Consider the following 121896-nt stretch of genomic DNA (forward strand, 5'->3'; position numbering starts at 1 on the left):
CATTTCATAGCGTCGGCAGGAAGGACCCTCACAACAGCGATGCCACCGTATCGTTTTTTTCAACCGTAACAGAAGATAAGACGTGTGCTCCAGGATGCGTCAGGTGGTCCACTATTCTCGAAAATTCCAAATGCAACTGCTTGCACGATCTTCAAGGAGGTTATCTACAACAAAAGCACGTATTGTCCTTTCATACAACAGCGTGGGTAAAGTTTCATGTTCAAGGCCACACCTACAGATGCGAGAATACCAGTTCATTCCAGCGTGACGTCATGTGATCACTGTTTAGAGGGGCGCCCTTACTGGACGGGAGCGTGGTGACGTTTTGATGGTATTTAGGGTAACATGGAATTTATTTAGAGATCGGAGCCTTTTCGCATCACTCGTCACACAGACATAATGTCAGGGAAGGGAACGCGGTTTTGAGCCCATTGAAGACTCCTCTTCGTCTGAAACCACCACCTTCAGGGCGAAGTGCCAAGCTTGCGGCAAAGTAATTTCGGGATCAAAAACTTCCACCTCAAACTTCAAGCTCCATATCAGTTGGCGTCTCAAACAAATTAAGAAAAAAATGTATTGCAGTATCAGTATTTGTATTTCTGCCCTCCCTGAAATCTATTCCTGTATTTGTAATTTCCAATGACTTTTTGCCTCTTTTTAAAATGTAATTCTGATACGAATCGCGATATATTTTTAGATATATTTTAGTATCAGTATTTTAGCTGCTATTTTCATGTATCCCAGTATTTGTATTTCCAAATACATTTTGAGTATTTCTGCTCAACCATGGCAAAGGCATAGCGAACGTTCTTATGGCTGCTGTTCCACGGCGGCCATCTTGAATAAGCAATTAGTTGAACCACTAGATGGCGGCACCGACCCGTGAGGCCTAAAGCCCCTCGTTGTGTATTTTATCAAGGGTCGTTCGTGTGGCCAAAAAAACGTGGTCGTGTGGCCAAAAAAACGTGTGGCACCCGGTGCCACGAAGCATACCACAGTGCTCCGTTCTTAATTTTCTCTTTTCTGCTGCCCTTCACTGCTTGTTGCAAGTTAACCAAGCGCTTTCACCTGCGTAACGCGGTGCCAGCCCTGCCCAGTTTTCTCGGCTGCCAAACAAGCCCAGCTTGCCAAGCCAGCTCATTTATCGGAGGGTGCCAAGATATGTAGCTTTTATTCTCTCATCTGGGCTTGTGGTCTCCGGTACAGTAATTGCCACGCACCTTCGTAAAAGCTATCAACCAGTGAAAAAAGAGTTTGTGGCTTGGGCTTCCCAACTGCAGGTAAAGCCATCGGAAGTTCGATGCTTTTCCCGAAAGTCGGGCGTCCGCTGGGCTTCCCAGCGCATTCAGTCGATGTTTTGGTTCATGCTTTCTTGTGTCTTTGAGTGGATTTTAATAGTCCCGTTTTGAATGGCATCTAAAATGGGAGATATGCACACTTAATCAACTATAAATCTCAAAATTGTTATATCCAATGGCTTCCCAGGAGACTTCTCGTGTCTGCATGCGCTGCTACTGCGCAACAAAAAAACTCGCTTAAAAAGACAAAAAGAAAATCCAGCGCCTTGTACGTTGTTCAAACCAGCACTCGGAGGAGTTGAAAAGCCTGTCAAGCGCTCACTTCCGGGACAAGCCGTTTAATTCCGGTAAAGTGAACTAGAGAAGGGGTGGTGAGCTCAGCGAGCGCTCACGGCTGCCGCATTTTGTGTTGACGGCACGAGATGGCGCCACTGAAGCATGGGCTGTAGAAGCCCATGCATCGCATTGCATTTGCTGCGCTACTTGAGTTCTCGTCGTCGTTGTCGTCATAGTCGATTCGGCATTGAACTTTATTCGACATAAGCGACAGAAAACAGGGGGGGGGGGGGGGGGGGGGGACTTGAACGGGAGGCAGCTCGCGCTGCCTAACCGCCACGCCAATCCTGCTCGCCGAAGGCACTCGGAACGCCGTGCTACCGCAGCGCCGCCGCGTACATCCGGGACCTTTCCACGATCGCCGCTTCAAAGGAATGCATGGCGCGCGTCGGCGCTTGATCCCACTACCCCTCCTCTAGTTCACTGTACTAGTGTCAACGTTACTAAAACCACTCAGTTGGGTAACTGCCATAGAGACTGCCCTGAAAAAGTGGCACCGACCCGTACACGAGAACCGAGCTAATGGCGATCACAACACCGCCATTTCTCCCGCGGCGGCCACGCGAGGAACTGCACGTGACTCCTATTTTGGCTTTAATCGGCCATTTTGGCGCCCAAACAGATACGGTGGAAGGGGTTTCAGGGTAAGAAAAATTTATTTGACACCATTGCGAGTTTTTACAATGTTACAAGGTCACATGTGATGCATGCTGTACACAAAACAATGTTTACTCGACGCAATGATCACTCCGGCCGTCGCAGCCGGCGAGGCGGAACCAGAGTGCCCGTATTACAACATGTCCAAGGACAAGCAAGCCAAATGTACCTGGCCGTTGAGCACCGTCAGGTACCGGTACGACCAGCGCCGCAGGAACTCACACTCCCCAAGGAGGAACAGCTCACACTCCAAAAAAGTGACCAGCTCCCGTCGCAGACTCCATAAAAGCGGCCACATCGCCCGTTAGCAACACAGCCGCACTTTCGAGGAGCAACGGTTGCGCTACAGGACCCACTCGGCCAGCGCGATTACAAGGAAAGCGAAATTCCCTCGGGGCCGACGACCCTAACTGACATAAGGGCGCACACCAACGTCAGGAAAGGCATGCGCCACAAGGCGCCAGAAAATCTGCGCCACCACGCACTGCGCCGTTATGTGGACGTTTGTCTCCACTGCGCTGCAGTTGGGATACTTAACATTACTGACCAAACCCCAACGGAAAAGGCGGTCCTTGGTTGGTCAGAGTCCCCAACCTTTCTTCCATTGGAAGTCACATACTTCTCCACGCAGGCTATTGTGGAAAAGGGGTGGTCCTATGTACGACGGCCCAAGCCCTGGCGCTGGCGCCGGAAACTGCGACGAGTAGAGGATCTCAACAAGACGATACGCTGGAGCCTCAACAATGTCTTCTTTTGTTACATGGGCGCGGAGCTGCCGGAAAGTCTCAATAGCAGCTCTGTAGAAAGGCGGAACCGTTTCCACGCGGGCACCAATGAGGGGCGGTTGCGAGGGTTCCAGTTCACTAAACAATGTCCCGAGAAAATACACCGCCAGCGGACGGGCCGGGTTGTCCGTGTCATCGAGGATAGTCAAGAGAGTCTTGAGAGCTAAAGTGGACGCTGCCAGTTTTATACAAGGAAAGCTCCAGCCACCGCGCTCTCGAGGGAGGCTGAGGGCGGGGCGAGCCACCAGTGCAGTCTTGCCTGCCCAAAAAAAGGACACGAGAGAAGAGCGCGCCCGGCGTACAAACGGAGAGGGCGGTGAAGCTACGCACGCGACATACCAGAGTCGACCGCAAATCACTGACTGTGCCAAGTAACGCCGTACGGCCATTGGGAAGGCATATCCCCCAGCCTCTTCTAAGCACGAGTTTATGTCACGCGCAAGCGCCGACCACGTCTCGCGTGCCACGCCGTCTCTATCAAAGGTCACCCCCAACATTTTGACAGTTGTGTCACCGGGGAGCGGCAAGGGATCGGGCGGGGGATCGCCAATGCATACAATCTTGGACTTGGTGGAGTTTAGCTCTGCACCGGACAAAGCCGCATAGGTCGTGAAAACCTGAAGCGCCCCCAGAACACTGTCGCCATCGCGGGCGAAGAGCGTCACATCGTCGGCGTACGCTGTCGCCTCGACCTGACCCGTTCCTGGGAGCTGTAGGCCACGAACGTTTGAGGCTCTCTCAAGTCCAAGAAGGGAAGGTTCCAAACTGAGCACAAACAGGAGTGGAGAGAGAGGGCACCCCTGACGAACGCCCCGCGTGACCGGGAAGCGTGCGACCGGGATTCCATCGACAAACAAGCCGCTTTGAATACCGTTGTAGAGACACTCGAACAGAAAAATGCTCTTCGGATTTAATCCAAAGGCGGCCAGCAGCCTGAACAGATATTTGTGTTCTACGCGATCAAAGGCCTTGGCCTGATCAAGGGATACTAGCAGACCGCCTGCCTGTCGGGATCCCGTGCACTCCACGAGGTCCGCGCGTAAGGGCGACCAGGGAATGAATGGTGCGACCTGGAATCGAGCATTTCTGACGCAGATTAATCAGTTCTGGGAGTACGGTCTGCATTCGCAACGACAAAACAGTGGTCAGAAGTTTGTAGTCCGCGTTCAACAACGTAATTGGGCGCCAAGAACCCGGGTCACAAGGGCTTCCCCCCTCCTTGGGGAGAAGGACTATACGACCAAGCCGGAAGGAGGCCGGAAGGCACTGTTCCTCAAAGCAAACCCGTAAAACGCCGCAAGAAAAGTCGCAAAGAACAGGCCAAAAGGTTTTATAAAATTCTCTTGGGAGTCCGTCCGGCCCGGACACCGAGCCTGATTTCATCCGAGAAAGGGCGTGTTGATGCTCCGCCGGGCTAGGGGCCTCTTCTAAGGTCGAACCAAAATCGTCGGGAACTATTGGAAGCCCACAAATAAATGGGTGGTCGAGCAGTTCTGGGCGACTAGCCTCATCTTCTGCCTGCGCGAGAGCCCTAAAGTGGGAGGCGAAGGTTGGAAGGTGGACTGCGTCTGGGGAGGTGCTTGCCGAGGGAACAAGGGCAGGGCTCCACAAGGGCGCGTTAGAGCCCGGCCGCTGAGCCCGCCGGGTGTATCGCAGGACTTCGGGATGGGCCACTGGACAATGGTTCACCCAAGAAACCGTGGAAGCCGTTGTATCAGTGCGGAGCAGGCACTAGCAGCGTTGCTGCAGTTGTGCCAAGTACATTTGCATAAGAGAGGTGGCAGCACCACCCCTGCAGACAATGCGTATGCGGAGAATCGTATCCTGAAGGAGCGCTCGCCGGTCTGCTCGAAGATGCCGCCCCTGCATGGAGCATAAATCCCGCCACCTGCCCTTGAGATGGTCCCACGTGGCGGGGGTCGGGCGCATACCAACAAGAGACTGTTTTATTAGGTTGGACAGCGTCGTCTTGGCGGATTCATTACGCAAAACTCGAACGTCCGGACGCTAAGGACGCATGCCGCTCGCTTTGGGTAGAGAAAGAGCGACGATAACGGGGCTATGATCCGGCGCGCGAACCGGAGTCGGTGGAAAAACAACCGCGGTGCATGACGTCAGCGCCGTAGTCAACCGACGAGGCACGTAAACGCGATCCAAGCGGCAGCTGGTCGTGCCGTCGCTCCATGTGGATTGAAAACTGGCTCCATAAAGGAAAGACCACGCATCCTCAAGTTCAAAATGACCCAGCAGTCTCTGCAGTTCGCGTGCATACCAAACTAATTGCCCCATTCCCGGGCCCCGGATGTATGTCATCGAGTCAAAAAGTGAAAGCCGTTTACAACTTCCTGTAACCCCGAATTGGAGCGCAGCTCTTGAGGAGGAGGAGTGGAGGGTATATTCCTCCTCCTCCCTCGTGATCATGCCTGCTAGTCCTCCTCCCCTCCTGCTCCCCCTCCCTCTCCTTTACCCCTCCCCCCGAGGTCACGTGACCCCCCGGACCATACTAGACAATGAGGGGAGGAGGAGGAGGGGGAGGAGGAGGAGGGCAGAGGTCCGGGGGGTCACGTGACCTCGAGGGGACGGGATCACATGACCTTGGGCGGGCCGTCACGTGACTTCGGCGGGGGGAGGGGAGTCACCCCCCGGGGTCACGTGACCTTGGCGGGGGAGGAGGGGGAGGAGGAGGAGCGGAGGGGGAGGAGGAGGAGGAGGGGGAGGGGCGACGCCGACGCCAACGCCGACGCCGACGCCGCACAGGCTGGAAACGGGTCATGTGACCCCCTCCCCCCGAGGTCCCGTGACCCGCCCGGACCATACTACACAATGAGGGGAGGAGGAGGAGAAGAAGGGGGAGGAGGAGGGGGGAGGAGGAGGAGGAGGAGGGGGAGGAGGAGAAGGGGAGGAGGAAAAGGGGAGGGGCGCGGTTACGCCGACGGCGACGCCGACGCCGCTCAGGCTGGAAACGGGCCCCTAAGAGCTGCGCTCTAAAACGCAATTCGAATCTCCCACAATGAAGCAAGGACAAGCATCGAGTAGATGGACGTCGAGGTTGTTAAAAAAGAAATGCGAAAAAACGTGGTTCGCGGGGGCATAAACGTTAATAAGCCTGTACTTCATGCGCTGAAAAACAAAATCAAAACGGATCATCCGACCCTCCGTGTCAAACATATAGGAGCCATAATGCAGCAGTTCATGGTTCAAAACCACAATACCTACGCCGCACGAACGCTGCGATACGTAAGACAAAAAAGACGTCTCAGAAAAAACAGCCTCAAATTCTTTCACCCTCACGCCGGCTTAAAAAAATTGTTCCTTGAAGGGAGAGGATATCGCCAGCTGTCTGGCAAAGTTGCGCCTAGGTCGGGACGCGCTACCTGAAATCACCACTGAAGCATGGTTGTATAAAAACAATATTAATTGTGCTGCAAACCTTGCAAACTAAAGACTTCGGAAAACATCACGAGCCCTTCATTTTGTACTAAACTCCAATGAAAGTTACTACAAAAACAGTTTTTTTCCGTTGGTTTTTACGCAAAAACATGCTTTCTAAAAGCTTAAGGTGACCACAGTATAGACAAATGACAAAGAGTGGCACTGTTGTCGTATTTAGCTCGGTATCGGTGGACGCCAGTGGCCCAGGTTTCAACGGTGAGTTTCCCAACTGAGGGTTCTAGTAACGTTGACTAGTGTCTATAAATAAGCTAATCAATGCTGCCCGCCATGTTGCGACACCACGAACACTCCAAACGCCACGTCAAGGAGCTCGCCGTCTTCGTGCGTATGTCGACAGCGGCGAAACTAATCAAGCGCAGAGCACGCACAATGAACTCGCGCTTTTAGTGTGCAAGTTTTTTTTTTTTTTTTTTTGTGTTGTCCAGAGAAAAGGGGGAGAGCCGGGAGGGGGTATGGAAGGCCTCCTTCACGGGGCAAGTATATCTACCCGGCTAGGGATTGGGGAAACCGCGCATGGATAGGGTGGAAAGTTAGCTTGGGGTTCGAATTATTGGTATGGTGAAAAGTGCAAAAGCGCATTCGCTGAGTTGGCTGAGTTTGTGGTTGGGAAAATGCGGGTTACACGGCTACATGGCATGAAGCCGACGAAGCGACGAGACTTTTGAGTGTCTGGCGTGCTATCTGCTCGTACACGCCGCTCCCGCAATCTGCTCGTGACTGGGATCGTGATCAAAGCAGGTTGACACCCATGTATTCTTTTTAGTAAACTCGTTCATAATCTCTGCTGTCCCTTTTCAGGGACTATGAGCGCTAACATCAATAAATACGAACACTAACACATTCCATTTATTAATAAATAAATAATAAATATTAATAAATAATTCATTTATCAATTAACCGTGCAAACATTTCGGCTTGTCGAGCTAATATATAACATTGACAATGATGATGATAGGGCATCAGCGCCACCCTCGACGATTTCTGAAACTTTAGGAAGGCCTCCCAACAGGTCTCGCAGCAAAGCATAAAAATGTTTTTCTTATTTATTTTTTTTTCAGATAATCTAAGCTCTATCTAAGTTGGACAACCAAGTGCCAAATATGAGGGAAATCTAATATATAGTAATATATGTCAAATCATTACAACCCGCTTTATTCGATACCATTAATTAAATAATAGGTTCCTAAAAGAGATGCTTAAAATAATGACGCTTGAGAGGCTGCTAAAGTATTAATAATTTGAAAATAAAAAAAAAGCCGTCGTCCACTTCTTCGGATACCTCCTACGTTTCAGAGTTAATCAAATACTTTTAAGTTCAATTATCCGTTCAGCAAAATGGGAACTGCCATCACCTGAAACATAAAATATTGCTATGTTTGCAATCAAACAAGTCATCAACAACATTACTCCTGCGTTTAAAAATTTACGTGAATATAAAAATGATAACTATATGTGTAGCAATTTTTTTAAATCGAGTATAGTATATAACCCAGCAGATATAATATGTGATTTTGGGGCAATATTTGGGGAGCTGTGCAAAACGACCTAACATAAAATTTAAAAAAAAGCTCTCGTCTACATGTGCTTTTATTTCTTCTCAGCAAAACAGCATCATCAAAATGGTGTTACCTTTAATGGTCCCTTCACAAAATGGGAACTAGCAGAGCAAATGAGAGTTCGCGCCTCCCTATTGGCGACGCTCCCATTATTCACGAACAACCTCAAATATAGCACAAGCTATACCAGAGGGAAGATCATTTATTACCTTCAAATAAAACCACTGATTTAAAAAAGTACCGAGAATGAGACGAGCAGCGAGCGGCCGAGGAGTACCTAAATTTCCAGAATCAGTGGGACCGCGGCATCAAAAGAGTATGGAAACCTAATGTTGCAACTCATTTCTTTGTTGCAACATGACGTAAATAGCGGTAGAACCTCAGAAACATCAATATTTTGTTGGAAATGCAAGAAAACATATTTTTAGCCGAATAAAACGATAACCAAAAACAACCTGGTTGTTGGTTAAAAAGCTTCAATGGAATGTCGTGACGACATGCGCCTCCGACGGCCGCGCCACTATATGGGAAGTAAGCTCACTAGTACAGATTGCCTAGGCCAGGACGTAATACCGAAGGTTTGGTGAAGAAAGCCAAAGCACAGTTGGCCACCTAGGATTCACTACGCCACTCCGCCATTCTCATTCTTTGATATCACTGACGTCAGGGGCTGATGAACTATATTTTTATACATGGCACGCGCTGCTTTCAACGTCGGTCTCGCCGAGGGACGCCGCGGTCTCTCGAAGTGACCCGGGTTTGCGTCGCAGTGATGTGCCGGTCACCGTTTTTGTGCCCGGTAGTTTCTGCGCTATGATGTGAGTATTCAGCGATCGTCTCGCCGTCAAACTTAGCCGTCGACGTGCTGCTAAGGGATTCGACGTTCATGGGGATGAGGCGGCAGCCGCTGCAAGGGTCCGCGGAGGAACAGCAAAGGGTTGGCGGTGGAGAGGTTGGTGATCTGTTTTTTGTCAGTCGCATGCTCTTGGTTTGCCTTCGCTGTCATTGCACGTGCGTCGGGCGCTCTGCCTTCTCCTTGTTTTCGCAGTTATGCACCTCCTTTTCATCTACTTCCCCTCTTTTCCTCCTTTCCCAACCGATCGGCGGAGTCCTGCTGGCTTGGAATAAATGTTGTTGTGCACTGAAAGTATGTACATATCTGTCTGTCCTCTGTGTTTTGCTTTCTCCGTATTGGTGAGATGGATCTTCCCTTCTAGTAAACGTTGGGTTATCAACGCGACACACGATGAGAAATTATAGTTAAGGGTAGCGCTCTATCGAGGAACGATGAACTTCCACCACGCTGACCACGTCGACAATCACCACCGACGCCATGTTTTTCAGCAGATAGAATTAACTGCGACCGGCATGCAACGCGCGCGGCAGTGTTCTCCTCGACCTGTGTTTGGTCTTTCAGTGCGGTTGCTCCGTTTGTTCCCAAGCATAGCGAAAAATTTCAGCCCGGCTCAACTCCTTGCGTTGCGAACGAGCACGAACGAGACGGTGTTTGGAGCTTCGTTGCCATGGCAACTCGTCGTTCCAACAGGTTGCATTCGTTCGTAAGCCAAGTGGTCGCTCTGAACGCAAGTGTGTGAAAGGTCCGCTTCCATTTGTTACGTTCAGGAAAGAAAGAGGGATATCCAGCTCGCCTTTGTTGTGGATCCACAATTTGAAGTGAGACGCGTGCCGCAATGACGTGCGACAGCTCAGAACATCGCCGCCGGGCGTCACGTCTGAAAGGATCGACTGTCGAGCCAGTCGAGCACACAGACGCGCTGAATAAGACATTTCCAGTGCCAAGTAGGACCCAAACTTCTTGGCCGTTTGGGCATGTGATACAGAGACACATGAACACCCACAACACCTTCAGAACATAAGCAGCACAAAACGGCGAAGCGTCTACCACTAGCTACTACTGCGACCCAGAAACGTTGACTGCCCCTTTTTGGAGGCGCAGTGGGGAACGGCGGGTGTTTCACTGGGGCGCGTGAGAGATACTGAACCGAAATTTGAATTTCACAAAATAAGGCCGCAGAAGCGTTGAACGGGACGCTACGAACTCAACACTCATACATCGATATCTCAAACGGATGGCCGTACTTTTGGAAAAGAGGGGAACGATCAAGGGCAAGGTCTTTGACGTCATTGTCCTCCTGGAAAATTTGAGAATGAGGGGAAGTGGCCCCGCTTCTCTCCTCCTCTCTTCGGTTCACCAGATCAACGGGACGAAGCGAGGAGGAGAGGGAGTAAAAATCATGACGTGACTTGTCCGTCGGCCTCGTCGGCCGTGTTCAGTCGCGCACTTCTTTTCCAAAACTACGGCGATCCGTTGAGATATCGCTGCATGAGTGACGTTTTGGGGTTCTGCAGCGTGCTGTCTATCCGCCGAGCATTGTTTTGTGAGCTCGAAATTTCGATTCGGTATAATTTTAATCCCCCCCCCCCCCCCCCCCCCTTTTCCCGTTTACGCCGGTTCGCGGCGACAGTCTTCGGATGGCTCATTAAAACATATTAACCCACCTGGCCCGCCCGTACACGCCGCTTCACGGCGCCCCGCCGGCGTCCCAACCAAGTAAAGTCTCTTGGGCACCGCCGCGGGTGCCGCTGACCCTAGTAACGCCAGTGCCGCCAACCATTGTCCTGGAAACGTGCCAGACACGTGCCACGAGCGGGTTCTCCGCCGCCATTCACTTCCAAGGGTCGCTCATTTCAGTGCTGCGCCGCCATTTGCTTCCAAAGGTCGCTCGAGACACGGGACTTGTGCACTGGCGCATTTGACGCTACTACTTGCAAGAATAGTACTTCATTAGCCGACTTCTTATAAATACTTGGGTGTCATTATATCGAATGACCTAAGCTGGAACGCCCGTATCATGTCTACTGCGCGCAAAGCACTATCCAAGTTATGGTACTTAAGACGAAACTTAAAACATGCCTCTTCGGACGTTAAATTGACAGCCTATAAAACTTTCATATTACCCATCCTAGAATACGCGTCGGTGGTTTGGGATCCGTTTACAAGTACCAACATAAACGTCCTCGAAAATGTCCAAAGATAAAGTTTACGCTTCATTCATAATAAATTCCAGCGAAAATATCCCGTCTCTGAACTGTACGCCCTTTCTGGGGTGAACTTACGAAAGCATAGACGCATGTTTACGAGAATAAAGTTTCTATTTGATTTATTAAACAACCGGTTCAAAATCGATATCTCGAAATATATTTCACCCGCACCTCAAGATTATCCCATTAAGTTATCATTGCAAAACCCTTAAAGAATTCAACTGTCGGATTGATGCATTTAAGTACTCTTTTTTCCCAAGGACTGTTCACGACTGGAACTCCCTGCCAAGCGATATAATAACAGCATCACCAGAGTCGTCCTTCTTTAATAAACTCAGAGATTCTTGTGATTCTTGTATCTGATGCTGATTTATTAATCTTTTTTGCGATGAACATAGTCTTTGTATAACGCTTTTTTTTTATATTTGTGTTTTTGTGTTTTTGGATCAGCTAGAACGAATATCATTGTGCTTGTTACCTGCTGTTTTTTTTATTATTGTTTTTGTGTACCATAGGTTGTAAACCACTCCTACCACGTCTCCTGAAAGAGGAGACGGTAGTATTAATAAATAAAAATAAAATAAAAATAAATAAAAGACAAACGCAAACAGATGGAGTTGTTTTAGCCCCAAGCCCCGCTCCTCCGGAAAGGGAGTCTCGTTGATTGCGGGCTGCATTGACGAGGGACGTCAAAATAATGAAGCTCCTATTTCGACGTTCTACAAAAGTGACCATCAACACCATCATCATCATCATTTAATATTCCTTGAAGGCCCAGGGGGCATTATACAAGGGAGTGAACACTTGAAACAACAAACAAATAACACAACTATTTATCTACAAAAACACGCTGTAATCTAGTTATGGGTTAGAAAAAATAAGCTAATGGCTGCAGAAAATGTCTTAGTGTCAGATAAGGAAACAATTACGTCAGGCAGTGAGTTCCAGTCATCAATGGCTAATGGTAAAGTAGACATTTGGTGAGTGACGGTTGGCTATGAAATCGGACGGAGTTTACAAGAATGGTCGAGACGAGGGAAAATGCGGTAAGGAGGTGATAACAAACTTTGTCTGAGATGACTGTTGTAATAAAAGATCCGACGAAGAAGAGAAATACGAGACTCCCTGCGGCGGTGAGAAAGTGTGTCAAGGTTAGCTGACTGGTGAAATCCTGATATGTTTGCGTAAGGGGAATAGTCGGAATAAATAAAACGGAGGGCTCTACTTTGAACGGATTCCAGGTTGTTAGTTAGGTATGCCTGCCACGGTGACCATATGGAAGAAGCGAATTCTAGTTTAGTTCTGACCAAGGTAGTATAAGCTAGTTGTTTTACGGGAGATGTAGCTTGTCTGAGGTTACGGCGAAGAAATCCGAGAGTGCGGTTAGCATCGGCGATGACAGATGTTATGTGAGTGGTCCATGACAGGTCAGATGTCAGATGAATTCCTAGATATTTATACGATGAACAAGCAGTTACTGGGATGTCAGAAAGGTGGTAAGAGGAGGATAGAACATGTGAACTGCGGGAAAAAGATAGCGATTTACATTTATTGTAGTTTAAAGCCATTTCCCATTTATAACACCACTGAATTATTAGTTGGAGATCGATCTGGAAGATTAGTTGATCGTGGCGTAAATGAATCGATATATAGATGACACAGTCATCGGCGAACAAACGTACTTCAGAAGTGATGCCATGGTGGAGATCATTAATGTAGATTAAAAAAGAAGGGGGCCAAGAACGGTTCCCTGAGGGACGCCAGACGTTACTGTGCTTGTGGTAGATTTTGTATTGTTAATAGAAGTGTACTGAGTACGATTAGTGAGGAATTCAAATATCCAACTGACTATAGTGAAGGGGTGAAGATTAATATCTCTTAGTTTCATTAAAAGACGTTGATGTCAAATGCTTTGGAGAAGTCAATGAAGATGGCGTCAGTTTGAACCTTGGAATCGACATTTGAGTAACCGTCAGTTAGAAATGCTGTTAGCTGAGTTTCGCATGAGTAGGACTTGCGAAATCCCTGCTGGTTCTTGAAAAGGAGGTTATGAGAGTCTAGAAAGTTTATTATGTTAGAATAGAAAATATGCTCCAAGAGTTTGCATGAAACGCTGGTGAGCGAGATGGGACGATAGTTGCTGATTAGTTGGCGATCACCTGTATTATGAACGGGTATGACGTTAGCAACTTTCCAATCGGATGGAACTTCAGAAAGTTTCAGAGATTGAGGGAATATGTTGCAGAGGAAAGTGGAAGAAATGTGTTTAGTGTTTATTAATACATTAGAGTTCATTTGGTCATCCCCGGAGCTGGAGGACACCTTCAGTTGATCTATAGCCTTAAGTACTCCAGTACGGTCAATTACGATAGGATCCATGAGAGGGTGAGTGGATTGGCACGAGCCGGGAATATTTAGTAAGTCCTCGTTAGTAAAGATGGAGCAGAAGAAATTGTTAATAGCAAGAGCGCCGTGTTTATCAGAAAGGGGAAGTCCGTCGTCATCTACAAATTGCAAAGGAAGTGATAGTGCCCGATTGATTATTTTCCAAAACTTCTTTGGTTTGGTGGTTAGTATGTTGGGGAAGTCGATACTATAGAATTTGGTTTTGGCATGATTAATGGTAGATTTATAAGCCCTAGCGCATTCGTAGTAGGCGTTCCAAGAAGCCGCAGTGTTGACAGCCTTAGTCCGCTTATAGAATTTTTTCCCCTATTGGATTGACTATGAATTGTTTTATTGTACCAAGGGTTAGTGTTATCAGATATAATGCGGGTCATTGGAATAAAACGTTCGATTAGGTAGATCATTTTATCTTTGAATAGAGTCCAGTTTTCATTAACCGTTATTTCCCAGAAGTTAGCTAAGAAAGTCGGATAAAAATTTTTGAGGTTCGAGTTGATAGATGCGTAATCAGCTCTCGCGTAATTGCGAATGAATTTGCAGTAATGTGATCTAAGAGGAGCAGAGAGATAGAGGGAGTTAAATCGATGACGAGATGGTCACTAACGCCGGGTAAGTACGTAATGTTCCTGAAGAGTGAGGGGTCTTGGCTTAAGCATAAGTCGAGTATATTGCTACAGTGATTAGTAATCCTAGTAGGCTGAGTGATACCATTTGAAAAGTTGAAATCTAAACAAAAGTCTATAAATTCTTGAGACAATGCGCAACTAGAAGAGAGGGCAGACCAGTCAATGTTCAGGTAATTGAAATCACCAAAGAGAGTAACAAAGGCGTTAGGGTATTTAGTTGTGATTTCAGAAAGACACTTATAGCTTGGTAACAAATTCTTTATCACTATCTGGCGGTTTATAACACACAGCCACTATTACGGGGGGCGTCGTAGCGACGTACACCTAAAAATCTTCCAAGTCGGTAAGAATCAGTATAACCCGAGACGGAATTTGATTTTTTATAGCGAAAAGCACACCTACCCCCCCCCCCCCCCCCCTTGTAGCAGATCTATCACACCTATACACACGAAAGTTTGGATACAAAGAAAAAAGTTCAGTATCAGATATATCCGGGCTTAGCCACGTCTCGGTAAGAACAAAGAAATCTGCGTTGCATGCTTCAACCAAGGAAATCACATCATCTCTTTTTGGTATCAAGCTTCTAATGTTAGTAAATAAAATAGAATGATAAAAAGGTTTGTTACATATATCACGGCGTTTTGCAGGTTGATTGGGTGACGAAAAACGAAATGAACGCTGGCATTGCTATGCACTTTTTTCCCTCACGGCACCAAGAGCGGTGTCAAATACATAACACTTATTAACTATAAACAGCTTATCGTGACGCAGCTTGTAAGTCGTGCCTTTAGGCTTGGCAAACTCAAGAAGGTGACGGCGCGCAAGTCGGACAGAAATAGGAAAATCTTCACTGATAGCTACACGTGTAGCTTTGAGCTTAAATGCCGACAAAAGAATGCCCTCTTTATCCTTAAATGATGAAAACTTCACAATTATAGGGCGAGGGAGAGAGTTTCGAGCTTCAACTGTCGTCGCGTCGACAGCTATAGTTCGGATCGAGATCGCCTTTCACGGCATCCCGCCTTCGCACCGCCGCTCTCTTGATACGTTTTCGGGTGGCTCCCTGACCGTCGTTGTGCGCCAAATCAACTGCTCGCAAACACAAGCCTAGGAGGTAGACGTCCCTCGCCGACACCACAAGACGACCAACGGAACAGCGACTGCTCCCACGTTCAGCCCCTGGGAGGACGGAGGGTATCCTCCGGCCTCCCATACTCATGCTCTCACCGGCGTCGCAATTTCGGGCTGCCGTCGCCATGGCTACGCCCCCAATTGTGATTGCGGAAAACGACACCAGTGCGAACACAACGGCAGCCGGTCATCTCGACAACGGTCAACAACCTGCGGAAGCAGGGACAAGTGGCAAGCTCGTGGACGGCAGCAAAGGAAACCAGGACAACTCAACTTCCAACGACACTTCTGACTAACATGACTACATCAGGCCCAGAGGACCACGATGACGAGGACTTCATTTCTGTGAAGACAAGACTCAAACGGAAGCGCAAGATCGAGAGCGCCAGTGATGAGGAAAGCAGAAAGAAAGCCATCGTTTCACTCGGTCTGACGGTCATCTTCGCACCGCAAGACCCGACGATACTTCTGAACAAACTCAACGGCCTGAAGCTCACAGAGGCTCTAAATAGTCACGCCCCTACCGAAGTTGGTGAAATTCGCTGCAACAAGAGATTGAACATACTCGCGGTGGACACACGAAACCAAGAATCCACAGCGTCCTTGCTGCGAATCAGGAAGCTCGTCGGCATTGCAGTGCGGGCATACGAGCCTCGGAATCCGAACACTGCTGTGGGCATTATTCGGGACGTTGACGTAAGCCTCTCGGAGAAAGTGTTGCTTCGGAACCTAAGCGCGAACACGACGAATATCACGCAGGTGCGTCGTTTTGCTGACACAGAAACGGTTCGCGTCACTTTTGCTTCTGCGACCCTACCGGAACACGTATTTCTGGGCAGAGTACGACATAAGGTCGAACTATACGTTGATCGACCAACCAGCGCAGTGCAGGAAGCGTGGCAAGTTTGGACACGTCAAGACAGTTTGCACTCGCCCCGAGGTGTGCACCAGATGCTCTGGCTCCCACGCGAGCGACAGATGCGAAGCCGAAAGGGCCAAGTGCGTGAACTGCAAGGGCGCACATGAGGCAACCTCGAAAGACTGTGTGATCTGGCAACAAGAACGAGGGCCGTAAACAAGTACAAAACAATTAACAAAGTAGACTTCAAAACTGCCCGAGCTGCCGTCCGAAGCCGCGGCCAGCGCAACATCGAACACGACAACGTGATCGTTCTTCAGAACCGTTTCAGTGACCTTTATGATGAGACGCAGGACCTCCCCCCCGAACAGAGCAACGCATCACAGAATGAAACACGGAGCTCGCACCCTGCACGGCGTGCATCATCAAACCCTGAATCAGCCTCTCGGGAACAAGGTGCATCAAGAGAACAGCGCGTGGAGCCTCCAAATAGCATTAGAGAGCAAGGTACATCCCAACATTCATCGCAACGCACAGCACAGCAGAATCCATACAGACATGCGCTCCGCACTGCCTCTGCTCAAGCGCAATCACAGCCAAACAGCAACCGTAAAACCTCCCGAAGCGCGACCGGCAACGAACAGCCCAGCCTGATCTCCTCACTGGAAACCCTTGCACGTACTGTAATGCCAGTGGTCACGGAACTTCTGAAGCCGTTTGACTCCCCTGTGGAGCGAGCGATTCTCCAAATAATCACACTGGTTCAGCAATGGCTCTGCGATGGAGCTTGCTAGGTATCAAACTTCCACAAATGAGTTACCTACAGCACACGCAACGAGCACCACAGGTATCGTACTTCAAGAGCACACTAGTGAACGACGCCTAGACTCTGTAGAAGAACTCTTTATGCATCAAATATACCGCGAATGCACTGTGCTGCAGTGGAACGTGCGCGGCCTACGAAACAAACTGCCTGATATACGGGACTTTGTACGAAAGTATGAAACGCCCATTGCAATCTTTATCGAATCAAATGCATCTTCAACGCTCCGCATCTCCGGGTATGAGTGCCATCATTCCGTTCCTGATCGGGAAAAAAGTCGTATCACCGTGTGTGTGCGCACAGACATTTCAGTTGCCAGGAAAGAAGTCTCCCTTCACACTACAGCCGATTACGTGTGTCTAAAGCTTCAGAACAAAAACATATCTTTCAAAGTCATCGCGATCTACATTCCGCCAAGAGTGCATTTCTCTGGCGAGGAAATTCAGGCCGTGCTGCAGGAAATTGATGGACCTTTTCTTCTCTGTGGCGATGTCAACGCACACAACCCGCTGTGGGGCGGAGATAAACTTGATACGAGAGGAAGACTCCTAGAAGACATTTTCAGCTATTGGAACATGGGGGTCCTTAATGATGGAACATACACTTTTCTTCGGGGAGAGCTCAAGAGCGCCATTGATATCACTGCGGTTTCTGAGGACTTCCGACTTCCCGTCCGATGGATGAGAGATCTTGACACCAGGGCAGTGACCACCTGCCTCTACTCCTCTCCCTCGACAGCTTTGGAGGAAAAAGGCACAACCGGACAATCCCATATACAGACTGGAGTCGTTTCAGAAATGAAACAGAGCCAGCATATAAAATTGGTGCAGGAGATACAGACATCACTGCCTGCATAACATCATCATTGACATCCAGCACGAAAATGGTGAAACTCCCCGCCAAATACCTTGCGATCGACGCAGATTATGAGAAGTTGCGAGCGGTTCGGCGTCGTGCTGAACGACGTGCCAGGCGAACTGGTAAAGCCGCGGACTGGGCGGAAGCACGACGAACCCTGGCGGTCGTACGACGACACTTAATTCGACTCTCTATGCGACGTTGGAGAGGTACCTGCGGTTCAATGGACCCTCACAAGCCGTCAACGAGACTATGGAACAAAACCCGAGGGCTCAAGAAAACACCCAGGCAGAAGTTTCCCTTCTGAGCCTAGGCACTTTAAAAAAGGAATCACTGAGCGTGCTGCAGCCAATGCGTTCTGCCAGCTCCAGCAGCGGCGCCCCGCGAGCGAATTGTCACACAAGAAAACCACTGAAGCCGCCGTGCTACCGGAGCTTTCAGAGCATGTAAAGATGTCGATGTATGCCGACGATCTGTGTATCTGGTCTTCGGGCCCGAACCGCGCAGTAATCTGTGAAGACTCCAGAGAGCACTCAGCAGAATCGAAAGATACCTGAACTGCAGAGGCCTACACCTGTCGCCCAGCAAATGCGTCGCTATGGCTTTTACCAGGCGAAGTTGCAAACGCTTTCCCATGCACATAGGAGAGCAAATTATCCCCTACGTCAACAAGCATACCTTTCTTGGAATAGTTATCGACAGGCGGCTCACGTGGGCACCTGAAATGAACAGACTTCGATGCAAGGTCAACTCGTACGTGAACATCATGCGGTGCCTTTCTGGCTCGACATGGGGAAATTCAGCCGCCCTTATGCAGCTACATAGATCAATGGTACTGGGAAGTCTGCGCGACAGTCTGCCTTTCCTGCACCGGGTCAGTTCAACAACCCAACGGGGACTCTTGGCACTGCAGGCAAGGAGCCTCCGCGTTGTGCTGGGAGTGCCCCGAGCGTCGCCTTCTGCAGGAGTTGTCGCAGAAGCGCACGAACAACGTATAGCGGCGCTCCGTGTTCAAGAGACCCTCCGGCACTACAGTCGTTTTTCAACCCAGCACGAAGCGCATCATCTGGCGGGCCTGCACACCTCACGTCCAGCGTCGAGTTTTGCAGAAGTGGTAAGAAACCACGTCGAAGCCTTTCCGGCGAACGCTGCACCGTATCGTCACCCCCAGCGAGCATCTTGGACATGGCTGACCCCAACGGTCCACCTCTCAATACCGGACGTAGGTAAAGGCACAGCCTTCGGTTTTGTGAAGCGGCTCCTCACTCAATATTACATTGAAGAGAACTACAAGAACGCCATCCAGATATACACAGATGGATCAAGCACTGCGATGAGCTCGTCCTCTGCAATCTGCGTGCCGGATGCGAGCATTTCGGAAGGGTACAAACTCTGCCACCGTACATCGTCCACGGCATCCGAGCTCCACGGCATCTTGCAAGCGTTACACTACATAGAGGCAACTTCTCCGAAGAGCTATGTGGTGTGCACGGACTCAAAATCGGCGTTGGCATCCCTATCAACCACAGCCAAAAAGTGCGCATACCCGGGCCTGCAACAGGCTATACTCGATAAGAACGACACCCTGCACAAAAAGGGGTATGCCATTACATATCAATGGGTCGCAGGACATGTTGGCGTCACTGGCAACGGGATAGCTGATATGACAGCAGCTCGGGCGAACAAAAACGAAAGAACAAAGGCCATTCCCGTTGCGAAAGCTGATGTGAAGAGCGTTCTCTTTGGTGTCGCAAACCAGATAACGGTAAAAATCTAGGAGCAACCTGGGGGCCACCCTTATCACCTGTACAACTTGGACCCCAAGCTTCAAAGAAGAATCCCTTGGAGCACTCCTCGAAACCAACTTTCAGTTTATTTCAAACTTCGCCTTGGGGTCACCCGGACTGGCCGCCAACGCTTCAAGTACAAGCAGCGAGATTCCCCAAACTGCGTGACTTGCCATACCGAGGAAACAATCGAACATGTACTCGTTAGCTGCAAACGATACGAGAAAGAGCGTGTGATCCTCACTAAGGAACTGAATCTCCTGGATGACCAACCAATGACCATGCGAAAGGTGCTAGGACCCTGCACCAACACTCGAAACCAAGCACGGGCGTTTAAACTACTGATGGATTACTTAGAGTCAACTGGTTTGCTGCAAACACTGTAGACGCAGAAGGACGCTCAAGAAGGTCGCCACCTAAAACAGAAACAGAGTAGTAAGCGGGGGCAAATAAGCCCTAGCTAACATCTCTGTCGCCCGATAAACCAAAATAGCAAATAAAAAAAAAATTATAGGGCGACATTTTTGTGGTTGAACGCTCCCAAGCGGTGCACTCTTTCAATTTTACTTGATTCGACATCCACGAATAGGTTTCTGGAACACAGGCCAGTTACCAAGCCCTCGGACTGGGCCCACGTTTCCCTATCGGTGTCAGTGACGCCAAAAAATAGAAGGTTGTTACGACGGGATCTGCCCTCCGCGTCGTCACAACGAGTTTTCAGCTGCGGAAGTTCGTTTAGAGTTGTAGTAAGCTGAGGTTCGATAGGTGTGACGCTACCGATTTCTTTCTGCTTTAGTAAGTCGAGTTCAGCTGTTAGGTTGTTAACGCGTTCTTCTAGAGCGGAAGCAGATTTTTCGCTTTCTATATTTTTCTGTGCTAGTAGGTTTACCTCTTGTTGCAGCAGAGGAAGGCTACTCTGAAGCTTCGCGATTGTCTGCACAAGCGCAAGGAATTCATCCTTTTGTTGCTTGCTCATAGGGCCTGGGTTCTTCTCTACATTACCAGACATCAAAAGCAACAAAGCTCTAAAAGATTCAATACATGCTCTAAAAAATTCAATACAAGCTCCGGGCATGAAAGCACAACTAGGCAAACAAAATTCGACCTAAAACAGTGGCAAGGTTTACGACTACTAACCTGCGGCAAGACGAAAAACATGAGCCACCTCATCGCCGCAAATCTTCCATGCCCACTGGCGCGCTGTAGCCGGGGGGGTCCCTTTGTAGGCGCTTCCGTTGATATCACTGTGGAGGGTCTAGAACTTTTCTGTGTAGGGCGTTTCGGTGTAGGACGTTTCGGTGCGGTCTTTTCGGTGCACGGGCGTTTCGGTGTACCGACTTTTCGGTGTACGGACTTTTCGGTGCACGGACCTTTCGGTGCACGGACTTTTCGGTCTGGGACTTTTCGGTGCACGGACTTTTCGGTGCACGGAAAATCCAAATCACGAGTTTTTTGTGTGTTCTTTTTTTGTTTTCTCTAAACGTAATAAGCACGACGACAATAATCCCTGGAGGAGGGGGACAAGGGGGACAAAGTAATAAGCACTATTTTAGCTTAAAATTAATTTTTTTCGCACTTCATAAATTTTTAGACTTGGTTATCCATTTACGGCCACTTACTGATATACCACCTAAGTGACTTTCTTAGGCGCAGACCATCTTGCGTGTGGATTGAAGACGTTGGACGTTATGGTTCGTTTGTCGGTGTCTCTTTTCCAACGTACGCACTAGTGGCATCACATGTATCGGGTAATTTTCAACAGTCTTAAAGGGGCGATGCAACGATTTTTGCACTTTGCGCAGATACGGCTTAGAACGGACCCCTGACGTTAATGACCTATGAAACATGCGTTCGTTTTTCACCCCACGCAATAGAAGTCCCAGAAAAAAATTAAAGAAAAACGAGCAGCGTTCACCCCCTCAACTGGCAGCCAGAACAAGAGGCCACGTGATCTGGAGCCGATTATATGCCACCAATGTTGATCATAGCCACGCGCTGGGGTTGGCAAAGCACAGGACACGCGCTGAGTTTCAGATATTGTTATGGCTCGGCTATTGTCGTCGTTGCAGCGATTGGACAGGGGCCGCTACCCGAATGCTTCTCGAGCTAGTAATTATCACGAGCCCAAATCGAGTGCCCACGCAATGCTCGGGTCCAATCTATGAACCGCATTCAAATATCATCATTCGGGTGTACTGCGATACCCACGTTACGTTATCAGATTTTGCGAAGGAGAGATTGAAAGAAAATGATCGCTTTTGTCCTTGAAATTACGCAGCAACAAAGGAGTTTTTTGGCTAGCGGCGTTGCCTGCGAGTATCCTTGGGTCCCACTAGCGGGGAACGCGACAAAACAGCACACGACAAAACAGCACACGACAAAACAGCACGGTCAAAACAGCACGCGTCAAAACAGCACAGCGTCAAAACAGCACGGCGACAGAACAGCACGCGTCAAAATAGCACGCGACAAAACAGCACAGCGTCAAAACGGCAAAGCGACAGAAGAGCACGTGCCAGAACAGCACGGCGTAAAAACAGCACAGCGACAAAACAGCACGTATGTAGCAACTTCGAGCGCACTCTTCACCTCTCTCGGCGTGAATATTTTCGAACCTCCTTAACCCTTTCATTTATTGTCGCTAGGTTATAAAGGAGTTTATTGCCTATTTCATTGCTAAGTCAGTGTCCCGACTGGTGCTGCTGTGTTATTGCTAAAAACAAACGAAATTAGCAGTAGTTACTACTACTTAACTGCGCTGATCTCTGAAGAGATTGGGTAGTTAGAGCTGATATCTTCGCGTCAATGTTGGCCGCGTTGTCAGGTCTTTTTTTTTTTTTTTTTCAGATCCAGCGAAAGAGGAAAAGTTATTGGGACAAAGAAATCCATAAGTTAAAATTATGAACCGTCTGGTTTTCGGCGACCGGTGAGGGTACTCGTCGTTTCGTAATTACCACCTATGCGTAAAACGTCCCCCCCCCCCCCCCCCCAAGAAAAGCGGGAGATGCGCAGATTACAGATGCATTGATAGAACCGGGAAGATAAGGCAACTTAATGTCGAGCGAATTCAAGATGTACCATGGGCACGGATTCTGTAGGGTTCATTTGTCGTGATCAAAATTTCCCGGAAACACGCAGCTGCAGCTTGCAGGCGAGAAGTTGTTTTGAGTTAAATTCACAGATTATTGCCGATGAAGGGGGCCTCGATCGAGTGGAAACCGGTGAAGCAGAAACATGCCATAGCCTCAATGCTGGTGCCGTACAGCATGGGCCAGCGCTAAGCACACCGTTGGCGCACACACTTCTTTTTTTCTTTTCTTTTAACAACTAACAACAACACGTTGCCGTGCGATTGATTCATTTATTGTAGACGACATCACCAGCAAACTTGCGCGTCAATGTTAGCAGAACTGCTCGAGAAAGAGCCATAATACGTACCAGCGGGGGCTTCGGTACTGCCCACGGAGCCTTCATGTGCGCATCGAGTATACTCCCCGCTCCCAACTTGCTCCCATGAGAACGGATTCGACATATTGGCCGTCGACGAGTTGACTTTGGAATAATTGGCCTAGAGCCTCCACTCCTTTACAGTGCCTACTTTGAGACATGCATTTTTTTTAACTTCATACGCTCTATTTATGGTTGAGCATTTTCGGCTTAAACTGATAAAACCGGTAAAAGTACGACGAAATATTTTTTACAAATTCGGTTTTAACTGAAAAAGGTCAGTATTTTCAAGGGCGCTTGGAGGGGTGGGTGGGGAAATGTGCCTCGTTACTGACCGTATGACCACTCCCTTTCGCAGTTTTCAGCTTGTCTCCGACATCGGTTCAACTTTCAACAAAAGTTGAACAGACGTAATGGTCTTCAGGACGAAATCTGGGTTTTTCACCTGATAGGGATTTGTGTGCCGAATTCTTTGTTCAAAGTAGAGAGTTTAATCGTGGACTGTACAATGAAAATAAAGGGCATCCGTAAATGCCGCACATTTTTTAACACCCCTAGCTTCCGTCTACTAGAGGAGGGCATAAATACGCTTGCATTATGTTCGTTTCTTGGTCTGCGCGAATTAACCACCTCTCGCAGACGCGAAAATGGGGGAAAGACGCACTGAGTACAATGCTTGCAAATTTTTGGATTTTTATATTTGCCTCTCCGACCGAAGTGGTAGTAAAGCTCATGTTCGTCCTGAGTACAAATACGAGCCCACGAAGATGCTATCAGATCACGATAGGGCCCCATTGTGTCTTACAGAACAGGTCGCGTCGGCTGCCACAGACTGCGACAAATAAGAAATCAAGTACCTGGTTTACTTACTATTCATTTTAAACAAACGCCTTTAAATATTGCAGTTTCGTCAGCATACTGGTTTTCGTCGATAAACCGAAAGAAACTGAAAAGTTTATGCGTCTACAAATATTCTCAGCAATCAACCGAAAACTTCTGCTTGTAATAAAACCGACAAATGTACGCCGAGTTTCAAAATAATAAAAACCGAAAACGCCAAACCCTAGCTGTATTGCCAATGTCCTATTTTGACGCTGTGCTGTTCTGACGCTGTGCTCTTTTGACGCCGTGCTGTTTTGGCACGTGCTCTTCTGTCGCTTTGCCGTTTTGACGCTGTGCTGTTTTGTTGCGTGCTATTTTGACGCGTGCTGTTTTGTCGTCGTGCTGTTTTGACGCTGTGCTGTTTTGACAAGTGCTGTTTTGACCGTGCTGTTTTATCGCGTGCTGTTTTGTCGTGTGCTGTTCTGTCATGGTGCCCCACTAGCGCCAGTAAGCTCGTGTAAAGTAAAAAAAAAAAATTCCGATTGAATATCGTTGCACCGCTCCTTTAAGCTTCTTGCTGTTGGTGCCTTTCCTACGCAGATTACCAATAATAAAGCCCACACCTTTACAGAAGGCGCCGAGAACGGCTGTACAGACCCAACGCGTAAACATATGTGATGCGTCTAGTGCGTACGTTGGAAAAGAGACACCGGCAAATTAAACACAATGTCCAACGTACCCAGTCCTCCCGCAAGACTGTGCTGCGCCTAACAAAGTCACTGAGGTCGTATATGAGTAAGTGACCATAAATGGATGACCAAGTCTACAAATTCATAAAGTGCGAAAAAAATTAATTTCTAGCTAAAATCGGGCTTATTACGTTTAGAGAAAACAAACCGAAAACTAACCAAACAACCGTGATTTTGATTTCTCGTGCACCGAAAAGTCCGTGCACCGAAAATACCGCACCGAAACGCACTACACCGAAACGTCCTACACCGAAATGTCCGGATCCCCACTGTGGATGGCATAGCACAAGCGAGGTACTCTGTGATCTTGATTCCAGCAGGAAACACTGTAGTCGACGAGCGCTTGGCGGATGGTAGCTCGTGGCCCGTAAACCGGAGCAAAGCTGCGCCGTCATCGTGCCGCCAGCTGGATGGGGACGCACGCGCTGGCACGTTCAGGAGCTGCGGCAAGACGAAAAACATAAGCCACCTCATCACTGCAAATCTTCCATGCCCGCACACTTTTGACGTCATAGATGTCAAAATATTTTTTTTTTTTAAATCGGGGTGTGCTTTAAATCGAATAGCGCAGCGTCATCCTTAGCTTCTGAACTGTTGAAAGAACCGGCCCGGCCGTCCTGGCTTCCCTTGCATTGTCAAGGCTATGAATGACACACCAGGACTTCACGTTCTTAAAGAGGCAAATCAAAAGCAAAGAATCGCCTCGTCTACACGACGACCGAATGGCGCATGCGCATAGAATCCACCGGCTCCGTGGCACTCTGGGGCGAGGGTAGAAAGAGAAGATTATAAATAGCATTATTGGGCGCGGCTCTTTTTTCGAAGATCGGTCACGATTCAACCACCCCGACGTTCGCGCTTGTCTGGAACTTTCTAGACGCAGTTTACGAACGAAGTCACGGGATTTAGTCAGGTTTCGAGTTGTTTCACTTTAACAGTTCGGACGCATCTTGTCCTTATAGTCTCTTTTCGCTCTGCAGTTTTTTTTTTTTTTTTTTTTTTTTTTGAAAGAGCTGCAGGCAACGCAACCAAGAGCGGAAGAGGATGGCCGCCGCTTCCGGAGGCGCGTCTGCAAGACCTGGCCGGACACATCAAATCCCGGCCTTACCGGTAACTCCGGGACGGCAGCACCGGAAAAGGGACTGCCACGCCAGTTCTCCACCCTCGTCGGTCATGTCGGATGCATCTTTCTCCGACGTCGAGTCATGCATGGAAGAAGCGGCGATACCCTTGACCAGCGACAGGGACGACACCGACGACGGTTTCATCCCCGTAAGGTCCAAGAAAAGTCGGCGAGCCTCGACAAACAGCGGTGACACCGTGGTCTCCTGGGGATCTCGCACGTCATCTAAAAACGCGGCCAATGGACACACGGTGCTGTTCCGACCGACAGACAAGACCAGCGTCCGGGCGCTCAGCAGACCTCATTTGAATGCCCTCTTTGGCTCCGTTGCTTCCCAACAGGTCAGGGAGATAAGGGTCAACGGCAGGAAAAATTTGATAGCAGTCGACGTCCTGACGGAAGAAGCGGTGCCAGCGCTCCTTCAAATTCAAAAGATCTGCGAGACGCCTGTCGACGCACGCGTACCCTGGAAGGTCCGCCACATCGCGGGAGTCGTCCGTGATGTAGACCAGGCACTGACGGATAAAGAAATTCTCGAAGCCCTGCGGGCCCCAGATCACCAAGTCCTCGACGTGCGGCGTCTGGGGAAGAGCTCCACAATCCGAGTCACCTTCGCAGGCAAAGACCTGCCGCACTACGTCCACATGGGGTACGTGCGTCACCCAGTCACGCTCTACGTGGCAAGACCACTGCAGTGCTTTCGATGCAACAGAATCGGACACGTGGCAGCGGCCTGTCAAAAGGAGCAGACGTGCGCCAAGTGCTCGGGCGGGCATGAATCCACGGCGTGTGACAGTGAAACTTCTCGCTGCATCAACTGCGGAAAGGGCCATGCAGCAACTTCCGGCCAGTGTTCAGTCCTGAGGAAAGAACGCCGTGTGTGCAAGATGCGCGCCAAAGCGGCGTACACCCACTCGGAAGCAAAAGCGGCTATACGCAAGCAGAACACCGGCAAGGGTCACCGAAATGCTGCGCAAGCAGCGGACACAGAACTTCGCAAGGCGAGGTCCCAACAGAGGCTATCCTTAACAGATTTCCCGCCGCTGCCAGGGAGTCAGACCGAAGGGAGGGAGAAAAGGAGGGACCATGATACCACTCACCCTCCAAAGAAGAATCACAGCCGCGGTCTCCGACCAGACGACGCTACGATGGAGGACAAGGGCTGCCGCTATGCCAAGGCCGCACGAAGGGCTCAGGGCAAAGTTCCTGCGACGATGGAGACAGCTGACGTCGCCTTGCTCCGAATGGTATCACGCTTGTTTCGCGCAGTAAGGCAACTGGCCCAAGCACGGGGCCACACACCAGAAGCAAAGTTCGCACTGGAAGTTCTTGACGCCGTCAGCGAAAGTCTCGAGGCTATCGCCCCACAGTCCGCCTGAGCACGCACCATGCGCCCACAACACCAATCTCCCACAACAGTAACCCGTTGTCCTAAGGAAGAGTCCCACCCTAGGCGGACTGACGTACCAACTGTGCTGCAATGGAACTGCCGAGGCCTCTCCGTCAAACACAGTGAGCTCAGCCTGCACCTGCAACGCTATCCCAGCCCTGTGCTGGCACTCGCAGAAGCAGGGTTACCAGGGAAGCAAACTTTACCTGGATACGTGAAACTTACAACCCAATCCATACCAAGTTTCCCTCATGGGAGCGCGGCTCTTTTTATTCGACGAGGGGTGCCTCACGTCCCAGTTGACACCAGCCGACTGTGTACATTATCGGCGGAATTCGTGGCCGCAAAAGTTAGCCCCGGAAATCGCTCGCTGCATGTACTCGTCGGATACGTACGTCCCGATGGTACGCCGCTGCCGACGAAGGACGTTGTAGAGTGGTGTAAAGGCATTGAGGGAGACCTTTTACTGTGCGGCGACTTCAATGCGCACTGCGAGGTATGGGGAAGCAGTCATGGGTAAGTTACTTTTAAAAAGTAATTCGTTACAGTTACAGTTACTTTCACAAAAAAGTAACGAAGTTACCGTTACAGTTACCGCAACAAAAAAGTAACTCGTTACAGTTACAGTTACTTTCAAAAAGTAACGACGTTACTTTTCAGTTACTTTTCTATAACACAAAAATGAAGGAAAAAGTAATGTTTGAAAGAAAAAAAATATAGACACGAATCAGTCGGGCCTTCACCATAGCGGTAAATTCAAACTTAATAATTTAGCTGGAAAATTAGTCAATATTATGAAAAGAATAAAGACAAAAATTGAACTGGATGTGTTTTCTCAGATTTGAACACGAAGACTTGTTGTCGGAGTACTCCTTGTTGCAAAGTTTGCATACTGCGGTCAAATAGTTAGCAACCAACTTCACCACAAAAAAAAAAAATACTCTGTACGCCGGCCATGCTTGTTCTTTGTTCTGTTCTCATCAACATCCCTATCCTTGTAGCACTAGCACATTGCTGGCTCGTTGACGGCTGCACTGTGTTCGTGGACTCCTTTGATATATTTCAGTTCGTACCCGGAAAAACCAGAAACAAGCCCTGCGCAAACAACAGTAAATTTTGCCTCCACCGTTGAAACCACGCCGGAGTAGTGGCGCAAATCAAAATACGAAACATGCGCAGTGCGGAGTAGTGGCGCTAATCAAAATACGAAACATACGAAGTTCCCTTCGCGTGTATTGTTGTTTCACGGTTGATTCACCCGATTAAAATGCGTGCGCAGAAAAGAAAAAACCGCAACAGAGGTAGTGCTTCAATATACTAAGATGTAAGTGTTCAGTCACAAAGTACAAGCAACTGCGTAAAGATAACTACATTCTTCTTTTTTTTTTTTTCTTCATCAAATCTACACGTGACTATATTCGGATAGTGACTCGCGAGAAAGAACGTATTCTCAAGTTCGTGCAAGGTCAACTGACACTCAAAATGACGGAACAGACTTTTTGGAAAGTGCAAGGAATAGCTAGATTATACTCGTTTAATGATATATTATTCATAAAGAACTGAAAAGTAACGACCAAAGTGACTTCGTTACTTTCATCGTTACCTCAGAAAAAAGTAATAGAACTACAGTTACAAGTTACATTTTTAAAAAGTAACTCGTTACAGTTACAAGTTACCGAAAAAGTAACGAAGTTACAGTAACGCGTTACTAGTAACGCGTTACTACCCAAGACTGTGGGGAAGTCAGAAAACCAACAAGCGGGGAGACGCCCTCAATCAAATGATAGAAGAGCTCGGACTGGTTGTCGCGAACAACGGTGCGCCTACCTTCTTCAGGCCCCCTCGAACGTATAGTGTCCTCGACGTCACAGCACACACATCATCGCTGGAGCTGACTTGGGAAACAGCACCAGATACCAGAGGAAGCGACCACTTCCCCATTCATATCACGATAAAGGGGTGCCAGACGGCCCGAAAGGTGACGCGATCGTGCACGAACTGGGACGTTTTCCGTGCATCCTTGGACCTCACCCAAACAGACATCCCAGAAGCCATCGTTCACGCGCTGCAGGCTCCAACGCGCACGTCCCGTGTCTCGGAATGGCTCCCCAAACCGGACCTTACTTTCCTCAATCTCCAAGCGGCACGTACCAGGGCGCAGGGGAAGTACCGCAGGACAAACAATCCAGCGGATAAGTCCAAGTTCAACAGAATATCAGCCAAGCTGCGAAGACACGCTAAAGCGCTGGTTAGAAATAGATGGAAGCTCATGTGCAAAGACGTCAACGCACCCGCCTCCCTCGCGAAGTTGTGGGCGGTACTGGGGGCAATGACCGGGAAACGTCGGACGAGACACGCTTTGCAAGTCCTAGCGCTTGCGGCTAACGTAACACTCGTGGATGCAGCAGAGAGACTAGGCGCACTGTACGCCCCCGCAGAAGCGACGGAACGACCGCTGGCACCCGACGCTGCGCCTGGGCCCCTAGATGCCCCCTTTACTGCACCGGAACTCCAAAGCGCCCTCCGGAAGTGTCGTAAGAAGACTGCAGCTGGGCCCGACGGGATCCCTTACCAGGCGCTCACGAACTTAACGAACGATGCACTCGAGGCCCTCCTCACCTGGTTCAACTCCATATGGGACTCTGGCGACGTCCCAGAAGAATGGAAAGTAGCAACGGTTGTTCCACTACTGAAGCCAGGGAAGCCCCCAGACAAAGCTGAGTCTTACCGCCCAATCTCGCTGACCTCGTGCATAAGTAAGCTGTTCGAAAGACTTGTGCAGGGGCGCCTTCGGTGGTACCTGGAAGAACGCACGTGTCTCCCGGAGTGCATGACTGGCTTTAGGAGAGGGTTGGCAGCACAAGACAGCATCCTGGACCTCACGAGCGACCTTGAGGAAAACAAGAACAGGCGGAGAAACACGGTGGCAGTCTTCCTCGACGTGGAACGAGCCTACGACGGCGTGCCGCCATCCACTATACTCCGGAGATTGACTGAGATTGGACTGACCGGAAAAATTCAAGTCTTCCTGGCCAATTTTCTTACCGGACGCAAGATCCAGATTCAAGCTGAAGGCGCGGCATCCTCGCCAAGACTGCTTCACAGAGGACTGCCTCAGGGAAGCGTGCTAAGCCCGATTCTCTTCAACATGGTTATGGCACCACTACCGCACTCTCTTCCTTCGACCCCTCTCCCGGTTCAGGTGTCGATCTACGCAGACGACATCTGCCTCTGGGTTACGGGCATCTACACCACGCATATCCACCGCAGCATACAAAGCGCCGTTCAAGCGGTAGACACCTTCCTGACCAAATCCGGGCTATCCCTCTCCCAGGATAAGACTGTCTGGATGCCGGTACGCGGAAATGGTCGACGTTTTCGCCCCCCTGACATCAAACTGGCAGGAAAACCCCTCACGTGTGTGAACAAACAACGCTTCTTAGGAATAGTCATCACAAGTCGGTTGCGCTGGGCACAAGCAGTGAAAGCGACAACCGCCGTATGCAGGCCGGCCATGAACGCTGTCCGCCACATGACGGGTACCACATGGGGTTGCACAGAACGGACCATCGCTAGCGCCCAGTCCGCGCTGGTGACGTCTAGAATCCTGTACCGGCTTCCTTACATGTTCCCGTCCCAGACGGATATGGAGAGGCTGGAGCAAGGGCACAGACGCGGGCTATGTACAGCACTGGGAATTCCCAACGCGGCCAGGAATGCTGTGGTACTCCAGGAGGCGGGAGCAGAGCCGCTTACAGTCCAGGCCAGAGCCAGAAGACTCTCCCAGTTAGCCCGGCTCTCTACGACTCTCCCAGGCAGGTGTTTCCTGCAGCGAATCCAAGCTCGGACCAGAGGGTCATGGCACGACACGGTAGAAGATTTCCTTAACATAGCCGGCCCGCTACCGACGATGACGAGCGAAGCAAGGGTAGCGCCCTGGGAAGTTGCCAAGGTATCCATCGAGCTACGGATCAAGCGCCTGCGAGCCAAAAACGTTGGACCGATCAACGCTCTCAGAGAAGCTGTGGAAAAACACATCGAAGAACGCTACGGTGGTTGGCTGCAGATATACACGGACGGCTCTGTAAACAAGGTTAGAACATCCAGCACGGCAGCTTTCTACATCCCGGAGTTAGCCCTGGAATGGTGCGGCAGGCTACAGGCGCCTACATCCTCCACGACGGCCGAGCTAGTGGCTATTGACAAGGCCCTCCAAGCGGCTGCCCAGCTGTCACCTCACCGGATGGTGCTCCTCACCGACTCAAGGTGTGCCCTCCAGAAACTGGCCAATGCAGAGTGCGCGGATCCCGCGACCACTGCAGCGAGACAAACTCTATCGTTCCTGCTAACCCACGGGTCTACGGTATGTTTCCAGTGGATCCCAGGACACACTGGCATTAAGGGCAACGAACGGGCTGACAGTCTGGCCAGTGAAGCTCACCTAGCGCCTCGCACTGTCCCCACACCACCACACCCACAGCAGGCGGCACTCAACGTCCACTGGCACCTTCAAGACAGCAAGCCAAAACCGGCGCTACCAAGAGGTGCGCTGTCCGGCCTATCTCGGGCGGCGCAGACTCTTGTGCGACGCCTGCGCACAAACACGGCCTACACGAATGCTTTCCTTACGAAGATAGGTAAGGGGCAGCACCCACTTTGCTCCCAGTGCAACTCCGCAGAGACGGTGGAACACATTCTGTGTGTCTGCCCAGCATATGAAACTCAACGAGCAGCACTGCGCAAAAGACTTGGCAAGAGCGACCTCACAACAAATGACATCCTTGCACCCGACGGTTCCGGACGAAAGTGCCAGAACACCCTGAAAGCCATGTTGGCATTTCTACGAGACACAAAAACCATAACCCGACTTTAAAGTTTTTTTTTTTTTTTTTTTTTTTTTTTTTTTTTTTTTTTTTTTTACGTTACCTGCCCATGCCAGCTACCCCGTGCTAGGCTAATCTAGGTGACGTTTAAAACCAAACGACGAACACACACACACACGGCTCTTTTTTCCTTCTAGTAGCTGATCTGGGAGTGGTGTTGGCACTTCAAAGGGCAAGATGCGCGAAATCTTACATATCCAGGTTGGCCAGTGCGGAAACCAGATAGGTTCAAAGGTATGAAAGCTGCGTTTGTCATTTTAATTCACATTGCAAAACGTTTCGTTGGTGCTCATTGCGGTTTCCAGCTCTGGCAGTGGTTGGGCCTAATCAACCGTTATTCAAACTTTTGAGTTAGGTGCCCCGTTTTTAAAATTCGCAGTTCCCCAAGTGTTTCGGGATGCGGGCCGAGAATCCCTGTATTATTTCCTTCACATTTGTAGCGTTTGTGTTGCATAATCCGACACCTTGCTCAACTATACGCGTGTTCAGTGCCGACTTCACCGATACAGGGCGTCTCCATTCACCTCGTTCGTTCCAGTAACACATTTGGTCTTTCGTTCATTTTACGTGCAGATTCGGTTTGTTCTCCGCTTCCGCCGCCTTAAACCTAATCACTTTTTTTTTTATATAATCTTACTTGAATTAACCCTGCCCGGTCGCGATAGTAACACGTAAGTTGGCTCTTTACCTGTGGTTTGTTGGTCAGTTTTATTTTCCCGCCTCGCTCGCCGCTACCGCGTTCCACCTGCGCCATTTTAGGCAGTCTCGTCGCCTCCAAAAAGGGCCTTCAAATGCCTAAAACCCGAAAAGCGAGGTTTTAGGCAAGTCCCTCTTCGAGTCTAAAATGTGCACTGCCTGTTCTCGGGGTCTTGTTGGGACCGGCGTTTGCTAATAGCCGGAATAACCTCTGCCCGTGAAGCCGGCGCTGTCGTTGTAGAATTTCGTCGAGTTCGTCGACCATTTGTAATTCGCTTTTCCTGCAGTTCTGGAATGAGATCTCCGGCGAGCATGGCATCGACCCAACCGGCTGCTACCACGGCGATTCGGACCTCCAGTTGGAGCGAATCAACGTGTACTACAACGAGGCCTCCGGTACTACATTGTCTCCTCATGCACTTTAGATGTTTAAAATAAAGAAATGAGTGAATGGAATTTGTGATCGACGAAGAACCTGGTTCATTGTGGTACTTGGCGGTGACCGTAGTTACCTGAAGCAAGTGTGCAGGCGAGCCGATTCAATACTGACATGGTAACCCAGGAGCGAAAAACGGGACGGTCAACACAAAGCTCCATTGGGCTTTATTTTGTTCGTCCAGTTCATATCTCCCGTTCCTGGGTTACCATAACTAAATTTCATTTGGGTCCTGTCTGATAAAGTGAAAGACTGTTCGGTAACTCGTATTTTTTGAGTCGCTGAAACTACTGTTCATCTCTAGATGCCTCTTTCAATATTTAAATTCTCACGTTACTCCTCTCATCAATTAGACCAAATCATTGGTAATGTGTTGTAAATTTGCTGCGACATTTCAGTTGCTTCTCATGCACCCACCATTTGAGTCTGCGAGCTTTCAATTAAATTGCGGCGTGTGTTTACACCCTTCCTTACCCGAAGGTGGCAAGTTTGTGCCGCGTGCCATCCTGGTCGACCTTGAGCCGGGAACCATGGACTCCGTGCGGTCTGGACTCTTTGGCCAGCTCTTCAGGCCAGACAACTTCGTGTTTGGTGAGCATCTTCCACTTTCTGGCAGGCAGGCGACACGTGCTGTCTGGCTCCAGGCTGCACTTTGCAGGCGTTAACGTGCAAAGGGGTCTGCTCCAGTCTTCACTTCTTGATCAGCAGGATAGAACAGTGCTTTTGTCGTGAAGTTGCAAATGAAATGGTGGGCGGTGTGTTGCGCACGGTTGCTAAGCTTATAGAACTTCATTCGCATGAGTTTAGAAGAAAGTTGGAGCACTTAACGCAACCCGTAAGGTAAAACACTGCGACAAACGAGGTGTGACGTCGGTGCCGCTAGTCCGCATAGGCGTTTCGTATTTAACAGAGTAACACACCCTACAAAAATTCCATAGCGTTCGTGAACCCCTTAAACAAGCTCATTGGACAAACTAGGACTGCGTTGTGGTTATTGAAAAGCGAAAATAGCGCGCCCAGGTTTGAAACCCAGGGAACGACGAAACTGAACGTGTTGCATCAGCCGTTCTCTGTCGTTGCTGTGGCTGCCTGAACGTCTTGCGCGATGTTATTTGAACTAACACCGCCTAGTGCCACTAAATAAGCTACGCTTCAGAATAACGACACTTGGCCATATTGTGTCTTAAAATCATGGTTGCCAGTTTTCTGAAGCTTTATCTGATATCGCAATAAACGCTTTTCGGCCCTCCACAAATGTTTAAACAGTTCGCGACAAAGCAAAGCAATATTACATGACCTTTCTAACACTGAATCTAATGCTGCAAAAGTGGCATTTTTGAATCGTGACGATCGACAGTTGTGTCTGCTCTGCATACGAACCAAAATGGCGGCGCTCACAACAGTGTCGGGGAACGGAGTGCCGATACTCTAAGCGCAGCTCATTTAGTGGCTCTAATACCGCCAATAGACCCTTTCCGAAATTCAGTGCCCTCTGGTGGTTCGTAAAGCAGCTTAGATTTTGCCATATCGGCACTGTCACTTTCGCAAGTCAACAGCTAGCAAGGAATTGTCCAGTGCAAGTTCTTTCTCATTCACTTTCAGTTTGATGGTGACCAAGAACCTGCATTCAGAACGAAGCTGCAACCCACTCGGATGCCTCGAGAAAATTGTATAGACCAAAGTGCTCTAAGCCGATTGTGTGCCGCCCACAGAATGACTGAATCTGAGTTATTAGAAATAAATGCTGACGTAGCTCTTGTGTTATATTCCTACGTCGCGTCGTACTGACCCCCCAAATGTACAGGCCTCGCATCATCCGCTCAGGAGCATCTTCAACGTCTTCCTTTACCAGTAACTAGAAGGCTGTCATTGGTATGGCACGGAGGACGTTCCACAGATGATAGTGATCAAAGTGGCCAGACCGAATTTCGGAAAGTGTCTATTGTGGCCATTGAAAAACTCTTCTGAAATCGCACACTCGAGTGTCAAGCGTTATAGCCCCACCTAATTTCACGCCCGTGGTTTCGCCGGCTTGACACCCACCTAGCTTTATTTCTTTAATCGGCAAAGATCCTTTCTGGCATGATTACCGAAAACGCTGTTTTTATAGTTTCCAAAATTTGCATTTTCATGTTTAGGTGACGTCAGTGTTACTTACGGACACTTGAGATGAGAATGCCACGTCATGGTGTCGGTGACGGAATGCGCAGCGTGATGTCAGTCCTGTGAATGGTAGTGGCTATACCCTTTGTAACGGGGGCAGCTTGCGCAACCTAGCCTAACCATTTCGTCATCCCTTTTTCTTTAATTCGAATGCATTTTGTTATCACGAACCCCCCCCCCCCCCCCTTTTTTTTTTAGAGATTCCATTACTATCTATCTGTATTTTTACCCCTCCCTAGATCCTTTCCACCCATCTTCCAATCTCCTCTTAGTTACGCAATTATTTCCCTATCCATTCGTCCATCCATGTCCAGAAAACCCAGTGCCCCCTCCAAATCCGTAGTCATACCCCCCCCCCCCCCCCCCCCCCCCCCCATGGGACGAAGCTCCGTGCATGCACCTTAAGATTACATATTCTATAGTTTCCCTTTCGCGGTTGCAAATGTTGCATAGTGTCAATTTCTTGGAATTGTTTTATAGTTTGCCTATATGTTTTCGTTCTTAGCATCCCCGTTCCAGCTTCAAACAGTAATTAGCTCCCCAATGAATTATCATAAAACTGTTCCTTCTTAATTTCTTGTTTTTGTGCCCTGTATATTGTTAAAGCTAATTTCCCCTGCATTCTCTCTTCCCACAACTTCCTCTCCGTTTCCTTTACTCCCTTTTCAAATGATACACTCGCGCGGCGTGGCGACAATGTTGAATCTCTTAGAGGAGTGCCGAGAATGGCCCGCGTCGTCGACGGCGTGAAACACCAAAGTGTCCCACTGACTGCTATTGCAGTAAAACGAACCTGCAAGAAAATACTTCCCTTTTCTAGCAACAGGGAGTGTGAGCTGCATTTATCTTTCAACTAAAGCTTTTTTAACTACTCCGTTATCGCCAATAAACCGATGCAATGCGCTTGTAAAACGGCTGGCTCTTGTCTGTCACGGCAATCTCTTTACGGGGATACATTAGTCACGAATGCGAAGGTGGCGGCGCTCAGCAACGCATATCACGGAGAGCACGTCGAGAAAGCGATAAACAATGACGCCAGACCTTACACCCAGTGTACGCAACCCTGCTGGCACTGCTCTGGAACTTCGCCGTTTCTAGCGGCTCCGTTTGGTCGTGTGATAAAATTAGTGGTAAAAACATCAATGCAACCGAAATGTTCTGCACGTTTGGACAGGGAGACGGAATTACAGGCAGGCGCTCGCTGATGCAGACGCTCAATCATCTCAGCATTTATTAAACAACTCGCACGACGTGCTCCAAAAACGAAACCTCAAAATGAGGCGGGAGGGCGGAACCTTTTCCCGTCTGCCTGGAGAGGAGAAAAACGTCTCGTTCCTTCTCGTGTCCACTTGGGCGCAGCGCGTCTGTAAGGGAGGACGATACGCCGATGCTACCTTTCTCTTTTTCTTAAAGTGCAGTGTCCTTCTCGCCATTCCCTCGCACTCGTCTCTCCTCTCACCACAGAAGCGAGTCTCTGATCTACTCCCCGCAGCAAGAATGTGTGTCCCCCTATTTCTCGAATGGAACGAAGGAATTAAGGGAGTTTCCTTCTGACTGTGGCCTTTACACAAGCTGTCGGTAGCTACAGCTTGTTGCATAAATTTTGGGGTTGTTCGTTTCTGCATAGTCCTACCGGAGGTTATGGGCCACCTCGTGTTTGTCCTAACGAGGTGCTGGGTCTGTACAGGCCAGGGTGGTGCAGGCAACAACTGGGCCAAGGGTCACTACACGGAGGGTGCGGAGCTGGTGGACTCTGCCCTGGACGTGGTGCGCAAAGAGGCCGAGGGCTGGAACTGCCTGCAGGGCTTCCAACTAACCCACTCTCTTGGTGGTGGCACCGGTTCGGGCATGGGCACCCTGCTCATCTCAAAGACCCGAGAGGAGTACCCGGACAGGATCATGAACACCTTCAGCGTGGTGCCTTCCCCCAAGGTCGGTTCTCTCCATCCTACTGTCCTTTCTAGCAAATGTTTCACCGCTGCTCTTGGGTCCAAGGTATAGGGTGCAGCCGCATGAAGTGGTCCAGTGGCATCGAGAGCTATATACCCGGGGATATGTTCCTCTATGAAGCAAGGTTCGAAGAAACTGCCAGATTACGTATTTTCTCAAGACTGCAGTCAGTTTCATACCTTGGCGTGCCAACGCACCCTATGCCGTAGCTTACTCCAAGCTAGCATTAAACTGGATCAGCTTGTACTGCCACTGCCTGTACTGAGAATTTTCGGTTTTCTCATTGGGTTCTTTCCAGGTTTCTGACAGTGGTGGAGCCCTACAACGTCACTTTGTCCGTGCACCAGTTAGTGGAGAACACGGACGAGACCTTCTGCATCGACAACGAGGCCCTCTACGACATCTGCTTCCGCACTCTAAAGCTCCCCACACCGACCTACGGCGACCTCAACCACCTGGTCTCTGCCACCATGTCTGGTGTGACAACATGCCTTAGGTTGGTCTTCACTCTTGTTAGGCAGTCAGTGGATGGTTTCTATTGGGTTCTGGAGTCGGTGACTGAAACCTCGGAAGCAATTCCAAGATAGCTAAGATCTTTTGCAACTATTGCTTTTGGTTTTTATACTTTATTTCTTGTAGCTCTCATCATCCCCCTGTACAGTATTAATTTGGGAATCCCTGGGTTTCTTAAGTGTTTTGCTAATGCTAATTTTTTTTTTTTTTTGACAATGAACTGCAGATACATATATTTCTAGTACCCTGCGAGCTCGGGGCTTTCCTAGTCAGTCGTGTACTGCATCCTCGTGTAGTGCAAGCACCATTCAGGTCATTGTACTCGTGATGGTATCATTGGCTACGTTTGATCATAAAGTGATACCACCTCCGCGGTTGTTAAAATTGTTACACCACTCGTGTTTTCCTGACGGTCCATTTGCTTTTCCCAGGTTCCCCGGCCAGCTGAACGCAGACCTGCGCAAACTGGCGGTAAACATGGTACCCTTCCCGCGGCTGCACTTCTTTATGCCCGGCTTCATCCCCCTGACGTCGCGTGGCAGCCAGCAGTACCAGGCTCTGTCCGTGTCCGAGCTGACCCAGCAGATGTTCGACGCCAAGAACACGATGGCTGCCTGCGACCCCCGTCACGGCCGCTACCTCACGGTGGCCGCCATCTTCCGTGGGCGCATGAGCATGTGGGAGGTGGACGAGCAGATGCTCAACGTGCAGAACAAGAACTCCAGCTACTTCGTGGAGTGGATACTGAACAACGTCAAGACCGCCGTCTGCGACATTGCGCCCCGTGGTCTCAAGATGTCGGGCACCTTCATCGGTAACAGCACCGCCATCCAGGAGCTGTTCAAGAGAATCTCCGAGCAGTTCACTGGTGCGTGTCGGTTCTTTGTACTATATGCACCGGATGAGCTGTGCTTCTGAGTAACGACACTTCTGCAGCCCTTAGATTTGCTGTTGCCAGTTACCTGCAGCGTAATTGACCCTTAAGTGACTCTAGGTTGTCACGATCTGTCTCCTAATGGCCCGCGCGCCTTTCCTTGCAGCCATGTTTCGCCGGTAGGCTTTCCTCCACTGGTACACCGGAGAGGGTATGGATGAGATGGAGTTCACGGAGGCAGTCCAACATGAACGACCTGGTGTCTGAATACCAGCAGTACCAAGAGGCCACGGCCGACGACGAGGGGGACGTCGTCCAGTCTATTTTCTGTCCCTTCTACGATTTGATGCTTCTTCTCTACCCCAGTCTCGGGTTATTTCAACATGGTTAATATTCACCAGCTCGCCTGCACCCTTACGATTTTTTCGACGAGGGGGAGTTCGAGGACGAGGAGGAAGATGCTCAGGCCGAGGCATAAGCTGTTTGCTTTCTTTAAAAACTTGTTTCCGCTACCTTTTTTAGAGCGCAGCTCTTAGGGGCCCGTTTCCGGCTTGAGCGGCGTCGGCGTCGCCGTCGGCGTAACCACGCGGTGCATTATGGGTAAATTTCCCCGCTAAATCTAGCGGAAAATTTTTCCCGCTAAATCTAGCGGAAAAATTTTCCCGCTAAATCTAGCGGGGACAAATTCCGCGCTAAATCTAGCGGGGACAAATTTCCCCGCTAGATTTAGCGGGAAAATTTTCCCGTTAAACCTAGCGGAAAAAATTCCCCGCTAAATCTAGCGGAAAAATTTTTCTGGGGGGTCCCGTGACCCCCCAAGGCCACATGACCCCCCCGCCCCGCCCCGCCCCGAAAACAGGTAACCCTCAGTACCCTTCCCTCCTCCTCAAGAGCTGAGCTCCAATTCGGTGTTACAGGGAGTTGTAAACGGCTTTCATTTTTTTTTCCTTGGTCAAATAAAAGGCTTCTTTGCTAGAATGATCTTATATTGTCAACGTCTAGCACCGTTTTGAAGCTGCTCCTCTTCAGCAGTGTGCATTGGGAGTATAGTTTTAGGGTCTGGAATTTGGGAACAGCTACTGGCACTGCGATGAGCTTGGAAGGTAAATGTCCAGTTATGTGACCAGGCAGGGGAATTAAGGGTCCCCTATGTTTGGCTGGTTCCCCCCGCTCCGTACTGACCCATGCAGTTTTACACCAAGGGCTGCCAGCACTAAAGTGTATAGTTCGGTTACCACTCCTTTCGGTCTAACAGTTTATGGTTTCGGAAGGTGTGGCTCCCTGTTCAGAATTGCAAGCATACCATGTCCAGTGGGCCTAGCTCACGTGAAGAATAAGGTGTGCCAGTCTCTTCCGTTGTTTTCTTGAGCAGCATGAAGACTCGTCGGCAAACCGACGGCGTACTGACCCATGCAGTTTTACACCAAGGGCTGCCAGCACTAAAGTATATAGTTCGGTTACCACTCCTTTCGGTCTAACAGTTTGTGGTTTCGGAAGGTGTGGCTCCCTGTTCAGAATTGCACGCATGCCATGTCCAGTGGGCCTAGCTCACGTGAAGAATAAGGTGTGCCAGTCTCTTCCGTTGTTTTCTTGAGCAGCATGAAGACTCGTCGGCAAACCGACGGCAGTGTCGTGGAAGGCTTGTTTATTTACATACACGAAGAAGGAAAAAATAGTGTGCCGGAAGTTTGCCTCTTAGAGGGAGTCTGGTATCTCAGCTGTAGATGAGCAATTTAGCCAGGGCTGCACAACCGCTAAGCTGGGGTTCTAAAGGCCCGTTCACACGGTACATTTTTCTCGCGCATCTAGTGTCGCGAAACGTAGTTTCGCGAAATGGTTGCGCCGTCTGAACGAGTCCGAAAAGGACGCGCGTCCTTTTCGGACTCGTTCAGACAGCGCAACCATTTCGCGAAACTACGTTTCGCGACACTAGATGCGCGAGAAAAATGCATCGTGTGAACGGGCCTTAACGTGCACCATACGGTTGTGATGCACGATCGCATGCCGGCACGGTGCTCATCCAGAGTGAAACTGGCTGGACAGGGGTGGGGATTGAACCCAGTATCCCAGGGTTCTGCAGAGCGAGCTTCAGCTTCACGTGCTCCGAGCTGGTGTGCGCTTTTGTGTGTGCCAGCCCACTCAGCCACCGATCCCCCACATACACAAAGGCCAACCTGTATTAACAGCTGATTTGCTACTTCGTGAAGAAAAGGAGAGGTGTAGGTTGATAGAACGAAAGGGAGAGAAACTGAAAAGAGATTACAAAACAACAAACACAAACGTTCAGCCTTTCCACTTTCGTGAAGAAGGGAGACCAGCGGAGCTGTACTCGATACACTGCCGCAACGCGCACGCGCCCGTTTCCCGCTTCTCGTCCGACACGCCGGCGATCGTGGATACGTCTCCGGCGACCCAGTCCGTCGCGCACGAGACGCCAAACGGGTAATCCACGAACTCCCTCCTGAACATCGCCGTCGCGCCCGGGAACTGTTCAGCCGGCGTGGAGGGCAGCCGCCGCCGGGCCTCGCGCTTGCGCTTCGCCTCCGTGGCGCGATCGTCGTCCGTGGCCTTAGCCCGCCGGCGCCCTTCACATCGCTGGTTCTGTTCTCGGCGGCGGCTTTCCAGGCGAGCGATGTGCTCTTCTTTGGCAAGGGAATGTGAAGCGCTCGACGCAGTGGAAGTCGAGGTGACAGCGGCTTTGTGGCGTTTACGGACCCATTCGCGCTGCTGCGTATGTCGTCGCTCCTTCCGCAGCCAGTCTTCTTTCCCCGAAAGGGCGCGCGGCCGACCCATCCTAAATCCAAACCGAAACTGATAAGAGCGTAGGAAAGAGCGCGCAAAACAGACAAGGACGAAGAAACACACGTGCCGAGCGCTGCGCTCGTTACGTGTGCTTCTTCTTTGTCGTCTGTTTTTCGCACTGTTTCCTACGATGAATTCCCACCATCGCACCGCACAACTATCCACTCTATGATAGTTGGAAAGGTTGGCGCCATCTACAAGCGACCACGGCAACCATACTGGTTGTGTGCTTGCCGCCGTCGCTTATAGATGGCGGTAGCTGTCCAGAGGCGTTTTTGTCGACAAGTGTTTTGTACCGGACACGATCCTCGGGAACCTAGCCCTTAAGAGCTCCGCTGTAAAATAAAAATTGCAAAAAAGCCGAAAGGAAACTATTGTTAGCGTTTTAATAAAACGCTCAATGTGGTGCACTATGTTGTTCTTTTTACTTTTTTTTTTTAGGCTTTATTAGCGCTGATGGGCAGATGCTGGAAAATGCTTATAAACCATCTCTGTTTACAAAATCACAGCCTAGACTGCTATGGTTTTTCGTCGTTTCGAAAAGTGAGCAAAGCACAAGCCATACATACGAACACTGAGAATTGTACCGTTCAAAGCGTTTTGTTTACAAAATGCTGGTTTGTGAAGATCGCACTGCCCAGCATGCGATTTTCACAGCTCAGCACGCACGTGTTCGTCGATTAACGAAAGCGAGCAAAGCATGCGCCGTGTACACAAGCGCTGAAATGGCGCCACGGTCAGAAGCTACCGTATTTTCCGGGCTATGGTCCGCACACGGTGTACAGTCCACAGGGACATATTTGGGGTCAAAAATAAAGATTTTTGCTTAGTCCGCACCCGGTGCTTAGTCCGCACGCCGAGCATAGTTTGCATCTGGTGCTTAGTCGACACGAGACTATTCGCATACACGGCGCACCTTGACAAAATGTCTACTTGTTTCGCTCACAAAGCTTGTATTATACATAAATCAGCACTAACATACTCTTTCATTTTCAAAATCCTTCACGGCTCGCCATAATGAACGATCTTCGCAGATAGTCTGCACAACCTAAAATTTAAACTTTTAAACATGTATAGTCTACGGACTATAGCCCGGACAATAAGGTATTTTCTGCCTACGACCGTGATTCGCGCATAATCTGACGCTAGTAAGGCGCTGGATATCCCGACTTATCCAAGTATACTGCCATCGTTTAAAGGGCAACTCGCTTAATTTCAAAAATTTTGAGATAGTGGCCGATTTTGCTTTTTGAAGCACTCAAAAACAATCCCCAATCCTTTGTTTCACGAAAAATAAAATATTTTTCGTGTAATTTTACTCTAGCCATGATCACAAACCGAAACCGAAACGGTGGCAAATCCGGACAACATTGTATATTCGGCATCACTAAGCATGTACACCCACGTGATATACAAGGGGAAGAAGAAGCTCCCCTCTTATCAGGATCCTCCTTTGTGCCTCCTGGATTAGCACAGGCGTCGCTATTCTCCTCCCAGAAGATTATAGAAGATTAACCTGTCACTCAAATTTCTTACAAAAGCAGCTTCCCTCTCCTCCTTTTACTTGGTGTTCAAAAGTATGCGATGTAACACAAGCCGCGCTCAACGAGGCGATCGGCTTATCAGTAGTATCAATAGTCGAGCGCCGGGCCGGCCGAGCGTGTCACTCACGTCTTTCACGGCGCTGGCGCCACCCGTGCTCTCCCCGGAAAAGAAAACAAAATTGAAAAAAAAAAAAAAAAAAGAAGCTGTACATGTTTGATGACGTCGCGGACGTGCCGGGAGAAGGAATTTGGAGGAAGCGGAAATGCAGCCGGGCAGTGTTGTCTGGCCCGCACGTCTCAACCAAAACCAGCGGATTCGTGCTTGTCAAACTTTGACAGCGATTTTAATGAACTTCTAGGCGGAATTCCGTCGTAATATTTGCCATGGGGGTTTTGTAGATGATAACAAAGAGAACTGTATAGTTTTGCACCACTGGAAAAGAAGCGGAGTTGCTCTTTAAAGGGACACTGACACCCCCCCAAAAATTTTTTTTTAATTTTTGCCAGGCGCTTTATTATGGTGTCGGAGGACTACCCAATTAATATTTTGCAACGGAGTAGCGTATTTTTTTAATAAAGCCAAAAGACGCAACTCCTCGAAACCGAAACCGAAACCCGACGGAGGTCGGAGATGTGGAGAGAAGAGAGTGAGTGGCGGAAGTCACGTGGCTACACCCGACCGTGCATTTTTTTTTTTTTTCTCCTCTCCGGTAGCAGACGACAGGACATGCGGCGTGCGATGGGGCGTGCGGGAACTGCTCGCCGTGCGATTTTTTTGCAGTTATGTTTGTTCCGCTCGTTGTTCTGTACTCCAAGATGAGTTGTTTTGTACATTGAGGAGTTGGAGATGAGTAGCGAGTGCCCGTGGTGAATTTCCATGATCGGCTCCGAAAAGAATACACCCAAGATGTTGCGTAAAGAGCTGGCTCACATGTCCTGCGTCCGAAAAAAAAGGGGCATTGTGCGACAGAGTTTCCGAAAGATCAACGGGATCGGGACCAATGCCTGGCTGCAATTCCTGTAGAACATATACGGGCACCTCGGAAAGCGGACGTTACCTGATTTATATGCTCCTTGCATTTTGTGGAAAGTGATCACATTGAGCTCGCAGGTGTCAAAACGGAAATCCCATACCATTTAAATCAGCGAAGTATCGTCCACAACATTAGTTTGTTATTTTTTTTGTTTGTTTCTTCAGTGATGATTGTAAAAAATATATATATATGTAAACATCGGAAAATATTTGAAGAAAAAAAAAAAAAGTTTCACGAGGATCGAACCCGGTCCTACCGCGTATGAACCGGACGTCTTCCCCACTGAGCTACTGGGGCATTGCTTCTCTGGTGGATCTCTTTCCTTAGTAAAAATTCAGCCGGTAAACTGTAAGTTGGAAAGTTTGCTGGCGATTTTTCTCTAGCAAAAGCACTCCTGGGTCGAAGTCGGGAAGCACCACGGTTTGGGGACATTCGCACCTAGTAAAGAAATCGTACGCGTGCATATTGAACTCGAAGTAGACACGTCGTGCTTGACGTTTGCGCGAGCGATGTCTTCAGCCACGAGAAGGGAGCGACGGCTCGGCGACGTCTTCGTGCAAATCGGCTTGGTGGCCGGGCGTGTCGTACGGGATGAATACCAATTCTTTTGATCAGCCCCAAATTTCTCTTTTAACGGTAGACAGAATTCGCCGGTACCGCGAACGACAGTTCTGAAATAGAGGTCCCACGCCCGTCGTCCGCTGCCATCGCCGTCCCCGCGAGTCCCACGATACGCGAAACGACGAACGCACAGAATGCTTCCGGTTGTCTGTGGAACTTTTTTTTTTTTTCAATCAACGTATTTACAGCTTTTTAGAAGCCACAAAAAATGGGTTTCATATTTTTTTCTATTTTTGATAATGAGTGTGTGCCTTCAGTGACCCACGACTTTGATTAAATTTGGTGGTCGCATCGATACCTTAGAAAACGGCCCGTGACCGCGAAAAAGGGAGTGAGCGAGACTCGAACCGGCCAGTTCTTGATCGGCGGTTTTCGGGCGGAAAGAAACCGAATTTCGAGCCGCAAATTCTGTTCTGGGTAGTTGAGCTTTCATATGTCACGTACAACTAAAAACCTCAGCGAGCATAAATACCCTGTCAGTGTCCCTTTAAAGGCCGGTTCACACACAAAGCGGAGCGCTCAGTTAGCGCCTCATGACCGCTGAAAGCAGCGCTCATGTGGCACCGACTAGAGTCACTAAATAAGCTACGCTTTCAGAGTACCGCATTCTTTTTCTTTGGCATTTTGCCGACAATACAGTCGCTCTATTCAACAATATTCTGGTTCGCTGCGGCATCATTGGACAGCGGCAGTCACGTGAGTCGCTATCATCATCATCACGTTTTTTCAACGCCACCATCTTGGGTCCAGCGATCCGCTGCCTGCTGCTGTTTTACTGTTTACTGCGCGCGCACGCTGAAGTCCGTCGCTCAGCATGCATTTTTTCCTTCTTATGTCAAGATACGAACAACACGACCTTGATTCGCTGCCCCAGCTGCGGCTATACACCTTTCCAAAAAACACTCGACCTCAGGGGCAACAAACCGTTTTCGAGCCCAGTCACTGAGTTTGAGGCTAGACTCTCACCGGCGCCCCTCCTAACCCTAACCGAGTGGACTGTGATTTCAATAGGTGCAGCCTGCGTAGGCGCACTTCCAAACGCTGCTGGCGGCTAAATTCTCGTCTTTTCCCGCTATATTTTGTGTTTCATGGTACATGTATTTTCCCGAGGACATTAAGAGAGCATTGTACCACACTTTAAATAACAAAAGCAAAAAAACAAAAACAAACAAAACTGAACTATTTTTGTTGGATATACGCGCGCGACAGAACGAATGCGACTGGAATGTATAGTTCTAGTTATCTGTGTTTTTTTTTTTTTTTTTACGATAAGTTTTGACGGCGCCACGGGATTCGCCGCATGTGAAACGACAAAGCACTTTGCTGTCAAAAATAAATTGCAACCGAAGAGGGTCGAAAGGCATGCATTTTTCACGCTCACAAATAACGTGTTTACCAATGGACAGGACACGGACATACAATTGAGGAAGTTTTAACATTCGAACAATATATCTTACGTACCACACGATGCAGCGTTATCCGAAAAGAATTTATTTGAGAAAGATCTCAAATAACACAGTCACAGTCGACGACAGTCACATCTTGACGATCGGACGGAATCCGAGATTACTTCGTTTTGGGGCACGTTTTGGGGAAAGCTTCCTTTTTTCACTACCGCACCAAGGCAAAGGAACGAACGCGACTGACCCGTTTCCCACCTCAACCCGGACAACTATTTTTGGAGACGACTGAGGATTCTGCGCGGATTATCTGTAGAAAGGGGAGAACAATGTTCACAAAATCGCGTCGAGGGTCGTTCGATGTCCTTCACCTCCTTCGTTTCCCGTGAATGTCGAGCAGAAAAATTTGAATGGCAGGCACTTACCAGCGTTATTTCTCGCAATGGAAGATAACACAGAAAGGGTACACAGCACGCATAAAACAAATTAAGTGGAAACTTTCAAGAGGGGCGAGAAAACGTCGAATGCACAACCGCGAAAACGTAGGTAGAGAACCGCGCTGAGCGGGTCTTCACAGTCCAAGAGAGTGGCAGAAAATTTCTAGCTGATAGAGGGCGCGAGAGTCGCACCAGCCGCATCAGCATCAGCAACCTGGCGGCGGCCTAGGAGCGATTTTTGGAAAGGGCGGAGGCGACGGCCTCGGCTTGGCTTAGCTACAGTCACTCCTACATCTGCGTGTCGACCCAAGATGGCGGCGCCTGACGCGCTTCAGACGCGTACTTTGGGAGTTTCGGTACTCTGAAAGCGTAGCTTTATTTAGTGACTCTAGCACCGACTTGCGCGTGACGTAGCGCTCAGTTAACGCTATAGGGAGCGCTTCAGTAGGCGCTCGGTTCAGCAGCGCTCGGTTAAGCGCGATCCAAACCAACGCTTCTTTTTGCGCCTGTAGGTCGTGCGGCTGCGGATGTGACGCATTTCGTGGCGTTTTTGCTGTTTCCGGGCGCGCTTTCTGAGTCAGAACCGTGCGCTTTGGTTTGGACGGGCGAAACTTAGGGCGAGCGCGCACGCAGGCACGAGCGCACAAGCAAAGTGCAACTGCGACAGACTGGCCGGCCAGACGGCGAGAGAAAGAGAGAGAGAGAGATCGCGTTGTCATGTTGGAAGAGAATAAAAGGGGGGGAGGAGAGGGCAGCCAGACGGCGAGAAACGCGGAGCCGGAACTAGCTTGCCCTCCACCGATTGGCCGGGACACAGGAGTGTCCTACTACGTCACCGCGCGTTTTTGTGCGCGTTGAGAAGAAGTTGAAATTATCCAACTTTCTTGTGCGCGCCCGGAAGGAGCGAAGAAGTGGCGCGACGTCACGAAAATACGTCACATCCGCAGCCGCACGACCTACAGGCGCAAAAAGAAGCGTTGGTTTGGATCGCGCTTTAGCGCTTCAGCAGCGCAGAGCGTAAGCGGTCTCACGCTCCTTGTGCCGTGTTGCTGTTGCGGAACAGCGCGTGCACGGCGAAAAGTAAACAAAAAACAAAAAAAAAGTCAATATAGTCGTTAGTTGTTTAAACAACAGGAGCTTAGTCTGCCAGAACATGGCGACATTGTTACGCACTGTAGATAAGCAATTTAGCCAGTGCAGTACGTACGACTGCTAGCCTGGGGTCTTTGACGAGCACCACGCAGCAGTGATACACGACCGCACGCCGGTACGATGCTCATCCAGACCGAAACGGGCAGGGGTAGGGTGCCTTCATGTGCGCTTTGCTTAGGGTGGAGACATCTGGCCATTCTGTCCCACAAGTTTTTCTTTTGTTTTTTTTAAGAAGCACGTGAAAGAGCGTGTCCCTGCACGCGTTTGTGGCGCTGACTGTGATATGGCGACATCTTGTTTTCGTCGATTTCTTCGTATTTTCCCCGGGAGCGCATACTGACGGCATCGGGTACTACAAAGGGTGGCATCTCCCTAAACAGGACGACATTGAGGCACCGTAGGCAGGGGTGGGATTGAACCCAGGACCCCTGGTTCTGCAGCGCCACCTTTCGCTCCACGTGCTCCGAGCTGGTGTGCGCCAGCCCACTCGGCCACCGATCCCCCGTGCACAGCGATTTCGTTTTTTTTTTTTTTTTTTCTTTCTTTGGCATTGAAATTAAAAGTAAAAGAGCCTCTCTCCAAGCAGAGGGTCGGGCAGACGATACAGAGTCATGGACTCTGAACGACTAACTGACTGGGTACGACCTCATCGCTTTCTATTCTATATGCGTTACCCTGGTTTGAAAGACACGTAGTTAAAAAATAATCACCTTCGAAAGAGCTCTGTGTCTCGGTCCCTCAGCCAACACGCACCCCAGTGATACACACTCGAAGTAAATAACCAAAATAAAGTGGTGACGAACGCGCGTGCAAGATACCATTTGTTTTAGGTATTTGCTTTAGAAAAGTTACCACTGCTGAGGCCAGCGCGTGTGGCGCGTGGAACACCAATCCCTGCATTCTCCTTGATGCTTGGGTAATAGAGCAATATGTCTATTCGCGTAACGAGTGTCCATGAAACGTTCGCGTCGACGAAGCGCGTGTCCATAAAACGTGTGCCCATGAAAAGTTGTCCACCAAACGCAATTCCACGAAACGAGTTTCGATGAAACGATAGGAACCCCTTGCGCGGATAACAGTTCGATCATCCGCATCCGATCCACACCCGGAGGCTTCATATCCGCATCCGAAGCGCATCCGCAAAATTCGGAAGCGCATCCGACTCTCAATCCGCACATTCATTTTATATATCATGATATCAAGCATGAAAAAAAAAAAAAGAAAAAAAAAAGAACATTTGGATGGTATTCTATAAGCCGTCTGCATGCTTACCTTTCTACAAACAACCCTTCGTGTAAGAATACGGTGAAAGTCATTTTATCGTATTTATAAAAGAAGCGATCATCCTTCCAGGAGTCACTTCGCATCGCTCGAAAGATGATCGCACTTATGAGATCGTCCTGGGAGTCCGTGACGCTGACACCCTGTCCAGTAGATGCGCTCAAAAAGAAGGCAGTTTATATAGTATATATTTTCCTTTTACGCATATTTTATAAACATGAAAATTGACGAAGGACACACCGATACCAGTGTGTCATTTTATTTAGGCCAAACAATAAAAAAAAGTGGGAGAGGAAAGGCGTTCACTCGCCGCAGCAAAGTACAAAACACGTGCCGTAAAATTCATTTAGTGTTCGCTACTCCGGTACTACACGATACTGGTCACAATCTCTGGCTAGTGGGAAAGACGACGCTCATTTTAAGGCAGGTTATTTCTCTGCAGGTCCATGGATTGCGGGACGGAGAAAATACTGGGCCACTGGCAAGAATAGAATCAGCACAGAACCCGACACAGCGAGAGCGCAAGGAGCACTCAACGACTAAACTCGAGGCCCACAAAAACGCGGTTTAACGCGCTCCCCGGACGCATCCAGACATTGTTTCTTCAAACATAAACAAGGCTTTGTACGTATGTACACGGAACGGCGTACAGTCAACCTAAATGCCCCCCCCCCCCCCCCCCCCCCCCCCATACCCAAACACTCATCATAAAATTTGGTTCTCAACTAGAGCGCATTGTACTGCTGTCTGTCTGTGCGCGATTTCCTCCGATGGAGCGGCAATGGACAGCCGATTACGCTCGAGAGTCGAAAGCCTTCTCCACGGTGTGGCTCGCGCGCCGTTCATTCGGGAGAATCCGCCTTTAGAGCGATTTCTCTACCTTTGCTAACCAGTGTTGGGAAGCACTTCAAGTACATTGTACTTAAAGTACTACTTCAAGTAGGTTTAAGAAACTTGTACTTTACTTGAAGTACATTCTCCGAGTATGTACTTGCACTGTATTTAAAGTATTTTGTTCTGGTACTTTCCGAGGAAAGTAAAATTCCTGACTTCCAAGTACATTCCCCAAATGTGGCTTTATTAAGTTTGTATCATGAAATGATGATTTGTCAACTCCGAAGAAATAGGGATATTCTACTCTCACCAGAAACGTGAGCAGACGACGCATCGCTCCGTTTGTTCTGGGGGCGGCTTTGCCGTAGCTTTTTGCACTCTCGCTACTTCTCGGTCGGTCAGCGCAAGCAAGGAGGTTTAAGATATCAGCGAGAGCGAAATTAATCATAATGTAGCACCTGAGGCTGTAGTACGGAAAAAGTAAATGTTCAAGTAGAAGTAAAAGACAACAGAGGAGAACGTCACAATGTTTTGAGACATTCTCTTTTGTCTTTTCCTTCTATTTGAAAGTTCCTTAATTTTTTTCACACCCCGATCTCGGGTGTCACATTATGATCAATTATCACCAGCTCGCTTGCACACTTGCTGTTTTTTTATTTTTTATTTTTTTTTTATTAAGGAGAGGACACTCCTCTATGAGAGGATTGCTTGCAGAAGCTACGGGGCAACTGGATTATTGCACCCTCTGGGGTGCAATAATCCAGTGCAAGGGGCGCAAAAATTCATGAGGCGGATTTCCGAATTTGGCTCCATTCCAGAAAATAACTACTCTGTGGCCACTTGACCTTTTCAAATATTGGCGGCTGTTTTTGAAAATATAGGTCCCTGATTACCCCTGGGCAGTGCATACCAGTTAAAAAATCACTGTTTAAGGGAATGAAAGGGCATTATGAAAGATTGTGTTAAAATACTTGTACTTTACTTTGAAAGTATATTGTATTTATAGTACTTTACTTCAAGTACATTGCACCCAGTGTACTTAATACTTTAGTTCAAGTACATCACGTCTCATTTCTTTGTACTTTACTTCAAGTACGTTTTAGATGTACTTTACTCAACACTGTTGCTAACACAAGCGTACACAAGCAACCAAAGCACCGCGGAAGTCAGCGAGCTGGCGCTGAAGGCGGGGCTTCTCTCAGCGGTTGCGTCGAGCGCTTTGCTCGCTTTCCGAAGCTGTTAGAACTTCAGATTCTCAGTGATGTGATGGCTGCGTCAATTGCGCCAAACTGCGCCAAGGGGCTAACCCTGCTACATCCTGCTACATTTTGCCAAAATATGGGTAATCTGCACCAAGCCTGCGCCAAAGGGCCAATTTTGGTCGCCTTTCAAAACTGAAACTAAACTAAGTACCGTAACTGATTGAGCTAGGCGGCGCAAACGGCCGCCCGACACAAAATGCCCTGCATCAATCGTCCATGGTTTTTTGCATTGTTTTTTCCGCCATGCCGTCTCTTCTTTCACGCTCTCGTCGTCTCGTAAGCGTAAGTCTCGTCTCGCGTTTTTTTTTTTTTTTTTTTTTTTTAACGATAGATGCCGGCGTGTGTGTGTGCTGCGACGCTAGCGTGCTGGGTACCAGCCATGACGTGACGCTGTGAAACGAAATTATGTTTCGGCGCGGTGGGAGTTGCTTTTTGAGCTGAAGCTCTCGCTCCTGAAATCAACGGCCACACGACGTTGGAGATATGGAGCTTTCTAAACTGAAACATAAAGACCGCCGCATGTTCATCAACATTCATGCTCTTGTTTAAAACATACGCTGCTACAAAAACCCTCTCTAACTCAAAGACTGCTGTGTCAAAGTATTGATTACCTAGGTTTCTCTTGGTGGGCTTTCTTTCGAGAGGGACCCCGGTACGTGAAAAATGTGTTGTGAAGAAAAGTTGAAGTGAGCTAAAGCAAAGAAGGGAATGTCTGCACGCTGAACCCGCAGAGCGCGCTTGTCTGTCTCGAGTTCATTCGTTGCACAAAGCGACCCTGGCTCGTGATGTCTTGCATCAATGCGCTCAGGTTCTTTTTTTCTGTGTTTAGCTCGTACCTCGCCTGCCAGCCTCGCAAGCACGCGGCGCTGGACTCTTTTTTTGTCGCATGCTGGGCAGTTACATTTTGCATAAACTTTTGGCAACCAGTTGGCGACGGAGCGGAGAGGCATGGTTTCGGTTTCAATCGAACAGCCGTTTCGCTCGCGCGACGAAGCACGTGCACCAGCAAGCCTGCCGGAGTTGCCCTCACGTGCATGCGAACCAACGATGCGAACATAATTGCACGACAGAGGCACCAGCCGGGACGCTTGCAATTCATTGTTTTACATTTAATTATTTTTGACAAAAATCTGGCACGTTGGCAGTCAGTAAAATGGTGTCAAGCGGTTTTTCGGAATTGCTTGGCAACGCCTACAGCACTGTACACTTGTGGGATGTCGCAATGTCTCTTTGGAGACATTCAAATTGGACATTCATTACTTCCCTAAGCTAAAGCAAAGCTTGCTTCAGCCTTGCAGAATGTCTCGAAAAGCAAAAAGAAATGTGTCATGTCATTGGCATTTCAGTTACATCTTGAAAGACTCCCAGGTGTCCGAACTTGACCATGATTGGTTTATTTCAGCGAGCAAGATTATCTTTACGTGTCCAGCATTTAAAACAAATATTTTTATTTTTATTAGAATATTAAAAGCTACTTTTGCTGCTCCAAAACATGTAAACATTTCGGCGGAACTCCGCCTGGTTAGGTAAGTAATAAGAAAAAGTACAACGTAGACTCTAACCAATTTCTTCAATGTGCCCGACGTTTCGAAGCCAGCTCGGCTCCTTGTTCACGGGTGACTGTATATGGGCCCAAGGGTAGCAACCTGTCGTCGTTTTCTTCTCTTCTCTCCTAGCTTTGTTTTCTTCTTCTGTTCCTGTGTGTGGCGCATTTTAGCCCGTGTATATAGCTGCTTGGAAGCGTTCCGGTGGATCGGTTCAGGTTGTTGCTTGTATTTTGTATGTGCCAAGATTCTATTAAGAGCCGCTTTCTCCAGTTTCTTTCTGTGTCGAGGATGGAGCTGCTGTCAAAGCCAATGGCGTGGCCGGTCTTCTGAGCATGTTCCGCCAGCGCGCTGCCTTGGATGTCATTCTTCTTAACATCATACTTATGCCTACGCAGACGTTCGGGAAAGTTCTTCGTTTCCCCCACATAAGAGGCGTCGCATTCGGCACAAGGAATTTGGTAAATCAGGCCTTGAGCTTTTTCTTTTGGTGGACGATCCTTTGGAAGAGGAAGAAAATGGCCCAGAGTTGAGACAGGTTTATGCGTAACTGCAATGCCGTACGGTCTCAAAACGCGGGCAAGGACCTCGCTCGTGCCATGGAGGTACGGGACACACATGCGGCTGGAGGTGTTTTTGTTCTTGGATGTAGGAGGGTGACGAAGTTGTTTGTATATTTTGTTGACAAATCTCGTAGGGTAGTTGTTTTTCCGAAGGTCTCGCTTTATAATATCGACTTCCATCTTAAGTGACTTCTTTGTTGAGCAGACCGTGAGGGCGCGTCGAAAGAGCGTCGACACTACAGAGGATTTGTGAGCCGTAGGGTGGTCTGACGAGAAGTTTAGGTAGCGACCGGTATGCGTTGCTTTCCTGTATACTTGGAAGGATAAATGGTTCCCTGTTTTTTCCACTGCCACATCCAGAAATGGAAGGCACCCGTTAGACTCTTGTTCAACCGTGAATTGAATGTCTGGATGGATGGAATTGAGATGAATGTGAAAGCGATCGACTTCGCTGGACTTGGCAACACAGAAGCAATCATCCACGTAACGTAGAAACAGAGTCGGTGTGGGAGAAAATGTGCTTAAGGCTTTTTGCTCGATGGCTTCCATTGTGAGGTTGGCGACAGTGACGGACACCGCGGCACCCATGGCTGTGCCACTACTTTGCTTGTAGTAGCGACCAGCGAAAGAAAAGTAGGTATTTGTCAGACACAGCTCTAGTAGCCGACATATCTCATTCACCGAGAGGTGTGTTCTTTCAGGTAGAGTCGTGTCGGCCTTGAGTGCCGTTCTGACAACCGACACCGCGAGTCGAATGGGAATGCTCGTGAAGAGAGATACCACATCAAATGAAACAAGGCACTCGTCGTCGTTCAATTGCAGGTCCGAAGCGAGTTCGATGAAGTGGGCAGTGTTCTCGACATGTGTGTTGGTCTTCCCCATGAGCGGAAGAAACAGACGATGGAGATAGTTTGACAGCGCTCGTAATGGCGACGTTGTAAAGTCAACTATGGGACGAAGCGGAATGCCACACTTGTGTATTTTTGGTAAGCCGTAGAACGCAGGAGTCGATCCGTTTCGGCAGATAAGACTAAGGTAGAGAGCCCGAAACTCCGGATATTTGTTGAAGACGGCGTAAAGCGCTTTGTTTAAGATTCCTTGAATTTTTGATGTCGGGTCTTTCGGTAGCATCATGTACGCTTTGGTGTTCAGAAGTGCGTGCACCTTCTCCTTATAGTCTGTACGGTCCATCACCACTGTGACATTCCCTTTGTCAGCTGGTGTTCAAAATACAAGCAACAACCTGAACCGATCCACCGGAACGCTTCCAAGCAGCTATATACACGGGCTAAAATGCGCCACACACAGGAACAGAAGAAGAAAACAAAGCTAGGAGAGAAGAGAAGAAAACGACGACAGGTTGCTACCCTTGGGCCCATATACAGTCACCCGTGAACAAGGAGCCGAGCTGGCTTCGAAACGTCGGGCACATTGAAGAAATTGGTTAGAGTCTACGTTGTACTTTTTCTTGCTCCAAAACACTGTTTTGGCTGCTCCAAAGGCCTCTTTTTCTGCTCCAAAACACTGTTTTGGCTGCTCCGAAAGGTGCTCCAAAACGGCTTAGGCCAATCACATCACTGGATTCTAACAGCTAGAGACACACGCGTGCTGGGCTGTAAAGATCGCACGCTGGGCTGTGGCTTTATAAATATTGGAATGGTGTATACACCATTCCAAGCTAGGGTGCCTTCTTGTGCACTTTGCTAAGGGTGATGACATTGTAGTTATCGATGCCGACAGCACGCGCATTCGAGAAAAATACAAATAGCCGGTTACAAACTGCCGCCGTAGCACTGTCAATGCAAGATATCGTGCCGGTCGGGAGACGCGCGAACAAAAAAGAAATAAAAGCGTCAGGAAGAAAATGGTCAGATGTCATCACCCAAAGAAAAGCGCACATCAAGGCACCCTGTTCCAAGCAACAGCCCAGCGTGTACTGCTCCGCAACCCGGCATGCGCGTGTGCGTCGCCCGAGAAAGCAAAGAAAATATGGCGCCATTCGCACAAACTTTCTATATGACACCTTCCAGAGGCTTTCTTTTAAAGATAACTAATGAAGAGCTTCTGTCAGGTGCCATCTTGAAAGCTGGGAGCAGAGTCAGCTACAAGGCGTCCCCGAAGTTCCTGCCGAGGAACCGGGCATCTTAATTGCAAGTTTTTAATATCTTCTTCCCTTTTTAATTTTTCAAAAAAGTGGTAACGCTCGGTCCATTTAGTTTGGTCGAATTTCCAGGCTTTTTAAGCGACAATATTTTCTTCCTTCATGGCCACATTTGTTTGCATGCATGTACACTCTCTTTTTAGAGCTCTTACAGGGTTGACGTTCTTGGGTGTGTGGAACTGCAGAAAATTATTTATAGACATTTATGAACTTCGTGTAATTTTTTTTTTAATTCTTAAAAATATTATGAATGTGATTTAAAATCATTACAGGCAAAACGCGTAATTATGTTGAGAGATCTTCACTTTCTGAAGGCAGCTTTCTTGAGGGATATGAAAAACGCACAGAAATAAACAGTAGTCATTGCATATATCTCCCTAAGGACCGATGTAAAAGGAGCACACATCATCTTCAGACACCTAATAGCACTCTGTAGAGGAACGATTAATTATCTTGAGTCTGCTTCCTGGTTCTTCCTTTAATGGGATCATAATGACTGCATGCATGTCAGCCTGCTCCATGCATGATCGTTGGATCTTCGCCGAAAACGTAAAAAAGGTCGCAAAGTGTCGCGAAGTGAAACTAAACTGGAAGCAAGTAACGATGCGCAGCAACTAAGCCGGGCAGTCGCCAGTCGATGCTCGCCAACAACAGGCAAGATAGGCAAGAACTCGTGTGGTCGGTCCGCCTAGGAACGACGAATAAAAGCTTCGGCGCAATATTTTGAATCCTGATGAGATTCGCAATTCGTTGAAAATTTCAAGATGGCAGGTTCGGAACAATGATACTTATCGAACTTTTCAAGAAACAAGATCGAAAGTTCGTAAATCGCGAATTTCAGCAGGTCGAAAGATCGAAACAATCGAATATAAGAAGTTGGGAAGTTCGAAATGATACAATTTATAAACGCCATTGTTCGACAAAGCGAAACTTCTCGAACCTGTCGAACCCTCTGGTTCGACCTTCGAACCTTAGGGTCGAAAAAGTTCGCGGCATCTCGAATTTAAACCAGGCCAGTTTCACTATGATTTAGATCAAATCTCCCCCTAAAAAATAATTAGGAAAATAGTTTTTATTTGCCATTTGTCTATCGTTTTATGCTTTCCACGTGCACTGGTTTCATACCAAAAATTAAAAAAAAAAATATTCAAGAAAGATTCATATCGTGCAGAACACGAGTAGAAAGCAGTTCTTTTCTGAGCAACTCGAACATTGAGCTTTCTTTCTACCTTCCATTTTGTTTGTCAGTTACGTAATGTCCTATTGCAAGTAAATCAGAACGCGAAAAAAGGAAAACCTAGAAAAAGCAATGTCTTATTGCAAGCAACTTAGAACGTGAAAAAATATATTAAAAATAGCAATTTTTCTTCTATACTCGGCGAAAACTGTACTTTAAATTAGGAGCAATTCTTTCTTCCGCATTGTCACCAATGATCAGACGAATTGATCAACCAATCTGCCATGTTTAGAAATACATTTAGTTATATCGAGTAACTATTTTCTATCTAGGTATTCAAATAAAATTAATGTGATTTAAACCAAATAAATCTGAATGACATAGCCTGAATAAGCATTTCTACAAAAAGAAAAAAAAAAGTGGGGGGGGGGGGGGCAAGTTATATCCGCTTCTTTTTATCCCTTCGTTTTTTTTATTTTTATTTATTTATTTATTTTTTTTTTTTTTTTTTTTGCGATCGACGGCGGGGAGAGGACACGAAGTGATTGTATGCCTCCTCGAGAAGCCCGAGGCGGTAAGTGCACAGACAAGAATTAACAATGTCCTTCTCGGTTATAGTGACTACGACCATTTTCATAATGACAAACACGAGACAACGCCTCCGTCAACCCTAAAATCTACTAAAAGAGATCTGATAATATGTGAAGGTGTTATTGCCACAAGCATGCATGCTCGTTCGCTGCGGCACACTTATCATCTTCTCACGAGGGTAGAAAGGTGGGCGAGTTGGTGATTCATAATGATTAAAGAGCGCGACAGGACAACCGACACAGAAGGAGACAGACAAAGCGCTGTGTCTGTGTCCGTTGTCCTGTCGCGCCTTTTTAATCTTTATCATCTTCTTTTACAAAACAGGATTTTTTTTTTTTTGTTTCTTTCATCTAATTTAACCCTGTTTTAAAAGCTACTTAATTTTTTGTAGTCCAACTTCTAGGGTTGGCCCACTTTATTTGTGAATTCCAGCCAGGTTATCAGCATCTAAGTCACCCTTTTTGTGAGTCAGCTTTTTGCCAGCACTTCGAAAATGGTAATAGCCTTTTTTTCTTCTTCTTCCTGTACTGACCCCAGCAGGACGCATCTTACCTCAAGCAGATATTTTTACAAATAAATCATAACGGTGGCTGACGTAGACTTCATATTCTGGCTTGAGGAGAGAGTGAAACTCGTTAGTGTGGCCATAGCGGGGATTACTTAGTACTCTGCCATTCGCTGCCCTTGGCATCAGCGGACGTCTGTCTGGAGAACACCGGAGTAAACTGCAGTCGGTTCACGCTTCGTCCATTTTTGAATAGCACCAAGAAAGGTACACAAGGCAAACGTGCCTTTCCATTTCCTTGTTTTAACCGCCGTCCTAATTAATTGTTGTTATAAGTGACTTTTTTTTTTATTACTTATATTTATTTACTGGAAACTTTTTTTTATTCACCAACGTCTCAACCGAGGCTCGACCTCTTCAGAACCAAAGGAAGAATAATATCGAGTCAAACCTTATTTATTATTTGTCACCTTACTGTTACAACTTTCAGCGATAGTGGTACCGCGGTGTGAGAATCGCGCTCCCTAGCTCCTGGATGATTGACCTTATAATAAAAGGGCTTGCCTGCACCTTCCTGGCGTGAAAAAATAACCTAAGGCTCTAATACTGCTCGCAACTAGAATTATTCACGCGTCGCAGACCCAGCCTCGCACCGCTGTTCTACGACGACCATCCAGATGACAGCCATTTTGATAGGGTCGTGAAAGTTGCGCTGGCAATATATGCCAGTATAGTAAGATGGGCATGATTATTATTTTAGTTTCAGTTAGATGTATGATAACTTGTACAGATTCGCGATTTCGACAAAGGAGATTTTTAGTAGATCGTCCCGATGAGTCCGATAACGATATCAGATACTCCGCCGCCGCCTTTGCGCATTCATCATATCGTTATCGGGGGTATCGGAGGTATCGGAACGATCTACTAAAACTCTCAAATATCAGGCAACGGCTGCAACGAGGAAGCTTTGCTCTATTTTCGGGGTAAATAGTACTTCCATTACTTCGCTGAAAAATCTCAATGCAGAGCACAAAGCATTCGTGAGGCACAATACGGCACTCCCACGCAGTTCAAAGGGTTTTCAGCGTAGCGGTCGACATATCGAGTAAGAAATAACGCAAAATGTCTGACGAGACTTTCGAGTCAGCTGTTGCTCAAAATACTCGAGGTCATTAAATGGAGCAGGTTGCAACAATAAGAACTTGAATAACCCTTTTCCCTTTGTTTCTTACTTGAGGGCAATAATGTTGAAAGTAACGGATTACTTTTTGGGGTAACGGTCAGTTACTTTTATGGGAGGGTAATTGTAATTGTAAAAAATTACAATTTAGCTCTTGAGGAATTGTAAATTTAATTCCTTACTATTTTTCAGTAACGTGTACAAGTCTGCTTAGTATGATCAATAAATGTTTCACGACTCGAAGTGTGCTGCAGATATCAGGAAACAATACCTCTGCCCACCCGCATATACAAACAAATTAATAAAAGTGCATACAAAAACTCTTGAAAAACTAATGGCAGAAACGGAAGCTTGGCGACAAATGCAAGGATGAACCCATTAATAGAAAAAAAAGCCCCACCCATGTCTACACCTGTTGGAGGCATGCCACATTTATTGAAACTTCAAACACATAGACAATTTCAAAGGTCAGGCAGAAATACCTTTATTGCACAATAGCAAAAATAATGCCGAGATTCAAGGAAACCACACTTGATACACCGAGTCCCAAAGAGACTAATATTATATTCACTGCTTGTTTACAGAATTTCATATATAAAAGGAAAACAAAACAATTCCAGTGCAACAAAGAGACTCCCTAATAAGATATTTAAATATCTAAACCCTGTGACAAGAAAAAAAAAATCGAGAAAGATGCCTGTATAAGGCATTTGTGCGCAGCCAGGTAACAAAAGATAATGTGTGTGTAAAATGACTGTGCCTCAATAAGGCAATTTGAAGCAGGGCCGACAAATTCATTCCCCTGTTGTGGAATGTCACAGAAGGCCTGATGGGCACAAGGCAAGATGTGGTACAGAACTTCAGATCACTTTAGGCACCAGGATTCTTCTTCATCAGAGAAATATCCGAGTCCACCATCTCCTTGACTAGATCCTAAAAGGTAAGACAATACCACCACTGTGAAATGAGAGTTTAAAATCCAACCAAGCACAAGCTACGGTAAGCAAGTGCTACCAACAAAAGAACAGAGAAACACTACCTCTGCAGACCTGCATTTGAGCATGAAACTATCACGTTCATTAATGTTCAATTTATCCATGCTCTAATACTTCTCGATTCCAATCTCAATGCAGTTATTGAGAAATATTCTCTACAAAGCAAGATTGATAGCCTTTGTGCAAACAACACCAACAGAAATCACAGTGGTGCCAAGAGTGAGGTAGAACAATGTGTTGTGGCAATGACAGAGAGCCCTCAAAACGATTGCTATTGGCAATAGCTGTGATGACCAAATCATGTTCAGCCATTTGAAATCCAGAGTGGAATATCTTTCCCCAAGGCATGGAGGAGGCATGGGGATGGATCTATGCAGCAAGAGTTTAACTGTCTACATATTAGCAAGCATGAAGTATGCCAGCTTCATATGAGAAGGTTCAGCACTTACATATTTTTAAAATATCTGAACCACTGCACACCTAATTTCTTTAGCAAGAGAAATTCCTGACAGTGATGAAACCACACAATAAAAAGTCATGCTTCGGACCATGACTCATACTTTCAAAAAGGTAGAGAGAGATGTTTCATAAAGTCGCTATGCTTGAAAAATCCTGCTGTTAAGAGGAGTTGTCTCTCACATAAAGTCTGAACAAAAAAAAAAAAAAAAAAAAAAAAATGAAAAGAGCAACCTGTGATGTTGGACATCAAACCTTGTTTCCGGGAGCTAGTTAAAGTGACAACATCAAAGAAAATGATTTCTTCAAAGTTGAAGGACTTCTATGAAACATGCAGTCTTAGAGTCACAGTCAGGGTGTCTACCAAAATTATGTATTCCAATTACCTGATTTTTCCAGGTTTTTCTTGAGTATTATATCAAAATTCCCTGACCGACCCCTAATGGGAGAGGAAGTGTCCGAAGTGCAAGTTTTATCTGAAAACACTGGTATATATGAAGGCCAAAGGGGTGGTGGCCAAGCACTGGATTATCTTACCAGTCTATTTATATATATTTTTGCTAAATACAGTCACCAACCGATTATGCAGACTTCGCTAGGACCGAAAAAACGTCCGAATTATTGAGCAGTCCGAAAAATCAGCACATGGAAAAACTTGCCTTCATTACTCCCAAGTGGGCTTAAAAAAGCCGTAAATAGTGCCTTGTTTCAGGTTACGCCTGCGTGCCTTGTTTTAGGTTACGCCTCGGTTTCCGTTCGGCAACTTTCTGTTACCTTGAGAATTGCTGCCTTCTTTTCTAGCATTATGGTCGAGTAGCAGAACAACAGATGGGGCCATGACGTCCAAGGCAGCGTTGTCCGAACGAGATCAGAGGCGCAAATCCACAGGCGAAAAATGGGGACGCGAAGGAACGAAAAACAAAGCAAAATGATAATAATGATGATGATGATGACGTGCAGCTAAATGGAAAAAAAAAAGGGCTAGCATAGCGTCACCAAGCGGTAGGACGCAGGAGTGCTCAAGTAGCGCTGCCAAACGAAGCCAATCCATTGGCAGCCAACACAGAATTCAAAATGGACGCTTCTTGATGGTGTTTTCCGCTGATCGCTCGCTACAATTTTGTCCGAATAATCAAACTTTCGGACTTCAAGCTGTCCGAAACATTAGTCATGATTATACACTATTTCTATGGGGTAAGTCATGGTTCCGCCTTTAGGTCCGAAATATTGAACAAATCCAAATTATCAGTCTGTAAAAACGGTCGGCGACTGTAAATGTCTTGTTTTAAATAAGCCACAGAGCTGTGTTTTAAAGGAGCTGTGCAACGAATTTAACATTGAAAGAATTGGCATCTTCTACTTTTGACATTGTTCATCTTGTCACAAAGGACAGAAAACACACCTCCTTCCTTCTAAATGTTACGATTCCGCCGTGTAATTGCGGGGCAAAAATTACAATATTCCCCGACCTGCAGCCACAAGCGGCGGCCATGAGAACCACACGGCATGACATCAATGGGGGTCTTGTAGAAAGATAGGAAGTGTGCGAATACCTGCTCGATAAAGGGTAACTTTTCTATAAATCCTGTTCCAACATAAATATAAATATGTCAAAAACCTGGTATCATCGACACGTTTTTATACGGAGTTTTAGTGGCGCCATCTATCCTAGGTCCACAAAACCGTCAGCTCTATCTGCTACCATGAACAGCCGCCATAAGCCGGAGGGGAGCAGAGCCGGACGGGTATGGCCGGACCCGGATGAGACTTCCCTCCTTTCACCATATAGTTTGCGCTGCGCCTGCCAGCACGTGGTCACGCAGTCGCAAGCGGATGAGTTCTCGCTGCTCACCGATGGCTCTAGAGAGAGAGCTTGACCGGAACCCCGCGCGACCCCCTTGACGTCACAGCGCGCGTGACTCGGAAGATGGTGAAGGAGTTGAGAAGTGCCGAAAACCTCAATCTTTGTTCATTTTTAAAATAAAAACTAGGACATGCAGGCAAAAGCGGCTTTTTGTTCTTTACTTCAGAAAGGTCGAGACACCAACTCCCATATTATTTAAGCAAAGCACTGAAACTGTTGCACAGCTCCTTTAAAAGGCAACTCCGCTTCATCTTTGATACTGCGAAAAATATGCAGCCCTCTTCAGTATCGTCTAGGAAAACCACATGTCAAATATTACTATCTAATTCCATCTATATATTTAATAAACTGGCCAGAAAACTTTCAAATGAGCCAAGTTGCCGAAATCTACTAACCCTAGCATGCGACGTGAGGCACAATCAACAGCGCACTCAATACCACGGAGTTGGAGCAGCCAACACTGAGCCACTACGTCAGAGTCATGCCTACATCATTCTGACGTTTTGTTTTTACTTCTCAAAGCGAAATTGATTGATGACGTCATGAGTTTCTCCTACCGATGTTGGCTTAACGGTGTCCACGTGATCACCGTAACACGGATGCGCTAGTTTGCGCTGCCCTGCATGCTCCTCAAAGCTGGGAGCAATCTGTTTCATCTCACTGCTGTTGGTAGTTTGAGAACGACGTTTTGTTTACGATACGAGCGCGGGCCACATCTCCGATGCCTTGCTGCGATGCCTGGAGAAAGATTCATGTTGTGTTTCTGCCTGCTCGAACTACCAGTTGACCAGCTCGGGAGTTGTTTTTCACAAGTTTCCACATGACAGTGCGCATCTTAATGTATGGACAACATCTTGTGCTGGTGAACTTCTGAAAACTGTTATCGCCAAATCGCAGGACAATGATCTGCTCTGATTGATTACGCTCATGATACTAATTTGCTGTTACCAGCTAAATATATAAATGTGCGTGAAAATATCAGTTGTGCAGTGAAACCAAATGAATGTGCACTGGAGCATACTTATCACGGCATTCATAATTTCCACTGACTATTTTGCTATTGACAACAAACATGTGGTCTGCCGTACAGCTTTATACAGGTACACAATTCAGGCTACTAAAGCAGGAGACACATGCACGATTAGACGACCACCGTGTCAGTCGTACTAAGCGCCGGCTGTTTCTCAGTGTACGAATATATATGCATACCTGCTAACCTGTGGACTTTCGAATTCATAACATCCTCCCATGGCCACGGGGGGGGGGGGTAACTATGAGGCAGGCACTTTTCAGCATTAATGACGGTTTATTTTGCCGTTGAATTTTTTGTTGCCGGTTTCGACTGCATTAGAAAGTTCTCGGAATCAAAGATAGTTTCTTTTTTCAAAGATTTTGCTGCTGCCGATTTTGCCTGCTTTAGAAAGTTCTCGGAGTACACTTGTTCAAAGCACACCCCATTCTGATGCCCCTTCACCATGAGCAGATTTCCGAGGGTCTTGTCGGAAACTGAGGAGCGGAACTACGTTCGGGTCTTATTTACAGAGCTGAACAGTCTTTCACATTCAGCGTTGCTGTGGGAAACTGTCAAAATCCCCAGCATGAGCGCTGCAATCCTGTGGAACCTGAGCGTTCTGTCCACACTTCGAATTTCTTCTACCTGCACCCAATGTATGTCGCTCCTTCGTTCGTTCAATATATCCAACGAAAGGTTATTATATCTTTGCAGGTTAGCAAACTCAACTGGGAGTTTGTCCATTGCCTCATCCTTTGACTCGTTGCTCTGCTGAGGCAGCAGTGCAGGGAATGCCGTAACAAAATGCCGTATGCTGCTGAATGATGAAGTCTCCAATGACTGCAGTTGTTCAACTTCAGCCATCTTGAGGTCGACGTTTTCCAAAGGAAACTTGTTGCAGATGTAATTGCATACCATCGCTTAGTACAAACATACAGCAGAAAAAAACTGCTCTCTCTCATTTGGACTGCTCCGCCTGACTGTTCCCCACGAAACTGGCTGAAACAGCGCGGTCAAACCAACGTGTGCCGCCGAACACACGACCAAAGGCTTTGGGTTTTTGATAGAAACCACGACATTGCCGTGGACGGTACCTATCGCCCTCTTGTGGCGGTGCAAGATACCACCAGCAGCGGTGTTTTTTAGCATTTTTTCGTAAAATTCGGAGCAAGATTCGTAAAATCGTAAAATCAGTTATAATTAGTTGTCCGTGTTTTCGGAGTTTATTTTTCGTCAAAATCGGAGGGTGTTTTTCGGAGCTTATTTTTTGCCGAAGATTCAGAGTTTATATTTGTTTGATTGCCGATTTTCCGAAATTCGGAGTTTAATTTCACAATGCTTCCTATTGAAAATAAATATGTAAATAATAACCGTATGTAAACGTAAGCCAGATAAAGAATAAAACGCGCTTGTATCGATTAAAATTTCTTCAGATGAATTTGACGTTCGTGCCATTGCCATTGGCACTATTAATTTGTGCCACGACAAAAGTCGTACACAAGTGTGGCTTCGGTAAACGTCGATACCTTAAGATAAATAAACTTCCAGAGGTAGCCGCAAGGAAGCTTCGTAGTCATCCCATCAATCTATCTCGCTGCCGCGCGAGGTGGAGTGGTTAAGGATGTAATAGATAGTTTCAACTGTCCCTTTTCTCTATTTAATACAATCTCAATGGTCCACAGCTTTCACTGTTACCCCCAGAAACATACCCTTTCCTTTCTCTAAATCCCATGGCCCAAACTGGAAACCAAAAGAGTGGCTTTTGTCGTGACCCGAATGTACAATGACCTGTTGCCCTGAATCAACCTCGACGAGACAAGCGGCAAGACCCCTTTTGACAACGGTCCGAGATTTGAAATATAATTATGGTGCCATTTTCCCGGGAACATTGACTCCGTGCTAAACTAATTGTAAAAAAAAATAAAAAAATATTTACTTTTTTTTTTTTTTTTTTTTGCTGTTGGGGGGGGGGGGGGGGGGGTGGCATAGGCACATAAACATTCGGAGTTTATCGGGTAAATCCGAATTGACCAAAATTTTACCGGCGGGTGTTTTTCGGATTTATCCGAAAACACGGAGCCCTAGTTATAATTCATACATTTTTTGGAAGATTCAGAAGAGTCGGCAGGTATGTACATGCCTCACGCCTGTAGAAACAAGACGCGAAGACTCGGCTATTTTCGGGCCAATAAATGTGAACTTGGAGGTTTATGCGCCAGACCTACGAAGGGCATCTGGTATGCCTTAGCGGAGGTCAGATTATGAATTTGGACCACCTGGGGATCTTGTGGTGTGTAACTGAGATCTCAGTTACACAGAAGCGGGCAAATTGCTGCGAAGGCAGCAATAAGCCTGTGTCAAAATGTGGGCACCTCCGTCGAGATTTCAACCCGGCAACCGGGGATGAGCAGGTTGAGCTATATTCCGGGACATTTTGTAGCATTTAAAAAAAAATAGGAGTGCGGTGCGCAGCTTTAATCGGCGCTGAAAACCTGCAAGTGCACGGACGCACACAACCGGCTTCATTGCCAAAAAAGTTCTCCCCGTGTTACAAGCTCACGATGTATCAATAATGACTTTCTTCGCGCGGTGTCCACGTAATATGGATGGTCCCTTCCTGCCAAAAGTTTTGCTGTTGCCAAACTTTCAGTGACACATTCTTGCGGCGTGTAGGGGAACGATAATTTGTCACGTCATGTCACACAGCAGAGCTTCGTGGGCTGTGCGATGGTTGTTGTAACTAAGCTCTATCATCAATGCTATCGTGAGGACAAGCAAATGCAGTACGGTGTTGACTCTGCTACGACTCGACCCAAGCTTCGTCAAATGTGCGCGCCGCTCTGTTTCATGGTTGATCACTTCCGCAAGAATGCACTTGCAACCATTACGAGAGCAGCTTGGCTTAGGTTGACTTAGCCTAACCGCTTGGCAGCAGAAGAAAATTGGCTGGGTGAGTTGGACGCAATTCTAGACTCGCGGAGCTGCGAATTGGAGGTGCGTTCATTACGGGAGGGGAAAAAAAACAGTCCAAATATTAGTACCCGTTGCGAGGGGTGCGTTCATTATGCGAGTAAGTACGGTAAGTCGACGTACGTCTATTTTATTCACTCGTCGTTGCTGCTAATTTCCTTATCACTGTACGTGAGCATTGCGTTCGTACTGTCACTGTTACTGGACAAGCAACACTTGAGGAATGTACAGGACACACATGAGCATGGCATAAGCTTTCACGCATTCGTGATCCATTGTGCGACTTGCGAGATCGACGTCCGCTTGACGGTTCCCACCGGCGTTAGCTTCTTGTTCTCGGCGGGTCACTCCTACTCCCTCCACACATGATCCTTGAAGGGCTTGTTGATACGTCATACATCGAGGGGCTGCAGTCGGGAAGTCATACCCCCCCCCCCCTCCGTATTGCAATGAGGTTGCTCTTGACCTCCCTGATGGTGTTTATGACCTCGTCGGTCAAATGTCCCCGAAAGCAACCAGAACGAGCATGGACCACTTCGCTAATCTCGCACCTGGACGACTGTCCCACACGACATGAATCTAGTTGCTCATAACGGCACTGTCCATCCATCCCTTCTCACTACAACTCATGTGCGTGCGGGGTGGAAAGTTCTCATTCTTCGGCATGGCCTTTTTCTTAAAGATAAGGTAGGGCGGCAGTTTGTGTCCGTATGCTGTGCACACCAGCATTGCCGTCACTCGAGCTTTTTTGTTGCCCGTGGTACGGAGCCGCACCTCTTTCGTACCGTGAACGCCCACGGCATAGTTCGACGGCACGTCCAAAAGGTTGGCGTTTTGTCGGCAATACCAATCGTGGAGTTGCGGTGCGTTCGTAGGTGGATCACGGGCCACTAGAAAGCTATCGGCTTCTCTTCGTAGTCTGCTGGGAGCTTCCGGCAAATTGAAGTTTGCTGGCAAAGTGAAAAACCCGCACGACGTGCAAACTTCTGCACCATTGAGTGACTGGCCTTAAAAAAAAAACTGCGAGAGAGACAAGCCCCTCGTGCTAGCTAGCTTCCTTGCTTTCAGATGAATGGTCACCATATTCACAGGCAAGAATTGACCCCGATGATCCTGCACGAACATTGCGAACTCGACTGACGAAAATAATCCCTGGAGAAGGGGAACAAGAGGAACAAAGGACAAACACAAATCTCCAAACACAGCTAGGTGACTGGTGCGCGACCAAAAAAATCCGCCTGGTCCGGGTATCGAACCCGGGACCTCTCCATTACAGGTGGAGCGCTCTACCAATTGAGCTAACCAGGGGTTAGACATCAGTAAAGCAAACTGGTTTTATCAGCCGCCACCAGTCTAACACCAACAAGGGTGAAGCTTGCAATTTAACGTTATGATTATACAGTCTAAGGTCATTATAACAGACCTGGTTACAACAGACATTTGGATATAACATACTGATTTGTGAAGTTCGGTTGGTTTTCCTCTATGCACCATGGACTCAACTTCATATATGCATACAACATACTCCTTTTACAACAGACCAAAATCTTAGTCAAAACCAAGGTCTGTTATAACGAGATTCGACTGTAATGCAATTAAATGCAAAGGTGCAAGCGAGCTGGACAAGAATGACGAAAATAATCCCTGGAGAAGGGGAACAAGAGGGACAAAGGACAAACACAAATCTCCAAACACAGCTAGGTGACTGGTGCGTGACCGAAAAAATCCGCCTGGTCCGGGTATCAAACCTGGGACCTCTCCATTACATTGCGAACTCCTTCGCCAGATCAGGGTAGCGACCACGCTTTGGTCCATAGAGGGCCCTTCACTTAGGCAGCTTGGAAAATCTGTGCACGGCTTTTGCACCATCCCCGGATTGTGGACTTGTCCACACCGAGACACCGCGCCGCACTCGAGTTACCGACGTCTTTGAATACGAGGAAAGGCTTTTTCTTAAAAGATGCCGCAATTCGGTCGTTTCCATTGTTAGGTGGCGCAGAATGCAAACGCAAGAATGATTCTCAGACAGGCAGTAAAAAGTGGTTTAACACGTCCGTTAACAAGGACGTTGGAGATCGGTTGGGCAATATCGAGGCTTTGCAATGGCTCTGCGGCTCTGCTCCTTTGCTTGCCCTCGTCCTTGTGTCACTCCTCACCTCACTGCTCTTTTCAAAAGTGTTTAATCTAGCAACAACAAGCATGCATGGCTGTGGTGTGGCTTTGCCCCATTGCTCAGGCGTTCGGTGGTCAAGCTCAATTTCGAATATAACCCAAAGTGCGTTTTGAAGCGCATAACTTCGACAAAAGACCCCAAAAAGCTTGGGTTAAATTTGTCTAAATGCGGTACTTTCATTGCTCAAAGAAGAGGCAAATACCTGGAAACTTATCCTTCTCTCCCAGCCCAGCTTCTCCTTAGCCTTTGAGGCATCACCAAGCAGGAAGTCCTAAAGGAAAAAGTGTAAACACATCAGACAAATGTGACATCAAAACCATATTCCTCTTTCCATTACCCGGAAAGAGCACATTTCTGGCATGCAAAGAAGGCAGAGAAGAAGAAAGTGAGGAAAGGGAAAACGGCACGCTGCTAGGCACAGCGTCCCACACATTTGACACAAAATCTGCGTGCCTCCGGTTCTGAATATTGAAGCAAGCTTTTAACCACTTGGCCACTAATCACAAGTGCCACTCGTGCAGTCTGTTATGAACCATAAAGTCCATCCAGGAGTCTGGCTCATGTTTCGGTTTTGGAGCTTGTTTTGTGCGCTCGTCGGCAGGTGGCAGTGCAAGCACTATTGCTCTAGAGCAGCGGTCTCCAAATTTGGGCCCGCGAAGGCGTTCTGACCGGCCGTGGATGGCCGCGGGCTTTCCGGTGATGCCCAACCCTGCTACCAATGCAAAAAATAAGAGCTCCTAAAAAAATTGGCACCGCAACATGCACCAAAAGCGCAAACAAAGATATTACACATATGAATACTTGAAAGGATAAAACATCAAGGACGGGGACAGAAACAAAGATACAAAAGAAGCGAAGATATCAGAAAGAATGACAGAAAACTGTAGGGTTGTGCAAATATTCAAATTTTTGAATATTAGTTTTGAGTAATACGTTATTAGATATTTGCATTCAGATGAATTCTGATATTCACATTTTTCAAAGTGTTGACTGCAGCGACTTAGCCCCATTGAGTGCACTTCTTACCCAAAGAGTTATTATAGTGTACACTAGAGGTTCAACTGGTGCTAGTGTCTATGGGACTTCCAGTTTTAAATTGAAGCAGACAGCAACCAGTCCACTTCTGCAGCACACCTGTGCATTCCTATGGGAAAACGCGCCTGAATTTTGTCTCTTCACCGGAGAATAACAGAAATTACCTTTGTTACTTGGGTTGTAGCAAATAGTAGGTAACTTCATTAACATTATAAAAGTGAAGTTACTTTAGCTACAGTATTCTTCCAATCAGTGAGCGATGTTTAACATTCACTATTCCAGGTCCAGTCCTATGTTCCACAGAAAGTGTGCAAAGACAATCGGCGAATTTTAGCAAAAATAGCAGCCGAAAAGAATGTAGGACTTGCTCAAGGAGCGCCAACATCCCGATGACGCTAATATTGTCACGAATGACAAAGGATGAGGCGACGAATAACTGAGTAAACTGAACAATTAATGGGGCGAACTCGTGCCCAAAACAAAATAGAGAAAGACTAGCGTCGCAGGTGCCGATGCCGGTGGAACAGCACGATCGAGCGCTGGAGCGAGACTGACCCCGGCTTGCCACACGGGTTTCTGGAACATTCGGCCTAGAACGTTCAACGCAAAGAATATTCGTACCTCGATCAGACGAGAAAGTTCTCGAATTTGCGAGAACGCCATTTAGAAAGAATAAATAAAAGAACATTCCGCTCACTGGAATCGAACCCATATCCTCCGCGCGACAGCCAAGTGCGGTAACCATTTGGACATGCACGCGCTTGCTCAGCGACGCGTGTGGCAATCTTGATAACCTGCTATATTTGTATGCCACTAAAATGACCACTAAGAAGGTAAAAAGAGGAAGAAGAAGTGCTTTTTATTATCGGGCTGAAATCATCTGGCAGCAAGAGTTTTCTGGCTTTTCCCCATTTTAAAAGTTTTTGAGCATGCAGACGTTAGTTTTGAACGCTAGAACTTAAGTTTTCACCCATATATGAGCAGCAGAGTGAATAAAACAAATGTAATTTATTACAAATCGCCCTCATTACTTGGCTTTACTTTATTTTGATCGTCGACATGCACAGGTAGGTACTGATCCAGAGTTAGTGCGTAGTTCTTGATATCTCCTTCATTTTAGAAATGCTCTTCATTGCTTCGAAGTCATTTTAGCATTGTTTTTAATGCCATGAATTTGAAAGAAAAACGCCGTAACCGACCATTATTTCCTTCTGCATGACCAAGAAATGTTTCAAGCTATCTAGTAGTAAGTACAAATTATTCCAGTTATTTGCTCTTGTAATCAAGCGCAGGGAGAAAATGCACTCACTTTTTACCATAGAAATGCATTAGAGGAAGTCAATTTTAGACTGGTTGCTGTCTGCTTCAATTTGAAACCGCACACTAGCACTAGTTGTACCTCTAGTGTACATTATAATAACTACGTTTTTACCGAGCACCGGTGCACTCCGGAGAAGAAACACCCACGGAACTCACTTTTGCAAGTGTTGCTTCTCTGCAAAGCACCGGTGCTCGGTAAGAAGCGCGATCCACGGGGCTAACGTGCTGCAATCGATACTTCGAGAAGTACAAATATTGCAGTCACATTCTTAAAGGGAAAGCCCACTTTCAAAGAGGGATGGTGCACGCACGTGTGCAGTGTGTGTAAAAAGGAACGGGAACTTTGTGAATGTTGATATCTACACTACAGTGAAATTTAAAAAAACTGTGGCTATTATGTGGTATATGTTAGGCAGAGATGTCCTGACAACCTACGTTCATCATTCAGAATTCTTATTTTCTCAAACTCTCGATTTAATAAAGGATATTTCAATATAGCAAGGCTTGTAAATCCCCTCAATTAGGCATAACTGGGCAACTCAATAGCTTTAATTTTACGTTAAATGCATTGTTTACTTGCCATTCCAATGTAGGCAATGGACTTTCTGAGGGCACAGTCCATAATATAGCTAGGTTAAAATGAACTTAGCTTAGATATGGACAAGTGGAAGTTAAGGAACAACTTTTAAGAGGTCAGATGGGTTTTCATTCAGGCATGGTGCAGTAGTGAAAAGCTTGAAGAAACTATTCAATTCGAAATTCCGGCAAACTGAGGTTCGGCCAAACCACTTTTCGCTTCCAACTCGAAATCTACTATTTGCACATGTCTAGAGTACTGCACCAAAGCGCCGGTTCTCTCGCCGTATTTATTGTACATTGCCATCACAAGGATTACTATTCACAATTCCTTGCTTCATGTCTGCATAACTATGAAAATATTCCTTTGCATTCTCATGTATAATGTGAGTAGTGATCTGATCTGATCTACCATTTTCATTAGTCTTCTGCCCGGTGTGAATACGCCAGAGGTCTCATGCGCTTTGATTTATGTCTGGCAAGATCACCATTATTTTGTAATGTCCAGTAAAATCTTATACCTAAAAATAAATTACACATATTTGTCCACCTTGCATTTCTTTCTGAATGCTCTAGTAGAAATTTTTGTATTTAAATGCTTGTTTAGGTTCATTTATTTAGCATTTCCTCGTTTATACTGTCTTTTATAATTTCCGGTCCTCAAGCCTGCATGGGTCCCCAATCCGGACCCCCTAGCCGAAACGTTTGGAGACCCCCACTCTAGAGTAACTGTATATGCTCTGCCTGCAGAGCAGAGTACCGCAATGCTGCTCCCAGGGCGGCCATGTTGGATCCAAGGCTGCACTGCGGGAAGCGACCGTCTTTTTAGCAGGAGACACAAAGGTGCGGCTGGCGCGGCCCGTGAGGCGGCATGCTGCCGTGGGCGGAGCAGAAAACGTAGTGTGGTGACGCGCTGTGCGTGCGCCGTTGTCCAATTATTCGTCTCCAGTTTCCCGCTATGTCCTCGGTAGAATGCGGCAGACGAAAATGCTATCCCTTCGCTTTCGGTTTGTGAGCAAGCCATAGCTACGCCTTCTCGTCTGGTCCATGGTGCCCGGATGTGCCGGTCGCATATCGCGTATCGCCCAGCGAGCGCTGCAGACGCAAGCAACACGTTCATTCTTTGTGTCGTCTGCTTCCCATACTTCGGAGACAGATACTTTAAAACGGTGCTCACATTATAAAAGAATGCAATTACACTGTACCCAGTGGCTACACATAATGTTCAATGGTCAAGGAACCTTCCAGTTTGTTCATTTTAGTGTAGAATGTATATCTTGTTAGCGGCGATGAAAGGAAAATATATGCGATAATCTGGCTCTGCAAGCAGAGCCTATACAGTTACTTGATAATGCTCCGCCACATCAAGTTATTTTATTGTTTGTTTCGAATTTTCATAAAAAAACTGTCTCACAAAAAAAAAAAAAAAAAAAAAAAAGGTAAAACAGTTGACATATGCAAGCGTGGGGAAGTGCTACACGGCCTCAATCAAAAGTCTACTTCAGCTGATGAAGGAATAGAAACATTGATTTGAAAGGGACACTGCGAAGACTGACCATAGACCTCAACAACTCGAGATTTAATGAAGCCCCCTTTAAAAGAAAGATTCAAAATGGCAAGAGTAAAAAAATGCTTATAACTGAACTTACCACTTCTGCTGGGCGGAAGTACTTGGGGTTTACTTTAACTCGAACAACTCCAGAGTCCTTCTCCTTTCCCACTTCTTCCAGACCACTACCTTCCCACCTGAAAATCAGAACTCATGTAAACTGAGTTTGCAAAACACTTTTATTTGAAATAAATAAATTATTTAATAATCCTTTCGTTGTTTGGTCAGACGGTATTCCACTTCCGAGTAAATCTTCATCAGAAAACAATGACTGTTAGCCTTCATTTAGATTTTAATCTAACTACTACAATTTGTTATTAAAGGAGCACCGACACATCAAAATCATATTTTTTTAAATTATACGAAACGATTGAAAACGATGCCGGGACATTACTCTCAAAATTCGAAACTTGGGAATCCAGTATTTGTGAAGCAAAAAGACAATTTCCAAATGCCGAATTTGAAGTTCCCATGCGATCCGTGCCAGTGCAGTGACGTCAAATTTTGTGGTCTCCTGCGAGACGACTTTCTTTCGGACCTCCGCCCCACGCTACGAAGCAAAGCGCCGTTGCCACCGCGACCCGAAGCGAGGAGGAGGTGAGGAGCGGGATAGAAGTTCGCAGGCGCGGGAAAAAAACAGTTTCTTCCCCGACTCACCAATCATTCTCTGCTCAAGCGCCGCCAAGTTTTCCGAGGGAGGATACAAATCCAGGAAGCAACATCACACCGGACTCCGATTTTTGGTATTTCAAAAAGAGGGGCTGTAGTGCGTTCGCAATTGTGTTAAAAAACATGTTTTACGATTGCCGCTATTAAATGATATAGAAATGTCGCCTACAAAGCTTCTAAATTTCATGATTTTTGACGTCACCAATCAAAAGAAGCAAGGAGGAGCAGTGGGAGAGAAAAGCGGCAAAAATAAAAAGGAGCGCGGCGCGCAAAAAATTTTTTTTCGCGATGCGTTTTTTTTTTTTTTTGTCTATGACTATAACTTGCATCGCTTTAGACAATAAAAAAAAATATGATCTTTGGGGTGTCAGTGCCCCTTTAAGCCCGCCAAAGTGACACCATTAACAGCAGATGTGTTGGATCTCGTTCTATTAACTCATTCTGAGCTTGCAGCACCCCATATTGCATCTTCCAGGTCAATAATTCTATATTACACTCTTATGGAAAAGCAGCAGTGCCAAAACCATCAACATACATAATGCAAATCCGAGATAATATTAGTGAATACAAAACTGGCAATAATATTGGCAGGGTGTTACACTGGACTCTTATAATGCATAACAGCCCATTATGGAAGTTTTGCACCTTGCTCATACTCAATGCAAAGTAGTTCTTATGAGGTTTGATTGTTGGAGGAAGAAGAGTTTACGTATTGATAAGATAACATATATCTACCGTAGAATACCGTGCATCCGCCCATTCCACATTAAGCACCCATTACCAAATTTGTAAGATCTGAGAAAATACGACAGTACATTTATATGTAAAATTGATGACTAGACAAGCAACCATAACCCATTTTTTTGCTATTATCTCCAAAGTTTGAGTGGGCACTTGCCCAGTATTTTACGCTAATCTAAAAAGCACCTACCCTACATATATCTTAATCATCTACATAGTAATGCTCCTTGAGGAGCCAGACTTCTTTTTACTACGGTTCTAGAAGTGAAAGCGAGTATTAGTAAATACATTAAACAATGATATGTCTTTAAAGGGGCTGGGACATGAAACCTAATTGGGTAGATTATTCTTGAAATGAAAAGCCCATAGGTTACTTCGTATATACGCCAAGTTTTGCGATTTTCAGAGCTCTAGAAAGTGCAACAATCAATTTAGGAATGTTGATCATTTTCGTCTTGCGACCAGGCAACACTGCTCAAGTTAGTCACACCATGGTGCCCACAAACTGCGTGATCATATTTAGTTGAATGCTCTCTCATTCTAGGTGCCCCATGCTCACCCAAACTCGCCTCGCCACGGCACGATAGCACACTCTCACGCGACTTGGCTACTCCTGCGTATACTCTTGCTCTTGTCCCCTTGACCTCTGATCTTCCACCCTGCATGCATGTGCGCGAACGTTGCACGCGACGGCGAATTCGTCCAAGAAGATCTCGTCGTCGTCGCTGGAGCTGGTCGCGAGCCGGTCGAAGTCAAAATGACCAGCTTCTAACATTTTTTGACAACATCACTCCCATCGCTGCTGCGATCAGTGTCGAAGAGTCCAACGAAGTGAGTGATTCCGTTGATGTCACCGTATAGGAACCGCGTGCCCGGAACGCAGAAGCTAAACGTGGAAGCTGAAGTGCGAGACGCCGAGAGTGCCAAGTCTGTGAGTGCGTGTAAGGGGACGCCGTGCCGCGCATTGGGCGGATGACATTGCCGACCCAACAAACATGGCAGCATTTTCGAATGGGGTGGATCCGAGCATCCCGCGTTTAAATCGATTTATCCACGAAAACTATTGTGCCATTTTCAAAACAAATTTAGCAGATTATAGGAACAAACTGTATGCAGCAAATGAGTGGGTGACACGGTAGAGCAATGTGCACCAACGCACACACAGCAAATGAGGCAGGAGCCATGCACCACGAGCAGCGGACTTGTGACACAAGCTCCGATGGAACACATCTAGCTGCAATCCAGGCTCTGCTCGCCTACCTCAGATATTATCTCGAACTGGCCTTTTTCCAAATATTTCTCTAAGATATGTAAATAACAAGTGCATCAGCAAAGAACGCCTCTTGGTATGTTGACTACAACACAATGGGCTCTAGCAGTATAGTTAGCTCATATTTTATTTTTGGCATGTCCTAACCCCTTTAAATGGTGGTGAATAAAACCACGTCAGATAAGTTGCAGTTGACTGTGCTGTACAAACTGCCGATGGAACAAAATGGCTGGCACAGAACCAAAAGTATGCACAATACTGTCAAATAATATTTTTAGAGAGAAACTGAAGTGGTTTTGCACCTAATAAAAATCTCTTGATGGTTGTTCCTTTGGTACCCAGAATCACAAACAATATATTAATTATCTTGGAAGTTTCATCCACAGATTAGGCAGAAAAATGTCCCGAAAACAGTGCGGAAAGTGCATCATCAACAGTTTGAGTACTGGAAAGGCCGATATGTGCATAATTCATGTATCAGCACCTGCAAAGCGGTGCTGCAGGCGGCATGAATGCAGCAGATGACACCAGCCAGCCAAACTCGTACCAGTTTTTCAGCCACAGCAAAGAATTCTGGTGCCAACACTACAGCTTGCTGCTATTTTTCTATTTGTTTTGTAGTTGACGACATTCATAACACACGCAATTTTCACATTTCAACTTTTAGGATAGAACTGTATCTGAACCCCAACGTGAGCTCAGCCTTTCAAAATCCTCTTCAGCTTTTCCCTAAACGGGACCTATGCTTCCTGACCATCATTAGATTTCCTTGTTTTCTTTTCCGGCAAAGAGCAATAGCAAATTCAAAATGAAAGAGGGTTAATGGCCTTGCTCACACGATCGTTCGACCTATGTGCTTGAAAGCCACTTCGACAAACTCTCTGACGCTGTGATATTCGCCAGTGGCGATGACAAAATCTTCTGGTTGGCTCTGTTGCAGCATCAACCACATGGCCTGAAAAACGGATAATATTGAGATAAGTATGCACAAAAGCGGAATACTGTAATGGCTTAAAGCCAATGCCAAATGTCAATGATAAAGCAAAGTTTTATTCTATCAGTAGCCATTGTGTTTACATCCAACTGGAGTGAATTAAGTTTGGATCCAATTATCTGTACTGCATTATACAAGAATGTTACATCAGATTAGCTGGCATGTCTATATTGTGCTAATGAAAAAGTGGCTAGAATGTGGCAGCAGCGTCATGTCAGCATGACAAGGAGCAATATCAACTAATCCACAGACTTCCTGGGTCACCTTACGTGGTAAAGCACCCACCCGAGACATGGCGAGTGACAAGAGAAGGAGCATGTAGGAGAAAAAGAGATATACGAAAAGCAATTTGGAGAGCAAGTCGTCTGCTTCTTGCGCAGGAGTTGCGGTGATGTCAGAACGACGCCGCGCTCCGATTGGATTTAATGGAAAGGATAGTGGGTAAACCTCAGTGCTGGATGCCTTGAGCTCTACCCACTTTTTTTCTCAATCAGCCAATAAGAGCTTAACGTGCTGGTAGCATTGCAACCCCTGTGTAAGAAGCAGATGAACTTGCGCTCCGCATAGAAAAAAGCTTGACCAAGGAACCCAGGTTGCTCCACGGGCACTTTTCACAGATGACAGTTCCTTCCCTCTTTATGCCTTGGTGCTGTCAATGTGCTATTTTGTAATCACAGACTTTGACAGCTTTAGAATGACAATGCCATCTTTTATGGTGTTCTGCCCCAGCATGACTCTGGTACCTTTTGTAGTGTACATGCACGCTCAAACCATGCAATACCTAAACGCCATTCAAGGCAAAACCTTATACTGGAGTCAAGAGGTCTGAAAGAGCTTCCCACCATCTGTTGACTATGGAATAAAATATTTTTTTCCTGAAACATTGTCAGAAGACCAGCATGAGCAGGTGTGCATCAAATATAAGTGGGATCATAACAAGTACTAATATAGTGTTGCTCACATTAGAATCATGAAATCAATGTGCATAAAGATATCCTTATCTGGCCATCTTACAATGAAGCTAAGTGAAGAAATGTTTTACGCATCTTTTCTAATCTCGTAAGTAAAGCGTGCTATCAGGCTGGTCCAGAAAATAATTTGCCCAAAATCCAAGCTAGGACTGGGCGACTACTGAACACAACTAAGGCCAATAAATTGCATAGTGACAAAAACAGTGCTTGGTCTATGACTAAGAATGTTGGTAATTTATTCGACTAAATCGCAAAGTAAAGCTTTCCTATAGTCCCATTGTATTATACAGGATGTTTGATTTTAATTCGAAAAGATTTTTTAAAACTAGGGGGCGAGAGTTAGACGAGCTCTGTCTTCACCCTCTATTTATCAGGCTCGGCAGACATTAGACTAGGGGATAATCGTCATGAAAAGATGACCAATTGAAATTTCTTGATTCACTTTTTGTATATTGGTTTTAGGGGTCATGTTGGAATTATTAGAGGCTAGACCAATTTAACAAATTTGCAAAAAGGTAATGGTTTTTGAGATATTAAACAATCAATTTTTGTGTTTTTTCGCCCAGATTAAAGGGGCACTGACAGGGTATTTATGCTCGCCAAGGTTTTTGTTTGTACTTGACATATGAGAGCCCAACTGCCCAGAACACAATAAGCGGCTCGAAATTCATTTTCTTTCTGCCCAAAAACTGCCGATCGAGAACTGGCCAGTTTGAGTCACGCTCACTCCCTTCTCCGTGCTCACGTGCCGTTTTCTATGGTTTAGACACAACCACCAAAGGTAATCAAAGCCGTGGGTCATCGAGGGCACACACTCAATAATAGAAATGGACAAAAAATAATATATCCATGTTTTGTGGCTTCTAAAAAACCGCAAATACGTTGATTGAAAAAAATCTCTATATTTCTTCTTCCTCCCCAGTTCAGATTCGATTTCGGTTTCGAGCAGTTGCGTTTTTTTACTTTATTAAAAATGTATGTGACACTGTAGCAAAATATTGATTGGGTAGTCATCTGACACCAAATAAATTGCCTGGCAAAAACTTTCAAAAATTTTTTGGGCGATGTCAATGTTCTACAATTCTATTTAAGCATCTACCTTTTTTTGCAGTTTCCATGTCTCTAGTGGTTCGGGCAACCCAGCGGGCACAGAGAGAGTAGCTAAATATCAGTGCGTCATATTTTAACCGGACGACGCGGAAATCCCCTCCTCCTACGGGGGTTGCCCCAAGGTGTCGAACGCGCGTGGCATGTGACGAAATCGTGACGCTGTTGGTCTTGGCCAGCCAAGGAGAGAGAGCTGCCCTGTTCCCGGGCAGCTCTCTCTCCTCGGCCTCACCTCCTTTTCCAGTCTTTCCCTCCCTCCCCACATTCCTCAGTCACCGCGATCCGCGGGAAAAGGGAGGACAGAGGACCAAGGACATCCATCATGAAGGAGGTTATTTTTTGCTTGTTCTTGTAATTTTAATATGCCTATAACTTTTAAGATAAAGCGAATTTCGAAAAAAGAAAAAGTTAACTAAGTTACTACGTTCAGTGCACTTCGGTTCGGTGCAAATTAAAAAAAACAGCAAGAAGTCGTTGCAGGGCCCCTTTAAGCGTTCAAAAAAATGTTGCAATACCTGCCCACAAAGATACTTTGAAGGGTGATGTCTTTTCACCCATGTCATCCCCATCTTGGCAGCGTGTCCTTAGAGGGTGCGCCAACGACACAAATGCATCCATATCACTCGTGGAAAGAACCAGATCCATACCCCTCGTGGCAGGAACCGCATCCATATCACTTGTGAAGGGAACTGCATCCATCGTTTTAACTACACACACACATCACAGCCCACACACCGCTACTATTGAAATCCAGAGCAACGGCAGAGCGGTAACTGAGCATGCCCGCATTCCACCGCGCCGCAGTGCAAGACCTCCTAGATAACAAAGCCGTGCTGACGTAGCACTCGTTTCCATTCTGTGTCCATGCAGTGTTGGCCTTCTCTGATGATGCCATCTCATTCAGCATCACGGCTTTATTATCTAAGGGGTTTTGCATGGCGCCTCCTCCTCTCTGACTCTGCGCCAGCTGTGCGCGTGATTTTGACGAAAACGAAAGGGTTTGTTTTAACGAAAACCCGGAGGTGTCTGTCAGTTCGTCAGCGCCAGGAAGAGAGAAAGAGGTTGACACCGGCAGTTCGGACCAATGAGAGCGTCGCGCACGTCACCCTCTTCCCCTCCATCTCCCTCTCTCCCTGGCGCTAACAAACGAAAGACACCACCGGGTTTTCGTCAAAACGAGCATTCTAATGCTCATGCATTAAAAGCAAGCATACCTCTACGTAGTCCTTTGCATGGCCCCAATCACGCTTTGAGTCCAAGTTTCCAAGTTCAAAGTGCTCCAACTGACCGAGATGGATTTTCGCAACAGACCGACTGATCTTCCGTGTCACAAATGTTTCACCTACACGAGTAGACAAATATATTCAGTTAGTTCAGGACAGAGAGATAGTACTGCTGAAATCTATGGTCTTGAATAAGGGAGCTTACCCCTCCTTGGACTTTCATGATTGAACAGTATGCCATTCACAGCAAAAATGTCATACGCTTCTCGATAGTTGACAACAATCCAGTACCCATACAGCTTTGCAACACCTGGAGAGAACAAGACAGCAAAGCATTGGTACAAATTACATTGTGAATCTAACAACTTTACCTCGACTAATAGGTATAGTATTTCCGTTTATCTAGACACTTATTTTTCCTCTCAAACCATTCAATTAAGGTAGCATCCAGCTGGTTCAATTAAGGTAGTATTCAGCTGGTTGAGTGAGACAAACCAGAAAGCACTCACTCTTTACCAAAGCAGAAATTTGATTTACTGAGCACCAGATAAGTGAAAAATAACTGCACAATTTACCCACTCCACAATGAGATTTCCAAAGCACCGACTTTCCATACAACACCAACCCAACAGTAAATACAGTATAGCCTAGTTAATACATTTTTCAGGGGACTGGGGGAATATAACATACAATCCGGGAAAACATAGGAAACAAAAACGCCATTCAGGGGGTGCTAGAGATGAGACAGCAATAGCACTGTCACGAAACAATTTATTTCATGCAACCGTTCGTAGGTGTGAACTCAAATTGGCTCAGAAAAAGGTTGTAAAGACATGATCTCAAATGCATCCAAAAAGTTTCTAAACATTCATCAATGTGAACTCGAATAGTGCATTCAGAAAAAGCTTCCGATTTTCACCTGGCGCTTTGGGCAACTGAAACGTGGGCAAGCAACGGAGTATTGGACTTGCAGAGGGGTGTTTGCTGATGTCCTTATTGATTCGTCCCTGCGAAGTTGTGCACAACACTTCAGTACACCAAAGCTGAAAAAAAGGTCTTGCTGCATGACAGGCTGCAGTGCACATGCAGGAGATCGTGATATGCTAGATGATTTTTGACCGATGCTTCTTTACACGGACCGGGAGCAGTACCAGAACCTGCAGCGCGTCAGCCGGGCGAAGTTTTTGCAGTTTCTCTCACGTGTGGAACCAAGAATCACGTGCCAACAGAGATAACCAAACAAACAAAAACAGAACAAAGCACAAAGATGCAACATCTTCTAGTTGCTCTTTAAAAAAAAGCAAATTTTTTGTTGCCAGACTAAACGTGTTTGAAGCGAGGTTTGAAGTGAAAAATTCGAGAGTGGAAAGGCACTCGGCTTTTTCGGTCTGCGCTTTTCACAGACCTTTGTCGGAGGTTAATTAAGCGTTTTGTCTGGCAACAACACACATTTCTTTTTGACAAGCAAAACAAAGACAGGGCGATGTTTCCCTTTGTCCGTTTCATGTTATACTCCCTCCCCCTCACACCACACACCCCGGAGAGCGGGGGGGGCCCCCTCAATGGGGCTCCAGCTAGGGACGAGGGGGAAATCAAAAATCACTGCGGTGGTGGTTGCTTGGTTCACTTGTTGCCCTGCGACCATCGTCGATCTACGAGAGTTGCCCTCTTGTGCCCCCTCGAGGAGTTCGGCTGGTGTCGGGCCTTGCGGGGTCCTCTTTTCTCGTTGGCTTCCCTGCGGCCCGATTTTTCTTTGGTCAAGTTACCCATTGGCGTTTTGATGAAATTCCACTTGATCCCAGGATTATATTCATTTATTTCAGTTTTGGCTTTCAGTCTGCGGTGCCCTTGACGCGGGAGCGGACAAGGGCACTTTCATTTTTCAGTCTTTATATATTTCCTTGACCTCAAAATTCTGTCCGTTTCATCTGTTTGCTGGTTCACTTTGTCACGCGATTTTTGGTTCCATGTGTCGAGAAAGCGGTAGGAACTGTTTTCCTGGCTGACGCGATGCAGGTTCCGGTACTTCTCCAGGTCCGTGTCAAGAAGCTTCTGTGAAAACTCGTCTAGCACGCCGCGCTCTATCCTGCACATCCATCCAGTCTCACACCCGGCAAGACCAAGATTGACCGAGGTGAAGCAAGTTTTTTGCGCCTGTGGTGTATTGAAGTGTTGTGCGCGAGTGTGCGAGAACGAGCACACGGACAAACACTCCTTTGCAAGCCCAGGACTCCGTTGCTCCTACTCCGACTCTGCTCGAGCAGGACCACACTTGTATTATGTTCTGGGTTAGTAAAGGTAGTGGCGCTTCATGCGAAGCGTCTTGCGGTGTTCCGTCTCGTACGGCACATAACAGCAGCACACAACGATTCTTTTTTCGTACTAATGCGATAGTGCCATGACCGTAGCAACAAGTATTGCGTTAGCTCCTGGACGACGATGCCACTGGGCAGTTGCTAAGTGATTCGGTCGATCCTTGCTGTCCCACGTCCCCCCTCCGTGCGAATGCGCTTAAAAAGTGGACGATCCACAGACATGCCATCACGCAGTCAATCTATCCGCGAATCAGCCGGCAATGTCGGCAGCCTTTTGGACGCAAGAATCGGGTGAGTAAACATACTAAGCAGGAAATTAATACACGTGTTCCTATGGAAGCTTGGCGGGACCGGCCCTTCTGAACTAACATAGCCGAGAAAAAACAAAAATCGGGAACATATCAACAAGGTTCCACTGTATGGCAGTTTGCTTATTTGAATATAAGCAAAATTTTTGTGACGGGTTCTTTGCCAATTGCTTTCCAGTACAGGAAACCACATTTTTAAAGACAATGGTTTCAGCCATTGTCGAAAATAGGCATCTTAGTTCATGTTCACATTAAGAATCCTCTGGACATTGCTATCTGGCTGTAGACAAACCCAGCAGTTACAGATGCAGCAACACACTGCCACTGAGTTTGATACAGAACAAACACTTCTCTGGCATCAGTGAACCCTCTTTTTCAAAAGCAGTGAGATGTCAAGCATTTTCTTCTATCTCCACAGCACAAATGGTGCCTTCAAACATATTATTACCGTATCGCTTCACCTTCACCGTTAGAAAAACGACCAGCATAAACTAGATACCACCCTAACTTTACTGTGCTTGCCTTCTGAAAGAGCCGACATAGAGTTCCACATAAAGCCCATATCTCTTGGCATAACCAAAAAAATCCCTGCTAGAAGCTTTATGTTCAGTGGCCTCCAAGAATAAAAAGAATATGTATGGTTACTGAATTTTCAAGTTTTTATTTTGTTATGATTTTAACTAAATCAGGTCCACCACGGAAGTTGGCCTCCATCAGGACAAAGTTCTAAACGCAATCCAAGAAAAATGGAAGGACACGTGGTGAACAGTTTCTGCAACGTGTTAACAGCTGCTCAGCACACTGACAAATAGAAAGCTGACAGTCATCATGAAATCTATATTTGATACTCCACCCAAAATATGACCCATTGGCAATTTGAAAACATGGTAAAGAAGAGGACTTGCCATAGGGTGACCGAGGGTAGAAAGGTGTCGTCTCCTTTTGTGGTATCTCCTGCACCTTTCCATAAAGTTCGCTGGTAGACGCTTGATAAAACTTCACCTTCTTCTCGAGACCACACACCCTGATGGCTTCCAGGATGCGCAAGGTACCAAGCGCATCAACATTGGCAGTGTACTCGCTCAAGTCGAATGACACCTGGTAAAATTTGCACACAGAAGTAATAAAAGCAAATGATTACACACTTTCCCAAGAGCAAATGATTACGCACTATTCGAAAGTTAATTAAGCTTGGACTGCCCTATAGAAAAATATATCAGCTTGAATATTGTCTTCCTGGTAATGTACATGCAAGGCATTTGAGTTTAATTCAAACATTTGCAAAAGAAAACTTGCCTCGATCATTTTAATAAACCTGGAGAGCACATAATGTGTTGTGTGTGCATTATGCCCCTGTTATGATTTGTAATGCTAGTTTATAGGGAGCTTCGAGTGGTTTTAAACGCATTGCACACACAACAGTCATGTGCGCCTAGGTTTATCAGAATGATCAAGACAAATTTATATTTATTCAGCAGTGGAGTATGTGAGGATACGGGAGTATGCAACAATGAGAAGTTTTCATGGGTTAGTATGTTTCCTGCAAGGGTGCATTTAGTGCCTAGAGTTCTTCATGCTCTTGAACCCCTTTTGGTAACAGAAGCAATTTATACAAGTTATGACGTCTACATGATCTACGTGTCTCGTGGAGACCTTGTCAACACAACTTCTGCTCCTGGTTGTGGATATGCCAGGTGGATTTTGCATGGCAAGCTCGAATCACTCATACATGAACTCCAGGAACGAGCTCTTGGGATCCTGGACGTTGATGTTGAAGTTGACGCGCAGGATTATGGGCACCTAGTGGTCCTCAGAATTCAATCCCGAGCGATTCAAGCTCGTCATGCGAAACTGACCAGACATTTCCACAATGGACGTGTCTCATCGCTTTAGAATCACAGAGTGATTCTAAAGCGATAAGACGACCGCAACTGCTTTTCTGCGCTCGCTGACAAACCAAGGCATCACAAACAACACAACCTTATGAAGTACAGACACGAGAGGAGAATCCAAGCCGATACCGTAGCGTCCCAAAAATGATGTACGATGACGTACGCGTACCGCAGCCCCATGCAGCCAAAATGCGACGACTACAAGTAGCATGGCGGCCGTACCACTTCCGGAATGCGCGCGCCTCGACAGTTTGCTTGGTGAGATTCGTCTATCCATACAATTTTAATTAAACTTGTCTCAATAATTTCGATAAACCTGGGAAGCACAGACTTTCGTGTGGACATAATGCATGCATTGCGATGCTACGTTATGAGGAGCTACGGGCGATTTTGGATGCGTTGCGCACATGACACACTCGGGTGCTCCCCGGGTATATCAGAATGATAGAGACAAGTCGAAATTTATTCAGGAGAGATGTGTGTAAGGAGTGTGCTTTAATGAGAAGTTTCTACATGTTTTGCTTGTTCTGAGAGTGCGTTTAGTGTTCCGATTTCATGCTCATGAAGTGCGAGAAGCACCCTGTGGCAAGTGAAGTAATTGTGAGGGAAGGAAGATTATGACGCACGCTACGCTATCTATTGTCTGCTGTAGAAAGTCATGACGTCATACTGCCACTGCGTTATCCGTTGGTGCGTTATGATCCGTCCCATGACGTTTTAAGATCACGTGGGGGAGCTAGGCTTCCTCCCACAGGAGCCAGCTGCGCTCGCTGACGGTCACCTGCTACCGCAGTGTCCCGTGAGTCATACTTAGGCAATCCTGCTGCTTGCACTCTCGTTCACCTCCTCCCCGTGGCACCAAGCAAAGGAGTCAGGCTGCGGATAGCACAGTCCGGGGTTTGATTCCTACTGAGCCACTTAATAATCTCGCTTGTTACGATTAATTGTGCCTAATTATGATCACATATAATTAATTATGACAAGTATGCCATCTATGTGCTCTAGATGCTTAAGTATTGTTTGCTGTGGGCTCTGAATGCTTTATGTTGCTTTGGCCTGCGCGTAACACATTTTTGTCACACTCCAGCGTAACGCCTTTCGCATCAAATCCAGCCCATAAACAGATTCTGTGTTAAAAAGCGTAACACGTTTTGAGATATTTCTTTAATCAGCTTTCATGTTTCTGTCCTCCAATAACGAAACTGGATGCAGAAGAAAATGCTGCAAGTCCTGGCCACATGGACACATACAAGTCTGACATAACTGTGATAGGCACCTCACTATTATCATGGCAGGGTGTCTAGATGGATGAGTGAATGGCCCGCTGCTGAGATAATGACGAGGCACCTGTAACGAGCATGCCATTCTCCTGACTAACATTGTGAGCAGAGCTTGCGGCACTTCTTGCAGATCCAGTTTCAGAATTGGGCAAAGAAAATGTGAACTGATTTATGAATATCTCAAAGCCTGTTGTCCTTCACACGTTGTTTAATCTGGTTTAGTCTCAAATTAGAACTGCCTTTTAACTACAAATTAAATATGGCCAATAAAAACAAGATTAAGAAAGCTAATATATTTCAGATAATGTGCCAACTGACTGACGATTATCCCTCCAAGTCCCAGCCCAATAAACACGCAGGGAAAACAGTGTCCATGTAACGGTCATCTGCTTATTAGAAAAGGACCTGTTGCAATTAAAAACAAACACCCTGTATAGCCCCTTACAAAAAAAAGCTTTTGGGTGCACCCAAAAACATGGAATGAATTAATTCAAAGTGTTGGTTGGTACCACAAGTTTAACTGGATGAAATGTTATACAATAACAAATCTGCCAGTTGTTAAAGTATCTATAATGACAATAAAAGGACATTTGAATGAATCGCGTCTTTAAATGCATCGCAAATGAACATGCCCCAGGACTATATTGCAAAGTTTGGGGAGCTGTAAAAATCAGAAACACAATCACTCATGCAATCAAGAAGGTCTGTTAGGTTTGCTATAAACATTTAATCCTGGAGAGTCCTTTGAAAACTGACAATATTTGTTGCCGACTCTTTTTTTCTTTCTTCTAGAACCTTTCTGGGAGAGTGCAGAACACTTCTTTGGAAAGAGAGAATTTACGACAGGACCAGAAAAGCCACAATGGAGCTACGCTGCCTTTCATAACTACCATACCGTACCTTCATATGCTCCATTGGTTCGCACAGGTGCAGGGTCACCAAGGGCTTTAACCAACCTCATTCTTGGCTACATTTCTATGCCTCCATTTTTATTGTGCCATACAATGACAGAATAAATTAGCTTCTACAAAAGGAAAGCCCTCTCTCCATAACTCTCTTCCCAGCTAGCCTCCTTCCTTCTTTTACTTCTAATTTCCTCTCCTACAGTTCTGGGAATCGAGGACCTTCAACATTGCTTAATGTACAAACTGTGGCTTGCTGATTTTTGCTGTTGCAAGCTTTGATTTACAAAACATTTTCAAAGTGTAGTGATGCCTCAGCTGTTATTTTCACATTAATAAAAATAAATTAACGTTTGGCAGAATGTTGGTGCTAATTGCTCACATTTTGGTGAAATATAGCAGGATGCAGTAGGGTAAACGCTTTGAAGCAGCAATCACATCATTGCAATCTAACTCAGGAGTGCATACAGTAGTATCCTTGAAGCGCATGCTGACTCGTGTTAAATCGTATCAGTCAATTCCCAATTGAAGAAGCTTCCAAGTTTAGTTACGCTTAATCTAGATTCTTATCAGATTCCTGGAGACAAGTTGAGCAAAATATAGCTGGTTCCCCTTTAGATAAATGTATCGCTTTAAATTCGAATTCAAAGAATAAAAAAAAAAAAAAAAACACATTTAGTATTACCTTGACATGACTCTGTGCACCTAGATTGTAGATTTCCGTTGGCTGTGTCTCTCTGATGAGCTTGATGAGGCTCAAACTGTCAGTGAGATCACCATAGTGTAGCTTCATGGCTGAAATGATATACAAACAGAGGATTAGGCATTGGAGTCAGAATTTAGCTGTTTAGCAATGACACTTTAAATTTTTATTATTATTATCATTTTTTTTTGTGCAAAAGTTTAAATTGAAGTTAGAGGACCAGTGTGGAGCTCAAAAATGTTATGGCATATGGGAGTCACTTGCTGGAACTATATGTGCTCGAAGTTTCTCCAAATCAATGCGGTTTTGGTGTATCAATGGTCCTAAAAAGAATGCTTTGTGGATCTTATTACTTTTATTGATAATATGTGCCTTAGGTAACCTACAACGCCAAAAATATTTCATGCAATATGTTATCAGAGAATGTGATCATAGAAAAGAAAAAGAGTGCAGATTTGAACACCTGATTCTTGACCGGCAGTTCTTGCACAGAAAACCTAAACAGATTTCGAGTTGCGAATATTTGCATTCAAAATTTTCTAATTACGTACACTAAAAGCACTCCGTGACACCACAGGTGCCAGCTCGCCATTCTCCACTCTTTGACCTGCTCTCTCTCCATTGGAGATGTTCTTGAGCGAATGTGACGCTGTAATCGGCCTTGCAGGATCAGCCAAGAGCTCACCATGACATTGTTTCATGCACAGTATACAATACTGCCAAACTTAGTGGTGTGAGCGCATGGCTTCACCTAGTGTCTTGTTTCCAAGGGAGCGCATGCCAATGAAATGCAAGACATAGCCACATGTCCATGCCAGCAACTCTGGCAATGTTATACATTGTGTATAAAATTAAATACAGTAGAATTTATCCTGATTTCAACAATGAAGTAGTATAACTTTGACGACACTGCTTTAGAGCCTGGGATGGCTACAACCACTTTACTTCGATGGTGCGCTTTATACACAACAATGAAGCTGTCATTTGCAACCGACGATAAGTCAACAGGATGACAGCCTTTGAGGCTAATCCTGCTTGCGACATCACGGGTAGGAGCTCCAAGAAGGCGTTCACCACCAATAACAGCACTCTAGAGGGTACAGTGTGATGTGGCTGCATGTGTCCTGCTTTACGTTATAATCAGATGAAAGAAACGAAAACAGAGTGGAATTCTCGGCTTTGGAGAGAGATTTGAGGCTGGAATTGCCCTTTGACTGCCAATGACTAAACGACCAAGAATCACCTACCCAGACACTGGCTCTTTGAAGGAATGTAAAGTGAGCTGAGCACATTTATCCTAGGCCACCTTTAATAACTTACTGACCATGACATTCGTTTGCCCCAATAGCTCCCTCATGCTACTTCAATGATATACCTATGGTAGTAACATAGCACTGGCTGTCAACTGAAAAAAGAAAACAGTTTTTTTCCATTGCAAAAATAAACTATGCATTGCTGAAAACTTCAATAGCACTATAGTTGGTGACAGCTTAAGAGTTCAGGGCAAAAGTAACAATGGCATAGCCAGAATTTTTTTTTTTTTTTTTTGGGGGGGGGGGAGGGGGGCTGAGGTGGCTGGGATGTCCATGACTTGGGGTGCGGAGAGGGGGAGGGGCGTCAGAATGCATGTGTATATTATAGGGCCGGCTGGATTCCGGGGGGAGCTGAAGCCTCATATGCCCCCCACCCCTGGCTAAGCCTAGGAGGGTAAGGAAGGCTGGGGAGGAGGAAGCAGATGAATTGATGGAGAGGAGAGGAGGAAACATTCCCTTCGCTCCAGCATTCCACCGGCTTCCTCCTCCCCAGCCTTCCTTTCCCTTGCCCTGAACTCTTAACCTGTCACTGACTACAGACCTTTTTCGCAAGGATGCCGCCATCTTGAATCGTCGTCACTTCCAGTATGGGCGAAAACATTGTTTTGCCGTCGCGACGCCAATAGAAGGCATTTAGGATAAAAACGTAAGCGTCACACATTCTCGGTTTTCCTCCCCTCTATTTTTTTTTACTATTTGCAGGTTGAAACGTTCTGATATTTTTTCGTCGCCCATACCGAATTGGCAGTCGGGGGCGAGAGTAAGCGGAAAAGGTCTATAGTAATTGGAACAAGGTGCCAAAGTTTCAGAACTTGACACTATCTAATTCAATAGTTTGAAGAGATTTTCTTAAATCGACACTGAGAATGACACCCATTTTTGGCAGCATACCATATTTGTCTCCAGATATTTGCTGCTTTCTCTGGCTATAATATTCTCAACAAAAATTTGAGAAAATCACTTTTAACAAGTCAGATGTGGACACTGAGTTCTGAAACTATGGTACCCTATACCAACTGCTTGCACTACAGATTCCATCTGGGCAGAATCTGAGTGCTTGGCGACACATCATCTAGTTTTGCAGTATGAAAAACAGGGTTAACTTTCCCAAGCTATTATTAATAAGCGTGCGAAAATATTAATATTTTTCTAATAGTGAAGCAAATATTGCCCTATTCGGCGTGCTATTCGAATCGAACAGTGATTTTTCAGTTCCAACTATTTTTCTAATAATTTCAGAATAGTCGAAACGGTTTAGCACTCAGAGTTTCCCCTCACAGGCACCCTACTGCGCGCCTTCCATACCTCGCTGCACTCTTCTCGTAGGGATCGTCACCATCAGCCCTACCGGTTAGTCTGTCTCTAGTGTCGTTTCCTTAGTGCAAGACTGCACACTTTCCAACAAAACTGCTCGTTCACGCTTTGGGAAAGCATAACATAGTGATGTTTCTGTCTATATATATGAATCGCCGACCGGCTGCTATGGTGCAGCCATTCAGCATCCTCGGGTGCTAGTTCATCTAAGTGCCTCGTGCATTCCGCCATCCTCAAGATGCCAATCCACACATTGTTTTAGTTTCTGGCTCTCTTCAATCATGCTGTTCAAGTCTAGTCATTTTCCTTGAGACTTGCGTTCTTACAGCAATTTCTAGGAAACCGTGTGGACACTGAACTATTCTTCTAGACAGTGTACTTCCAAATTGTGGTTAGACAGCTGCAATTCGGGAATTATTGAATTCCTATTCGATTCGGCACCATTATTATTCAGTTGATATTTGATTTGGTTTCTAAGATAACATTTTCAAAACAGTTGTTTACAATGAAGTTTTCAAATACAGTTACGGTACATACTTACAGCCTTGCTGATGGGTCTTTGGGTCTTTGTACAAGTGCTGGATTCGGCCAGTGTTGAACGAGCTGGATCTACGAATGATTCCATGAACTTCGTAGCCCAGTCCTATAAGGTATTCAGCAAGGTAGGATCCATCCTTCAAGCACAAGAAATAAATGTTCAGGTCATAACTAAAATATTTCAGGTTTCTAAGTAGCACTAAGTTCTTAGAACTTTTTCAGAACCAAACTAATTTGGAAGCTTGCAAGCGTCGCAATGCCATTTGCACACTTGATTAAGCACTATGAAGCGTTATTTCCAAATCTATTTGCACAGGGGGTAACTTTAAAAGGGGTTGACTGGTAATTTTGTAGGTTCAGATTGTTATTTCGAGTTTAGGGAATACCTCATAAGAGGCTAAAGGACAATGCATCTGGTTTTCGGAAAGACTAGAAAAGTACTGTGCTGCCCAGGCACTCTCCGTGCTTGATTGGCTATCTAGGTTTAAGCAAACTAAAATAAAAAGGAAAAATAAAATGTACTGTGGTTCGCTCCGGAAAAGTGATGCACATTCATGCATTTTCCAGACAACAAATTTACCCCACAACACCCTCGCTGACCCAAACAAGTTCTTGGTTTTGTTATTTTTAGCAGGTATGAGAAGTATTATAATGGGAAACAGCGCTGGAGAGGGATGTAAGGTATATTAAACCAAACAAACCTTGCCTTTTGTGCTTATTCAAGATTGAGCTGGATGTGACTCGGCTCTGCAGACGTTGACGCCATGTAGCATATAAAACAAGATTGTACTGGGAAATGCCGAATTAGATTTTCACGTGTGAACACAAGGAGTTATGGAAATAACCACAAACAGGGAAGTGTCCTAAGCACACCGGGCTTCAAAATCCAAGCCGTGAACTAAAAGCGTCTCGTAACTTTCTCATTTATGGCTCAAATTTCAAAGCTGGGTGAAATGCAAACCATTATCGTCGACATTTGATCGCCAACTCCGCACCTAGATCACACTTCGGAAACTAAGGAGAAGGAAAACAGGAATAAAACGAAGCGTGAATGCATAGAAGGGAAACACTGTGCCAGTTACGAGCGGTGGGATGTTTCCGAGGCCCTGCGATAGAATCGTACGCACCTGACCGGTGATTCCAGAAATCAATGCAACGTTTCTCTTCGAACTTTCCTCTCCCGATGCCATGGCAGTTCAGTTGTTATGGTCAAAAGCTGTTACGGTTATTTGATTCACCGGTCGCACTTGTAGCTACCGCCTATCCAGTCACCTGACTGCGGAACAGCAGCAGTTGTAAAGCGCGAACGAAGTGAGCTCGCTCGAGTCGTTTGAAGCCCGACAGCTCGACGGTTTTAATTTTTTTTTTTCTTTTTCTGTTACCACTGTCCCACTGCCTGCCGCCGCCTCTCGCTTATTAATAAATGCACATGTGGCAAATATAAACACGTTCGACAGTGCCAGCAACGCGAGCGGCCTGCCTGATGGCGTCAATGGCGTGCTTGATTTGCATCAATATGTTTCGTATTTGAAGATATTGACACAGAAGAACACGTCCGTCTTATTGTTGATACTTCGTTCTTTTTAAATCAAACCTACTGAAAGTTAAAAGAGGTTACCTTATAGTTGTGTTTTTATTTTTGTTGTATGTTCGAATTATTTAACGCAAAACGGAAAATTTACGAAGCGAGGGGGCGAAATCTAGAGCGAGAACTTCCGGAACGAAACAGAACGTCCCCGCCGCTCGTTTCCGGTGTACCCAGTGGCGCATAGTGGCTGCTCGTGGGTCCGGGAGACTCTTCGGTAGTCTTTCTCAATTATTTCAAAATGATCAGCGTCAAGGGACGGGCTCCTCAAGTCGTCCAATATGTTAAAGCCTCATCTAAAACCGTGGCATCCCAGGTAAAGCCGCTAGTACCTACAGTTACAATCGCAGAGGGGGAAAAGGTTCCACCGCTGCCTACCAAGAAGTCGCACTATGCCCTTGCCAAGTCTTTGCCGACCAGGGAACTCTTCGCAAGTTCTGGGAGCTTCAAGGGTAGGTTATTTTACAGAAGATCGTCCTCTGTACAAGAACGGTGTTTACATCAAAGTTTTAGTGACTGTGCACGTTGTATGAATGAGGCAGTAAGCCTCCATGCCGCAAATGGTCATGACCTTCACATGAGGTGCCAATCCTCACGTCCCTAGTTCTCTCTGCTGATTAATCGTTGCTTGCTTTCTGCCCTCATACAGCCGGTGTGCAGATCCGAATGGCCCACACCGACCTGAAGGTGCCTGACTTCTCACCATACAGACACAAGTTAACAAGTGATCCCACGAAGCCCGCTAGAGACACCGAAACCCCTCGAAAAATGCACAGCTACCTTATTCTCGGAGGTAGGTTTGAGGAGCAGCTACTCAGCTGAATGTGTGTACTGTGGAGAGCAAAGAAGCATTGTAGAGCTTGTTTGACAAAGCATGCCATCATTGTTAAGTGTTGGAGCTTCAACATGTATGTACTACACCGCCCAATTTAACATGAGAGCAGTTTCGATGCAAAATGTGTGCAATATATGCCGGAGCTTCACTTTACTTAGTTGAACAGTCGAGACCGAACTGGGAATGATGAAGTACAATGCAGGAGGCGTATTAAGGTGTCGGTAAGTCTTCTGGTAATCTTGAATGAAAAGTTGTGGCTTAAAGACCGACCTACGAAACCATATTCCGCAAGGTAGGAAAATGCCCCTCGCACCCCTCTTCTTTTCACCCTCTCCCAAAAGTCACGTGACGGCAGGGGCTTCTTTTGTGTCGGCTTTTCCTGTAGGGATAATCCTCAGAACGCGCAAAATGAGCAGCTAGCTGCGAAGGCCACGAGGACCTTGAGACTTCCAGGTGTCTTCCCCTCGTTGACGCAGGCATGCTCAATCCGCGAGACTGAGGAAGCCAGCGCGACTGAGCGCCTTTTTCTATGAGCTGTAGGCTCGAGGCCGCTTGGTCGGTGGTCGAGGGGCCGCGGTATGCTGGGGTCGTTCCAGCAGCCGCCCTCTGGCATCGTGCGGCTGCTGGAACCATTCCCGTGTCTGCACAAGCTTACTGATTACCAGCTGAACGTTAGGAAAAGCGACGAAGAGAGAAAGAAACACACTGCTGGACTATCAACCCTTTTTAATAAACTTCCTTTTCCTTAACCCAATCCTAAAAGGGTAGCTTCTTCTTCTTCAGTCAGAGCTTAGACTTAAACTTCCTTTTTCTCCTCACGAACCGTGGTGTTCTCCACCTACACATATAAATCAAGTGGTTTCTCCTAATCTCTTTATTACTGTTCGAAACATATATATCTTCTCATAGGTTGTTCATTTCATTTTGCACTATGATTCGTCCTTACCCTTGCTTGATGACTGTTTTTTAACTTGATAAAGGCCCTTAAATATTGGCGTGGGCTTCCGCGATCAACGCTGTACCGGATGTATTCAATATTGGATACATCCGGTACAGGTGCAACAAACAAACCGAAATCCTGGCTTCTAATGAAGACGGCGCAGTCGTAAGATAAATCTTTGCTTCATCCGCCTCCACAACGCCCCATCGTTTGCACTATCACAACTTCACAGTAACCTAGCTGTATACCACATTTTACTCATAGTTACTATAGATGTGGCCCCATAGGTTTTCCCGTTATGAGCGAGTCAGCTTTTTAATGACCGGTGACTCTCCTGAGTGAGAATAAATGTTATCACCTTCCCACAACAACCACCCCTTTCTCTACCCCTTCCCCCTTTCCCGAGTTGGGGAGCTATCCGGCCACTCCATGAATCAGACTGCGCTTTTTGGCAACTCATTCTCAACACATTCGAACATGGAAGTAAACACATTGCATGAACGACGCCCAGTTTATTTGCAACCTAAATAATGTGGCTCTACTGTTGGGATTCAATCAATTTCATAATCAGTCATTTTTTTTTATGATTTCATGGTCAAAGTGTGTTGCTCGTGATGCCACAGAAGTGATCGATTCAAAGGGAGAAATAGGTCCTCGTATTTATTTTCCGGAAATACTCCTCCTGTGACGCTCTAGTGCGTAAGGTCAAAGCACCCGAGGCAGTGCGTAATACTTGACAACTATCAATGACGATAAACTATTTGTGGGAAGTACGTAAAATTGTTTACACCATAATGTAGCACCCTAAACAAAAGCATACCTAAACAAAACAAACTGTCGCAATCGCAATGAAAAAAAAAAAAAAAGCCTGCAAAAATTGTTACTTTTTCTCTGCCTCCCTCTCTCCCTCTCTCTCTCTCTCTTTTTTTTCTGCGCCACTACAAAAAATAGCGGCCGAGCAACAAATTTCCACCAAAACCTCGCTTCTTGGAGAAAGTGTCAGGGAGTTGGTAGAAATAATAGGCGACCATTGAATCTAGCCTTCTGCACAAATCATGCCCGGGATATTTCCATTTTCCTTCCACGCGATTAGAAGGCAAGCCGCTGGGGTAATTCATGTGCACTAACATGCTGCTTCTAAAAAAGAGTACCAGATTTATAGTGCATGTCAATTTAGATGTAAATAGTTTAACAGGATAGATTGCTGGGCTGGTTGGTTGAATGACCAACAGGGAATTCCAACTTCTCAATTGCAACCGTCCTTAGTAGACTGCCATACGAGATCCGTAAAGGTCTAATTTGAGTCTTGAACGCGGTGTGCACGTGTTGCAAACGTGAGGTGAACACAGCGACAATCTTACTGTTTTCTCGAGCTGCTGTCAAAATTAATTTATAGTATTTATTTTGGTCACGCATTTTGCAACATTCTTCTAGTGCCGCGGTAGATGTTTCTTTTGCTTCTCACATTTTTTTCTAGGTTTTTCTTTACTAGCATTTATCTCTGTAGAAAGAGAAAGAAGAGCATGTGCTTGCACGTGCCACTGTGCGTGCGTGGAAGTTCTAGTACACCAATGGTTGTTAGTCAGCATATGTCCTCTGCCCTTCTACTTTGTGTCCCATCTTTTTTGCGCTGTTTTGTGATAGAAATAGTTTAATCACTCTGCACAAACATCCGCGGTCTGGAGGATGACATGGAAACATGGCGGAAAGCAGCTTGCTGGAAATAGAAGTCTCTATTGCATTGCGCTGGTGTGAAAAATTATTACGTATTTTTGTCTCATTTCTGTGTGAAAACGAAAACGGCGTTTAGAAACCGAACACTGCATTTTGAGGAGCGCCGAAAGGACATAAAAAACCGGGACAACCTGAACAATATGAGGCGCCTTGTATCACTCAGCTTGTCCTGGTTTCTTGTTTTTTTGGAGCCTTTCAAAAGGGGATGAAAAATTATGAACCGACTGACCCGACTTACCACATTAGAGCAGTTCATTTTCATTACGACAGGCTCTGTTCAAGCATCTTGCATAGTTTAGCTTGTACTGGTCCGTTTTTATTTTCGGTTCCTTCCAAGAAGTGAGCTCTAAGCCACTGGACCAACGTACCACATTCTTAATTTGCGGAAGCAGAGAAGTTGGAATGCGACAAAAGGAAAAATTAACCCGCATTATTTGAGGCCTATAGAAAACCGGACCGGATAGAAAGGATCCAAAATCTTTTTTAAGAAACACATTCCTCTCTACAACTCTGTCTAACGATTTGATATGAGGGTATACTTGGACGCCGGCATTATTCATTTTTTCGTTTTTTTAGGCATATCATACCTGAAAATCGGCGCGACCGATTAATCGAATAATTAATCGATTAAACGGTGGCGCTTAATGGGGTTAAAATTTTTAATCGACGTCCAGGCCTAACAAATAATGATTGATGATGAAACTGATTGGAGCGCAACAGTAAAGCAACATTATTTAGGTTGCAAATAAACAGGGCTACACTCATGCAATGTTTCCTCCCACGTTGGAATTTGGTGAGAATGAGTAGCCAAAAAAGCCCAGTAGAAAGCCTCCCACTTCCGTAGGAAAGAAACAGGCGAGACGCTATGGAGGAGAAAGTCGGGCTGCTGTGGACGGGAGGTAGGAACTTGGAAGCAAGACCCCTCGAAAACACAAAATCGTCCCCCCCCCCCCCCCCTCCCCCCACCCCGACGCCGTCGCTGCCCTCATGAACCCCGGATAATGAGCTTATCCCGGCTTGTCCCACCCTAAGATGCAGCAACAAAAGGAGTCCCCGGTCGTCGAGGTCGCAGAGTGGGAGAGGAAAATCAAAAGGGTGGCGAAAAGGATTTTCCTTCTCGTTGGAAAAAATTTTCGTAGGTCGGTCTTGAAGCGCCGTTCACACTCTTGAGACCAAGAGAGACCAGACCGGTTTTTAAGCCTTTTGCGACTTCTTAGGACTGGATGCGCTGCAGCAGAGCTGGTCCAAGAGATCGCAAGAGGCCTAAAAACCGGTCTGGTCTCTCTCGGTCTTACACAGTCGCAAGAGTGTGTACGGGCCTTTAGTGTCATGAAAGTAGGGATTTTTGAGTGAGATGCGAGGGTATGTCCATGCACGAATGAGTCGTCTTTGTAGTTTGTGTTGGCAAAAATAGTATTTATTAGGCATAGACGAATAGAGGATTTTGGGTCCGAATCGAATTCGAAATGAATAGTGATTTTGGCCGAATAATTTTGAATCAAATAGCTTGAATAGTACAAGCAACAAATACCACAAGATATGTTTAAACTATAGTTTTACATTACTCTTATTTGGTATTAGAAGTACTGTGATTGTTAATTTCAAGTGTACTGAGTTTGGGAGCACAAAATGGTTGAAAGCTTGCGCCACCTGGCCGGAAATCCAAGCCAGAGTATTTGGAAAGGTTGAATAATTCATTATTGTCGAGTAATTCAACTATGTCGAATACTTAAATTCGAAGCGATTGGCGAGTAGAACAGGAATTCGATGGGCTATTTGTAATGACCGAATATTTGCCCATCTCTAGTAATTACCTGTAGCTGTAACTGAAATGGGATTTCTTCTTTCTGGTCATCACCATTTTTATCATTTACTTATAGGTGACGAGACGTCCGTTCTGGGCGGGACAGTCCCGTTTTAGAGGTCAATTTACATCGTTCCCGCATTTTGCCTCGAAAAAGCCTCGTGTCCCGGTTTTGTGGGAATGTGCAGTTAAAAAAAATCAGTACTAAGCGAATGGAGGAAAACTGAAGGAGTGTTTATTCCCAAGAGACTGAATTTTATAAAAATAAACACACTATGAAAATGTCAGCTCCCATGCAGCACAATTTTCAGCTCTTTCCTGTGTTACATCTGCAAATAAATATGCCAGACTTTTCTTCTAGTACTACTGAATTGACATATTAGTTTGGCAACAGTGAAACAGTTCACTTGTTCGACTCTGGAACAATATGTGTTTCTATGCTCAAATGACTAGTAGTACAATTTATTTTTGTATAGGGCATTGAAAATGTTTGCAACTACAGTGCTGGCAAATATCAGGTTAACTGATTCTTCAGTCATTGAAAGTTTTCCACCACAGCCACCTTGAATGAGTCAACAATGCTGTGGAGTTTATCAAATATAGTCCATGTCCACTACGCTACAGAAGTTGCCTTGATCGCAGTCGCCATTATCATAGAAAATATCTCTGTGTGTAGAACAGCCAGACGTTGGTCTTTGGGATCCTCCCTGCTGGCTTGCACATCAGGCTCATAGATGACCTTCCTCAACTGGCTGCAGAACTAACCTTTGTTTCTTGTGCTTCAAAGTTGCTGAGAAAGTTGCCATGTAACATTCGAGCACATGTGTACATAAAAGAACAGCCTTTTTTCCACATCAGCAAATTCCTATGGAAGTCAAACACTGAGTTAAACGGTGCAGCCTTTCAGTTTTAGGCACCTCCTAACCAGTGCTTTATGCTTTCACATCCCGGTGATCATACACTCAGCAAAACAACATTTGGGCAACCTCCATGGCCTGACGCTATAAGCGGCAAAACAATGCAGATAAGGAGCACCCACATTGTTGCAGCATTTGGTCATGAACTATCTAGTCCCACATGCAATCCTGGGGCCACCTCTACATTGCATGAAATCTGTGAAATGAACTGCAGCCAGCATGTTTGCTGCAAGTGTATTGTGTTATTCTGTTGTGTAATGTAGTGAACCTAACTACTATATAGTTGTGTCCCCTTTAAAATTTGGCATCATATATGTGCAGCGGGTGCCCTTGGAACTACGTATGCCGCCAAGTCCCTTGTGACACAGTTTGTGATGGCTCTGTCTGCATCTGCGGATGTCCTGGCCATGGCCAAGATTGAGGTGAAGCTGGGTGACATCCCCGAGGGCAAGAATGCGACCTTCAAGTGGCGAGGAAAGCCTCTCTTCATACGTCATCGAACACCTGATGAGATCAGCCGTGAGGGATCGGTGGACCTCAGCTCCTTGCGGGACCCACAACACGACAATGAACGCATGCAGAAACCAGAATGGCTGGTTGTTATAGGTATTTGTCATGCACTCTTCTCAAGGGAAACAACTCCATGTTGCTTGTGATATCTACTATACCATACTTTGTTCTCTGCTAAGTTGATAGGGCGATGCAAGCTACAGGTTTGTTGGTTTAATCCAATGCTTGCTTTTGATTGTCTGACCCTCCTCTTTGCTCGAGAGTATGCATAAAGAGTGTGATCACGTGGTGCAAGACCAACGGTTGACTGGTGAAACCAGCACATAGCTTTCATCGCCCTGTCAGCTTAGCGGTGGACAGAGTGTACACTGCATGAGCACCCACGCACTGTCACAACGAATTGCAAATCTGCTTCGTTTGGCTGGCACATCTGCCTGAAGTATATAAGGCCAGGAGATCCTAGAATGATGTAGTGTTGGCTTGAAATTTTAGTTTATTTGAAAAGTGCCATCTTTTTAGATTGTACACTTGACCCAAAGCTCAGTCAAACCTGATTGCTCTGTTTGGATTTCGAGTTTTACTGCATTATGTTGGCATATTTACCGTAAAATATCGCGCAAGCACCCACTCAAACTTTATAGATAATCGCATAAAAATGGGGGAGGGGCGCTTGTCCGGTCATCAATTTCACATATAAATGTACTGTGCATATTTTCTCATATCTTACAAATTTGGTAATGGGCGGATGCGTGGTATTCTGCGGTAGGTCTTCGTGGAGTTTGAGTCATGCAGCATTTTGAATCCTGTCATTATAGTAGGAAAACTGATGCCACTCTTAGTTTTTTTCATTTACTTTTCATACTATCATTTTTATGTAAGGACTATGATAGAAGTTTTACATCCTGGAAGCATCACACAACATTCATGCAAGTGATAAAGAGCTCACCAACCAGATTAATGATACCATAAGAGGCATGAAGAGGTATGACCATACCTCAGCAAGCATCACTCATGATTGCCCTCACTCACCCTCACTCACCGTCATCTTCACAGGTGAGGTAAGGGTGAGTGGGTTTCTGAAGCAGGAAAATTCGTGAGGGTGAGTGAGGGCCATGAGGACCGTGAGTGTGTGAGGGCGGTGAGTGCGTGAGGGGTGTGAGGGCCATGAGTGCGTGAGGGCGGTGAGTGGCGTGAGGGGTATGAGTGTGTGAGGGCCGTTAGGGGTGTGAGGGCCACGAGTGCGTGAGGGTGGTTAGTGTGTGAGTGGCGTGAGGGGTATGAGTGCGCAGGCACATAGGCAGGTTGTTTTTTTTTGGGGGGGGGGGGGGGGGGGGGGTCGAGCTATCGCTAGAGAAAACTTGTCCCCGTTGCATCATAAATGTAATAGACTACAAGCTAATGATTCCTAAATTACCGTTACTAATTACTGTCGTAAAAGACAATTGTTTTAATCAGTGTGTCGAACCGAAAAAAATACGGGTTCGGTTACGGTTCAGGTTCAGGTAAATTTATTTTGTTCCGGTTCAGTTCCGGTTCGATTAATTCGATCCGCGAACCGGTTCGAGGCGCTGAACCGGTTCGCGAACCGGTTCGGAAATTATAAATGACAAATTGCAACATCAAAATAACAAAATCAAAATAACATCAAAATAAAAAAATAAAAAAAAATGCAACATCACGTTCTAGAAACGTGTTATGAAATGAGCACACAGCAGCATTTAGGATTTACGAGATTGCAAGAAAATGAAATCCCGTGACGCGTTTTTTTTTTTTTTTTTTTGCACAGCCTTCCAATTCTCTTTTTTTCCGTGCAAGCCGCGACCAGCGCAATACTGGTTCCTATGTCAAGATTCATGGATGCAGCATTTGTCAAGATTCATGGATGCAGCGTTTATATTCCTAAGACTGAGTGGAGAAGAAAAATATGTAAGCGAGGTGTGTGTCAGTTGACGGCACTTAAAAAACAAATGGCATTGATAGCACATCCATTGTCAACAGCGCGTGGCCGAACCGTTTTGACATGAGCCGGTAACCGTTTTTTTTTGTTTCCGGTTCAGTTCCGGTTCGGGTTCATCGCGATAACAATATAATGGTTCGGGTTCGGGTTCAGTTCCAGAAAAAATACCGGTTCGGTTCCGGTTTTCGGTTCGGTTCCGGTTCGACACCCTGGTTTTAATTACTTGTCAATAAGACATTGCCTTCCCATTAAATTTCCCATGTCTCGCCAAGAAGACATTGAGCACTTCGCAATGCCACCGCTGCGAAGCCCTCGCCGTCAGATTAGCCATATAAATGGTAAGGGTACAGACACGTAGCCAGGATTTGTTTTCAGGGTGGGATGGCAACATTATTTAATGCATTAAATGAACTCTCTCTACTAGCCCGAATTTAAATTACATGTTACGCTTTTTTTCGTCCACCCGTGGTCATCTAAATATTGGCATATGGTATGTTTGAATATACCAGAGCTAGACTAGCATATCATTTTTTTAGAAAAGCACCTTCACTCGGAGCATATAAGACACAAAAGGATATTTTTAGGCTAAAATACTTCTTTTGATTTCATTTCGCTTTATTGCTTCTTTATTTACCCCGTAGTTGTACTTTCCTTTTTCCTGTTTTTTTTTTTTTTTACTGGGCATAATAAGTGAATTTATTTTACTGTTTCCCTAGAATTGTATTTTTAGTAGCAATACTCCATATTTTAAAATCGATTTAATATTAATAATAGTAATGCACTTTATTAACATTTTTATCTCATAAAAAAGAAGGAAGTCAGGATTCCAAGCCTTATTGCTGCAGCTTGCGAGGGCCTGTTGCCATGTCGCCTGACTCACTTTGGAGGGAAAAAAGTACATGAAAGTCATTGACAAAACAAACTCTAAAATGAAAAAAATTAACACGATGGTCTACACATGGGAAAGTCATGAACAAAACAAACTCTAAAATGAAAAAATTAGCACGGTCGTCTTCACATGGAAAATAGGAGTGCATTGAACAAATGAAAAAAAAGCAAAATATTAACATAGTGCTGCAAACACTTCACTGATTGTTGTATTTTCTCTTGAACAATATGATAGAAAAATTGTTTTTGGAACAAGTCTAAACATACAACTTATATTGTGATCTTCATTTTGCGTGGCTTCTCCATAAACGTCGTGATTACCTCGTCGACACTTACTGGCGCTCTGTGAACTGACATTAGAGCCATTCCATTAAGTCGGTTTTCAGCTGTCCGGTCTCTCGGGTACGTCTTCAGCCTCCTGAGAGTGGAGAAGCTGTGTTCCGCAGTCGCAGTCGTCACTGGCAGTGTCGCCAGAATCTTCAGCAGGGTGTGTACATTGGGAAACAAGCTCTCCTCGCAGCGCTATAGCGCGTCTTTCGCATACCACGGCAATTGTTCCTCTGTTGCTCTCTGCCATTTTGCTTTCCAAATTTCCCATTCTCCTCCTATCGCTGGAATGTGCACTATTCGCATGTCTTCGCTGTAAAATTCGAATGCCGGCTGCACAGACTCGAAGTCACCTTTGGCAGCTTGTCTTGGCAAAACAAACTGTAGGCTCTTGAGCATTGATCTATGGCTTGCAAAACTGCGCTCGAGAGAAGCCCGCAGATCGTCGATGTAGGGAATGATTGCTGCTCGCCTGTAGTATTCTCGCGCAGAGCTTGCAGACTGGTTAGCCCGATACTTTTGCGTACCTACTACTCGTGGCATCTCACAAGTTGCGCCAAAGTCATTCGCTGATTTTTCACAGGCATCAAAACTTTTGTTGAATTCTGCTTCAGAATTAGCGGACATTCTTCCAATTTAGTTAGTATCGAGTCGACGTGTTCTTAGGCGACGCTCATGTCTAGAGAAGTGCTTTGCAGGTACTCCGACAGGTGATGCGTGAGCCCCAAGAACCTTTCACAGCGAGACATATGAGAAAGTTAAAGGAGCACACTCGATGGTGGAGAGCAGACGCGGTTGCAGTGCTTGTCGTGTCACTACTTGAGACAGTGCTTCGCTCAACAGGGAAACGGCTTCGTGACGCTCCACCCACCTCGTCTCACAATATCGCCGTAGTCGACAGAATGACCGGGACGACTCTTCAAGGTACCTCTTGAGAAGAGCAGTCCTCTTCGGGGAAGCCCTGAAAAATGAGCAAATGTCGCTGATCGTGCCAAAGGCCCGTTTAATGTCTTGAACAGCCGAGGCGTCACTTAGACAGAGATTGAGGGAGTGCGATGAGCAGTGCGTGTACAACGCAGTTGGAAATTCGTCGCAAATGAGCGCTTGCACACCGCGGAGTGCCCCACTCATCAACGCGGCACCATCGTATCCCTGACCTCTCATCAACTTCAAATTCAGCCCAAGTTTTAGAAGCTCGTGTTTCAGTGTGTGAGCCAAGTTGGAAGTGTGTGAGCCAAGTTGGAAGCAGAAACATCCTCGACGGCCACGAAACAAAGGAAATCTTCTCGTATTGTCATGGCGCTAGGCTCCACGTATCTCGTGCACAAGGAGAATTGCTCGGTTTGCGACACGTCTGACGTTTCATTAGCCAGCACCGCGAAAAATTCGGCTTTCCACTATTTTATCCTGAATTAGGTTTCCTATTATTGAAATGATATCATTTTGGATTGTTGGGCTTGTGTAGAGAGCATTGTTTCCAGCTGTCCGAATGTGCTCAGCCAAGGTGCAGTCCCCTCCGTTTGCTCGGTAGCGAAGCAGTGCACTGAAGTTGCCGTCGTTTTTGACCGATTTTTCCAGAGTCAGCCGCCCGGAATCTTTTTCGCCCCTGAGTGCCAGGTCTTGTCTGCCGCGTAGCAGAACAGTCTCAACGATCGCGCGCAGCTTGGCTTTGTTGCTTTCGTGCTCCTCTTTGGCTTGCTTGTTGAGCTGCATCTGGATGCTGTCCACGTTGCCTGTCATCACATCGAGAAAGCTTTGGGCGTCAACAGTCGCCCTCTTATGGTAGTCTGTCCCTCGGTGGTTTTCAAACGACTCCGTGGCGTCCTTCCACCTTGTAAAGGGTGATGTCACGAGGCTCTTGCACTCTTGGTGAGAGCCTTTTCCAGCTCCCGTTTTGGGGTAAAAGAGGACACACGTCTTCCAAAATGTGCGCTTTTGCACATCAGAATATGCAAGCCACTTGTAGCGCTGCAGCCAATGGGACTGAAACTTGCGTTTCTTGCCACCCTTTGACACTGACACATCGAACGCATAGTTTGGTGGCGGCGTCCACACTTTAGAATAGACCCGTTTCTTGACGTCATCAGAAATATCTGTGCGGTTAGCGAACATCCGAGTGTCATTTTGACTTGTTGGGATGGCCTTTTTTGTGTCTTCCTCAGCTTGGAGCATTGCTGCATTTTCGGGCGTCAGGACTGGTGCTGCTAGCTCTCCGCTTGGAGAGGCTTGCGACAGCCCGGGACTTGCCTCCTAGTTACACAACACAAAAAGGCATCGTTAAGATCCTCCAGAAATATGGTTTGTTGAATATCAACATTTATCTGACAAACTTTTTGCATTTTATTGTACTATCATCCGACATAAATATTATATCAAAATGGCAAAGGAGAATGCAAGATATATATGGGCTCAAGGCCTTGAAAACTGCAACGATAGCTTCAGAGTAGCTTTGCCAGGCGAATCTTATCCAGCGTGAAACATGTGCATTGAAACCAGAGGCTCAGATGTCGCTAGGAAAATTCAAAACTAAAAACATACTTTTTCTTTTATTTCCATCGGAAATGGTTATGGCAGAATTTGACCCCGATTGTGATACAGCCTATTCCGCAAGATGACAGTCGAGTGTAGTTTGGAAAAGCGTCGGAAATGTTACCTCCGAGCATTCGGAAGACAATCTGTGCACGTACAAAATCATATTAAGCACAAATAAATGAAATTCATACCTTCGGCACTTTGGAGAAGAAACTTGTCAACTTCGACGATGACCCTTGTCGCTTGCTGGCCCGCGAGCCCTGACTGGACCAGTCTTTGTTCATGGCCGACTTTCAAGATCGCATCCTTAGCTAACCGATCGAATCACACGCACCAGTGTGCAGATTTCTCACTCACGCGACAAAAATACGGCATACAAAACTACTCATTTTTAGTTGTGAAGTCGCCAGAGTCTGGGCGGTTTGGACAACCACCAAAAGATCCAGGACGAATGGCGACAAAAGTCAAAAGAGTGAAGAAAGGCGAGCTTGAAAACAAAGAACGAGCTTCGAGCATTAACTGCAGGGCGGTTGGTAACAATGATCTCTTTTTCTATCTGGTCTGCGCCCAGTCTGTTGCTTCCAGGCGTCCCGTGCACCTCCGTTGCCCGCAGTCTGGCCCTTCCCTCCGGCGTTGTTTGGCTCAATAGGTCATGTTCGCTAGACGTGGCGAACACGCACATAATACACTGCACACCTTTTCTCTCATTTTTTCTTGACGGTTCTGAATTGCAGGGAGTGCTTTTGGGCTCATTCATGTTGTTGCCAGTTGAAAGAAATGTTCGTCGTTCCTTGTCCGGAGTTTGTTTTATTCTTTCTGTTGTCAGTCAGCTTCGAGCTGTTTATTGGTCACCACAAATACATATTCGAGGCGCGGGCGCCTGTACGTCGCTTCCTGCGCCTCCTTCTCGAAACGCGACATATTTTGCTGCGTTTTCGGAGTTTCAGCGATCTGGAGGTGCTCGATATTTGCGTTCGAGCATGGTATCTGCGAGGGAGTCTGAACTGGCGCCAAGCAATCAGCGCTTTCAGTCGTCACGTGTCGTTGTCACGTGCGTCGTCGCGAGGAATCAGAGTAGTCCCGTCCGTCGGCGGTACACAGTCTACAGACGGTGTGGCGGTGCCGACCGCCGTCGTCTGCTCTTGTTGCCTTGAAAGAGCGGCCGGACCCACCGTTTCCGGTGCTCGTTCTTGATTCTTGCATTGGAGCTACAAAAGCAGGAGCTTCGTCATCAGCCATAGTAACTTCAATCTCACAATTAATTTCTTTGTCACCGTTACATAAACTACACCATGAGACTGTAAAGTAAACGTAAACATCAGAGTAAGCATTAAAAAAAAGTTTTTATTCAAATTTTTTTTTTTGAGGGCGCATTTTAGGGGGGGGGGGGGGGGGGTTGGTTTCATGGTCCCCCCCCCCCCCCCCCTGGCTACGTGCCCGTGAGGGCGGTGAGTGCGCGATGCTTGCTTCAGACGGAGCAACTTGCTCAGCAATTTTGGTGTTGCTGGCGGGTTGTTCCCTAGCTTTTTCTAGATGGACACGAATTGCTGAGATCAGGTCCGGCTCGAAACAAGCGAGCAACTATGGGCAATTCGAAGACGTTTGAAGCGGCTGCAGCCAATCAGGGATGCAATATTTTCACTTGATACCTCGTGCCGGTGATGATGAAAAATAAAGGCTTGGTTGTGGTTTGAAATTGATTGTTTTTGGAAATAAACCGTTTCAGAAAGATGAGTTAGTATTCTCAACAAGATTTAAATGCATAAAAATATGTTTATAGCACTCAATTGTGTGTCTAAATAGTGCAAATTGCAGCAATTGGTTGGTGCGTGTGAATGCGGGCGGCCCGTGTTACTGGTGGTGCGACGTCAAGTTGCTGGGCGAAATTGCCCAGCAACTTGACCATGAATGCGTGAGGGCGGTGAGTGAGTGAGGGGTGTGAGGACCATGAGTGCGTGAGGGGAATGAGGGCCGTGAGGTACAGTGAGGGTGAGTGAAGGGGCTGAAGGTGAGTGTGACTGTGAGGATGAGGGTGAATGAGGGGCTGAAGGTGAGTGTAGCTGTGAGGGCAAGTGTGAGGGGCTTTGGTGAGTATGGCTGTGAGGGTGAGGGCGACCTAAAATGCCGACCTCTGAGTATGACACTCCCCAAAGTGACATGAGTAATCTACAAGCCTAATAATGCAATCAAACATCATTGCCTGTGTCAGTACATGCACAGAACAATGATGATAACTCTCTGGAAATCGTTGCTTCAGGGAGCAGATTCCGATAATCAATTGTCAATGTGAAAAATTAGTTCATAAATAGGTGGTATGGCTTCTTTAAAAATGTGTTTTATCACTATCTCGCTGATTATTCTCTATGCAAAACATTTGCTTCTTAAATAAGCTGATGTTTGCTCTAACCTTGATGCATTTGTCCCATCCAGGTGTGTGTACCCATCTGGGCTGTGTGCCGATTGCTAACGCGGGAGAATTTGGAGGTTACTACTGCCCGTGTCACGGGTCCCACTATGATGCCTCGGGACGTATCCGCAAGGGGCCTGCACCACTCAACCTTGAGGTGCCTGCTTACGAGTTCACCGAGGAAGGAACGCTGATTGTCGGATAAAAGGGGTACCTGTGCAGTTCCACCGCCCCTTCTAAATATAGCGCAACTACAGTGACTGGCTTGCAGGGATCTTGTCCCATTCTGTAGACACTTTCAGGGCACCAGTAAAAACTGTGTTGAGTTCATTCGGTCCAGAGGTGTTCTTGTCTCGTTGATCACTCCTGTTCATGAATACACTACCTTGAACTCGCAATCATGTGCTATATGAGTGGGCCAATTTTATAGAGCTTCCATCTAAATGCACAGCATGTTGCTGGGCACATTATTTATTCACTTTGTGCCTGAATGCAGTTTCAGGATAAACATTTTTTCACACCATCTTTAGGTATATATGCAAGTTCTAAGAGAACATTTTGGTCCCATTTAATTTCTCAACGACTTCCTTTGCAATTGTTAGAAATATTCCAGCACTGGTTGATACGTACGAGGCACGTGCCCCGTGCGGCCTTTGGAAGCGAATGGTGGCGCAGCACTTGCTCGTGGAAATTTTGCGCCCGTACGCGTTACAGTGGTTGTTGATGAGAAACGCGAGGCGTGAATTTTATCGAGGGGCTTTATTCCCGACTACTCACGACAAGCGTTTTCATGGTGGTTACACGCATAGACGTAGACTTCGGGGGGGTGGGTGACACGGGGCTCGTGCCGCCCGGGCCCGGGCCATGATCCTTACCAAGACGCTATTTACGTGCCATGTAATGAGCTTCTAGTAGTGGCTTGTAACCAAAATAACGCCCACGTTGCCTTTATTGACAAAATACATGGAAAATGGAATCCCGGCGTGCTTTCCTTAGCAGCTTCAATCTCCTGTTCTGGCGAAAAGGTAACGTGCAGCAACCCCCAACCCCCCCCCCCCCCCCCCCCCCCCGGGAAAATGGAAAGTCTAAGCCGCTGGTTACACGTAGTAGCGTCATGTCGTAAGCAGTCGTAAGCTGTCTGCTCGCGTGTCAGTCTCGAGGAGGGTTATACCGCCTGGGCCAGATAGACCTAGCCCGCTTTGAATAAATACCACAAAATCAGTTTACCGTGCCAAGTCTCTCTTTATTAACCACGCAAGTGAATCTATAGCCAGGGTCACACTCCTCATACATCATACAAAAGACAGTCTGCACACACGAGTCACCGCTGTATCCGTGGGTTCGAAATTCGAATGACGCGTGCCAAGTTTTCTCTTTGAATTCATTGCCACGCGGAATTCGAAGCACGGTTCTCGCGGTGACTCGCGTTCGAATTTGTATGCAGTGCGTCTTTTGTATGGTGTATAGGGAGTATTCACTGGCGGCCATATCTGTGTGCGTGGTTGCTGAGCACGTGCTGACGGCGAGCTTCCACAGTTCTTTTGCAACGTGCATTCCACACCATCAAGATTGCCGGTCTTAGCAGGCTATACACCAACTCATGTTTGGATGGATGGATGGATGAATACGGCTGAGCCCTTTGGATCGGGCGGTAGCTTACGCCACGTAGCCATTTTGTTTTACCATTTAAGCTTAGAATATTTAAATGTGAAATCTATATTCACTCCGCAGTGCAAAGAAAGTGAGGCTATGAAACCCCCTTGCCATCAGTGAATAAGAAAATACCTAGTTTTCTCTCGATTTTTGCCACCATTCACTTAATCTTTGCTTGGTAATCTCTACAGTCTTGAAATCCACTCTCCCTTCGCTGTCTCTAAAACCCAATGACTTTATTAAATCTATGTTGTCTTCGGTAGGCATAGAGTGAAGTCCTTTACAGTAGAGTATCAAGTGCTTAGCCGTCTCGTCCTCCTCTCCACAAGCAGTGCACACTGTATCCATTTCCTGGTACTTCACTCTGTATGTTCTGGTTCGCAGAACACCCGTCCTCGCCTCAAACAACAATGAGCTTCCCCTAGAATTGTCATAAATGCTTTCTTTGGCAATAACTGTTTTGTTTAATCTATAGCTTTCCAGAGCCGTCTTTGTCTGCATTCCCTCTAGCCACCGATCTCTTTCTGTGGCCTTAACTTTCCTCCTAACTGAGACTTCCTCTTCCGTATCTTCGCTATAGCCCAAAAACTTTCCTCTTAATTTCCTAGTGCGCTGTCTCCACTTTGTGTCTACACTCCTCATGTATAAATAGCTGAAAACCTTTCGTGCCCATTGCTCCCCATCCATTTGCCTCAACCTATCCTCAAATTCTATCTTGCTCACCGCTTCCCTGCTCTCAAATGACGCCCATCCCATGTCTCCTTGTACTCCCTGGTTTGGCGTTTTGCAATGTGCCCCCAAAGCCAGTCTACCTACTCCGCGCTGTTTTATTTCTAGTCTCGCATGCACTTTGGATTTCATGCATAGCACTGCGTTTCCAAAAGTCAAGCCAGGCACCATGACCCCTCTCCAAATCTCTCTCACCACCTCATACCTGTTGTAATTCCAAAGTGCTCTATTTTTCATTACAGCTGCATTTCTGTTGCCCTTACCTATTATATACTTTTCATGCTCTCTGAGATATTCTGCACCATCACATATCCATACTCCTAGATACTTGTATTTACTAGCTCTCTCAACTGTAATATTCTGTATGTTCAGCCTCTCAACTTCATCCTCGTTAATAATCATGACTGCTGATTTTTCGCTAATGAATTCTAAACCTAATTCCTCTCCTTCCCTACCACAGATGCTCATTAATTCCTGCAACTCTGTCCTGTTGTTAGCCATTAGTACGATATCATCCGCATACATCAATCCCGGTAAGGATTGCTGAATTTTTTGGCCTAGCTTACTGTAAGAAAGGTCGAATCCAAGCCCACTCTTCTCTAGTCTATCCTCCAATCCTCAAAGGCGATAACGGGCACCCCTGCCTAAGGCCTCGTCTTATCTCTATTTTCCCTGTCGCCTTTCCTTCCCATGTTATAACCACCTTGTTATCTTTGTAAATGTTCCTTAATAGTGCTGTTAGTCCTTCATCTAGGTTTAAGCTCTCCATTATGTCCCACAGGTTCCTTCGGTTCAGATTGTCAAAGGCACCCTTGATATCCAGAAATGCCAGCCAGAGCTGTCTGTTTTCTTTTTGCGCTATTTCTATGCACTGTGTTAGAGAAAATAAATTGTCCTCCAACCTTCTTCGTTTCCGAAACCCGTTCTGTAACTCGCCCAGTATGCCCTCGCAATCTACCCATTCCTCCAGTCTGTTTTTTATAATCTGCATTACCAACCTGTAAATAACCGGTGTCACGGTTATGGGACGAGAATTCCTAATATCAGACTTATCTCATCCTACTAAGCCTCCATTCATCTGGAATATTTCCTTTTGTTATCATGGTACTCACTACCTCCCTTAGTTTTGCCTTAGATTTAGGACCCAAATTCTTCACCAGCTTGATAGGGATATCATCTGTGCCTGTCGACGTGCCACTAGGGACTCTTCGTTTCGCCTTTTCCCATTCTCTTTGTCCAAAATCCGCGATGTCACAAACTGGACTGCTACTTCCTTCGGTTCTCCTATCTTCCGTTCGGTTCTCCTATGTTTATAAACAAACCTGAGCGCCCCTAGCGGACGCCACCGGCGCCGCGGATGCGCGGTGGACGTAGGGCAAGAAGCCAGCCCCGTCGCCCATAAACAAACCATTGCATAGCGTTGTTTTCGGCGTCATGGGAGTCCCCGTGCTCTTTTTCGCTTTGGAATTGTTGATTTTACGTCCTCCTAACAATGTCTGACTGCTTGAGCGGCTTCAGCAAAATTTACGAGGCAAAACTTTGCGTAGATAATGTGACTTGCGGCGATTCATTTCACGTGGACGCTGCAGAATGGGCGCTAAAGCCTGACTCCCACGATGAGATTCTGCTCGCTATTTTCAGTCGCGACGTCGCTCGGGCTGCAAAAGCGTGGACCTTAGCTGAGATGGTGGACGTCGATACTGAAAACCGCAAGTAGAATCGGGCATTACAAATCGGTGATGGCCACTGGTAACAATGACCAACATCTTCTTGTATCTACTCTTTACACTTAGCCTACTTACCCCAACCAACCTTCAAAAGTATTTTGAGGCCTGCACTTAGTTCTTATCGCAATTACCGGGTCAACGTTTGGTTTACGGGCCGCTGTCGTTTGAACGCGCTGACGACAAAAAGCAGACAAGTTTGAAAGTTTGAAAACAAGTTTGAAAAAGTATTTTGAGGCCTGCACTTAGTTCTTATCGCAATTACCGGGTCAACGTTTGGTTTACGGGCCGCTGTCGTTTGAACGCGCTGACGACAAAAAGCAGACAAGTTTGAAAGAGCAGACGACAGTTCGAACGCATGCGAAATGGAGTGCGGGCAAGAAGCACCGCGTCCACAAACCATTGGAATGTCGCGTTGTCGGCGTCTGTGTGAGTCTGCATACTCTTTTTCGCGTTGGAATTGTCGATTCTACGTCCTCATAGCAATGTCTTACCACTTTAATCGCCTGAGCGAAACTATCAAGGCTCGTTACACCGCTAAACTTTGCGTAATTTGACCTGCGGCGATTCATTCGCGTGTACGCCACAGAATGGACGCCAAAACCACGATAAGATTCTTCTAGATATTTTCGGTCGCGACGTCGCTCGTGCTGCAAAAGTGCGGCGATGATCGACGTCGATACTGAAATTCGGAAGCGGAAACAGACCAAGCGTAACAAGTCGGTGATGGCCACTGGTACCAATGATCAACATCTTGCATGTACTGTTTACACCGAGCCTACTTAAGTCGTTTGAGGCCTGTAATTACTTCTTATCGCAATCACCGGGTCAAAGTTTGGTCTACGGGCCGCTTTTGTTTGAACGAGCAGACGACAAAAAGCAGACAAGTTCGAAAAAGCAGACGAACGTTTGAACGATCAGGCAGCGGTGTGAATGGACCTTTTCCGAGAAGCGTTCTGCGCACGCGCGAGCGCCCGATGCCAAGCGGTGGAAGTGGGCACGAAAAAATCGAGGAAATTGGGAATGAGGCTGTAAATCGACGAGTAGAACACGTAATTGCAGCATATATATAATTGTGTTACACAAAAAAAGAAAGTGGACGGAAAGAAAAACACGACGTTTGGGTGGACGCTACGGATTTCCTTCTTTAAAGTCGCGCTAGGCCTACCTCGTTGCGTTGGGCACGCGACGCTGCTCAGAGAGCGAAGCAGCTGGTAACGTAGCTCCCATTATAGATGGTAGCGCAGGTAGGTCACTTCCTTGATTTTTAGTTCGTGCAGCCACCGCCTGGTGCCGTCGGTATTTGGAAAAGGTCCATTTGAAGACGCACTGAACCCGCGGGTGGCCCGGATAACTTGGCGGTTTTCTCTCGTTCATGTTGAAACAAAACAAATACTTCTGGCGACCACAAAGTGTTGCCCGCACAGGCAATCGTAGTTCGACAGCGTCTGGTTCACCCTTTTCACGGCTACTATCCACGTACTCGGACGAACGGAGCGGGCAGAAACACATGAAAACTGATCTTCAAACCTTTCCAGACACTTTTGGTACGGCCCCCGTCGCAGCATTTTGACGAGAACGCAGGTTGTTTGTCTGGTTTCTTCAAAAAGAACACAAGAATGCATGTCTCGCACGGCGAATTCTGCCCACCGCCCCAGACCGGGAGTGCGTCCGACGCGCCACCACCGCGGAGTGACGTAGGAGAGTTGAGTTCTGAGCATGCGCCCTAAACATCGCCCTCAAATATGGCGTCCAGTGAATGCCCCCTATAAGCAGTGTGACCCCCGGCTTACAGGTCGCGCATTTGGCTTGAGAATAAGTTGAGGGAAAGCTTTGCTGCGATTCAAAGTTATGCGGAGGCAAGTTCGTCTGCTTCTTGCACAGGGGGTAGCGGTGACGTCAGAACGCCGAGCCCTGATTGGCTGATCGCGGCCCCCTATCTGAGCGTCGTCTGCTCGCAACGTCGCCTGCGTCTGTCTTACCTTTCCTGCGACTTTCGGAGGTGCAGAGGCCAGATTCACGAAACGATCTTACGCCAAAAATATGCGTAAGACAAAACTTAAGAGCAAAATCGTATTCACGAAACGAAATTTTCGTAAGTTTTGCGCAGCTTACGACGAAGTCCTACGACAGTTCCGAAGCTGTCTTGCGCACTTCTTACGATCAAATCAGCATGGCCGACAGCGTCGCGGTCGCGACGACCCACGGACGTTTATTTTTCTACGTGCGCTTCTCACGCGTCCCGACTTCAAGCAGCAAGAAAAAAGTAAAAAGCACTTGAAACCAGTGGCGGATCCAAGGGGTGGGGGAGGGGGCGGTGGGGGCGATCGCCCCCCCCCCCCCCCCCCCCCAAACGCCTCGCCAGGCAACCCCCCCCCCCCCTCCCCCCGGGGGTTCTTCGTCAGCTCGAAAAAAAAACGTAAGCAATCGACGCGAGAAACAAAAGATTAAAACAGCGGTGGGTGGACGCGCTTGCTGGGCGCTTCCAAAGTGGGGTTTATCTCCGTCAAGGTCACGGTACGTCTTCCCGAGAGGGACGGCGCCAGGAGTTTCGAAGTGGAGAGACAGTGGGGAGGCGCGCCAAATATCAGGGTCCTCGACTGCAGGCACACTTCCAAACAAGGCCAGCACGTCGAGCACGGGGGGAAAATACCTTCAACATATCTAGTCCCCTTTCTCTCTCTCTCTTTGGGGGTTGTCTGCGAAAAATTAGTGCCCTGAAAGCTCCCAAACGCAGACGTCAAGTAGCCTTTCTCAAGGGTAGCGGATTATCCTTCCTCTCTAGCGGCCGCCTTTTCATCACTTTTCGTTTGATGGTTTCTTCGTGGTTCTGGGCTTGCCTTTGGCATGTCTTTTTTGGCTTGCTTTGAGATGCTGTCGCCCACGGGCTTACTAAAGGTATCTCATTGGCACGGTGTCCTCATTGTCAAGGCAAGTGCGGAGGGGACGTACCGGGAGGAGTCGTTCCAGGGGGGGGAGGGGGGAATGCAGCTTGTACAACCAGGTGACCAATTGCTTTTCTTCTCAACTGAGAGAGGAAGCAAATGCTCTGGGTACAGTGTAGTCTGGGTCTGAGCTTCTCCTGAAGACGCTCCAGACTTCCCCACGACCTTGGCTTAAACATAAGCCCGCTTTCGTCCTCGCCTCCATCCCTCACTGAGGATCAGCGCCGCAGCGCGGAATACAGAAAGAAGCCGACGAGCGCCAGAAAAAAAAAAAAAAGCAAAATGCCTAAAAAATAGTCACTAATTTTACTAAGCGGAGCAGCGCTGGTGGTACAAAGTGTATGTTTACACTGTACTGCAAACATTGAGAAAGCCCCTTGATATGTCGATGCTTGTTTCAAATATCAGTCTTTCGACCACGTGGCCCGCAACAAACACCAAAACTTAAATCCACTAACTTTTTTGCATTTGTTTTCTAGGACATACGCCGCCAGCGTGTTTGTTTGATAAGACCATAAAAATATCCAGTTCGTGCATGGCGCAGAAATAAGCTATATTACTGTATTCTTCAAATACCTGCACAGCAATACGGCTATACTCCGCGACAACTTTTCTTGGCAATGCAGTGGAAGGTACAGGCCCGCGTCCCCTCTCCCATTTTGAGTGTACGCAGGCTCTCCTCCTCTCCCCGGAAATGGGGGAGGAGGAGAGCCTGCGTTCACTGAAAATGGGAGAGGGGACGCGGGCCTGTACCTTCCACTGCATTGCCAAGAAAAGTTGTCGCGGAGTATAGTACGCTGCTGGAAGCGACTTCATGCACAATGGCAAGAACACATCCTCTGACAAAGCGCAACCTCTACGCCGCAGCACGAGAGACTGTATAGACCATGTCACGAAACCGTCTTTCTGCAGGTCTAGTCAGTTCGGTCACGCGACAAGAGCGGTGACGACAATCTACTTCACCTTACGATGGACCGCAACAGACAGCACGAGTGCCATCGAAACCAATCCAGTGCCTTCCGAGTGTCGCGTGACCCTGGGGCACAGCAACGCGCCGTGTGTGTAGTCCCCCTCACGGTGCTGGGTTGCATGGGGTGACTTGTAGCGTCCGCAGAGGTCCATCACAAGGTGAAACACAGTAGGCAGAGTCTAAAGTCAAATTAAATGAGCGGGAATCCGCTAGCTTGCTTGTAACCCTAACCCACTTGAATGTAAAACATATAACACACAAAACAAGCATCGGAACAAAGACCAAGTAAAAGGCGGGCTTACACGTAAAAGTGCAGTATAAAAAGACAAGCGTCGGAGCAAAGCGCAAGAGGAGGGGAGAGAAGTGAATCTCGCTTTGTTTTAATGCCGAAGCAAACCAAGAGCAAACCCAGATTTCGCACTTCAAAGGAGCGCGCGCTAATGAACGTGGAAGGCAGCAGGGTTGGCCGCCAGCTAAACAGCGCTCCTCGAACCATAAGAAACAATAACTGATCATCTTTCGGGGGCACGCGAGTCAACGAGTTATGAGAGCTCCGCGAGTTATGAGCAGGGTTGGGCAGAAATACTTAAAAATGTATTTGGAAATACAAATACTGGGATACTTTAAAATAGTACCTAAAATACTGATACTGAAATATATCTGTAAAAGTGTATTGGCGATACGTATCAGAAATACATTTTAAATATAGGCAAAAAGTATTTGGAAATACAAATACAGGAATACATTTTAGGGAGGGCAGAAGTACAAATACAGAAATACTGATACTGCAATACATTTCGCAAATTTATTTGAGACCAAATTAGATGAAGCTTGGAGTTGGAAGTGGAAGTTTTTGATCCTGAAATTCCTTCCCCGTAGGCTTGGAACCTTGCCTTGAAGGTAGTGATTTCGGACGACGAGGAGTCTTCAATGGGCTTAGAAAAACGTTCGATCAAGGATTGGCCGTGGTCCCTTCCCTGACATCCTGTCTGTCTCACGAGGGATGCGAAAATACTTCGACCTCTAAATAAATTCTCTGTCATCCTAAATCCCATCAAAACGTCACCACGCCTCTGTCAAATAAGGACGCCCCTGTCAACATCTATCACATGACGTGACGGTAGAATGAACTGGTATTCTTTATCTGTAGGTGTGGCCTTGAACATGAAACTTTAACACTGCTGTATGAAAGGACAATACATACTTTCGTTATAGGTTATCTCGTTGAAGATCGTGCAGGATTTTCGAGAATGGTGAACCACCTGAGAAATCCTGGAACACATGCTTTATCTTCTGTTACGGTTGAAAAAACGATACGGTGGCATCCCTGTTGTGAAGGTGCTTCCTGCTGACCCTCCGCCACCGACGCATGGATTGCAATCATCAAGTTTCGCCTTGCATACTCCAAATAGAGACCTCGTGGATTGCGACCTGATATTGCCGGCAGAGGTGCGAGCTCTCCGAGAAACAGCGCGCTCGAGACGAGTCGCAGGTGTACGGAGTCTGAGTCGGCACAGCGAGGCCACGTCTGACCTCCTTCCTGGGCTTCGGATCACCAGAGCAGCGGGTCACCTGCACGTCGGCTGATGACGTACCCTTGAGCCGTGAATATTACGGGAGCAGCCGCAGACAGATTCGTATATCTGTTGAACTTCACTGCGCGAGTTATCCTACTATTTCAAGCCAACCACCGCCAGGCTCGTGCTGCAACGGACTGCGACTCAGCTTTGCCGGATGGGTGTACTGTGGGTACGTTAAGGCAAGAGAGACGGTTAGGAGCGGGCTTTGGATGCCCGCAAACAATGACTCAAGAAATTCCTACCTAAGGACCTGCGGCACAAGATGCGCTGACCCTACTCCTGGCACGCCACCTAGTTCGAGTCCCCAACTGCGCAACAGTTCTCAGAAGGAAGAAAAGGACGCATAGAAAAATAGCTTAAAGAATCGGAAGGAACCTTGGTCAGCATGGTAACAAAGCCCCAGCATCTCCTTGACCCTGGTGCCCTCAAAAATAAAAAAACAGCGTTCGGATTTTTTTTTTTTTTTTTTTTGGGGGGGGGGGGGGGGAGTATTTTTCAAGAAATGTAACGAGATACATTTCACCCTGATTGTATCGCGTTACAAAGGAATATTCAAAATGTATTTCGATACAAAAATACAGATACTGGTGAAAAAAAATATATCGCGATACAGAAATACAGATACAAAATGTATTTCTAAAATACTATCGCGATACATTTGTATCGCGATACTGCCCAACCCTGGTTATTAGTCGTCCCCCGCTCCCAGATCTCAGTCTGTGGGCGCGTGTATTCTCCATGCCTTCGTTTATTTTTCGTGGTGCTTCGTTTCTTGTTTCGCTCGCTCTCGTGTAACACCAGTAAAGCCCGTCGCCTGCGCAAAAGGCGCCACCGCCCCCCCCCCCCCTCCCTTCCCCCCGCCCTCCCTGCCCCCCCTGCTCTTTGCTTTGACGCTTATTTTTTGTATTGCATTTTTTGCGTATAGGTCTGTTAGAGCTCCACGCGGATTAGATGTTTCCCGCCCGCTCATTTTATTTCTGAGCAACTGGCTCGCTGAGTGGCTCAATTTCGCTGACTGTAAACACTAAAAAAAAGAAAGAAGAACCGGCCCATTCCATTCCCATTCCATTCCGGGCAAAAGGCATCTAATTCCATTCCCATTCCATTCCCCTCAACGTTGCCGCCCACTCCATTCCCACTCCATTCCGGGGTCGCGAAAATTCGGAATGATTCCGGGGATCATTCCCAACTCCGGAGTGGCAACTCCGCAACACTGGTGGGGACCAACGTTATTCACAGCTCCGCCTGCGACGTGGGCTCAGTGGCGGTCACGAGAACTAGCAGCGCTGCAGTCGAGTCTTGCTTCCGGATTGTCTGGCCCGCCAAGTTTGAATAGCAATACTTGAGCTTGGGCTAGTTGTTGATTCTTACAAACAAACGCTTCACAGCGCAAGGAAACAGATGCACACAAAAATACATTTCAAACACTCAAAGAAAGAACACTCACAATGCGCTGACTCTGATCTCTGTGGTATATTACACTTCATCTTCAGCATCTTTTCCTTGCTATTATACACATGGAAGTAAAAAAAAAAAAAGGAAAAAAAAAGAAAAGGACGCTCTGAACGCGGTGGTAGTAGAAGACACGCGAGACAGGAAAGCAAGATCCGACTGCAGCGCCGCTAGTTCTCGTGACCGCCACCTGGGCCACTCGCCTCTGCAGGAGCCCCGAGAGCGAACACAAGCGTCGCTGCGGTCGCCGCGCCCTGATGGGGTGATGTGTACCGTGACGTCAGGGGGAGGACTCCGCTCCGCGATCTCGCATCGGCTCGCTTCCCAGCACCGGTTTCCTGGTTTGGCGTTGTGTGCCGCAAGCTCTTCGAGCAGCTGGACTTCGTTTACCCGGTGTACAAGACGTTGAGTTAGGCCGATATTGAATTGCTTTTGTACATTTTATAAGCCTGCTTTTCCCTTTCACCTTTAAAATTGGGTTACAAATCCCGAAAGCTATCGGCGGAGGCAATTCCGCCGATGAACCTCCCCGTCCGTCCACACGACACAAAGCGATCTTGCGAGGGGTCGGTGAAGTAGTGGCGCAAGTGTTTCAGACGCTGGAATTCTGTTCCTTGCATGTTCATGATTTAGGACAATATTACATCCCGCTTTCAAGGCATTTGATGTGGCATTTATATCATGGACCTTTGGGGGGTCGGCAAATTAGCTCGCGACCCCGACTCTGTGCTGCCACTCTGCATGCGCTGGATTGCAGATGTCTCAAAGGCTCTGCGTCTGATGATCTTTGAAGTGCTCGTGGAACAGGGTTGTTTTACATAAATTCTACGTGAATTAACTATAGTTTATACACGTATACAAGCATACTTCTTAGAATATGCGCACTTACTGGAAATTAGTTTGTATGCATGGTAGCAGCAAACACGGCCGAATTGCCCCCAGTTGCCTGCATGATATGTATTGAACTGCCCAATATATGCACAGCAATAGTGCCAAACTTTGGAATGTTTATACTTTTTCCTGACATTCTTTTTTCCAGCCTTGGGTATTCCAAAAATACACCGTTTAGTCTGAATTGTCATTTCCAAATAAAAAAAGACACTGCTGCAGGTCCCCAAAAGCTTAGTCAGCCTCCAAACTCCGTACAGCTGGACTCTCTGACAACAGAGGAAAACAGGAGTAAAAGCAAACATTCGAACGTCTGTCCAGTTGTAGATGCAGCACTAGTAGCAGAAAATGTGGAACCTGTGAAGGGCGACAGTCTGCGTGAGAAAAGCTTCTGGTATTTTAGCTTCAGGACAATTCGATTTAAGTAAAATCTCAATTTTAGAGCTTAAGGAACTAATAACGAGCTAGCCAACTTCGTTTACATTTGTTATACATTACTTGAGGGTTGATATAAACAAGTCCACAGATACCACTCGGGTAGTCCATTGAAATACTTTCCGAATCCAGCAAAGGTCAAATGCGAGCAATGTATATAATAAATTTTCCTTGTTTTTTTTTTTACTTTGCCCCTGCACTTGAGCTGTCTTACTTGTGATTCTCTCCCCATGGCCCAGACTGTATTTAGCATGTTGCTCGAGCAGCATGTAGCTTTTCTGCTTCGGCGATCTTGATTAAAAACAGAGATGCAAAACAAAAATAGTATACATAACCTGCCAATTCATTCAGACCAGACTTGTACCGTACGCATTACAAGTAATCAAATTACTTGTAATCGATTACTTTTTGGGGTAATTTTGTAATCAGTTGATTACTTTTATTAGGCAGTAATCACAAGAGTAATCTGATTACTTTTTTAAGTAATAAAATTACTTGTAACCGTTACAATTTGTCCACGGGACCCCTCCCCCCTCCCGGAAATGACAAAAATAAAATTTGCTTCTTTTTTTTTTTTTCGAACGGAAAAAAGAAAGATTTTTGCGGAGCTGTAGAAAACGAGGTCAATCTCTTTCTATGTACAGTTTCTGTGAAATGTCCGTTTTTTTTTTTTTTTTTTTTTTTTTGAGCTGGGATTGGGAGTGGGAAGCCCCTGGGAAGCCACAGTGTGTGACAAAGGCCATTCAGGGCAAAGTTCGAGGAAACAGAATGTAGCTTTGTGAGTCCTTCGTTCAAACTAGCCCCCTCACGCACACACAAACAGAAATAATAAAATTTTAAAAAATCCTGCTTAGCTCGCAGCCCGTAGGAGAACCAGAACCGAAGAATGCCTAAAGCGGATGCAAAATATAACAAAGGCAGTTAAAATATTTCCCCATTTCCCCTACGTGGTATTTGTGACAAGCAATGTTTCGAGTTGAGAAGTGGTCAGGGCGATCTCTTCCGCTAATGGATACAACACATGATCCGTTTCAAATCCTGGAGCTGCTGCTCTTTTGTATAACATGCGAGCTCATCCACATGTGAATAATAAAATGAGCGACGCAAACTTTGAGCGACAACCCTTGCCCAAGCTTAACAAGATCTAGAACCCCCTCCGCCCCCCCCCCCCTCCTCCACACACACACATTGGCGAACGCCCAAATCATTAACCTTCTTCAAACGAATTCTATGCTTGTGTCCGCATTGTGAAGGTGCAACGACCACGAAGAGGGAGCCAGTTTTTCTTCTTCAATACTTGTGCAAATGTGAAATATAGGTTGGAAGTAGTTCATTGTTATGAGCGCTAAAGATGTGTCTTCACACAATAAAGTAATCGGAAAAGTAACGATTACTTCTTTAAGTAATGTCCAATTACTTTTGCCGTCGAGTAATCAAGTAATCTAATCGAATACTTTTTAGCCAAGAGTAATAGTAATTGTAATCGATTACTTTTTTTCAGTAACGTGTACAAGACTGATTCAGACCATCAGCAGCATTTATTGTGCGAGATGTAAATCTATACTGATGCTCCAGCAATTGTGGCCATATTTCTTTATTTTCATATACCAGCTGCGATTCATGCGTCGCCTGCCCCGTCAACCATGCTTAAAATGGTGGTTGAAGTTTCGTATGTAGGTACAGGCCATACCTCAATAAAGCCGCATAAAAGAATTTACACTTCCTACAAAAAACACGCCAAAAAAATTAAATAGAAACGAGCGCGCCGACAGCTAGCGTCGTCACAGCCTCCACCGGGCGAGAGGGACGAGTCGGGGAAAAATTCTCTCCTCGCCGTGACGTCACCCCGGTTCGCCGTAAGGGGGCGCCACGCGAACTTCTAGCTTAGAGTGCCTTCATACACACGCGCGCTTTTGCTTGAGTGGTGACATCTCAGCCATTTTCACGCCCAGTCGTTTTTTTTTATGCATTTTGAAGTGCGCGCAATACGGTGTTACTCAGCTCGAGCGCGCAGCTTTGGCTAATGCATAGACGCCATTTTACTACCCAAGTCACGCACCGAGTGCGCGAGAGTGTCACGCGCTGGCACATTCAGTGCAACAATGGATGTCTTCACCCTGAGACAGACAGACATGTAGGCACCCTATTCTAGCTGCGAAACTGATGGCGAATTCCCTGGGCGTTTTGGAGCGCGCCGGGATCAGTCGACCAGATCCGGACTGGAGCACACGATCCGAACGGGGTCGCGCCGCCTGCGGATCCCCAGTGGAACCTGACCACTGCTCCGGGATCGGCGGATGCCTTCCCGTCATTCAACTGCCCGGGAATCCCCTTTCCGCGGCAGCCGCGGTCGTTTCGAAGACGTTTTCGCAATCGCGGCGCTAACACGTGTTCGACGCACGAGCGGCAGGAATGGCTCAGGCGCTTCTAGCAAAGATTGCCGGAACGCCCGTAGCGCGGCAAATACCTTCTCGTCTCCTTCCTGGAAAACGAACCAGCTGTCGAGCCAAGGGGTAAGCAAGCGGCCATTACGAATTCTTCTGATGTCGATACAATCTAGGAGCCCAGCCCGCGACGTGCTTCTTCTTCTTCTGAGGCGAGATGGGCGAAATCAGGCGAGATGCCCCACGAGAAAGAAAGTCACGTGTGTGCGCCGAGGGCTCGCCCGGCTGGCTTCCGGTTGAATCCGCCGAAATCGTGGGAGCGACTTTTCTCGGATCCAGATCGAGATCTGGAGCGGGAGCTAATCCAAAACGACCAGTG

At 46.7% G+C, this 121896-nt stretch overlaps 3 protein-coding genes and 2 pseudogenes across 4 annotated transcripts; 3 read left to right on the forward strand and 2 right to left on the reverse strand.

The window, feature by feature from the left end:
- Positions 1 to 24858: 24858 nt before the first annotated feature.
- LOC8024356 lies at positions 24859 to 49653 on the forward strand (annotated as a pseudogene).
- On the forward strand, positions 30000 to 32042 carry LOC121833779. Its single transcript, XM_042287399.1, has one exon. It carries the CDS (start codon positions 30000 to 30002, stop codon positions 32040 to 32042), a length of 2043 nt encoding a protein of 680 aa, XP_042143333.1.
- A 9587-nt stretch (positions 49654 to 59240) lies between the features above and the next one.
- Positions 59241 to 91839, reverse strand: LOC115326793 (GDP-mannose 4,6 dehydratase). 2 transcript variants are annotated; one of them, XM_029987731.4, is made up of 10 exons: positions 91449 to 91839; positions 90326 to 90458; positions 87140 to 87249; positions 83286 to 83478; positions 79963 to 80067; positions 79749 to 79876; positions 76299 to 76417; positions 72823 to 72919; positions 68445 to 68513; positions 59241 to 59705 (listed from the first exon to the last, which is right to left on the reverse strand). In XM_029987731.4, exons 1-10 carry the CDS (start codon positions 91509 to 91511, stop codon positions 59643 to 59645), a joined length of 1080 nt encoding a protein of 359 aa, XP_029843591.1. In that variant the 5' UTR covers positions 91512 to 91839; the 3' UTR covers positions 59241 to 59642. The 2 variants fall into 2 exon arrangements, with proteins under 2 accessions (XP_029843591.1, XP_029843592.1); XM_029987732.4 differs by lacking the exon at positions 91449 to 91839 and adding an exon at positions 91023 to 91289.
- Positions 91768 to 107087, forward strand: LOC8042691 (cytochrome b-c1 complex subunit Rieske, mitochondrial). The gene is made up of 4 exons (XM_029987733.4): positions 91768 to 92358; positions 92556 to 92699; positions 98458 to 98742; positions 106781 to 107087. The coding sequence occupies exons 1-4, from the start codon at positions 92148 to 92150 to the stop codon at positions 106960 to 106962; spliced, it is 822 nt and encodes a 273-aa protein (XP_029843593.1). The 5' UTR covers positions 91768 to 92147; the 3' UTR covers positions 106963 to 107087.
- Positions 102938 to 104209, reverse strand: LOC115326795 (annotated as a pseudogene).
- Positions 107088 to 121896: the final 14809 nt, after the last annotated feature.

Source organism: Ixodes scapularis, unplaced genomic scaffold (assembly GCF_016920785.2).
Source record: "Ixodes scapularis isolate PalLabHiFi unplaced genomic scaffold, ASM1692078v2 PGA_scaffold9__187_contigs__length_104089568, whole genome shotgun sequence".
In the NCBI taxonomy this organism is placed as follows: domain Eukaryota; kingdom Metazoa; phylum Arthropoda; class Arachnida; order Ixodida; family Ixodidae; genus Ixodes; species Ixodes scapularis.

Bases quoted from the DNA above. Each gene is read 5' to 3' on its own strand.
- LOC115326793 (XM_029987731.4), bottom strand. From the start codon at position 91,511: ATGGCATCGGGAGAGGAAAGTTCGAAGAGAAACGTTGCATTGATTTCT. The intron at 83,479-87,139 runs GTAATACTAAAT...AAATTTTACCAG, and splicing joins GTGCACAGAGTCATGTCAAG to GTGTCATTCGACTTGAGCGA. The intron at 80,068-83,285 runs GCAAGTCCTCTT...TGTTCTCTCCAG, and splicing joins CTACCCTCGGTCACCCTATG to GTGTTGCAAAGCTGTATGGG.
- LOC8042691 (XM_029987733.4), top strand. From the start codon at position 92,148: ATGATCAGCGTCAAGGGACGGGCTCCTCAAGTCGTCCAATATGTTAAA. The intron at 92,700-98,457 runs GTAGGTTTGAGG...ATATATGTGCAG, and splicing joins CAGCTACCTTATTCTCGGAG to CGGGTGCCCTTGGAACTACG. The intron at 98,743-106,780 runs GTATTTGTCATG...TGTCCCATCCAG, and splicing joins AGAATGGCTGGTTGTTATAG to GTGTGTGTACCCATCTGGGC.
- LOC121833779 (XM_042287399.1), top strand. From the start codon at position 30,000: ATGACTGGCTTTAGGAGAGGGTTGGCAGCACAAGACAGCATCCTGGAC.